This window comes from Elephas maximus, chromosome 7 (genome assembly GCF_024166365.1).
Source record: "Elephas maximus indicus isolate mEleMax1 chromosome 7, mEleMax1 primary haplotype, whole genome shotgun sequence".
Lineage (NCBI taxonomy): Eukaryota > Metazoa > Chordata > Mammalia > Proboscidea > Elephantidae > Elephas > Elephas maximus.
Genome location: NC_064825.1, coordinates 9,090,099 through 9,234,277, shown reverse-complemented (window position 1 = coordinate 9,234,277; position 144,179 = coordinate 9,090,099). Strand labels below are relative to the sequence as shown.

At 39.5% G+C, this 144,179-nt stretch overlaps 1 protein-coding gene across 5 annotated transcripts; it reads left to right on the top strand.

The window, feature by feature from the left end:
- Positions 1-49,079: 49,079 nt before the first annotated feature.
- On the top strand, positions 49,080-139,699 carry ZC3H12C (zinc finger CCCH-type containing 12C). Of its 5 annotated transcripts, none has more exons than XM_049889341.1 (6): positions 49,080-49,313; positions 102,395-103,152; positions 121,940-122,079; positions 127,098-127,332; positions 129,285-129,391; positions 130,042-139,699. In XM_049889341.1, exons 2-6 carry the CDS (start codon positions 102,467-102,469, stop codon positions 131,436-131,438), a joined length of 2,565 nt encoding a protein of 854 aa, XP_049745298.1. In that variant the 5' UTR covers positions 49,080-49,313; positions 102,395-102,466; the 3' UTR covers positions 131,439-139,699. The 5 variants fall into 5 exon arrangements, with proteins under 5 accessions (XP_049745298.1, XP_049745295.1, XP_049745294.1 ...); XM_049889338.1 differs by lacking the exon at positions 49,080-49,313 and adding an exon at positions 55,067-55,218; XM_049889337.1 differs by lacking the exon at positions 49,080-49,313 and adding an exon at positions 55,295-55,725.
- Positions 139,700-144,179: the final 4,480 nt, after the last annotated feature.

The window sequence follows — 144,179 nt, the reverse complement described above, 5'->3', positions numbered from 1 at the left end:
AGGCCAGTGTAGCAGTGGCAGGGGTTTGGGGACCATGGTTTCAAGGGACATCTAAGTCAATTGGCATAATAAAATCTATTAAGAAAACATTCTGCATCCCACTTTGAACAGTGGTGTCTAGGGTCTTAAATGCTAGCGAGTGGCCATCTAAGATGCATCCATTGGTCTCAACCCACCTGGATCAAAGGAGAATGAAGAACACCAAGGACACAAGGTAATTACTAGTCCAAGAGACAGAAAGGGCCACATGAACCAGAGACTACATCAGCCTGAGATCAGAAGAACTAGATGGTTCCCAGCTACAACCGATGACTGCCCTGACAGGGAACACAACAGAAAACCCCTGAGGCAGCAGGAGAGCAGTGGGTTGCAGACCTCAAATTCTCATAAAAAGACCAGACTAAGTGGTCTGAGACTAGAAGGACCCTGGTGGTGATGGCCCCCAGGCCTTCTGCTGGCCCTGGACAGGAACCATTCCCGAAGCCAACTCTTCAGACATGGATTGGACTAGACAATGAGTTGGAGAGGGATGCTGGTGAGGAATGAGCTTCTTGGATCAGGTGGACACTTGAGACTATGTCGGCATCTCCTGCCTGGAGGGCAGATGAGAGGGTAGAGGGAGTTAGGAGCTCGCAAAATGGACACGAAAAGAGAGAGTGGAGGGAGGGAGCAGACTGTCTCAGTAGGGGGAGAATCATTGGGAGTATATAGCAAGGTGTATACGGGTTTTTGTAAAAAAAAAAAAAAAAATTTTATACGGGTTTTTGTGTGAGACTGACTTGATTTGTAAACTTTCACTTAAAGCACAACAAAAATTATTACAAAAAAGAAATAAATAGATCCATACATATATGCTTAATTTATTTTTGACCAAGGCACCAAGTCAATTCAATGTGTTAAAGAAAACCTTTTAAACACATGCCTCTGGAAGAATAGGATATTTTTATGGAAAAAAAGATGAACCTTGATCTTGTCTCACTCTACATATAAAAATTAATTTGAGATAGATCATACAGCTAAACATAAAACCCAAAACTATAAAAGTCCTAGAAGAAAGTATAGGAAAATATCTTCATGACTTTAGTAGTAAGTGAACATTTCTTGAAAAGGACGTAAAAAGTATTAATAAAATATTAATAAATTGTATTTCATTAAAATTCAAATTTTATACTTCTAAAAAGACACCATTAATAAATAGGCAGGCACAGATCAGGAAAAAGTGTATTCACAGAATAAATATATGCTAAAAAGATATTTTCATCTAGAACATTAAAATAATCCTTACAAAGCATCAATAAAAAGTCAATTATAAAACCAGGCAAAATATTTGAACAGTCATTTCATGAAAGAAGGTATATGAAAAATCATTAAGCCCACAAAAAGCTGCTAAGCATCATCAGAAAAATGCTAATTTAAAACCACAATGAGACAGCATTTCATAAGCAATAAAAACCAAACCCATTGCCATCGAGTCAATTCTGACTCATAGCGACCCAAAGACCTCATAGAGAGCAGCTGGTAGATATGACCTGCCAATCTTCTGGTTATCAGCCAAATGCTTAACCACCACACCACCAGGACTCCTTCAGAAGCAACAGAATGGCTAAAATCAAAGACTAGCAAAACTAAACGTTGGCAAAGATGAGGAGCAACTGGAACTCTCATATATTGCTGTGGGCATGCAAAATGGTAAAACTACTTTGGAGAACTGTTTGGTAGGTATATAAAGTTGAACATATATTTACCTGCTGTTTAGGCTGGGTCCTCTAGAGAAGCAAAACCAGTGGAGCATCTATATATATGTAGAGAGAGAGGTACATATCAAGGAAATGGCTCACATGGTTGTAGAGGCTGGACAGTCACAAATCCAGTGGATCAGGCTGGAGGCTTCTCCCAGCTCACATAGCTGCAGGGGATGGAGAACCCAAGATCCAGACCACCGAGGCTGACAAATCCCAAGATCAGCAGGTTAAGCTGCTAGCTCAAGTTCCAAGAACTGGAGTTAGATGAACTGGGGCCAGATGCAGGATTCAGAGTGAGTAAAAGCCTGCATGCCTTGCCAGAAAGTCCACCTATATTGGATGCAGGCCACACCCCCAAGGAAATTCCCTTTCAACTGACTGGCTACTCACAGCAGATCCCATCATGGAGGTGACCACATTATATCAAATCTCATCATGGAGGTGATCATATCGTTATGACTGCTAAACTACATCGTAACTGCCAAACCACTGAGGATCATGGTCCAGCCAAGTTGACACACAACCTTAACGATCACACCTATGAACCAGTAATTCCACTCCTAGGTATTTACAAAAAAGAAGTGGAACATATGTTCACAAAAGACTTATGTAAGAATACTTATGGCAGCCTTATACATATAATAGCAAAAATGCTGGAAACAGTGTCAAATGTCCATCAACGAGAGAATGGATAAACAGATTTTGGCATACTTATACAAGGAAATACTACTCAGAAATAGAAAGGAACAACTATGGACACACTCAACAACACGTATGAATCTCTCAGACATTACATTGAGTGACATAAACCAGATGCAAAAGAATTTAAATTAAGTGCAGCAACAGGCAAAACTAATCCATGGTGGTAGAAGTCAGAGAGTGGCTGACTTCGGGAGAGGGAGGAAAAAACATCAGGAAATTTTCTGAGGTGATGAAAATACTCCATATCTTGATTTGAGTAGTAGTTAAATGGAGAAACTCAATTGTCAAAACTCAATGAGCTGAACACTTAAGATTTGTGCGTTTTAGTGTGTGCAAATCACACATCAATTTTTTTAATGTGATTTTTAAAAATGTTAGAAAGGTAGGATAAAACTGGAAGGAAACTTCCTTTACCTGACTAAGGGTATCTTCCAGAAACATCTGGCAAACATCGTACTTAATAGAGAAACATTAGAAGCGTTCCTGCTAAACTTAGACATAAAACAAGGATTCTTGTTAACACCACTGCTATTCAACATTATCCTGGAAATATCAAAGAAATTATGAAAAAAAAAGAAGTAAGAGATATAAATGTGGGAAAAGCAAAAACAAACTCCCCACCTGCCAATGATTTTCTACCTAGAAAATTAAAGACAGTCAACAGACAAATCATTAAAACTAATAGATGTTAGTAAGATGATCACACATAAAATCAATATACAAATAGCAATCATTTTTCCATTAATAATTACAAGCATAATGAAAATAGATTTCATTTACACTAGCATTAAAACTATAAAATAGGACCCTAATACACTGTCTAAATAGAATACCAAACATAAATACCAATGCACAAACAGCAGAAGATAAACTAGACAACTGGAATCTCCTAAAATTTAAACATTTAAACTCATCAAAAACTTCGCCAAAAGAATAAAAACAGAATTTACTGATCGGGGAAAAAATTTTTGCCTATGTCATACCCAAAAGGGTCTACTCTCTAAAAGATACAAAAAACTTCAACAACTCAACAACAAAAAAACAAACAATCCAATCAAAAAATGGGCAAAGGACATGAACAGACACTTCACCAAAGAAGACATTCAGGCAGCCAGCAAATACATGAAAAGGCTGTGATCATTAGCCATCAGAGAGATGCAAATCAAACCTACAATGAGATATCATCCCACCCCAGCAATAATGGTAATAATCAAAAACACAGAAAACAACAAATGTTGGGGAAGTTGTGGAAAGCTGGTGGGAGTATAAAATGGTATAACCACTACGAAAAACAGCATGGTGCTTCCTTAAAAAGCTAGAAATAGAAATACCATATGACCCAACAATCCCACTCCTAGTATTTACACTAGAGAAATAAGAGCCATCACACAAATAGACATATGTACACCCATGTTCACTGCAGCATTATTCACGACAGCAAAAAGATGGAAACAACCTAAGTGCACATCAACGGATCAATGGATAAACAAATTGTGGTATGTACACACAATGGTATACTACACAACGATAAAGAACAATGATGAATCTGCAAAACATCTCACAAAATAGATGAATCTGGAGGATATCCAAAAACCAAAAAACCCATTGTGACTCATAGCGACCCTATAGGACAGAGTAGAACTGCCCCTAGGGTTTCCAAGGAGCACCTGGTGGATTCGAACTACAGACCTTTTGGTTAGTAGCCATAGCTCTTAACCACTGCCTAACCAGGGCTCTCAAATTATACTGAGTAAAATGAATCAGTCACAAAAAGACAAATATTGTATGAGACCACTATTATAAAAAGTCAAAAAAAGGTTTACACACAGAAAGAAACATTGTGGAATGTTTAGGGGGGCGGAGAGGGGAATCACTAACTAGATAGTAGGCACGTGTTAACTTTGGTGAAGGGAAAGAAATACACAACATGGTGGAAGTCAGCACAACATGACCAAGGCAAGGCAAGACACTGAGAGGTACAACAAATGGAAATGGGGAACTCAGGGTGGTAAAGGAGAGAGTGCTGACCCATGGCAGTGATTGCAACCAACGTCGTGGAACAATCTGTGTATAAATTATTGAAAGGGAAACTAATTTTCTATGTAAACTTTCAACTAAAGCACAAAAAAAATTTTTTAAAAAGATAAAATAAAAACTACTGAAACACAAAAAACTATAAAATAGTTATTAATAAACCTATCAAGAAAAGAAAGAGTTACATGAAGAAAACAATAATATGAAATAAGAACTTTTTTTAAAAAACAGACCAAACTACAAAAATAGTAAATTTCTGGATGGAAAAACTCAATACTGTAAAGCTATCAATTGTTCCTGAATTAATCCATAAATTCAATATAATCTCAGATAAAGTCACAGCTAGATTTGTTTTAAATATTTTATTGTATTTTAGTTGAAAGTTTGTATAAAATTTTTATATAAATTGTTCTGTGACGTTACAGTTTTCCCAGTGTGTCAGCATTCTCATTATTTCCATTCTGCTTGTTCTGATCTAGCTTTCCTTTCTCACCTTGCCTTCTCATCTTTGCTTTTGGATAAATGTTGACCGTTTGAGCTCATATAATTGATTGTTTAAGGGCTCACATTACTTACAGATGTTAAAAGCCAATCTATTATTTGGCTGAAAGGTGACCTCCAAAAATAGCTTCAGTTCCAAGCTCAAAGATATCTTAGGACAATAGTCTTGGGGGTTCCTCTAGTAGCCATGGGTCCAATAGGTCTGGTCTTTTTTAGGAATTTGAATTTTGTTCTACATTTTTCTCTCATTCTATGTGGGACCTTCTATTGTGTCCCTTGTCAGAATGATAGGTAGTGGTAGCTGGGCATCGTCTAGTTTTTCTGGTCTCAGTTTAGAAGAGGCTGTTAATCCTAAGGACTAGTTTATTCTTTGAGGCTTTGAGTCTTTGGTTTCCTGCATTCTCATTTGCTCTAGACAAATACAGACCAACAGATGGCCATTCACAAGTTTTAAGACCCCAGACGCTACTCACCAAACTAGAATGTACAACATAATCTTTATGATCATGTTATACCAATTGACTAAATTGTCCCACAGACTATGGTCCTAAGATTTTTAATCCAGTAAACCAATCCTGTGAGTTGTTTGGATGTGTCTAGGAAGTCTCCATAACTGTGCCCCCATGTGCTTTATTATATATGTGAATATACGTGCAGCACACACAAACACGTATGCACACATATGCCTACAGATGCACCTATACGTACATGTGCATTTCCTCATGTGTGCCTTCCTATACACATACATGCATATGTATCTACCTATGTAACCACACATATAATTTTTGTTTGTCGTTACTGTTGTTGCAAAATTGTGTATCTTATATCATTTACCAAAATTGTCCCTTTTTCTTGTGTATTTCTTAGCGTCTTCATTTACTTCATTTACTGCAGACTTCACCCATGTTTGTAGCTGCCTTTCCCATCTTTTTTTTTTCATCACTATTTTTTAAAATACTTTGAAGCTATACTAATTAAATTAATGTGATACGATTACAGAACATACAGGTAAATAAAAGAGAATAGAAAGTCCAGAAACAGACCCTTATATACAATATATTTAATTTATATATTTATATCTAATTGTTTATATTTTTATATTTATTTTTAATATTTATGTTTAAAGTATATTTAATAAAGGTGGCATTTATGATCGGTTAAGAAAGAATGTACTTATTCAACAAATAGTATTAGAATAAATATTTATTTGAAAAAATAAAACCAGACCTTTACTTCACTTTATGTACAAAAAGTGACATTCTAAAGAGCTAAAGGTGAAGAACAAATTTAAAAATTAAAAATTAAATACAAAAGACCGTTATCATAATCTTAGAATTGAAAAGTCCTTCCTAAGTAATAAAGTTAAAAATTTTGTAATGATGAAGTTTACCATAAAACAAGTTAAAAGACAATACTGGTGGTGTAGAAAATATTAAAATATGAAACAAAATAGAAAATTAATATCCAATGCATGAAAAGACTATATTACAAATAAAAACTGTTATGAAAAGGTAATTCACAGAAGAAATAATCTGCCCAATAAAAAACTATGAAAAGTTGTCTGACCTTTCTAGTAAACAAGGAAGTGCAGATTAGCACAGGATAGTATATTTCTCCCATCAGATTAATAAAATTTAAAAGATTTACAATATCTAGTATAAGCAAGAATGCAGGAAATTTGTCACTGTTAGTGAACAAATTGGTAAACTCTTTTGGAAGAGATGTTGACATATTTAATATAATTTTGAATGCATGTAACACTGGAGCAGCTATTCCACTTCTAGGAATCTATTTTTACAGAAACTTTGACCATATGCACAAATAAATATGTATTAGGATGTTTATCACAGTATTGTTTAAAACATTAAAAAATAGAATAATATAATAGTAAAAGAATTAATAAGCAAATGGTTAAATAAGCCATGAAGCACTCTTATGGAGTATTTATGTAACTGTTAACAGAATGAGGCAGACTGAATTTTCTAACATGAAAAAAATCTCATGTATTTAGTGCAATTTGCAAAACAATGCACACAGAATGAGCCCACTTACACATTTTAAGTACATATGTATATATCATGTAAATGTGTAGAAAAGGCCAGAAGGGTATACTTCAAAAATTCAGCAGAGGCCATCTCTGAGAAGGGTTAGTGGAACTGAGGAGAAAGGCAGCTTTTAACGTTTTGCTCTCTATTATTTTCTATTGTTTGAATCTTTTAGTAGGCTGAACTTCCTTTATTAGATAGAAAAAAAAAAAAAAAGCTATGTCAAATTGCTCCTATCCAACCACTGACCAACAAAAACGGCAAATATATAGGATTCAATTTAGTAGAGCAACAATTTTTTTGTGTGTAATACCTTTGTAATTTAAAAAAAAAATGGAAAAGGAAAGAAAAGAGAGATACAGAATACATACAAGCCCTGGAACTGAGCTAAAGAGCACCATTAGCCAGGCCTCAGGATTTATGAGAGGCCATCTTTTTTTTTTTTTTATCTAAAAAGAGGGCAGGGCTCAGTCATTTCTCATTCAAAACGACTGCCCGTTCATCATCTTATCCTTTCTGTCATTCATCTAGGAGTTTTACAACCATCTCAGCTTTGGAGAAACAAGGCCTCCTGCTTTCTGCCCGACCCTGGGACCCTGGCTATTGAATGTGACAGTGGTCACATAGCCATGTATTCCTCTTTGGACACATTGTGACATGTTTGCATGCTAGAAATGAAAAGCCCATGTTTTGTAAGGAGCCCTGAGAAATGCAGTAGTCACTATTTCTACACCTCCTTTAGTAACTCTCTACAGCAATCCCAAACTCCGTGACAAATTACTGTAAAAACAATGACCCGGGCATCTTTTTTTTTTTTTTTTTTTGCCGGGACTGAAAATCTCATCTTGTTTGAATAAATAAGCCTCTTCATGTAACCCTTGCAAACAATTTTAAATCAATCTGCTTTTTTTTCTAATTAACTACACAATATAGAATGGTTTAGAAGTTTTGTTTATTTTTATAAAGCCATGTTTTTTTATGATCTTTGCACTGAGTTACTAAAAATACATACTTTTTTTTTTTTTTTTGAAAACTTCTTCTAGCCTTTCAGTCAAAGATAGCAGGTATAATTTATTTCTTTTTAAATTTCCCCAAAGTAAATTTGAATAAAATCTGTAGGTTAGATAAAAATATTATACTAATGTTAATTTCCTGATCTTGATAATTGCACTGTGGTTATGTAAAAACATACTCTTATTTTTAGAAAATATGCCCTGAAGTATTTACAAGTAAAGGGTCATCATATCACAACTTACTCTCAGACATATGAAAAAAAAAATTCGAAACACACACACAGGTAGAGAATGATAAAGCAAGTGTGGCAATATATTAACATTTGTGTTAGGTAAAGGGTACTTGAGAATAGTTGTACTAGTCTGCAACTTTTTTAAGTCTGAAATTATTTTAAAACAAAAAGTTTTTTTTTTTTTAATTTTCCCCAAAGTGATCCATGGATTCAGTAATAACAACTATTTAGTGGCATAGTGGTTAAGTGCTACAGCTACTAACCAAAGGTTGGCAGTTCAAATCCACCAGGTGCTCCTTGGAAACTCTATGGGGCAGTTCTACTCCGTCCTGTGGTGTTGCTATGAGTTGGAATCGACTCAACAGCAATGGTTTTTTTTAGCTGTTGTTGTTTGTTTTACTACTTTCTCTGAGTGCATCTATGTGCCAAGAAGAGGACCAGGCCTTTACATGGACCATTTCTAATGCTGACATAACCCAATGAAGTCTATTACTATCCCTTGTGCCACTGATCATCTGAGGGCCTTCCCCTAAAACGAAAACCCAAACTAACTCATAGCGACCCTATTGGACAGAGTAGAACTGCCTCATAGGGTTTCCAAGAAGTGGCTGCTGGATTTGAACTGCAGACATTTTGGTTAGCAGCTGAGCTCTTAACCACTTCATCACTTAAAAAAAATCACTAGGGCTCCTAAAAAACATATTGCTATTGAGTCAGTTCTGACTCATAGTGACCCTATAGGACAGAGTAGAACTGCTCCATAGGTTACCAAGGAGCAGCTGATGGATCTGAACTGCCACAATTTTGGTTAGCAGCCTGAGCATTTAACCACTGGGCAACCCGGGCTTGCCAGTTGTTAGCAATTCTGCCCTGTGCCTAAGGTCAGCCTCTGATTTATTAACTTCAGGTATTACCAATTGCCAATCTGACACAAAGGGTCCTTGTCTTTTCCCGAGTAAGAATACAAGTGAAAGACAAACTTTATCTTCAGCAAGCTTTATTTTGCTTGAGTCAAGCAAAAGGAGTCAGCCTCTCCAAAGGACTGACTCAAAAGGGGGAAGCAAGGCTAGGGCTTATAGGGGTTCAGTGGAGACAATAGAGTAATGAATATATACTGGGCTTCTTTCAAGGGGTGGGAAAGTCTCAGAATGGTGGTGTATGTTAATTAGGTTGCATGCACACCTGGAACTAAATGGAACCCGCTGATATTCAAGATGGAGTCCTCTCGGCAGCCCTTGGCATCACTTATTATGGGATATGGTGCAAGCGCACTTGATCTTCAGCACTACATCGCCATCTTCGGAGGGCTAAGGAAGGTCAAACAGCAGTCACACTCTGTTCCTCTGCACATGCAGAGCCTGCAAAGGAGGGGACTAGAAAAACACTAAGAAGGAGATAGTAATTCATGGGCTACCCCAATCCTATCTTATGTTGATGCAGTGGGTGCCTGTTTACCCAACTCCTAGATGGTAATCTTTTAAAAGCTCTATTGTTCAGCCACCGGCACAGTTAACCCTATCTGTGTCCAATCCCCCTGAAAGATTCCATACTCTTTATTCTTAAAGGGAACATGGGTGAAGGTCTCTTCTTCTGTAACTTCTTCATGCTGGCAAATGGGTGCTGTCCTGCCTAATAGAGTAGAAATCTCTGCCTGTTCTAGAGATTTATAGGAACTAGGGTTATCTATAGCCGTGACTGGTTGGCATCCCTGTAGCATCATGAGCTCTATTTGGAATGGCTTAAGCCTGGAAGTCACAAATTTGACCAGTAGTTTGAACAAACATAGGCCAAACAAAAGCAACAGGAAGATTGTTACTGCAGGTCCCAGAAGGGGAAGGAACCAAGTAAGGGAAGGCAGGTACCCCTTAATCTGGTTCCAGATATTGTTACTCATTTGGGTATGGGCTGTCTTTAACCATTCAGCATGTTGGAGGATTTTCTGAGCCCGAAGCCCTACCTCCCCAGAGGTATTAACATAAATACAGGAAGAGGTGTTTGCGACTGGGCAGATGCCCCCTTGTTCAGCCAGGAGGAAATCTCTAAGGCAATCCGGTGGTCCATGACCATGTTGGCTAGCGAAACCAGGGACTTCTGCAGGGCCAACAGACTCTGTCCAGAGTCAGAACTGACATCTTGAAGGATCTTAGACACACTTTGGACCTGGGCATTATTATAAACAGCATCTACCTTGAGTCCAGTGAGGGCTCCAACCAACTCAGTGATCCCTAGGGCTATAAGGGTAATAGGCTCTCTTTTTCCTCAAGTAAGGACTCTTAAAGAAGCTGCATTTGGAGTTGAAGAGGCTTGGAAGATTGTAACTGTTTTGTTAGATGTTACAACACCCAGGAAGCAGCTAGCATTCACCATGGCCAGGTCAAGGCATCCCAGTGCCCAAGTATAATTATTTTTGTCTAGGCAGGCAAACCAGAACCCCTTAGGGGCACATAGGAGTGGGCTATGGTCAGTGTTGTGTAGGTTTATAGAGGTATTGGCATTAAGCAACCAAGAAAATAGTGAGCTGTTATGTTGAGTCTGGACTACAGCATAAATAATTGCATTTGCATTGAAAGGTCTCCATATTCTGGGACTCTTAAAGGGTTGTAAGAGCCAGACCTGTGAAGCAGTTGAAGGGAAAATATAGATGGTCTTTTGTGGAGTACAGTCAGTGGTAGAACTTTTTCCATTAAGGTACAGTACTTGGCTACATCTGTAGCCAGGTCTCTTAAGTTTCCTGGAAGAGTTTTGCCAGGTACCTTTTAAGGGTTTGGTTCATTCTTTCTACATTTCCAGATGATTAAGGATGTCAGGCAGTGTGTAATTTATATCTAATATTTAAAGATGATGCTAGGCACCAGGTAATCTTTGCTATAAAGGCAGGGCCATTGTCACTTTGGAGCGATTTTGGCAGACCGAAACAGGGAATAAGTTCTTTGAGGAGGGCCTTACATACCTCAGTGGCTTTTTCTAACCTGGTGGGGAAGGCTTCAACCCACCCTGTAAACGTGTCTATGAAGACAAGCAGATATTTATATCCTTGCTGAGGAGGCATCACAGTGAAGTCTATCTGCTAGTCTTCTCCAGGGTATAAGCCTCGGTGTTGGACTGGTCAGGCCAAAGGTGGGGGGATGGGGTGGTTTTGTGGATTGTCATGTAGGCAAGTTTCACAGGCCTTTACCACTGGTTTGACTGTTCTTTCTAGGCCTCTTCCCTTGGCTACTCTTTTTAGTAGATTAGTTAGTGCTTCCTGTCCATAGTGGGTGGAGTCATGTAGGCCCTTGACAACTTTCCAAACCATTGAGCTAAGGATTAATATTTTTCCTTTCTCATCTTCAAACTATCCTTCAGAATTTGTCTTGTAGCCCCAGGCCTTTGCCCAGCTCTATTCCTCTGCCTCATATTTTGGACCCTCAGTCACAACTTGGCTTGGAAACAGTCCTAACACCGGTTTGAGTGTTATAGTTATGGCTGCCTGCCTTGCTGTTTGATTAGCCTTCCTGTTTCCCTGGGCTATCCAAGTGTCTTCTTTTTGGTGTCCCTTACAGTGCAACACTGCCACTCTCTTAGATAGCTATACTGCCTCCAATAGTGCTAGTATAAATTCCTTGTGTTTGATAGGGGAATTTTGAGCTGTCAACAACCCCCTTTCTCTCCAAATTGCTGCATGGACATGGAGGACAAGGAGTCCACACTTTGAATCTGTATATAGATCAAGGACCTTATTTTTCCCTAGCTGTAAGGCCCGAATCAGAGCTATAAGCTCTGCCTTTTGGGCTGAAGTATCAGGTGGCAATCCCCTCATTTGTATGACTTTATAAGTACTAACAATCGCATACCCTGCTTTCTGTTTTTCTCCTTGTACAAGACTACTCCCATCAGTGAACCATTCTGCATCTGGGTTTTCTAGTGGTGTTTCCTGCAAGTCTTCTCGATTAGAATAGATCTGTTCTATTGTTTCTATACAGTTATGTTCTAATTCTGACCTTTTGGTGTTGGGAAGTAGGGAAGCAGAGTTCAGAGTCTGCTATACTTTTAGGGTGACTTCAGGGTTATCTAACAAAATGGCCCAGTATTGAGTAACCCGACCCCCAGACAGCCATTGGTTTCCCTTTATTTCTAGTACCGTGTGAACTTGATGGGGGGTAAGAACATCTAGGAGCTGGCCTAATGTGCTTACAGGCTTTTTTTTACCAACAGGGAAGTAGCTGCCACAGCCCTAAGGCAGCTGGGCCACCGTTGGGCAACTGAATCCAGCTGCTTTGAAAAGTAGGCAACAGGGCAAGTTGCAGGGCCCCCCTGTTGGGTCAGGACTCCCAGTGCAAGACCTCATCTTTCATGTAGATACAATTTGAAAGGTTTGGCTAGATCAGGGAACCCTAATGCAGGGGCTCAGCACAACTCAGCTTTAAGAGCCTGGAATTCCTGTTGGTGTTCCAACCTCTATTCTAAGTACCCTTTCTCCTCTCCCTTTAGAGCCTCATACAAGGGCCTGGCTATAAGGCTGAAGTTGGGTATTCATATCCAGCAGAATCCAGCCATGCCCCAAAATCCTCTAGGCTGTTTCCTGTTGGTGGGGGTAGAAAGGGACTGAATTACTCTTTTTCTGTCAGGGCTTAGCATTCTGGCCCCTGGAATTAGCACAAACCCCAGATACTGAACCTGTTGTTGTGATATTTGGGCCTTCTGAGGGTGACACTTTGTAGCCTTTTCACCCAAGAAGTTGAGGACAGTAACTGAGTTAGCATCTGAGCTTTCTTTGGTTTTGCTGGCTATGAGGAGATCATCAACATATTGGAGGAGGACTCCATCTTGGAGTGTTAATTCCCTCAAATCTCAGGGTAAAGCGTTTCCAAACAGATGAGGGCTGTCTCTAAACCCTTGAGGAAGCACAGTCCATGTATACTGGGTAGCCTCCTGGGATTTTGGATCTCTCCATTCAAAAGCAAGTAGGTACTGGGAGTCCGGGTATGCAGAAGAAGGCATCTTTCAAATCTAAAACAGTGAAGAACTGTACATCCCCTGGCACTAATGTCAGGAAGGTGTATGTATTTAGAACTATTGGGCAGATCGGGACTACTGCTTCATTCACAGCTCATAGATCTTGGACGAACCAATATTTTCCATTTGGCTTTTTCATCAGTAAAATGGGGTATTGCAAGGGGATTGGCGAGGAAATATAAGTCCTTGTTCTAGGAGTTTCTGCAGGACTGGGAGAATTCCTTTTTGGGCTACTGATCTCAGGGGGTACTGTCTTTTCCACGGGTGCCCTACCCCTGGCCTGAGTTTAGTGATGACAGGGGAAACATCCTTGGCACTTCCTGGGGTGTAGGTGTCCCAAACTGTTGGGTTTACTCAAGTTAGGATTGACAGTGGGAGCCTTTGCTCTGGTGGATCTGTGGTTAAGGTGGCTAGTAGGCTAATATCTAAAGTTTCTTCACTATTTAGACCTCCCTGAGCCTGCTGGAGGGAGACAGTGGCTCCCAGCTGGGACAAAAGGTCATGGCCCAACAAAGGGGTTGGGCATTCTGGAAAATACAGGAAGGAATGTTGCAAAGGAATAGGCCTCACAGCACAGCGAAGGGGAAAGGTAAAGTTCCTTACCTTTGGCATCCCGTAGACCCCTGTAACAACATAGGCGCAGGTAGAGAGGGGCCTCTATGATGGGTCAGGACAGAGTAGGCAGCTCCAGTGTCTAATAAGAATTCAATTTTTATACCTGCCACGTCGATGGCAACCTGAGGCTCTGCGGTGGAGATGGCCAATGTAGGCTGTTGTCCTGGAGGCAGGTGGTCCCCTGGGTCCCATCAGTCTGACAGCTCCACTGCCAGGGTTCGGCCTCTGGGGTAGGGGTCAACTGCACATCCTGTTTTGGGACGTTTGGGATACTCCTTCATCCAATGCCCTTCTTCCCTGCAGTTAGCGCATTGGTTCAGGCCCAGCTGCGGGTTTGGTCTTCTTGATGGTCCAGATATGGGTCGTAGTTGAGTTCCCCAGGGGTTGCCTCGAGGTGGGAGTTGGATGACGGCAGCTAACAACTGAGCCTTCCGTTCCATCCTTGTATTCTTTTCTGTCTTCTCTGCAGTGTCATGATCGTTAAACACTTTAAATGCCTCCTCTACTAGTCGTGAGGTTGGGGACTGCAGGCCTGCCTCTAACTTCTGCAATTTCCTCCTTATATCCACTGAGGGTTGAGTTATAAAATGCATGGCCAATAAGGGCCTTCCTTCAGCAGACTAAGGGTGAGTGTCAATACATTTTCTGTTGAGGAACACTGCTGGGTTCTCTTCTTTTTCTTGGGTCACCTCCCTTATTCTATCATAGTTCATAGGCTTAGACATGCATTTCTTCATCCCTTCTGAAATGCAAGTAATAAAATGTCTCATCCTCCCTGGACCTATTCTATCCTCATAATTCCATTTTGGGTCCTGATCAGGGACAGCCTCCCCTCCTACCCTGAGAATATCATGTCATGGATTAGCCAATATGAGGCTCTATGCATATTCTCTGGCCTTGGCCAAAATCCTAGTCTTCTCATCTGGTGTACAACAATTTGTTAGAACCACAACCACATCTTTCCAGGTTAGATCAAAAGTCAGACTAAGTTTTACAAACTCTTCTCTAAACTTATCAGGGTTTTCAGAAAAATTCCCAAACTTCTTCTTGCATTGTACAATATCTGCTACTGATAAGGGAACATGTATTCTTGTCATCCCACCCTCTCCATCCACTACTCGCCTTAAGGGAAAAGTCAGGGCTTGTGGAGCCTCATGAGGAGAACTAAAGGTCTGAGGCCCTGAGGAGATTTTACCCAGACCTGGAATTAGAGAAGCAGTGGAGCTGGGGTGTGGAGTAAGAGAGGGTGGTGAGGTTGGTAAGGGAGGATACAACTTAGCTCCAGACCTTAACCACATGGGTGAGGAATCAGCTTTGGGTCCTGAAGAAGGGGCCTGTGGTGAATGACATGGAGATGAATTCTGGGGCTCCACCTTCAGGTCCTCGTGGCCCAGATCACTGGTCCTCAGGGCAGCTGGGTCCTGAAGGGCCATTGGTTTAGGTAGAGGCTGTAGCAGCTGGTCAGTTAGTATGTCAGGATCTGGATCTTTTGGAGTTAGTCCCGCTGTCCCCACCCAACACACACACTTTCTTCTTAAATCTGGGTCTTAGTAGAGAGACATAAATGCCTGCACATAGGGAAATTCCCCCCACTTTTTCTGTCTCTTGCAAAAGAAATCAAGTTGCAGAATGGTATCACACGAGAGTGACTCATCCTTAGGCCATTGTTCTCCACTCTCTAGTTTGTACTGGGGCCAAGCAATGTTTAGAAGAAGATTAGCTTCTTTTTTTTTTTTAGCTCATCTAGTTTGAACTTTGACCAGTTCTGAAGCAGGCATCCCAGAGGGGAATCTTTAGGGATGCTGGATCTGGCTCCCATGTTTGCATACCTCATAGGCAATTATTAAAGGTCCTGGAGATGGGTGGACCCCTGGGATTGAACCTCTTTCTCTCTCTCTCTCTTATTTATCTTCACATTCTGCCCAGAGTGTTCTCTGTGTTTTGGTTCGAATCCCCATATAGACTGGAAATCTGCCCTCCCTGTGGATCTCTTTCTCCAGCCCAATCAATAAATTCTCAGGAGTCTCTATTAGCATGTTCCAATTCAACCTGGATTTCTTTTTAGCAATTAATTTCTATGCATCACACACAAATTACACGTAAGACTCAGACAGAGGCGACTGAGATAATCTTTCAGTCCCAACCTCCCAGACAGCCCTGGTTACACGTGAGATTCACACATAAGACCAATAAACAAACAGAGTGTACTTGGACCAGACAAGCCAGAAAGGGAAAGGGGTAATGAGGATGATCTTAGTGAGGTCTAACACATTACTAAGAATATCTGAATCTCCACTTCAATCCTCCAGATACCTCTTATCCCCAATACCAGACAGAGGGGCTTCTATCTCTCAATCTAGACAGAGATGTCTACAACCATTCCCCAGAAGCAGGGTGCACCAACCAGAGACAGACAACATTCAGACACACAAAAACGATGGCCACTACACACTCATATGCCTGCCCAAACTCTAGAATCACCAAGACCAAGAATAGTTTAAAAACAAAAGGAAAGAAGAAAGAAAAAAATCAAGGAACTAGACTATCAGAGCACTCTCTGTGACCTCCCACTGGGGGTACACGACCCACTTCAGAATGCTCTCTGTGGCCTCCTCCTGTTGGAGAATCATGACCCACTCAATTTACCAAGTGCTCTCCACGACCCTCTGATGGGGTTCGTGATCCACTTGGCAGGCTTTCTCCGCGGCTCTGTCCAAGGTCCACGACCTGCCCTTGGGACATGGGGTGATCAGCCACTAACAGGGAATCACTCCTTGTCCACAAACTCTGTTTCATGAAAGCCAAATGACCAGAACGCTCTCCATGAACTCCCCACTTCAGGGCTCGCAACCCGTTCAGTGGAAAGAGGAAAGAAGAAGAAGAGAGAACAAAGAAAAAAACGTAGACAAGGTATGGAGAAAAGAAAAAAAAGGGGGGGATAATAAAAGTTGCTGAAGGGGAAAGGAGGACTGAGGGGGAGAGTCGCCCAAACTTACCACTTCAAAGAGACACGAGACAAAAAGGTCCAGCTGGCTGCTTGTCTCTGAGTAGAGGTCTGTTCCAAAGGCTCAGTCCCCGGCTAATTTGAGCCCCTAGTCTCCTGGCTGGCTCGCCAAATTTTGTTACCAATTGCCAGCCTGACACAAAGGGTCCTTGTCTTTTCCTGAGTAAGAATACAAGCAAAAGACAAACTTTATCTTCAGCAAGCTTTATTTTGCTTGAGCCAAGCAAAAGGAGTCAATGAGGATCTAAGCCTCTCCAAAAGACTGACTCGAAAAGGGGAAGCAAGGCTAGGGCTTATAGGGGTTCAGTGGAGACAACAGAGTAATGAACATATACTGGACTTCTTTCAAGGGGTGGGAAAGTCTCAGAGTGGTGGTGTATGTTAATTAGGTTGCACGCACACCTGGAATCTAAATGGAACCCGCTGATATTCAAGATGGAGTCCTCTCGGCAGCCCTTGGCATCACTTATTATGGGATACAGAGCAAGCACACTTAATCTTCAGCACTACATTGCCATCTTCGGAAGGCTAAGGAAGGTCAAACAGCAGTCACACTCTGTTCCTTTGCACATGCAGAGCCTGCAAAGGAGGGGACTAGAAAAACACTAAGAAGGAGATAGTAATTCATGGGCTACCCCAATCCTATCTTATGTTGATGCAGTGGGTGCCTGTTTACCCAACTCCTAGATGGTAATCTTTTAAAAGCTCTTTTGTTCAGCCACTGGCACAGTTAACCCTATCTGTCTTATGGTAGGATGTGGTTCCTGTTTACCCAACATCTAGATGATAATCTTTTAAAAGCTCTTTTGCTCAGCCACCAGCACAATTAATCTTATCTGTGTCACAGGGTCTATTTTAAGCTTTCACTATTCTTTTCAAGCCCCCTTCCTCCCTCACTCCAACACTTTCTACCCCCTCAGCACATCAATTCATTGTTTTGTCCAATATTTAATTATTCTCTTTCTCTTCTGTATCTTCTGAATCTCATTCTCTCAAATGACTCCCCTTAGGCTATATACATGGTAAAGTTACTCAGATCATATTTAAAATGTCCTCTCTTACCTCTGTGTCTTTCTCTGGCTTCCATCCTGCTGTCTTCTTTAACAATCAAGCTTTTGGGAAGAATAATTTACATCTTCAACCCTCACTTCCCATTAGTGCCATGAAGAGGGAGACTCTAGTAATTGACCAACATTTTCATTTTTTTTTCTTTGTACAGACTTCTAGTGAACAGAGAAAAACTGAAATAAAAATGAGAAAGACACTTTCTCCCTGGTATGCAAAAGCACACTGAATTGAATGAAATAATTACCTACTGAATATCTATATACAAAGCACTTTGTTAGGTATTACATTTTGGATGTTTAAGAGAAGATGCTTGTACACAATCTATTTCTGGCTGTACATGTAAATCCCACAGAAACAAAACAAATGCTAAGAACAAATCTTCTTAAAGTAGTAGAATGATGTGAAGCGGTCTTCCAGATCAGATAAGATACTGGCAACCAAGGATAAGGAATGAAAACAGCTGCTAAGTGAATTCATGGTCTAATGCTTTTATCACCAAAGGACAGTCAAGTGATAGCTCCATTTAAAGAAGGATTGAAAAACAGGAGAGTTTGAGGCTTTGTTTGTTCCTTTAGGCTCAAAGTATCCTGTGGATCAAGTGAGGATCCCCAGCGGAACCCCAACCTCAAGTTGAATGAGCCCCTACCATTGCCTTCTCCTTCCAGGAAGGGGTTGTAATCAGTGTCCTCACCATTTCTCGAAGCCAAGCTCCACTCCACTCCCTGAATCTGGGTACTTACCACCATGGGAAGACAACTTGAAGCTGTATGAACAGGAGGCAACATTCAGCATTGTTGAATGATAGAATAAATGAATTAATTGTGTCCTTAGAGTCTAGTACATAGATGAAATTCTATGAATATTTCTTGAGTGAATAGATAAGGTCACAACTCAGAAGACAGAAGTCAATGCAGACATATTGGCCCTGCAGTTGTAATTCCAATCTCCCAATCTCTATCCAGCACAACCCTCCCTGTCCCCTCCAAAGCTCACTCCATCCTTTGGAGATATTTGAGGGCTCAGCTGAGGTTGAAGACTACACATTAATCATGTTTTCATCTAAGAACATTTCAGAGCCAAATGCAGGTAAAAGCAAAGAACTCTGATAGCCAACTTAGAGGTGTTTTGTGGTAGATGAGGTGGTTGAGTCCTATGCAATGATACTTCTCAGTTTTCTTAGCTTTTAGTTTTTATCTTGATTCATTTCAACAAATAATTATTGAAAAATTATTATGAGCCAGATGGTGTCCTAGCCTTTGAAGATAGAGCAGTAGACAAGCCAAGCGTCTTAGTCATCTAATGCTGCTATAACAGAAATACCACAAGCAGATGGCTTTAACAAAGAGAAATTTATTCTGTCATAGTCGAGTAGGTTACAAGTCCAAATTCAGGATGTCAACTCCAGGGGAAGTCTTTCTGTCTTCGTCAGCTCTGTAGGAAGGTCCTTGTCCTCACTCTTCCCTTGGTCAAGGAGCTTCTCAGGCACAGGGGCCCTGCGTCCAAAGGGCACGCTCAGCTCCTGGTGTTGCTTTCTTGGTGGTATGAGCTCCCCAACTCTCTGCTAACTTCCCTTTCCTTTTATCTCTTGAGAGATAAAAGGTGGTGCAGGCCCCACCCCAGGGAAACTCTCCTTACCTTGGATCAGGGAGGTGACCTGAGTAAGAGTGGTATTACAATCCCATCCTAATTCTTTCAAAATATAACTACAATCACAAAATGGAGGACAACCACACAATATTGGGAATCATGGCCTAACCAAGTTGACACATATTTTTGGGGGGACTTAATTCAGTCCATGACACCAAGCAAGATCCCTGTACTAATGCAAACAACAAATATTAACTGAGCGGCTACTATATCCCATCCCCTTTTCTGAGCTCTGGGTATACATATGGGACAAAACAGAAAATAACAAAGTAAACAAATAATTTCAATAGCATATTGAAAGGTGATAAATCTTGTGATGAACACCGAAACAGGGAGAAGGAGTACGGGTGGGGGTGCAATTTTAAACATGGTGATCAAGCTAGACCTCACTGAGCCGGTGACATTTGAGCAAATACCTGTAGGAGATGAGAGAGCAGAATATCTGGGGGAAGAGCATTGCAGGCAGAAGAAAGCAAATATAAAGACATTGAGTTGCGAGACACCTGACATATTCAAGAAACAGCAAAGAGTTGAGTATGGCTGAAGCAGAGCAAATGAGAAGGAGAAAAAAAATTGAGGTAGGGGAGAGGGAATCATGTTGGGCCTTGGAGGCCATTTTTAAGACTGTGCCCTCTACTCTGAGACAGGAAGCCATCAGAAGGTTTTGAGTAGAGGGAGGAATAACATGATGTGAAATAGGTATTGATAGAATCACTCTGACTGCTGGTTTAAGAATAGACTGTAGGATGGAAAAGAAATGGTATGGCAGCTAGAAAGTGAAGTGGGGTCAAAAGGAGTTTTTTAAGATGGAAGAAATGACAGCATGTTTATGTGGTGATGATTATGCTCTAGTAAAAAAGAAAAAAAAAATTTTTTTTTTTTGAAAGGGAAAAATTAATGCTGGAGGAAAAAAGGGGTAACTGCTATAATCGTTAAATGTCATGTCCTTGAGTAGGCAAGAGGTAAAGGCTCTAGCACACGAGTGGAGGAGCTAGAAACATCTCATCAATACTCACGGGGGGAAGGCAGAGTTTATGGGCCTAGATGAATGTGAGTGGGTAAAAGCAGTGGTGGGAGCTTGGATTATTTTTCTCATGTTTGCCTGAGTTATTTTTCAGTGATGTAGGAAGTAAGACTAGGAGTGAGAATGGGGCAGGATGTGTTTTCTATTTAAGGAAGAGAAAAATAATCTCACTTGAATACATCTTTAAATAATTCCATTAAAAAATACACATAACAGAAATCAATAACAGGAAGAGCAAGAGGAAAAAATCAAATACATGGAAACTGACTAATAACTTGCTTAAAAACAACTGGGTAATAGAAGAAATCAAAGAGGGAATCAAAAAATTCCTAGAGTCAAATGAGAAAGAACACATCATACCAAAACCTTCAAGACACAGCAAGGGCAGGGTTCAGAATTCAATTTATAGCAATAAATGCACAATCAAAAAAGAAGAATGGGCCGTGATCAAAATCTTAGCCCTACGACTTGAACAAATAAAAGAACAGCAAGAGAAACCCGCAACCACCAGAAGAAAGGAAATAATAAAGATTATCCATTGCTGTCAATTCAATTCTAAGTAATAGCGACATTATAGGACAGGGGTAGAACTGCCCCATAGGACTCCCAAGGAGAGGCTGGTGGATTCAAACTGCTGACCCGTTGATTAGCAGCCAAGCTCTTAACCGCTGTGCCACCAGGGCTCCGTATAGATTGTTGTTGCTGTTGTTAGGTCCTGCCTAGTCAGTTCTGACTCCTAGTGACCCTATGTGTAATAGAACAAAACACCACCCGGTCCTGCACCATCCTCACAATCATTGTTTTGCTTGAGCCCATTGTTACAGCCACTGTGTCAATCCATCTTGCTGAGGAAGATCGCTGACCATCTACTTTACCAAGCATGATGGCCTTCTTCAGGGACTAGTCCCTCCTGATAACATGTCCAAAGTATGTAAGACAAAGTCTTGCCACCCTTGCTTCTAAGGAGCATTCTAGCTTCTTTGAAGACAGATTTATTCGTTCTTCTGGCAGTCCACAATATATTCAATATTCTTCTCCAACTCCATATTTCAAAGGCATCAGTTCTTCTTCAGCCTTCCTTATTCATTGTTTAGCTTTTACATGCATGTGAAGGGATTGAAAACACTATGGGTTGCTGGTTTGTGGTACTGTGGTGGTTTCCATGCTACTGTGATGCTGGAAGATATACCACTGGTATTTCAAACACTAGCAGGGTCACCTATGGTGGACCAGTTTCAGCTGAGCTTCCAGACTAAGTCAGATTAGGAAGAAGGAGCTGGCAGTCTACTTCTGAGAAAATTAGCCATTGAAAACTTTATGAATAGTAGCAGAACATAGTCTGATATAGTGCCAGAAGATGAGCCCCTCAGTTTGGAAGGCACTCAAAATACAACTGAGGAGGAGCTGCCTCTCAAAGCAGAGTCAACCTTAACTACATGGATGGAGTCAAGCTTTTGGGGCTTTCATTTGCTGATGTGGCACAACTCAAAATGAGAAGAAATAGCTGTAAATATCCATTAATAATAGGAACATGGAATGTATGAATCTAGGGAAATTGGAAATTGTCAAAAATGAAATGAAACTCATAAACATTGATATCCTAGGCATTAGTGAGCTGAAATGGACTAGTATTAGCCATTTTGAATCAGACAATTATATGGTATACTCTGCCAGAAATGGCAAATTGAATAGGAAAGGCATTGTATCAATTGTCAAAAAGAACATTTCAAAATGTATCCTGAAGTACAATGATGTCAGTGATAGGATAATAGCCATATGCCTACAAGGAAGGCCAGTTAATAGGACGATTATTCAAATTTACATACCAACCACTAAAGGCCAAAGATGATTTTTACCAACTTCTGCAGTCTGAAACTGATCAAACTTGCAATCAAGATGCACTGATAATTACTGGTGATTGGAATTTGAAAGTTAGAAGCAAAGAAGAAGGACTGGTAGTTGGAAAATATGCCTTAGTGATAGAAACAATGCCAGAGATAACAGGATAGAATTTTGCAAGACCAACAACTTCCTCACTGCAAATACTGTATAGATTAGAGAAGAAATCAATGAAATAGAGAACAGAAAAACAATGGAAACAATCAACAAGGACCAAAAGTTGGTACTTTGAAAAGATCAACAAAATTGCCAAAGCCATTGGCCAAAATAACAAAAGAAAAACAGGAGAGGAATCAAATAACCCAAATAAGAAATGTGATGGGGGACATTACAACAGAACCAACTAAAATAAAAAGGATCCTAACAGAATACTATGAAAAATTGTACTCCAACAAACTTGAGAACCTAGAGGAAATGGACACATTTCTAGAAACACATTACCTACTTAAATTAACACAAACTGAGAGAGAAAACATGAACAGGCCCATAACAAGAGAAGGGGTTGAAGAGGTATCTAAAAAAAACTCCCAACAACAACAATGAAAAAAACCCTGGCCTGGACGGCTTCACTGGAGATTTCTGCCAAACATTCAAAGAATGCTGAGCTCACACTAGTACTACTTAAACTATTTCAGAGCATAGAAAAGGGAAGAATACTCCCGGATTTATTCTATGAAGCCAGCATAACCTGATACCAAAGCCAGGCAAAGATACTACAAAAAAAAGAAAATTACAGCCCAATGTCTTTCATGAATACAGATGCAAATATTCTCAACAAAATTCTAGCCAACAGAATTCAGCATCATATCAAAAAAATAACACACCATGACCAAGTTGGATTCATACCAGGTATGCAAGGATAGTACAGCATTAGAAAACCAATCAACGTAATTCACCATATATAAAGAACAAAAGAAAAGAATTAAATGATCATATAAATTGATGCAGAAAAAGCATTTTATAAAGTCCAACACCCATTCCTGATAAAAACTCTCAATGAAATAGAAACAGAAGGGAAATTCCTCAACATAATAAAGGGCATCTGGAGCAGTGGTTAAGAGCTTGCTTGCTAACTGAAAAGTTGGCAGTTCAAATCTACCAGACGCTCCTTGGAAACCCTATGGGGCAGTTCTACTCTGTCCTATAGGGTTGTTATGAGTCAAAATCGATATGAAGGCAACAGGTTTGTTTGTTTTCATACAAAACTGATAGCTAACATCATTCTCAACAGAGAGAAGCTGAAAGCATTCCCCCTGAGAACAAGAACACCACTCCCATTTAACATTGTGCTGGAAATTAAGACATCCAAATTGGAAAGGAAGAAGTAAAACTATACCTATTCACGGACAATATGTTCCTACACATAGAGAACCCCAAAGATTCCACAAGAAAACTACTGGAACTAATAGAAAGATTCAGCAGAGTAGCAAGATACAAGAGATACAACAACAAAGAGAACTTCAAAAAGGAAATCAGGAAAACAACATCATTTATTGTAGTCCCTAAAAAGGTAAAATACTTAGGAATAAATCTAACCAGGGACATAAAAGACCTATACAAAGAAAACTACAAAACACTATTACAAGACAGCAAAAGACACCTACATAAATGGAAAAACATACCACACTCACAGATAGACTCAATATTCTACCCAAAGCAATCTACAGATATAATGCCATTCTGATCCAAATACCAACTGCATTCTTTAATGAAATGGAAAAACTAATCACCAAGTTCATATGGAAAGGAAAGAGGTCCTGGGCATGCAAAGCATTATTGAAGAAAAAGAACAAAGTAGGAGGCCTCATACTACCTGATCTCAGGGCTACCCTACAGCCAGGGTAGTCAAAACAGCCTGGTACTGGTACAACAACAGACATAGACCAATGGATCAGAATCAAGAACCCGGATGTAAATTCATCCACCTATAGTCAGCTGATATTTGACAAAGGACAAGTCCACTAAATGGGGTAAAAGACAGTCTGTTTAACAAATGGTACTGGTAAAACTGAATGTCTATCTATAAAAAAGTAAAACAGGACCCATACCTTACATCATACACAAAACTAATTCAAAATGGATCAAAGACCTAAATATAGAACTTAAAACAATAAAGATCATGGTTCAACACTAAGGGCCCTAATACATGGCATAAAGAGAATACAAACCATAACTAACAATGCACAAACAACAAAAGATAAACTAGATAACTGGGAGCTCCTAAAAATTAAACACTTAGGTGAAAAAAGGATTTCACCAAGAGTAAAAAAGAACTTATGGACTGGGAAAAATTTTTGGCTATGACATATCTGACAAGAGCCTAATATCTAAAATCTACTGACTATTTCAACACCTCAACAACAAAAAAATGAGCAAAGGATATGAACAGACACTTTACCAAAGAAGACATTCAGGCAGCTAACAGACACATAAGGAAATGCTCGAGATCATTAGCCATTAAAGAAATGCAAATCGAAAGTGCAATAAGCTATCATCTCACCTCCGACATTACTGGCACTAATTAAAAAAACAAAACAAATCCAGAAAATAACAAATGTTGGAGAGCCTGCAGGGAGATTGGAACGCTTATATACTGCTGATGGGAATGTAAAATAGTACAACCCACTGTGGAAACCGTTATGGCACCTCCTTTAAAAGCTAGAAATAGAAATACCATATGATCTAGCAATCCTACTCCTAGAAACATATCCTAGAGAAATAAGACCATCACACAAGAAGACATATGCACACCCATCTTCAATGTAGCATTATTTACAATAGCAAAAAGATGGAAACAATCTAAATGCCCATCAACAGAAGGATAAATTATGATACACAATGGAATACTACACAGCAATAAAGAACAACGATGAATCCATGAAACATCTCACAACATGGATGAATCTGCAGGCCATTGTGCTGAGTGAAATAAGTCAGTTACAAAATGACAAGCATTGTATGAAACCGCTATTATAAACCCCCCCCAAAAATTGTATACACAGAAAAAAACCATGATGGTTATGAGGGAGGGGAGGGAAAAGATGGAGAGGGAAATCAGTAACTAGATAGTACAGAAGTGTTAATTTTGGTAAAGGGAAAAACAACATACAATATAGGGGAAGTTAGCACAACTTGACCAAGGCGAAGTCATAGAAGCTTCCTAGACACATCTAAACACTTTGAGGGTCCGAGTTACTGGGGCCAAGGACTGAGGACCATAGTCTTGGGGAACATCTAGGTCAATTGGCATAGCATAGGTCTTAAAGAAAATGCTGTACATTCTACTTTGGGGAGTAGTGTCTGGGGTCTTAAAAGCTTGCAAGTGACTATCTACTAGTCCCATCCTGTCCAGAGCAAAGGAGAATGGAGAAAACCAAAGACACAAGGAAAATATTAGTTCAAAGGACTACGTGAACCACAGCCTCCATCCCACTGTCCGCTCTGACAGGGATCACAATAGAGGATTCCAGAGAGGGAGAAAAATGTAGAACAAAATTCAAATTCACAAAAAAAGACCAGACTTACTGGTCTGACAGAGACTGGAGGTCCCTGAGACTATGTGGTCCCTGAACACCAACTCAGAACTGAAGCCACTCCTGAAGTCCATCTTTCAGCCAAAGATTGTTGTTGTTGTTAGGTTGTTAATGCCATGGAGTCAGTTCCAACTCATAGCAACACTACGTACAACAGGACGAAACGCTGCCCGTTCCTGTGCTATCCTCACAATCATTGTTATGCTTGAGCCCATCATTGCAGTCACTGTGTCAGTTCATCTCATTGAGGGTCTTTCTCTTTTTCACTGACCTTCTACTTTACCAAGCACGATGTCCTTCTCCAAGGACTGATCTCTCCTGATAACACGTCCAAAATATGTGAGACGTAGTCTGGTCATCCCTTCTTCTTAGGAGCATTCTGGTTGTACTTTTCCCAAGACATATTTCTTTGTTCTTTTGACAGTCCATGGTGTATTCGATATTCTCCTCCAACACCACAATTCAAAGGCATCAAATCTTCTTCTGTTCTCCTTATTCATCGTCCGGCTTTTGCATGCATATGAAGGGATTGAAAACGCCATGGCTTGGGTCAGGTGCACCTTAGTCTTCAAGGTGAAATCTTTGCTTTTTAACATTTTAAAGAAGTCTTTTGCAGCAGATTTGCCCAATGCAATGTGTCTTTTCATTTCTTGACTGCTGCTTCCGTGGGTGTTGATTGTGGATCCAAGTAAAATGAAATTCTCGACAACTTCAATTGTTTCTCCATTTATCATGATGTTGCTTATTGGTCTAGTTCTGAGGATTTTTGTTTTCTTTATGTTGAGGTTTTATCCATAATGAAGGCTGTAGTCTTTGATCTTCATCAGTAAGTGCTTCAAGTCCTCTTCACTTTCAGCAAGCAAGGTTGTGTTATCTGCATAATGCAGGTTGCTAAGGACTCTTCCTCCAATCCCGATGCCCGTTCTTCTTCATCTAGTCCAGCATCTTAAATTTTTGCTCAGCATACAGATTGAATAAGTATGGTGAAAGAATACAACCCTGACTTTAAACCATGCAGTATCCCCTTGTTCTGTTTGAACAACTGCCTCTTGATCTATGTACAGGTTCTTTATGAGCACAATTAAGTGTTCTGAAATTCCTATTCTTTGTAATGTTATCCATAATTTGTTATGACCCACATGGTTGAATGCCTTTGCATAGTCAAAAAAACACACATAAACATTTTTCTGGTATTCTCTGCTCTCAGCCACGATCCATCTGACATCAGCAATGATATCCCTGGTTCCACGTCCTCTTTTGTATATCGACAGGAAACTTCCAGAAATTCAAACAGGATTCAGAAGAGGATGTGGAACCAGGGGTATCATTGCTGATATCAGCCAAAGATTAGACAGGCCTATAAAACAAACAAAAGCACACAAGAGGAATGTGCTTCTTAGTTCAATAATATGTATGAGACCAAATGGCAACACCTGCTCAAAAGCAAAGACAAGAAGACAGGGTCAGAAAAACTGGACAAATGAACATGGGGAACCCAGGGTGGAAAGAGAAGGGGGGAGAATGCTGACACATTGTGGGGATTGCAACCGGTGTCACAAAACAATGTGTGTAAATTTTTGAACAAGAAACGAATTTGTGCTATAAACTTTCATTTAAAGCACATTAGAATTTAAAAAGGAAATACACATAAAACACAACTTCACGATACAACATGTAAAGAGTTAAAGTGAATTAAATGCCTACGCAGTCCTACATCATTCTATTAAATATGTTTAAACCCAGAACATTTAAAAATATCATGAACTTCCTTTGCCCCATGCCCTTCCTTGGCATCTGTAAGCGTTTCCTCCACCCCTAGCTTGGGCAACACTGTTCACGGTTCTATGGCTAGTTGTTGGTGAGCCAGTCTGGGATATGTAGAGCTACTGCCTAGGGTAGACACAGCTGTCTCACACCACAAAGCGTACTTAACCAAGTGGGGCATGGGTGGGAACCAGCAGTGCAAGGGGTAGCCAAGTGATCACAGGTCCTGGCTCTTGGGCTTCAACTCTCTCTGAATTTACCCCTAGTGACCTCATTTTCAAAGCCATGGAGGTTTGTCCCCACATGGAGATGTTAAACCCAGAAATTTTTATCTATTGTCCATTTTTATTTCACCTTTAGCTCAGTAGGTTTTAATTTTTTTAATTTCTCAGTCCTAGCTTATTTGCATTATTTTGAACATGCTGTATTATTATTGTTATTTTTTAAATGTATTCTTTGGTTAGGTAGGTTTCTTTAATGTTTATTATATTTAGCCTATTTTTTTCTTTCCATGTAAATTTTATTTTTTAAATTTTAATAATATTTAAAAGCCTGTGTTTATTTTATATCATTTTCTAGTCAATTTTAATTCTTTTCCTACTTCTTATAAAAGCTATATTTATTCCTGTTTTGTACTTTTTTTTTTTGCTTTAGCTAGTATTTCTTTTGATTCCTCAGCATTTCTTAGTAGCTCCCCTATTTCTTCCAGTGATAACATCCACTCCCCATCCACAATCCTGAACTCCCAGCTAAAAACTTTAACCCAAACGATTCAAGAGATCCAACAGCCACATTTCCTTCCTTGTGTAATAGCCTTCTTACTCTAGCTACGCATACTTGAACATCTGGAATGGCATTTTTTTCTCACACTGCGCTCTGTAATGTCTTTCTCTTAGAATTTGTGTAACCTAGAATCTCTGGTCCCTACTGTATAAAATCAACGGATAGGAACAAGACCTTCAGAGGGTCACTACACAACAGGATGGGAGGGAGGTACCAGGTTGATCAAGGGACCACAACCCAATGTCCCCAATCTTATTTTTAAGAACGAGGAGTCTCAAACACTGTAACAACTCTCCCAAGAATGAGACGCAATAAGGATCCAACAAAACCTTCAAACTATACACTCCCTCAGTTTTCCAATAACTAATATAATTAATCTGTTTTCCTAGTTTAATATAAAAAAATTCTATCTTAAGTAGATCTCTTTCCTCCTTGTACACCCCGGTGGCATAGTGGTTAAGTGCTACAGCTGCTAGGCTAAAGGTCAGCAGTTTGAATCCACCAGGCACTCCTTGGAAACTCTATGGGGTAGTTCTACTCTGTCCTATAGGGTTGATATGAGTGAGAATTGACTCAACGGCAATGGGATTGGGTTTTGGTTTTCCTCCTTATTTTGTTTTATATTTCAAAGAGCAGTAGGCTATGGCAGGAATTATCCCTAATAGAGTAGGTTTTTGTTTGCTTTAGTTTAGAGATTATTTTATTTTACATATATATATACACACACACAATATGTGTGTGTGAGTGTATCTGTATCTATTAGATTCAGTTGCTTTTTTGCTGGGCTACTTAAAAACCAGACCAAAATCTCATTAAGCAGTCCAGGTCTGCTGTGAACCCGAAAGCCCCACAAGGATAAGTGACCTGCCTCACTCCCTGACTACAGGCCTCATTCTCTCACAACAAAGTCCTCTCAGCACAGAAAGGAGATTGAGGCCTGACACCGGAACACCTCTGCTCAGCTCCCTGAAAAACAGTAAGACTCCATTTTGGTTAGACTTGAGTTTCTAAAAACAACCTAATAAATCATGAAGTCCTAGCCCATGTCCATGATTCTCCTAAACTAAAAGAATTTTAACCAGTTAATTTTTCTACTACATTCCCTGAAGAATATGTTTAAGCAAGAGTTTCTCTCTCTCTCCTTCTCTCTTTCTCTTTCTCCTATCCATCCTACAGCATTGTTGGTGCGTTTTCTTTCCTCCCAAATCTTCTCTCTGGGCTTATAGCCTCACCCTGTCTCTTACCAACATGTAACTCTAATCTTCTCTACTGCCATCATTTGCGTGAACTCTTCTCACTGGCCAGCTCAGGACATAGGGATCCCATGTGCCTGCTGAGCTCCTGCTGGTCTCAAAAGGTCTACAGAGCCTTCACCTCAAACAAGTGTTCAGCCATGCTTTGCCTTATGAACCTGACAGAGATGAGCCGAGTCTGGCCAGTCCTGATTCTGATACTCAGCCAGCAGTAAAGACTCATTCAGCACTGAGCTCCCTGTGGCTCTGGTTCTCCCCGTCCAGGTCCAGGAGGAACCCAGGAGCATCCCTACAAGTGACAAAGATTTCTCTTCTGGAATGTGGTAGGTTGCCATCTTAAAACCAAGTATATTTTGTGTACTTTAATATATTATTCCACTGAGAGATCCAGATTCTAGAAAACAAATTCATTTCCAAGAATTGAAGCCTTTTTTTGTTTCCTTGGAAAAGAAAAAGGCAGGAAAAAAAGAGTTAGCCTACTTAATTTAAATCCATGCCCATAGACTGTCACTCAACTCCCAAGATCATACAGTAACAACTCATTTATCCCCCACCTGATTCTGCTCTTTAATGAGATGAACATGACATGCCACAGTGTCTATTCTCCAGCGAGGATGCACGCTGATTGTTCAGGTGCCTGCTTCTAATTGATGTGGCAACCATCTCTGAAGTATGCAATGTCAAGACTAGCAGCAGACTTGCCAAAGTCTTTCTCAAACACAGTTTGGACCAAAAGGATTGTTTTCACATGGTATAGGCCACTTCTCTACAGTTATTTTAACCTAAGTGAAAAATCCCTAGTCAAATCTGTAAATTTCACCTAATATTGTTGAACAGCAACCTCTGGAGTGGGTCTAGGGTAAATTTCACTTATTTCTCATCTTTACAAGTTAACGTTACAGACATTGTAGTAGTTAACCCTTCCTGACTTATTACTATTCTTTATTTATTACTAAAATAACACGGATATTTTAGCCTGTGTTAAAAATGACCATTTTAATTTTCAAGCCCAGTGGCATAGTGGTTAAAGAGCTTGGCTGCTAACCAAAAGTTTGGCTGTTCGAATCTACCAGCTGCTCCTTGAAATTCCTCTGGGGCAGTTCTAATCTGTCCTATAGGGTGCTATGAGTCGGAATTGACTCAATGGCAATGGGTTTGTTTGTTTATTTTTACTATATTTAAGGAGATCTTTCAAGTAGGTAGAAAAATAGAAACTAGTAAGAAAAATAAGCAAGGAATGTGAATGGACAGCTTATAAAAAAAAAAAAAGAAAGAAAAGCAAAATCTAAATGGCCAACCAAAACCAAACACCAAATCCATGGCCCTCAAGTCAATTCCGATTCACAGCAACCCTATAGGACAAAGTAGATTGCCCCACAGGGTTTCCAAGGCTGAAATCTTTATGGAAGCAGAATGCCACATCAGTCTCCTGCTGAGCAGCTGGTGGATTCAAACCTCTGACCTTTTGATTAGCAGCAGAACACTTTATCGCTATGCCACCAGGGCTCCCAAATGGCCAACAACCACATAAAAATGTGTTCAAATTCACTCATTGTCAGGGAAATGTAAAGTAGAATAACCATGAGATATCACTTTATACTCATCAAACTGCAAAAACTATACAGAGCTGTCACACTTGCATTTGAAAAATAGAGGGGAAAATTATACATAGCAGATGAAAATTTGAAGTGTCACGGTCTTTTTGAAAAGCAACTGATAACATCTATTAAAAATTAAGAAAAATATATATGTATACTCTTCAGCTCATCAACCACACTTCTAGGAATCTATTCTATGAAACAAAAGTGCCAATATGTAAGGACACATATAAGACCCAAGAACTAAAAAATCCATCAGTAGAAGAACAACTAAATAAATTGTCGTAATGCCCATGGAATACAACATAGCCATTAAATAGAGGGATCTAGTTTTTTAGAGCTACATAAGATGATCTGGAAGGATTTCATGAGCTATAGTTTAAGGAGAAAAGGAAGATGCAAAGAAAAAAAAAGTGTGTATAACACATTCCCATAATTAAAAAAGAAATGTACACGTGGTGGATAGATAGGTATGCAGATAGGTAGATAAACCTATACATAATTATTTGAGTGTAGATAAAGACATGAAAAGACACTCAATAGGTATTAACAAGGCTCATGGGTCATATGGAAATCCTGGTGGTGTCATATACTCTATATATTTCTGTGCATAATCCAAAAAAGATACTAAAAAAAAAATGATCACCAAAGTGTTAATAATGCTTATCATGTAGTGAAATGTTAGATGAATTTAACTTTTTTTTCAGTTTTTATCTGTTGCTTGAATTGTTTACAGTGAGTATGTTTTATATAAATTTATTTAAACAACAATGAACAAGAAGGAGCACTACTGTCTGGGGCACTATTGTTGAGCTCAGAAGCTGTTGCAGGCTGTTTCCTGCAGAAGAGGAACATGAGACCTCAGCCAGCCCTCACTCACCAGGCCAGTGCAGGAGAGGGATCATTGCCCTGTTAGTGCTTTGAGTCCTCACACACCAAGACATTAGGCCACAATCAGCCCCAAGCCTTGTTTGTGACTCTCAACACCCTGTCATTGCCCTTTCCTTCTGGAAGCAGAAAGCTGCTGTGGGCCAAGCTGGATGTGCTCACTATAGGCTCAGCTTATTTATGTCCACCCAAACCAGAGTAGGCACAAGTGGTCTCCCGATAATTCAGATGACAACATCAAGTGATATGTGTTCTGACCCCAATTCTTTTTATTTTATGTGTTGGTAATTTGAAATTACATTAGATGACCTGAATGATGCGCCCTACTGTGGATGATAAAAAGATAAGCATCCTTCTAACATACTATTACATGGTTTTATTGCGAACCAGGGCATGGGCTTCACAAAAAATTGGTCCTTGAGTCTATTGCCGGAAAGAGAGGCTCAGTATCAATTATGCCCGGGATTTTTTTTTTTTTTTAAAGCACTGTTTTTGATGGTTCTATGGAAAAAAAAAAAAATTTTTTTTTTAAATTCTGGAAAGTTGAGTGAAAACAAACAAACAAAAAAGTTGGGTGGGGAGGAAGCGTTTCCTTCCCCCACCCTCCATGTCTCCCAGATGCTGTACTTGTGATTCTCTGACCCATTTCCAAGTAGAGAGAGAAATGATCATCCAAGAGTGCACTGAAAGATCTTATATATCAATAACAGATGACAATCTGACCTCCAATATTTTTCTGATTTTCAGAGCAGATAATGATCTCAACCAGCCGCAGAGGCCACTGGCACATCAGGCCCTGGATAGAGAAGGCAACCTCAGAAGTATCTACCCACCCCCACCCCCACCCCGCCACCCCAGCTCCTATGGAGAGCTTCACTGACAGGGCCATTGTTCAGAAAATCCCTTTTATGACATGCAATGCCTAGGTTCGTCTAGATGCTATGTTAACCCAAACCCAGTGCCGTCGAGGCAATTCTGACTCATAGCAACCCTATAGGACAGGGTAGAACTGCCCCATGGAGTTTCCAAGGAGCCCCTGACGGATTCAAACTGCCGACCCTTTGTTTAGCAGCTGCAGCACTTAACCACTACGCCACCAGGGTTTCCAGTGCTATGTTACAGCCTTGAATAAAAACACATTATCAAACATGATGCTTATCAACAATGCATACAGTATTTGTTATTGAATTCCTTATTTAAAAAAAAAAAATCACTGGGATCAGTAATGACCATCCCTTACATAAAGTCTCAAGTGTAACATTTCTTTTAAAATAAATAAATAAATAAAACAGGACTAGGAAACTCTTGGCCACCCTGAAAGAAGTTGTGTGCTTCCTCCTCTCCAGTAAGGTAAGTCAAAACTGCAGCCCCCTAGACTTCCCTGGGTTCTGTTTGCCCTGTTCCCAGTAAAACTCTATCTAGACATTATCAGTGATAGGGCCACTTCAGCTCTCAGCTGCTGCCTCTGAGTTTACCAGTCCATATTCTCCATCCCTTTTAGCTTTTCCTTTTTTTCCCTTAGGCTTAGCCTTCTCTAGTGGTAAATTCTAAGACTTTCTTTTTTTTTTTATTCATTCAACAGAAATGTATTGAGGGCCAACTGTGTGCCAAGCATGGTATTGTGTCCTGGAGATTGGGAACAAGACAGAAACAATCATAGGATAGTTCATAATCTAAGCAGACCTCGGCTGCTAACCAAAAAGTAAGCAGTTCAAATCTACCGGTTGCTCCTTAGAAACCCTATGGGATAGTTCTACTCAGTCCTGCGGGGTTGCTTTGAGTGCAGTTCACTCAATGGCAACGGGTTTTTTGGTTTGGTAACACAGGGCCCAGCATACAGTAAATGCACAATAAATGGGCTCTGAGCTGAACCTCTTAAAGGTATAGAATATGTGAGTCAGAATTCAAATGCCAGGCATTTTAAATAACAACTCATTTAGACAACCGTACTAACTGCAACTAGAGCTCATTCGCCTCCCACGTCTTCTTTAAAACTCCCAGTTACATCTCTTTATGACTTAACTTCAACCATTAAGCAAATATCCATCAAGTGCCTACTGTGTGCCCAGCAATGTGCTCAGAAGTGGAGATGGTGAACGTGGGCAGCCTCATCCCTCCAATGGGAGAAACAGCCAAGTAAACCAGCTCACACAATAAAGTCCTGTGGAGGCCATGGTGAGATAATTCACAAAGAGCTGTGAGAAAATGTAGGAAAGTCACCTACCCAAGCTTGGGAGTCAGAGAAATGAAGTCTGGCTGAAATTAGGAGATCAGTATCTTTTTGAGGTGTACTTTTCACCCACTAAGCTAATCATTGATCAACTTTACATTCAACCATTGATCAACCAGCTGCCTAGAGGCACCCCTTGTCCAGAAACATCCTTCTCTTCATATTTATGGCAGATTCTAGAGTACTCCAGAAAGTAATGCCTTAGCATCTTGGGAAAACCTAGCCCTTTGAAGTTGATACAGTTAAATGCAAAATACGTTGTGAAAACCACAAGATGCCTGGGGCCATGCTAACCACAGCTTTCTAGGTGTCCTAGAATTCGCTGCAATAAATCCTTCTGCTGTATGTAACCACGTTTTTTCTCGGAAGGATCCAGATTTTTTCAAAACACCTGTTAAAATTACGCACCCATAAATTATTTTTATCACGCTTAGAAAGGCCATAATTCTGTTTGTGTATAATCTATGCTTTACATACAAAATATTCTTGGCCAGTCTCCAAGTTCCTTCATTAATAACACATTTGTTGAATACATATCAGTGCACTATCAATATGGTTACTACCCCAAGAATTATCGTATCTTGACTTTTTAAAATCCCTTTTTTTTTTTTTTTTCTTGTTTCATCTCTACATTATGGCACACTCAGTTTTCCCACACCTGTGGGTTTGTTTACATAGTAAAGTAATTTGGTGGAGAGTGTGAATACACTGAGGACAGTAGAAGTCAACAGAATCCCTTACCTCCAGACACAGCTTGAGTGGCTCCATTCAGGAACATACAAGCTGTATAGCAGGGGTCCCTTCCTTTATCTGAGAGCATCACCTTAGGCAGTTCTCTTTAATGCATACCTTTTCCTCCCCATGTTGAACTACGGCGCTTTTCCCTCCCATCACTAATAGACTACAATTCTAGGTGTTGTATTTGAAGTCATTGGTATTGGTTAAGAGCTTTGGATGTCAGGTAGAATTGAATTTGAATTCTGACTCTACCAACTGACTCACTGTGTGACCTTGGACAAGTTACTAACATCTCTGGACCTAGTTTCCTCATCTGAATAGAGCTTTCGTAAATATTAAATGAGATAATGTATGTTAAAAGCTTGTATAGTTTTAATAACTAAGCATTGTTCTAAATGCTTTACAAGTATATTAACTTGTTTATCTCTTATAAGGTGGCCCATTCAATAGTGGATTGTGATAAAAAAAAATGTTATATGTCGACTGGCCTAGGCTACGATTCTCAGTGGTTTGGCAGATACTGGACTGACTGGTCTTCCAGAATGTAGTATAATATAATAACTTCCCATGAGGTGATCTGATGTAATCAGCCAATCAGCTGAAAGAGGAGTTTCCTTGTGTTTGGCCTGTCTCCAGTATGTAAATGGATGTTCTGGCAAAGCTTGTTCTCTCTCAATCTGGCACTCTTCTCATTGCCTGACCTCCAGTTCTTGGGAAGTAAGCCTGCAAAGTCTTCGGCCTTCCACTTGACTTGCAGATTTTGGACTTGTTCACTCCCGCAATCCTGTTAGCCAGGAGAGATCTCCAGCCTGCCACCTGACCTATGAATTTGGGACTTTTCAGCTCCCACTATTGAATTGTATGAGCCATTTCCATGAAGTAAATCTCCTTCTCTCTGTGTATGTATATATATATATAACTGGTTTTGCTCCTCTAGGAAACCCAGACTAAGACAAGGATAAGCACCTGTCTCAGCTGTCTAGTGCTACTATAACGGAAATACCATAAGTGGATGGCTTTAACAAAGAGAACTTTATTCTCTCACAGTTTAGGAGGCTAGAAGTCCAAATTCAGGGTGCCAGCTCCAGGGCAACACTTCTTCTTTCTGTGGAATCTGGGGAAACGTCCTTGTCATCAATCTTCACCTGGTCTAGGAGCTTCTCAGTGCAGGGATCCTGGATCCAAATGACCCGCTATTCTCCTGGCTCTTGTTTCTTGGTGGTAATGAGGTCCCTCTCCTCTCTGTTCGATTCTTTTATATCTCAAAAGAGATTGACTCAAGATACAATGTAATCCTGGAGATTGTGTCCTGCTTCACTAACATAACTGCCTCTAATCCTGCCTCATTAACATCATAGAAGTTAAGATTTACAACACATAGTATAAATATATCAGATCACAAAATGGTGGATAACCACCAATACTAGAAATCATGGCCTAGCCAAGTTGGCACACATTTTGAAGGGGGACACAATTTGATCCATAACAGTACCATATCACTATTTTACAATAACTTCTACCAGCCCTCATTTCCCCTACCTGCCACATTTTATATCTCCCAATCACAAAGATAAAGGCGGTTTTCTTGCCACTGGCCCACCTCAAGGTGCTACGACCATTAGGCATCCAGCCCTCAAGCCCTTCTGAACCAGGCCTTTAACATGCTTTGTGTACCAGCTTCGCTGAGGGAGGCAGCAGCCTGCTGCCCTTTGCTCTAGCTGCAAATGTGTCTCTGCATTTTAGTCCAATAGAGCTGGCTTTGCTGACATTAAGAGCCTGGTACAAAGCACAGCTCTTTAGTTTCCAAATGAATGAAAATGACACATTGAAAGCTAGGCTGGCCACAGCATCTAGCTGGAAAACAATAATGACTCACAGGAAAGACAAAGACTGAGTAAGCACCAACGGAAAGCTACTCATCCCTTCATTAACATCGCATAGGAAAATAGAGTCTCGCTATGAAACAACCCAAAACATATGGACAAAAATCTCCCAGCCTTTTGAAAATAGTATAATTCCTATCTGGCTTATAAATGTCCTAAATTCTGAATTAGTTAGACAAGAAGTTGGGGCAGAAGGTACAGGAAGCATAGACATTACAGATTTTTACATGTGGCAGGCATCGGAGTCATGACTGGCCTTGCTGATCCATTGTGACATGACTCTTAGATAACTTTAATGACAGCTTGTTAGTTACAGTCTAGATGCTGAACTACAAAAATATTTCACCTGTGACAAAAGGAAACTGAACATTCTTTACCGCATGGGCTCATTGTCAAAGGTGTGGGCAGAAATCTAAAGCAGTCAAAGAATAAAATATTTAGTATGTTACTCCTTCCTTTTTTAAATATTTTCCTATTACTATTATTCATCTTTCAATGGCATTTCATCTCGGCATACCTTAAGTGTAAAAGTATCTTAAAATACATAAGATTTCTTCTATTCCATTTGTTATTTTTATGGGTGGTTATTTATTTAATATATTAACAATTACCTTTGTGCAATGAAAAAAACACACCTTGATTTTTAATGCTAGTTAATGTTCAAAAGTTTGAACTTAAACATTATTTATATAATATCCTGCAGGGAAAAAAAAAATATCTAAGTAAAAAAGTCTGGTGAATCAGTGTGTCTTCACCTCCTTGGGGACTGCTTAGGAATTGCCTAGAAAACAAACAGCCAAGAATGAAATGTCTGTAACATAGGGAATTGTACCCCCCAAAAATTAATAAATAAGTATAGGAGCCTGGGTGGGGCAAGCGGTTTGCAATCAGTTGCTAAACTTAAGGTTGGCAGTTTGAACCCACCCAGTGGCCTTATGGAAGAAAGACCTGACAAACTGCTCCCATGAAGATTACAAACAAGAAAACCCCACTGAGCAGTTCTACTCTGTAACACATAGAGTCTTCATGAGTTGGGGACCGACTCCGTGACAGCTCACAACAACATGTCAAACTGTCTCGTATTAACTAAATCAAGGGTTAATAAACCAAAATAAAAATCAAGCATTTAATAAAAATCAGGCATTCTTAGAAGACAAACCTTTTATACATTTTTAATGTTTTTGGCTCCCCAACATCTAGACCCCCTTGTTATGTATAATAAAACTTATAAGGCAGAACCTACCTCCTGCTATTAAAAAAAAAAAAAAATCCACTGCCGTCGAGTTGATTCCAACTCATAGTGATCCAATGGGACAGAGAAGAATGGCCTCAGAGGGTTTCTGAGACTGTAAATCTTTAAGGGAGCAGACTGCCACATCTTTCTCCCATGGAGCATCTGGTGGGTTTGAACCACTGACCTTTCAGTTAGCATCTGCTCGATTGTATAAAACCAGAATTCTGACTATTCCAGTGTACTTACTAAAAAAAAAAAAAAAAAGGACACTTTTCTCCACGTATATGCCATAGCTTGAGAAGTGAGGCAGTTTCTTCTAGGTTAAGAGAGAAGGTGATACATAGCCACAAGTGCTGCAAGGCAACTAGCAGCCATTTGCTGTCAGTGTGGGGCATTCTCACTTTGAATCTTAGAATGTACTTTCCAGGAGGCAAAGTCTGTGTGCTGACATGCAATGGGCATCAGTATTTAACTGTTCCCACTTACCAGTCCTCAAACTATGAAATGGCTTTCAACTTGTCCTCTCTCCACTCTGACTGGTCCACTGGCGTACTTGGCTTTGGGAGTAACTCCCATCCTCTGAGAACAACTTTGAAATCCTAGGTCAACCTTCTTGTTCCAGTGGACTCTTTATAATTTTATTTACTCTCTTTCCATTTTCTTAGTAAAATGTTGGTTTTTTATTGAGAAATCTTGACTGGTTATTCTATCTCCTTTCATTCATTTCATCCTACTCCCTAGGAGATAAAATCATAGCAGCAAAATTATGTAAGCTTAGACTATTCCTGCCAAGGATGCTCCATATCAGCCTAGCATTAAGGAATTTCTTCTTCCTCGATGTTTAGAAACAAGCCCTGGTGGCACAATGGCTAAGCGCTCAGCTACTAACAGAAAGGTCAGCCGTTGGAACTCATCTAGTGGTTCTATGGGAGAAAAGACCTGCCAGTCAGCTCCTATAAAGATTACAACCTAGGAAACCCTACAGGGAAGTTCCACTCTGTCATACAGGGGCCCTGTGAGTTGGAATCAACTCGACAGCACACAACAACGACAAAATAAGTTTAAGAGAAAGCCTGTTGTGAGAAGCATATTATTGTCCTATTCCCAGAGAGAGTGCTACTTTAAGTAGTACCCTAACAAAGGGCTTCAGCAATTAATAATTCAATTTAAAGCCACCTCTTCTTAGGCAAAATGGTTGTTTGGGTTAGAGAGATGGATCATCCAGGTAGATGATTCGGGATGGGTGCAGTTTACTTACTGCTTTCCAATGAACACCTGTGAAATTACAAGCACGTCCACTTAGTAACGGAGAAGCTAAGGACTAAAGCAACTTACTCCACGTCACGTGGCTGGTACCAAGGGAAACTGGATTTCTGGGACTCAAACCGGGCATTCGACTGCAAGCCTCAGACGTTTTCCTCTACATAACTGCATCTCTCACCTCTAAGTGTCAGTCATGGTGCTTGCCACACCCAGAGCCCAGAACCACTTCTGAGGGAAACTGCTCCATCTTGAGCCTCTCCTGACGAGACAGTTGCAGGCAGCCATCTGGGATTTGGTTACACCCCTCTCTGGCCTCCACTGAAGGAACAGGGGTAGGCCACTGACTCCCAGGGAAGCCAGTCCACAGCTTGGTCAGCTGCCGGTGAGGTAGTTTCTCACGAAAAGTTCCCACTGAACAGAGGCGATCTGAGTCAGCCAAATTCTAGCTGAGTCTTGTCCCTTTTAACCAAGAGACCCAAATTGACTCAACCTATCTGTAGACAAAGGTTGTACACACTATTCTGATGAACTGAATACACGAAATAACAGGAAATAATCCTGTTCAACGTGCTATTTCTCCACTCTTGTGTAAACATGTCCTAACAGAACAAGATGCCACATTTGGAAGTTTCCGGTTTTCTTAACCTCTGACGACTGCTTTTATTCTAGAAACAGTCTTCCCTTGGATTTCATGGCCCTACAAAATGTTGGTCTTCTTTCTACTTTTTGGTCTCTCCTACCTTTATGTGCTAGGCAGCATTTCAAGTGCTTTACATACATTATCTTACTTAAGACTCAGAGCAACTATTAATATCCCCATTTTATAGACAAAGACAGCGAGGCACAAAAACGTGGTGGTGGCTTGAATAAGGGTGATAACAGAGGAGAAGAGAATTAGGGTAGATTGCAGATTTAATCTGAAGGTAAGGTAGAACTAACGAGGCCTGGCTGCTGGATGAAAGTGGGGATAAGGGAAGGGAAGAAGCAAGGATGATGTTTAATTTAACTAAAAGGGTGGCTTGTTGTGCCATTTGTCCAGCTTATTGGTCATCTTTCATTGGATGTCTCATAAGTATCTCAAGTTCAACATGCCCAAAACTGAATTTATCATCTTTTCCATAAAATCTGCTCCTTATTTTAATATTTTCTTTTTCAAAGAATGGCACCATCGTAGTTGAGGAGGGGTTTCTTACAGAAAGCGAGGCAAAAGAGATAAGCAGTTAAGATGACAGTAAAGAGCCTTCTAAGCAGTCAATTTTTTTTTTTTTTTTCCAGCTTATTCATTTATTTACTAGACTGTTAGCTCCCTCATTTGACCATAAACTTCTTAGGTGCAGAGGTTGTGTCAATAAGTAGAGTGGCATTTATTGAGCATTTTCCAAATGTCAGGGTTTGTGTTAAGCACTTTACATGCATCAGCCCACATAATTCTCCCTTACAAGGTAGGGGCTAGAGCATGGAGGTTACAATGTGAGCTCGGGAGTGTGACCCCTTGGGTTCAAATGCTGGCTCTGTTGGGTGATTTGGGGGATGTTACTTAACCTTTCTGTGCCTCTATTATCACAGGGGGCTCTGGAAGCATAAATGAGTGACATCTAGCCCAAATAGATGAGATTGAAGAAGGTTTACTAGAAGCGGAAATGCTGAGCTGAATCTCTATTCGCAAAGTATTAGGGGAAAGATGTTCCAGGCAGGGAGCAGGTTATGCTAAGCCCCGAAAGTAAACAAAAGCACAGTAGTACCTTTTTGAAATGCCAGTGCAGTTTAATGAGATCATGGAAGGGTTGCAAACACAAATGCCTACAAGGGCCAGACGGGTAAGGTTTAAAATAAGTGAGGCTGGCCTCGAGTAAGGCAATGGGGAGCTAGCTGTGAGGCTGGTGAAAAACCACTCCATCCAAGCCCCTGCCTCCACTTACCAAGCTCCAGTACACATTCCTCTTTCTTCTCCTTGAACAGCCCAGCTCACACTGCCTAGAGGCTCCTTCACTCGCTGTTTGCTTTACCTGGAACAGGCTTTGCATGGTTGACTCCTTTGTATCATTTCAGGTGAAAGGGGATTTAAAAGAGGCCTTCCCTGGCCAGCACCCACAACCCAGCGCCAGTGGCTCCCTTGCATGCCACTCTATTTTATTTCTTCAGAGCACTTACTGTTATGTAAAAATATTTTGTTCATTATTTGTATTTTACGTATTGGTTTAATTGTATATTGGGCTTATAAATAAGATGTATTGGAGCAGGAAACTTTCCCAGCACTTTCAACAAGGCTGACACACAGTAGGAATTCAATAAGTTCTGTTTCTTTTTTTCTTTTTTCATTTTTGAATACATGAACGATGCTTTTATTGTGTGCCTGCTCAGTGCCAGGTGCTATGAGCTTTAGAGGTAGATTTGGCAATCATCAGAACATAGGTAGTGGCTAACCAGTTGCCCTTGAGGCAATTCTGACTCATGGTGACCCCATACGTGTCAGAGTAGAACTGTGCTCCAGAGAGTTTTCAATGGCTGATTTCTTACAAGGCACCTCCGGGTGAACTCAAACCTCCAACCTTTCAGTTAATAGTCAAGAACGTTAACCATTTGTGCCACCCAGGGACTCAAGGTAATGCCACAGAAATTGGTGAGAAAACCTAGGGTGTGCGTGGAGCCAAAAGATATGGAAGAATTCTTTGTAGGAGTAGACAGAAGTAGAAAAACTCTGAAAGAGACCGATCAGGAGTTGTAAGGGAGGAACCAGGAAAGAAGCAGGAGACAGAAGCCAAGAGAAAAGAGAGCCTACACTGCAAAGCAAAACTTGATTAAATAATCTGCTTCTGTCTGATTACGATGTGCAGCAGCTATCTGGATAGTTAGAGACATACCTCATTATTTTGTCGCACTGTTGTGCCAGTTTGAGGACCTCCCAGAAGAAAGCCTTACCTGTATCTGCCTGGGTTTCCTGTGATACGTCCTAATGGTGAGGTCATGTCTTCTTTTTTTTTTTTTTTAACCTGATTCAAATAAACTTCCCTGGACTTTATTACCTTCAGGTAAACACATCTCCATATACATAGTGCTACTCAGCCTTTTCTATAAAACGATTTCTTTGTTCGCAAGACATAATCTGTCATTCTTATATTCTGATCCTGTTTCCCAGCTCTTCAAGTCTTGATGATATCTGTCTTTTTCTCCCTGTGTTGCGTGAACTTTGAAACCATAGGCTTCCTTCCAGACCTCTTTATCAGCAATTAAATATATATTCAGGTTAGTGTATGTGTTAAGAAAACACAAAATGGGGTAAAAGCATAAATCGTGATTGCTCAGTAAACATTTGTTGAATGAATAATTCTCCAAGGTCGACAGAGAATTACCCTGAGATCTGAGCTTGAGGATCCCAGCTAACTGAAAACCGAAAACCAAACCCTTGCTGTTGAGTCATGAGAGTAGATATAGCCACCTTGAAAACCAAAAAAACCCAAACCCACTGCCGTCAAGTCAATTCTGACTCATAGTGACCTTATAGGACAGAGTAGAACTGCCCCATAGAGTTTCCAAGAGTGCCTGGTGCATTTGAACTCCTAACCCTTTGGTTAGCAGCCATAGCTCTTAACCACTACGCCACCAGGGTTTCCAGTGTCTTTTTCAAGCAAGTTCCACCTTCTTAAAGAATCCCTCTTATCTTAGTTAAACAATGGTCCTTTCCTCATTACTGTTATTATGTACCTTTAGTAACATGCATTTTGGCACTTCATCATATCGAATTTGGTGTTTTCTCCAGTTTTTTTCTTTTTTTTTAATGTATGTCATATCTTTCTAAGAGGAAATTTGGTTTACTTAAGGTATGGACCATGTCTTTTATTTTATGGCTCCAAGCCCAGTGCTGGCACTCCACAAATACTTGTTTGACTGAATTAAATTGGAATATACAATGGAAGAGAATTAAAATAGTATAAGTGTGGTTGGTTTCCTCTGGGTGGAGGGATTAGAGATGATTAGTACTTTTGAAACCTGATTTTCTTTGTTTGTTTTTTAATAATTTATTTCTGTTGTTGTTGAGAATATACACAGTAGAACATACACCGATTCAACAGTTTCTACATGTACAGTTCAGCGACATTAATTAAATTCTTTGAGTTGTGCAACCATTCTCACCCTCCTTTTCTGGATTATTCCTTCCCCCATTAACATAAACTCACTGCTCCCTAAATTTTCTGTCTAATCTGAAACCTTATGTTTTCGTGTTCTTTAAAAACATTCTGCAATAAGAAAGTATTCCTGCTATAACTAAAAATGATACATTAAAATATAAAAAGTGAAATCCACCTCCATTAAATCCACACATTTGAAGTATTTGAGTCTCAATTTCACTGAAGGTAGGCTATATATCAATAGAGTCCTGGAAAACTCCAGCTCTTGCTTTTGTACATAAAGAATAGGCCACCAAGACAATACAGGTACTTGAACAGACCCAATCCAATGCTCTTGAAAACACATATTTAGCAAAGTGATCCATAGAAAGGGGTGGTAATTCATTTCATCAGGACAGTGTCTTCTACCAAGCAAGTTGTCCAGAGTTTACTAAACATTTAATTGCCTCCTGTAGTTATCCAAAGTAAAAGTGACAAGTTTCTGAATTCCTTTAGCAAGATCTCCATTAGAAAGTGGGGACTGCTCACTTTTAAAAATAGACGCTTGCAAGAATGACGGAGAAAGCCTAGCCCTTTTGAATAAACCTTCAGGGTTTTGTGCATAAAATTCTAAAACCAGAGGAAGTGACAGGATGACTGAAAACCTGGGGGAGAATTTCTGGGAACTACTGACATTGTTTCAAGTGAGGTAAGTATTTGATGGAAGTGGAAGGGTTGTGAAACATCTGAACAAGGGAATGGCTCTATTGTATCCCGAAGTATAGTCTGTCTATACCTTTGGCTCTAAGTGTAAACCTGTGTGCTCTGGACTGAGCACAGAATAGAAAAGGAAGAAGACAAACAGCTCCTCCTTTACGCAAACGAAGCCCTGGTGGCCCAGTGGTTAAAACCATCGACTGCTAACCGAAAGGTCGGTGGTTGGAAACCACCAGTGGCTCAGTGGGAGAAACACGTGGCAGTCTGATTCCATACAGATTTACAGCCTTGGAAACCCTATGAGGTCGCTATGAGTCAGAATCTACTTGATGGCAGTGGATTTTTGGTTTTTACTCAAATACTTCAGCTCACCTTCGACGAATTTCTGAACGTGATCTATATCTACCAAAGCCGTTAAAAGTCATCAGATCACTAAAACCAACCCAAACCCATTGCCACTGAGTCAATTTCAACTCACAGCGATCCAATAGGACAGGGTAGAACTGCCCCATAGGTTTTTCAAGGAGCAGCTAGTAGATTCAAACTGCCGACCTTTTGGTTAGCAGCCAAGTTTTTAACCACTGCACCACCACAGCCCCAGCTACAGCCTATTTATCCCTTTAGCCTCAACCCATCTCTCACCTAGACCTGTGGCACTTGTTTATGGGATCCATGGAAAAGTATTTGATATCTCCTACTTGTCTGGACTCCTCATTTCTGACTCCCACTGGATGCTCTTCGGCTGATTACCCTCTGGAATTTCAGCATTGCAAACAAAAATAGCTTACAGTGTAAATTTCCCGTTGATTTCCACACTAAGGTTGAAAGTGAATACCTGGAACCGTCTAGGTTGATTGTTGCCCTGTATCCTTCTGACCTTAGCCACTAGGCTCATTTATCTGGCCCCATGCTAGACTCTGAAGCCAACCTAGACCCTAAGTCAAGATAATTTGTCCCACCCTTACCCCCTAGTCTCTGATGATACAATGACTCAGCAGCAAACCTGCTTTGCTGACAATCCTGCCTTCCTGTAAAATGCAGCCCTGGTTATGGGGCTTCCTCTGTTTTTGTTTGTGGGATTATTTTGTTCTAGTTTGTTAGTTGGTTGGTTGTTGTTGTTTTGTTTGTTTTTATAATCAAGCCTGTCTTGTCCTGCTAATGCAGTAGTTGGTTTCTTTCTTGTTCCCACATGTTTGAATATTTTTCTAATTCCCCAGTTCCTTTGAGATTTGAATTGTTTGCTCCCTACCGGCACCCAGAGCTTTCAGAGGCTGAAGTTCTGAATCCTAGTTCCCATGGCTATGGCTTTACTACCTTCTAATAGATTAATGAATATATAAGTAGTCACTGATTGGAGAGTCAGTGGTCCCCAGTTCCATTTTCCTTAGCCATCCAGAGTGCCTTCTGCATGCCAGGCACAGGGGTACTGAGGACACCTCAGAAAGAATGATTTAGACAGAGCTCTTGCCTTCAGAGCTCACATTCTGATGTGGAGAGACAAACAATAAAACAAGTAAATACAATTCTTGTAATGAGTATTATGAAAAAACCATGCTCCGCCTGCCTCGTGCATACTGCTGTATGCCTCCGGGTTTTGTGAACTTCCTCTTGTGTCTGCAGATGAGAGCTTACTTCAATGTTCTTCTAAGCTAAAACTGTTCCATCAAAAATCATCATAGAGCCTGGGTTTAGAACTTTTGTTAACTAAGTTGTAAAAACAGTGACTAATCCCATTAATACCAGCTGGGAATCCTTTGGCAATTATGGGATCTTCCCCTCCACACAATCATAGGAATCTGTCCCTTGACTGGGAAGTCCCAGGCTCCACGTGTGCCACTCAAAGGACTCCTACTTCCTCTTCCTTGTGACGGGTGCTTTTTGAAAAAAAAATATGTATATCTATCTAGTTATTTGTAGACTCAAATAGAACAGTGTGGACAATAGTACACTTTAATAAATGTAGCCTTTTAAAAGAAATATTTTTGAATAGCTGATTTGAGAACCTGGTTAAAAATTCAAAAGAGCATCGAGTAAAAGGTGAAATCTCTCTCCCACCCCTCCTCCGCAATCACCCAGTTCTCCTGGCCAAGGACAACCACCATTGCCAGCATCTTGGGTGTCTTTGGGGAGATATTATATGCACAGATAAGCAAATCCGAAGATTTGTTTCTTTGCAAAGATTTTACACAAGGAGAGGTGGGACCAGCATGGCAGAATAGACAGACTTTTCTGGAGAGCCCTCTTATAACAAAGACCAGAAAAAACAAGTGAAACGATTATATTTACGACAAGCTAGGAGCCCTGAACATCTAAGGCAAAGTTAGAAAACAGGCTGAGCGGCAGGGGAAGGAAGAGACGGTTCGGAAGTGGAGAGGAGTTACTGGACCTGAATCGTGGGGAGCCCTCGGGCACCATTCCTGGGAGCTGCTGACCGCAGCAGGCTGGTACTAGCATTCGGCAGCAGTTTCCTCAGGGAAAAGCAGCCAGCCACACAGCCTACTCGCACCTCCAGGACCAGAAAAGAATGATGCTCCTGGCCAAAGCTAAGTACTTGGGTATATTTTACCACGCCTCCCACCCCAAACCAGCTTCAGTGGCTGTTGATTTCCCTGGGCCTGAGAAAGGCCCTGTTGAGCACCTAGAGCCATCCTCCAGGCCCTGGTGAAGGAATAAATTCACATTTGGGGGAAAAGATAATTTGCCAGCTCCAGTAACTCTGGGAGCTCAGGACAGAAGTAGCTCCTGGCCAGGCATAAATGGTCCATGGACTTTGAGTACCTTTCCCCCCTGCATGGACCTGTGTGGGCCTATTTCAGGAGAATAAGCCCTTGCTCGCAAACTACAACTGTTTCAGCTGTGTGGTGGAGAGGTGGGTGTTTGATGTTTGACACTGCTTTGCCTATTAAACAGGGTCCTCACCTACCCACATCAGGAGCCTAAGGACTTGTGGCTCCACTCAGGTCACCCAGCCACCCATGACAGGGATCCAAGAATAACTGTATCTCCCAATTCTTACAAGCAAAAACTTTGGGTGCCCCTGGTCTGTCTGCAGAGCCCATCCACCTGTACATTCTAGGGAAGGGGGACATGCTTTCCTCAGGGACACTTGGGGGACGATTCTCAGCCCCCTGCCTTGTTCAGAGCGTGACCCCTTGCTGCAACCAGACACCAGTACCTACATCAATCACTCCTGCCCCTCTAAGACTGTAGGACAGAGCCTGTACCACACACGTGATGACCAACTACCTGGACACCTGAGCTGAATTCATACAAGAAAACTGAATGGACTCCTAGGCACATGTACCTGGTAACAGCTCTAGCCATCTGGTGACAGGACATTAGAGCTTCAAAGATGAAATAATCAAGCTAGCTCACTCAAGCAACCTATTTGGGCACATCAAAATAAAACAAAGAAAGAAGCTAGGATACAGTAAGCAAACATAAAAAAAAAAAACTAGTACAATAACTTATAGATGGCTCAGAGACAACAGCCAATATCAATCACATAAACAGACAGACCATGATCGCTTCAACAAGCTCTCAAAACAAAGAATCAAGGGATCTCCTAGATGAAAGTGCATTCCTGGAATTACCAGATGCAGAATACAAAGATTAATATACAGAACCCTTCAAGACATCAGCAAAGATTTCACACAAATGGTAGCATATTGTAGACACTGGTCTTCACCTTACTTTTTCACTTAACAATATAGCTTGAAGTTTAGTCCATACCCACAAAGTCACTTGACTCATTTTAACAGCCGAATGGTATTCTTATGCATAGCGATAACACAATATATTTAACTAGTCCCACATTGATGGACATTTAGGTCGATTCCAACCTTTACAAAAAAATTAATATTCTTGAGAGATAGCCTTTTAACATAAGATGTACTCTAACCCCCAAATTCCATAATTCTGTTGTTCTAGGTTTTTAATTACCTCAATTTGGTATTTTTTAAACATAAAATTTAAATATAAAATACAATTTTGTATTTGATCAATTTCTTTTTAAAACAACAAATGTACATAGAGGGGAAAAGGATGCTTTAATGAACCTGAAATTCCACACTGAAACACAAATTTACAAGCTGTAGGAACAAAAACCTTAGTGTACTGAGTGAACTGCAGCAGAGCGATAGGCGTGGCCCTTGTCAAGATGGGAAAGTGCCACCTTTGGCACATTTTTTCTATATTAAGAGTTCATTGTCTTCAAAATTCCTCGACCAAGTGCGGTGAAAGTAGGTCAGTGTCACTGTCTGGTTTAGGTGGTAGAAAACCAAGCACATGACTGCATGACAACAGCATAGAAACCTTCCTGCTCTGACTCTTACTGCCTTATCTTGTGACCTTTCACAAATGTTGCAAGAAAAAAAAAAAAGAGGCATGATGGTGCTGTGGAAGCTGTGGTAACTCATCAAAAGAAAGAAGCCCTGGCATTGGTCAACAGTCCTCTAGTTTCCTGTCCCTAAGAAGAACTCGGTATTAAAAAAGCAACTCTAGCTAGTCACTGAAGCTCTTGGGCTAGACTGTCTTATCCCTCTGTGTCTGTCCTGAACATTTCATGTGCTTAGTAATTGACTATTTAGTGTAGTGATGCTAAATGAAGCTTTACACTTCATAGGTTGTTGGAATTAATCAGAATTTCTCTAAAAGACATCAAAGAAACTGTGGATGAAAATCCACAGCTGTCGCCTGGAGAAAAATCACGTGTTAAGAAGCTCTTCAATTAGAGGAAATCAAGTGTTGGCCAAAGAGTTGGGGACACATTGAGGAGACCATTGACCTTGATTCGAACAAGGTAAGTGTTTTGGCAGAAATGGTAGGGGCATGAGACCTGAGAGCAGGAAAAATAACTCTCTTGTAATCCCCAAGTGTAGCCACTGTGTCCACACATTTTCAATGAGAAAACTCCTGAGGACACCACTAGGAAATTTCTAGATAGAACTAGAAGCAGTCACCAGGGATGTATGCCCAGTTTTTGAACCTGGAAGTGACCTACAGGCCATCACTTCTGAGACCTCTGGAGGTCTTCACCAGTATGTAAGGTTGCTGGTCAGTTGGAAGTTCTAGACTAAGGTAGCCATGGTGGGTTATGAGGGGCACCTGAAACTCTCTGCCTTTTAAGGATCAAATGTGAATCGAGATGTGTGGTAATCTTCATAGGAGCCATATTTCAGGAAGTAGAAGTGCTGCTCTTAGGACTACTCTCCCCTCACTTGTTTCTTCCAAAGTATTTAACGAGTGAGGATGCCCCAAGCCTTGGCCTACTATGGAGCCACTGCTTCACGTTAAGGAGTCTCTACTTCTTTAATTACGTGCAATTCAAAGTCACAATTCCAAGGTCCAGATTTGATTTCATAACTAAAATATGAATTGGCTATACTGAGTTGGTAATAGCAAAAGTGTTATATTTGCCTAATGCCTTTTTTTGAGTTTGATATAAATCACTCAGAATTTGATACTCAATTTCACCGTTTGCAAAATGAAAGATGGAGTCAGATTATATGATCGCTAAATTCCTTTCATCATTCTAACATTCTCTAAATCCACGAAAAAATCTTTCCTATACATCTTTTTCTCCTTTTAAGTAAATATAATTTGGGCGAGGGGGGTAATATAAGAGAAATTCCCTAATATCTATTTAACTCAGAGCCATAGAAGTATTTTATTTTTGTTAGAGGTTTTCTCTCAACTCTGTTTTACTTAAGAAAACAGCTATACCTGGTTATTGTTATAATAGCGACCCTTTTAAATTCTCATACCTACTCTCTCAATTACAGATAAGAAGCTCCTTTACCCAACTTTCTGCCTTTTTTAGACAATACTATAAAACATTTCCACATGCACATCCCACTATTACCACAAATGCATGCCTAAAACCAAAGCATTCTAAACATTTGCTCAAACAAGTAGTTCCTCTATCCTGAACTTCCCCCTTTTTTTCCCAGTCAGTAATACTAGAGGTTTCACACTCACACCCACTAAGTCATTTGGGGCTTCTCCCTTTTCTGAAAGTCCGTTTCTATCAAGTGTATCCAATCATTCACGAAGCCTCAGTGATGTCACATCATGATGTTTCATCGACCCCTTCCTTTCCTCCCTTGCTATCTACTTTGTTATTTCATGTCATTTGTCTGATATTGGCCTTCAAATGTGTCCCCTTGCCCCCATCCTTTCCCTTTCCAAACCATCCGATAACCATTACAATATGGATTTTCCTCAAATAGGATGTTCTCCACATCCCCTTCTGTTCAACCCCCTTCAGAGTCCTCACTGTATGTATACTGCATTCAACCCAGTCCCCTCAACTCTCTCTCCCTTTCTCTCTGTCTCTCTCTTGTTTGCAAATCTCTGTGTAATTCCGTCCTACTTTGCCTCTCCAGCTTTTTCTTATCCCTATTCTCTAAATTTCCCTGGCACTCAGTCTTTGTTTGTGCCGTCAGTTCCATTGATATGCTCTTATCCTTTCCACCTACCAAAATACTACTTATTCATCATGATCCCCCTTAACCCTTCCCCCCACCTTTTGAAATCCAGAATCATCTTCTATATAAGTCTTCCCAACCACTCCAACCTAAAATGAGTCCTCTGTCCTCTGGAGCCTATGGCATTTACGACCGCTGACACTTATAAACTATCTCGTCTTCTTAGTTTTTTTGTTTGTTTGTTTTTAACTTTCCTATGCTTTTACCTCCCCAACTAAATAGTGAACTAAGTAAGGAGAGTTGGTGTATCTTATTCACATGGGTCTTGATTCTAGAGTCAGACTCCTGGATTTTAATCCTTGCACTGTTATTTACTGACTACTCTTGGCCTCAATTTTCTCTTCTTTGAAATGGAAATAGTGAAAGTTATTACCTCAGGAGTTTTATGGATACATGCAAAATGCTTAGAATAGTGCCTGGAACACAGTAAGCAGTCACTAAATATTAGCTGTTATGAAACTATTCGTCTCTTATTTCCAAAGGACCTGGTATAGTGTCCTGATCTCTAACCATGCTTATTCAAAGTTGAATAGAATACAGTTGAGTCAGTTTTGGGAAATAAGGCAAGGGGTAAACTAATATATTGTAGAGTAGCAGAACTTCCTGGCATCACTAAAATCATGCCATTGGTGCTGTCACTTATTGTTGTCAGTCAGCCAGGCACTCTCAAGTCTCTACCACGCCCTAATACCACTCAAGAGATTTCTGAGGGCTTGGTCTAGTGTACAGGGGGTGCTTTTCCAGTGCACCCCTCCCTTCCTGGCAATAAAAACTGACCTGGCCACAGAAAGCAGGTTGCCAGTCTTAAGTGTCTTAGTTATCTAGTGCTGCTATAACAGAAATACCACAAGTGGGTGGCTTTCACGAACAAAAATTTATTTTCTCACAGTTTAGGAGGCTAGGAGTCTGAATCCAGGGTGCTGGCCCTAGGGGAAGGTTTTCTTTCTTTGTTAGCTCGAGAGGAAGGTCCTTTTCTCTTCTGAGCTTCTGCTCCTGGTTGATCTTCTCATGGTTTGGCAACTCTCTTCCCACCTCTCTGCTTGCTAACCAAAAAACCAAACCCAGTGCTGTCGAGCCGATTCCAACTCATAGTAACCCTATAGGACAGTGTAGAACTGCCCCACAGAGTTTCCAAGGAGCGCCTGGTGGATTTGAACTGCCGATGCTTTGGTTGGCAGCCGTAGCACTTAACCATTACACCACCAGGATTTCCCTCTGCTTGCTAGCTTGCATTTAATCTCTTTTATATCTCAAAAAGAGATTGACTCAAGATACACCCTACACTTCACCTGCCTCATTAACATAACAAAGATAAACCATTTCCCAATGGGATTACAAACACGGGAATAGAGGTTAGAATTTATAACACATATTTTGGGGGACATAATTCAATCCAGAACACTAAGAGCTTTTCTTTTAAGGTTGTACGAAAAATGTGGACTAGAGAGCTCTCATGTGCCCCAAAACAAGCTACCTGTCTGTTATTTTATTTGACAGGGCTCAAGAGTGGCCTACCTATTACCAAACCAAACCCATTGCTTATAGCCAATTTCAACTCATAGTGACCCCATAGGACAGAGTAGAACTGCCTCCTTATAGTTTCTAAGGCTCTAAATTTTTATGGAAGCAGACTGCCACATCTTCCCCCCACAGAGCAGCTAATGGGTTTGAACCACCGATCTTTCCTTCAGCACCTGAGCACTTAACCACTGCTCCACCAGAACTCCTTAAGAATGGCCTAAGTCAATCCCGGGGTAGCTCCATAGACATATGGACCTGAGGGACCTAACTGTTGGGCTGAGAGGCCTGGGGGGGCTGTGGTCTCAGGGAACCTCTAGCTCAATTGCCATACAGAGTTCATAAAGAATATGCTCTACGTTCTACTTTGGTGAGTAGTGTCTGGGATCTTAAAAGCCTGTGAGCAGCCATCTAGGATACTCCACTGGTTTCACCCCTTCGGGGGCAAGGAAGAACGAAGAAAACTAAGGGAAAGATTAGTCCAGAGGACAAAAGGACCACATCTACCACGGCCCCCACCAGACTGAGTCCAGTACAACTAGATGGTGCCTGGCTACCACCACTGAATGCTCTGACATGGATCACAATAGAGGGTCCCAGACAGAGCTGGAGAAAAACATAGAACAAAAATGCAACTCAAAAAGAAAGACCGGACTTGCTGGCCTGACAGAGACTGGAAAAACCCTGAGAGTATGACCCCTGAACACCCTTTCAGCTGAGTAACGAGGTCACTCCTAAAGTTCACCCTTCAGCCAAAAATTGAACAGTCCCATGGAACAAAACAAGACTAAAGGGGGACACCAGGTGCAGGGACTGGAAGGTAGGAGGGAACAGGACAGCTGGTAATAGGGAACCCAGGTTTGAGAAGGGAGAGTGTTGATATCTCGTGGGGTTGTTAACCAATGTCATACAACAATGTTTGTACTGTTTGATGAGAAACTAGTTTGTTCTGTAAAACTTCATCTAAAGTTCAATTAAAAAAAAAAAAGAAAAGAAAGAGTGGCCTAAGGAAGAAGGAAATAGGCTCAGGAAGAATTCCTTTCATCGCCCAGGCAGAATCAGGATGCCTATGGGCACCAGCCAGCAGGATGTTCTCAGCTAGGGCCCCATCATCAATAGCTAAAGAGCAACAGATGCTGACCAGAGCAGGAAAGGGTGAGCTGTACTGCTCAACTGAGCCACAGATTTTTTGATAGACAACAGTAAACTGGAAACTAGAAAGTTGGAGCCCCAAGAAGCATCGTGGATATGGCTACCCTTAAGTAGCCCAAGCAAATTCAACAGATCCAGGCCTAAACCATATGTGCTCTATAGAAAACAATTCAAAGAGGCAAGAAATAATTTTATTAAAGGTAAAAAGTGCGATCAAAATGTGAACCCTGGTCCAGTGATAGGACTGTGTGATTTGGATGCAGATAGATCTGGGTTCTTCATACTCAAGCTGTATGATTTCAAGTAAATTTTCTAGCCTCCATTTTCTGAGAGATGAGGGAGATTATAACACAGAGTTTACACAGCTGTGGTGGCAATCAAATGAGATAAGGCAAAGCAGGCTACCTAGCCCAAGGCACGTGGCAGGAGCACAATCCATGTAGTAAATCCTTTTCTTTCTCATTCTAAAAGCAGATACATCCTGCCCAAAACTAGGAGTGAGGGGCCTGGCGACAATTCCATATTTGAACGTTTCTGAAATGTTGACCTAGATTGTGCTCGGTGGTGTACATTTCACAGAAGTAGAAATTTGCTCTCAGTGCTTTTCACAGGTGCAACTCAGGGGCCCCACCTTAGTGCAGAGGGCTGTTTGCTCACAACATTCTGAGAGACATTTGGATTTATTCTGGGTTTATACTCAATTTTGACATGATTGCTAGTTCCAACAAGGCCAGTTTCTTTGATGACAGAAGTCCTTCCCCTGGGTGAAATCCCAACAGATTCATTTGTTTTAAGTCCCCTTACTGGTCTTTTTTTACTGGTCTTGTTAATGCCGGGTGTGATTTTTCCTCATTACGGAATATTGATAATAAGCAAACAACCACGGGTAACCTGAGCTAAGAAGGCGGCCTCTCGATTTTCTTGACTGTCCAGGGATGATCGGTGCTATTGCCGAACGCAGAGGCGCCCTCCTAGACAGGGCCGGGAGGGAGTGGGGAGGACAGTCGGGACCCCTGGGTTGAAAGGGGGATAGAAATGGGCGCGACGGGAGGGGACGCGGGAACCTCGGGCAGCTCCAGCGGCTGGGTAGAGGCCGACAGGTTCCAGCAGCTCCCCTCACCCCTCTCCACGCCTCCCGGGTTTTCCCCTTGGCTCGGGGTTTCCTGTTTCAGTTCTCGGTGATCTCCAGCAGCAGGTGCTGGTTTGCCAACCTCGGCTGGCTCCCGAGGAGGAGAAGGAAAAGAGGGAAGGGGAGGAGGAAGCGGCGCGGCGGCGGCGGCTGCGGGCGGGCGAGGAGCGAGGCGGCAGCCGGAGAGCCGGGTTCGCTCTCGCCGGCCGAGGAGCGGCGCGGGCGGCGGGCCGAGCCGGGGCCCCGGCGTGTGGCCGGGCGGGCGGGCGGGCGGCATGGGGGCACCTCCCGCTCGTCCCGCGCCCTAGCGGCGGCCGCGGCGGCCCAGGGCTGAGGCGAGAGGCGGCCGCCCGCCGGAGGGCCCCGGGGCTGTCCGGCTTCCAGGGCATGTGGACATGGCTGCTGAGAAGAGGCTCCAAGTAGGTTGAGCAACCGATCCGTGTTCGCGCGTGTGGGGTGTGAGTTGTGCACGCTGAGGGAGGGGGCGCCGGGACCGCGGCCCGGGGGGAGGACGCGCGGGCGGCCGCGGGCGCGGCTCCGCGATGGAAGGGCGGCCGCGGGCGCGGCTCCGCGATGGAAGGGCGGAGGCGACCGCTCGCCGCGGGCCCTGCTGCCCGCTTGGCGCTTCCTGGCGGCTCTGCCCTGCCGGCTCTCGCGCGGCCCCCAGGTTTGTCCCTCGGGAAGGGCAGGGGGCGCCGGCGGCGGCGGGAGTGGCCCTGCGGGAGCCGGGCACGGAGGCTGCGGGGCCTCCGGGCGTAGGAGCTGGGGCGGACGCGCCGGGCGAGCTCCAGGCCCCGGCAGGTCGGGCTCCCGGAGGTCGAATCGCGGAGCTTCGAGACGGGAGCCGCGGCCCGGGCGGAGCCGAGCAGAAAGCGCGGCGCGTCGTCCCCACCGGCAGCGCCGTCTCCACAGGGATTTCGGGTGAGGTGAGGCCGGTCTCCCCGGGCCCGCGGCCTAGAGCACGGGTCCACTCCCGCCCGCCCGGGCACGGCCGCCCGAAAATGGAGTTGGGCTCGGGCGCCCCAGATGGAAGCGGACCCACCGCCTGCTCCTGCGTCTCAGACCCTGGCGCGCTGGAGGGCTGAGGCATCAGCGACGTCTCGGGTCCAAGCCCAGCCATTAGCTTGGATTATCCATCCCTCAGTTTTTTTTTTTTTCTACCCCAACCGCCACCACCCCCACAGGCCAGTCCCAGGGAAAGCCCTCGCCCCTTTCACACACTGCGTTCATTACACATTTTTAACTTCCCTACACAAAGGTGTTAAAAATACAACTGGAGAAATGACAGTCGCTTTTATTCCCTAAACCGGCGCATCCTTCACCCTTTGAAGTCCCTAGAAAAACAGCCATAGCTTCCAAGTACAGATTATTCTGTGTTGCTTTCTCTTAGGGCATCCGTTAACAATCCCAGCTTGTGCTCTGTGTATTGTGATAAAGAGATGAAATACTAATCAAGATTTAGGGAAAGTTTTCCTATTGGTTGCGAAGACTGTGTTGGAGAACCCTTAGCCCCATTAGGAGCTTATTGATTCAGGTGTTTTTTATCCTCTTAGAGTAGATGCGAAGATGAGAGCTTAAGGCTAAGGACTGCAAATTTAGAAATTTGGGAAAGTTCTCCAGTTATTTTTTCTTTTTTTCCCCTAATGTCATATTGTAAACGGAAAATACTTGATATGTCTCAAACACATTTTTTGGACTTTCCAAGAACCATGAATCAGGGATAGAGTGTGTTAATATTTTTTTTGTCTTAACTATATTTTTTGTATTTAGGGTTTAGAGGGAAAGACGCCCATTTATTTAATCTTGCATATACAATTAATTTTAGTAGGAATTTAATTTTAGAATATATAGCTATCTTCACCAAAGATTTGTAAAATTATCTTACTATGACAAGCCCAGGAAGATGCCTGTTTCAGACTTGCTCCTCTGTTCATATATTTTCTTATAATTTATAATTTTTACTTTAAGTCACCTGAATCTGTCTACTTGAAGGTACAGAAAAAAAATATCAGAATGATCTAATAACTGTGTATCTGTAATTCAAAACGTTTTATTGTGTATTCGTACTTAAAAATGGATTTTACTTTCTAAGTAAGTTATAATTCTTTTTGGGGTATATGAAGAGCTTCTAGCGTCTAGTCATTACAGAAGTGCTTGAACATTATAACCAAAGTAAAATGAACTTTTAAACAAAACAGCAACCAAAAAAGATGTCAGTATTTTTTAACCTGGACTTAATAATGAAACTATTGAAGCTATTTTAGCATAATGGAAAATATTAAAGGTTAGGAAACAGAAACATGGAATGTTTGTATGCTGATAGGAGTTTTTATTAGTCACATCCTCTAACAAATTTTTTTTTAATTACCAGACTAATAAAAATATCCTATTTTAGATAAGTGGCTTCTCTGGAGCTATGTTTTCATGGGTTGTATTTGCCAAATTGAACCCCTAGTGGTTAATAGAAATTGGATTCTAAAAGTGTTTTTCTTATCTATCTTACCTTCATTTTAGCAGACCATAGTGGTTTCCACATTAATTTTAATTACTATAACAGATGTGAATGTGTCGCTATCATTTTATACCTTCTTAGTGTTTTTGCACATAAATTCAGAAGAATTCGACTTTCATTTTGATTTGGTATATTGCAGTTTTTTGTTTTTTAAGAAACAAACGTAAGATGTTAATTAGGGCTGCTGACTTCTCTGGGTGGCGAGGTGGTTAAAGCACTTGGCTGCTAACTGAAAGGTTGACGGTTCAAACCCACCAGACGTTCCATGGGAGAAGGATGTGGCAGTCTGCTTCTGTAAAGATTTATAACCTTGGAAACCCTAAGGGGCAGTTCTACTCTGTCTTATACGGTCACTATGAGTCAGAATCATCAATTCTTCTGCAGTGGGTTTTCTCTAGCGTGGGAATGTAGGACTATAAACTAATCTGCAGTTCTCGCGCGTTGGAGACTGGTGTACTTCCATTCTGTCAACAAATAATTGTTGTTAGTTGCTATGGAGTGGATTCGAACTCATGATGACCCCAGGTGTTACTGAGTAGAGCTGCACTGAACGGTTTTCTTGCCAGACCTTTTCTTCCACGGTACCTGCTGAGTGGGCTAGAACCACCAACCTTTAGTTTAAATGCTGCTTTTATGTGCCATGCAATCGATTTACCACTCACGGTAACAGTCAAGTGCAAACTGTACCACCTAACAGTCTTCAGCAAATAATTGTTTAGTATCAATGTAGGTGCTATGTAAGTCCCCCTGACCTCTAAAAGGGGATTCTGAACAAACAGAACATAATGCTAGATGGAATACTAAGTGCCGTGAGGGAAGTGAGAAATTCAGTTACTGGAAAGACTACATGCAAGGCCTCAAAGGTAGGATTCAAGCAGGTAGAGCTGTGTTGGAGATTGAGTCCCAAAAGAGTACTATGAATCAAGGAGTCCCTAGGTGGTGCAAATGGTTAAAGCACTCAGGTGTAACCGAAAGCTTGGAAATTCAAGTCCGCCCAGAGGCGCCTTGGAATAAAAGGCCTGGCAATCTACTTCTGAAAAAATATCAGCCACTGAAAACGCTACAGAGCACAGTTCTACTCTGACACTCACGGGGTCACCATGAGTTGGAATTGACTTGACCGCAGCTGGTTTACTGTGAGTCAAGGAACCGTGGCAAGAAAGCAAGGCGTCTGGAGTGTCTGGAGGTGATAGGAGTAGTAGTGATTAAGATTGCTGGGATAATTTTGTGGTTTCGTTTTTATTGGAAAGAGAATAGATAAGATGGCTAATGAATGAAAGATGTATTAAACCAAGATTCCAAAATTTAAACCTAAAATGTTAAGATTCTGGGGTTTTGTCTCAAATTTACTAAAAGTTCTAAAAATGTTTCTTGTGTCCTAAGTGCTAATATACCTCAGGGGAAGAAGACTTGGCACTTCCATTAAAGATTACAGCCAAGAAAACCCTATGGGGCAGTTCTGTTCTGTCTCATGGAGTCACTCTGAGTCAAAAACAGCTGGAAGGCACCTAGCAAACAACATGCCTCATGGACCTGCAACATAAAACCTCATGCGTTAGTTAGGAAGCTAAAGTCCTAACATTTAACGAAAAACATACACCGTTGCTGTTCTTTCATAATTAACGGTACAGGGGAGTGATGAATTAGTGAAAATGTGGTTTTTTTTAAAAATCTTTTTCATTCCAGAATATACCTTCAATTTCTTGGTTATCCAATAGGAATTAAAAATACATGTATATACACATAAGATTTTTGTAATTAAATGAGACAATATATAAAAAGTACACGTTGCCTGGCATATAGTAATTTTTGGATTTTAATAGGGTAAAGATAACATTCATATCTGTGCTGTCAAATATCAGTTCTTTATCCTTGCTTTGAGAAACTCTGGTGGCACAATGGTTAAATGCTCAGCTGCTAACCGAAAGGTAGGTGCCTCGAACTCACCCAGTGGTTCGGCAGGAGAAGAGGCCTGGTGATCTGCTCCTGTAAAGATTTCAGTCTAGGAAGCCCTATGGGGCAGTTCTGCTCTGCCCTACAGGGCTCGCCATGAGTCAGAGTTGACTCGACAGCACACAACAACAACATCCTTGCTTTGGTTTTTATAGCTGACATAATTAAAAAAAAAAAAGTTGCTGTGGAGCCAGTTCTCATGGCAACCTCACGTGTGTCAGAGTAGAACTGTGCTCCACAGAGTTTTCAATGGTTAATTTTTCAGGAAACAGTTTGCCAGGCCTTTCTTCTGAGGCATCTCTGGGTAGACTCGAACCTGCAGCCTTTCAGTTAGCAGCCAAGCACATTAACCACTTGGACCTCTCAGGGAACCTGACATAATAATACCCAATATGTACTGAGCACTGATGAGCCAGACACCATGCTAAGGCCATTACGTGCCTTATCTCATTTAACCCTTCAACACCTCTATGCGTTGCTTTTATTTCCTCATTCTATAGATGAGGAAACTGAGACACAGGGAATTTGAGTAACTTGCCCACAGCCACACAGCTAGTACGTTTCAGAAGGGAATTGGAATCCAGACTGACTTTACAACCCAGCCCCTTAAACACTTAACCACTGTAGCAGCTCTGCTGCCCTAGGTTCTATTTTTAGTTTATTCTCTAAATATGTCGTGGTGCTTGTTCACATGTTGACGCACACCGTTTGAAAATTAAGAAACGCGTGATGATTAGTATTACGGGAATGGAGGATAAGAGAAGTATATTAGCTTTTTCCCTACAAAGTAGAGTAACAGGACAATACAGAAATTCTGGCTGGCTGGATAGATCGAAGGCAAAGACCATCTTTTCAGCACATTGTTTATATCCAGTAAAACAAACCCATACACGTTTTCTGCCCAGTGTGGCAAATGCTTTAACAGCAGTGTAGCCACGAAGAGGAGCACTTTTCAGTGAAAATCTCAATGGCTTTTTATTGATTTTTTTTTTTTTTTAAACAACTCTTATCACTAGTTACAGAAATGGAATATGCATGTTGTGGAAAATTTAGAAAACATAAAGTACAAAGAATTTTCAAAACACCTATAGTCCAATAACCCAGAGATAAAATTATGGTGAATTTCACACTTTAATTTCTCTATGGTTTGACAATGAATTGCTTTACTGTCTTAAGGTGAAAATAGAGAATAAAGTATAGTATGAACAGTTTCACGTTACAATACTGACAATAATTCTTATGCCCAGTGAATTAGCCCAAAGCCAAGTCCGTAAGCAAATGTCTGTACATTCAAAGCATTCTGCCTTTAAGATAATTATCAAGTCTCAAAGGGTGAATTGCAAATAGGTGGAAATTCCCAGGATCTTCCTTCTAGCCTGGAACATCCCTCCCTTACCTTTTGCCTTGCTCACACCTCATTATTCAGGTCTCAGCTTGGATATCACTTCGTCTACTCCATTGTGGCTTAAGATTGTTAATAGTAGGTTGCGTTTATTGTGCAAATAATTGTTCTAAGTGCTTTTCATGTATTGATCCACTTAATCCTTACTACACTCCTATGAAGTGTTTCAATTCCTCTTTTTTCAGATGAGGAAACTGAACCACAACATGGTTTAATAGCTTGTTCAAGATCTCGGTTAATAATGGGGTTCAGACTTACGCTAGTGTCCCTGTTCTTAACCACAATATTAGCGTCTCTGTAACCTAATGCATGTTAACAGATTCGTCTGTTATTGTGAGGTTAAAACGATTTACTGGAATCATCTTTCTTGGGGGTTTAGTTTTAAAAAATACATCTTTTTCCCATATAATCAGAATCATGCTGTGTATAGAGCTTTGTATCCTGCTTTCCCGCCCCAATTTAACTACACTAAGAATTTTGTCATGACATTAAATATATTTCAAACATTTTCTTCCTAAGAACAGGTCATTTTATTTAGTCATTCCCACATTTCAGTTTACAAAAAAAAAAAAAACCCAGCGCCGTTGTTGATTCCGACTCATAGCGACCCTATAGGACAGAGTAGAACTGACCGGTAAAGTTTCCAAGGCTATAAATCTTTATGGAAATGGCTGCCACATCTTTCTCACGCAGAGTGGCTGGTGGGTTCCAACTGTGGACCTTTTAGTTAGCAGCCAAGCTCATTAACCACTGTACCACGATGTACCCAAAACCAAACCCACTGCCATTGAGTCAATTCTGACTCATAGTGACACTATAGAACAGAGTAGAACCGCCCCATAGGGTTCCCAAGGCTGTAAATCTTTACTGAAGCAGACTGCCACATCTTTTTCAGGTGGAACAGCTAGTAGGTTTGAACTGTGGACCTTTTGGTTAGCAGCTGAACGCTTTAACCACTGAGCCGCCAGGGCTCTTATAGTTCAGTTAGACATTTGTTCGTTTCTGCCAGGTATTTTATTGTCCTAATGTTTCTGTTGAACATCCTAGTAAAAAATAATTTTCTGCATCTTGTTCTTAGGATGGATTCCTAGAAGTAGTGATCGAAAAGAATGGCTTTAAGGTTTTTGATGGCCAAAAAAGCTTTCCAGAAGAGTTTTATTGATGTGTACACTCATTGGCAAAGAGCGAGAATGTTGGTTTCCTCCCATACTTAGAATGCACCACTAAGTATTAACTTCTAAAATCTTTCACAGTTAGGTGAACATTAGTATCGAATTTTTAGTGTGGATTTTTCTGCTTATATTTTAAATTATTCAAGTAGTGCAAATTGATTAAGAAAAAGCAAAATATAGAGAAAAATCATAACAACCTGAAAACTCCTTATTCAAAAATAACTTCTGTAAATGTTTTGATATATATCCTCCAGTGTCTGTCAGTTTGTCATACTGTGGGGGCTTGCGTGTTGCTGTGACACTGGAAGCTATGCCACTGGTATTCAGATACCAGCAGGGTTACCCACAGAGGACAGATTTCAGCTGAGCTTCCAGACTAAGACAGACTAGGAAGAAGGACCCTGCAGTCTACTTCTGAAAAGCATTAGCCAGTGAAAACCTTATGAATAGCAGCGGAACATTATCTGATACAGTGCTGGAAGCTGAGCCCCCCAGGTTGGAAGGCACTGAGAAGATGACTGGGGAAGAGCTGCCTCCTCAAAGTAGAGTCGACTTAACGGCGCGGATGGAGTAAAGCTTTCAGGACCTTCATTTGCTGATGTGGCACGACTCAAAATGAGAAGAAACAGCTGCAAACATCCATTAATAATTGGAACCTGGAGTGTACGAAGTATGAATCGTCAAAAATGAGATGGAACACATAAACATCGATATCCTAGGCATTAGTGGGCTGAAATGGACTGATGTTGGCAATTTTGAATTGGACAATCATATAGTCTACTATGCTGAGAATGACAACTTGAAGAGGAATGGTGTTGCATTCATCGTCAAAAAGAGCGTTTCAAGATGTATCCTGAAGTACAATGCTGTCAGTGATAGGATAATATCCATACACCTACAAGGAAGACCATTTAATACAAATATTATTCAAATATATGCACCGACCACTAGGGCCAAAGATGAAGAAATAGAAGATTTTTATCAGCTGCTGCAGTCTGAAATTGATCAAACGTGCAGTCAAGATGCATTGATAATTACTGGTGATTGGAATGCAAAAGTTGGAAACAAAGAAGTATCAGTAGTTGGAAAATATGGCCTTGGCAATAGAAGCAATGCTGGAGATTGAATGATAGAATTCTGCAAGACCAACGACTTCTTCATTGCAAATACCTTCTTTCACCAACATAAACGGCGACTATACCCATGGACCTCTCCAGATGGAACACACAGAAATCAAACTGACTGCATCTGTGGAAAGAGACAATGGAAAGCTCAATGTCAGTCAGAACAAGGCCAGGACCCCACTGTGAAACAGACCATCAATTGCTCATATGCAGGTTCAAGCTGAAACTGAAGAAAATCAGAGCAAGTCCACGAGCCTTGAGCATATCCCACCTGAATTTAGAGACCATCTGAAGAATAGATTTGATGCACTGAACACTAGTGACCAAAGACCAGATGAGTTTTGGAATGACATCAAGGACATCATCCATGAAGAAAGCAAGAGGTCATTGAAAAGACAGGAAAGAAAGACAAAGATGGATGTCACAGGAGACTCTGAAGCTTGCTCTTGAACATCAAGCAGCTAAAGCAAAAGGAAGAATTGATGAAGTAAAAGAACTGAACAGAAGATTTCAGAGGGTGGCTCGAGAAGACAAAGTATTATAATGACATGTGCAAAGAGCTGGAGATGGAAAACCAAAAGGGAAGAACATGCTCAGCGTTTCTCAAGCTGAAAGAACTGAAGAAAAAATTCAGGCCTCGACTTGCAATAGTGAAGGATTCTTTTGGGTTTTGCTATGGGGAAAATATTAAACGACACAGGAGGCATCAAAAGAAGATGGAAGGAATACACAGAGTCATTGTACCAAAAAGAATTAGTCAATATTCAACATTTCAAGAGGTAGCATATGATCAGGGACCAATGGTACTGAAGGACGAAGTCCAAGCTGCTCTGAAGGCATTGGCAAAAAACAAGGCTCCAGGAATTGATGGAATATCAATTGAGATGTTTCAACAAACAGATGCAGCACTGGAGGTGCTCACTCATCTATGCCAAGAAACATGGAAGACAGCTTCCTGGCCAACTGACTGGAAGAGATCCATACTTATGCCTATTCCCAAGAAAGGTGATCCAACCGAATGTGGAAATTATAGAACAGTATCATTAATATCACACGCAAGCAAAATTTTGCTGAAGATCATTCAGAAATGGCTGCAGCAGTATATCAACACGGAACCACCAGAAATTCAGGCCAGTTTCAGAAGAGAACATGGAACCAGGGATGTTGTTGATGTCAGATGGATCCTGGCTGAAAGCAGAGAATACCAGAAGGATGTTTTATTGACTATGCAAAGGCATTCGACTGTGTGGATCATAACAAATTATTGATAACATTGTGAAGAATGGGAATTCCAGAACACTTAATTGTGCTCATGAGGAACCTTTACAAAGATCAAGAGGCAGTTGTTTGGACAGAACAAGTAGATACTGATTGGTTTAAAGTCAGGAAACGTGTGCGTCAGGGTTATATTCTTTCACCATACCTATTCAATCTGTATGCTGAGCAAATAATCCGAGAAGCTGGACTATATGGAGAAGAACAGGGCATCAGGATTGGAGGAAGACTAGTTAACAACCTGCGTTACGCAGATGACGCAGCCTTGCTTGCTGAAGTGAAGAGGACTTGAAGCACTTACTAATGAAGATCAAAGACCACAGCCTTCAGTATGGATTGCACCTCAACATAAAGAAAACAAAAATCCTCACAACTGGACCAATGAGCAACATCATGATAAAAGGAGAAAAGATTGAAGTTGTCAAGGATTTCATTTTACTTGGATCCACAATCAACAGCCATGGAAGGAGCAGTCAAGAAATCCAGAGACGCATTGCATTGGGTAAATCTGCTGCAAAGGACCTCTTTAAAGTGTTGAAAAGCAAAGATGTCACCTCGAAGACTAAGGTGCGCCTGACCCAAGCCATGGTATTTTCAGTCGCATCATATGCATGCGAAAGCTAGACAGTGAATAAGGAAGACCGAAGAAGAATTGACGCCTTTGAATTGTGGTGTTGGCGAAGAACAATGAGTGTACCATGGACTGCCAAAAGAACGAACAGATCCGTCTTGGAAGTACAACCAGAATGCTCCTTAGAGGCAAGGATGGTGAGACTGCGTCTTACATACTTTGGACATGTTGTCAGGAGGGACCAGTCTCTGGAGAAGGACATCATGCTTGGCAGAGCACAGGGTCAGCAGAAAAGAGGAAGACCCTCAAGGAGGTGGATTGACACAGTGGCTGCAACAATGAGCTCAGCCATAACGACGATTGTAAGGGTGGCTCAGGACTGGGCAATGTGTTGGTTCTGTTGTGTATAGGATCATGAGTCGGACCCGACCTGACGACACCTAACAAGAACAATAACATAGTTAATTTTACAGAATTTGTACTTAGATTTTTAAGTAAGAACATCTCACAAACATGTCCTAATACCCCAGCCCCAGGCAAACTTACTTACTCCCCTGTGTTTTCAAAATACTCTGTGTCCGTTCTTTCATATCAATTGTACATTATATGATGGCCAAATATTTCTTCATTTCTGCTTTTTGTGCCTCTGCCTTTATCTGTAAAATGGAGAAAGTACTACCTACCTCATTAGGTAATTGATAATGAAGTGTGTTGATTATAGCATCTCATATTGTACCTTTTATTTTTTACCTTGTTTGTAGTCTATAGGGTGCCTAGGGCAAGAATTCTGTGTTCTGCAGGATTTTGCACATAGTAGATACTTCATAAGGAGCCCTGGGGGCACAAGGGTTAAGTGCTTGACTGCTAATGGAAAGGTTGGCAGTTTGAACCCACCCGGTGGCCCTGCTGGAGAAAGACCGGCAATCAGCTTCTGTAAAGATTGTTGTTGAATAAAGGTGCCATGGCGTAGGTCCCAACTCATAGCGACCTTGTGTACAGCAGAATGAAACACTGCCTGGGCCCGCACTAGACAAGAAAACCCTATGGGGCAGTTCTGCTCTGTCACATGGGGTCGCTATGAGTCAGAATCAACTCCATAGCAACCAACGAGATACTTCGTGAATGTGTCTTCATTTTATCGTCAAAGGCCATAGAAGCCTTCTAGTGGTGGGTAGGATGAGCAGAAGCCAGTAGATTGGATAGGAGACGGTCAAACAATAATCAGTGCAGAGCAAATTGACGTGATTCATCCCCATTTTTAGTTTTATGTGATTTTTTGAGGGGCTGTACACATTGGCCTTCCAAGAATGTAATTAGACTTTATTTACTCCACTGAGCCGGGAAAAGCATGTTATATAAGTGAATTTTCTAAAAAGTTAGTATTTAAAGTCTTTAAAAAGCAAACATTTTAATTTTAACTATTTTTAATGGAAAAAATTATACAAATGTATTTTTTCTACCTTCAAATAATATGTGGCCTATAATTTCACTTTTTGAAGGATAGTAATATCTAACACTTAATGGACAGTAACTCTGTGCTAGACACAGTATTAAGTACTTTACTTAGGTTATCTAATTTAGTTTTATAACAACTCCATGAGGTATGTACTATTGTTTTTCCTTTATCCCCCAGGCAATGGAACTGATGCCTAGAGATGTTAAGTAACTTGGTAGAGGTTAATGAGATCTCTGATTTAGCCTAAACTATAAAAAAAAAAAAAAAAAATTTTTTTTTTTTTAATATAACGATACTTGGTATGCTTTTTTGGTTTTTCAGTTCTGGGATGGGGAGCAGCAGAAATCAATCTTGTCTCCTCAGTGTCAGCTGTTCTCTTGCGAACATTGTCACTTCCAGCATCTAATTTGCAGTAAATATCTGCTGTGGACTGTGAAACATGCTAACATTATGTCTAAATTAAAAGTGTTTTTTTTTTTTTTTTTTAAAGTTGTTGTAGAATTTGTTCCAGCTCACGGCAACCCCGCAAGTATCAGAGTACACCTGTGCCCCATAGGGGCTTCAATGGCCGATTTTTTTTTTTTTTTTTTAGATTGTATCTTTTAGTTTTTAAAAATTTTTATTATACTTCAACTGAAAGTTTACAATTCAAGTCAGTTTCTCATGCCAAAACTCGGACACGCGTTGTTATGTGACCCTAGTTGCTCTCCCTACAATGTGACAGCACGCTTCTTCTCTCCACCCTGTATTTCCCATGCCCATTTAACCAGCTGCTGTCCCCCTCTGCCTTCTCATCTCGGCTCCAGACAGGAGCTGCCCACATAGTCTCATGTGTCTACTTGAGCTAAGAAGCACACACCTCACTGGTATCATTTTATGTCTTATAGTCCAGTCTAATCTTTGTCTGAAGAGTTGGCTTCAGGAATGGTTTTAGTTTTGGGCTAACAGTCTGGGGACCATGACCTCTGGGGTCCCTCCAGTCTCAGTCAGCCCATTAAGTCTGGTTTTTTTAGTAGAATTTGAGGTCTGCATCCCACTTTTCTCCTGCTCCATCAGGAATTCTCTGTTGTGTTCCCTGTCAGGGCAGTCATTGGTGGTAGCCAGGCACCATCTAGTTCTTCTGGTCTCAGGCTGTTGGAGTCTCTGGCTTATGTGGCTGCTTCTGTCTCTTGGGCTCCTATTTTCCTTGTGTCTTTGGTGTTCTTCATTCTCCTTAGCTTCAGGTGGGTTAAGACCAATTGATGCATCTTAGATGGCCATTTGCTAGCAAAAAGACCCCAGACGCCACTCACCAAAGTGGAATGCAGAACATTTCCTTAATATACTTTGTTGTGCCAGTTGACTTAGATTTCCCCTGAAGCCGTGGTCCCCAGACCCCTGCCCCTGCTACTCTGTCCCTTGAAGTGCTCGGTTGTATTTAGGAAACTCCTTATCTTTTGGTTTAGTCCAGTTGGGCTGACTTCCCCTGTATTATGTGTTGTCCTTCCCTTCACATAAAATAATTCTTGTCTTCTGTCTAATTCGTTAATAGGCCTTTCCTCCCTCCCCACCTTCGTAACCATCAAAGAATGCTTTCTTCTGTGTTTAAACCTTTTCTTGAGTTCTTATAATAGTGGTCTCATACAATATTTGTCCTTTTGCGTCTGACTAATTTCACTCAGCATAATGCCTTCCAGATTCCTCCATGTTATGACATGTTTCATGGATTCATCGCTGCTCTTCATCGATGTGTATTCCATTGTGTGAATATACCATAATTTGTTTATCCATTCACCCGTTGATGGACACCTTGGTTGTTTCCATCTTTTTGCTATTGTAAATAGTGCTGGAGTGAACATGGGTGTGCATATATCTATTCGTGTGATGGCTCTTATTTCTCTAGGATATATTCCAAGGAGTGGGATTGCTGGATCGTATGGTAGTTCTATTTCTAGCTTTTTAAGGAAGAGCCAAATCGATTTCTGAAGTGGTTCTACTATTTTACATTCCTACAGCAGCATTGTATGAGTGTTCCAGTCTCTCTACAACCTCTCCAACGTTTGTTATTTTGTGTTTTTTGGATTAATGCCAGCCTCGTTGGGGCGAGATGGTATCTCATTGTAGTTTTGATTTGCATTTCTCTAATGGCTAATGATCATGAGCATTCCTCATGTATCTGTTAGCTGCGTGAACGCCTTCTTTGGTGAAGTGCCTGTTCATATCTTTGTCCATTTTAAATTCGGTTAGTTGTCTTTTTGTTGTTGAGGTTTTTCAGTGTCTTGTAGATTTTAGAGGTTAGATGCTGAATGGCTTTATCGTAGCTGGAATTTTTTCCCAGTCTGTAGGTAGTCTTTTTACTCTTTTGGTGAAGCCTTTGGATGAGCATAAGTGTTTGATCTTTAGGAGCTCCAGTTACCTAGTTTCTCTTCTGATGTTTGTGCATTGTTTGTAATGTTTTGTATACTGTTTATGCCAGGTATTAGGGCTCCTCACATTGTCCTTATTTTTTCTTCCGTTATCTTTATTGTTTTAGATTTTATATTTAGGTCTTTGATCCTAAATGGATGATTTTTCAGAAGAAGATTACCGGGTCTTTCCTCTGAGGTGCCTCTGGGGGAACGCCAACCTCCAGCCTTTCAGTTAGCTGCTGAAAGCATTAACTGTTTGTACCACCCAGGCAGCAGCTATAGGCTTATAGGATGCTCACGTAGTCTAGGCTGAAGAACTGAAAGGTTGCACCGGATGGAGAGAACAGGGCGAGGCCTCTGAAAACAGGTAGCCCTGGCTTCGAATCCCATTTCTGCCATTTATTGGCTGTGACCCTCGCAAATTCTCTTTGATTTCTCATCCATCCAACAGTTCACTTTGCAGAGTTGTTTTACTGGTTCAGGATAATGTATGTAAAAGTACCTGGCACATAGGCACTCGATAAAAGGTTGTTTATTATAATTCAGCAGTACCCGTTGATTTGATTGGACAGAGATTTTATTAATTTTTTTTTTTTTTTTATTCACTGGCTCTTAATTGCACTGTGAGTAATTGAAATTGCCAGATATAAAATTTCTATAAAATCTACTTTTATTGCTTTTAATGTGTCAGTTTATATTTTAGGTTTGTCAAAGGACTTTCAAATCTATTCATGTCTTTCAGGGTGAAGCTAAAATTAGTTTTTGTTCTTAGTCATCTGTACTCATTTCCTATTCAAAATTATGTGGGCTTAATTTTATCCATATTCTGTGACTTAGTCTGTTTCAAATCTTGGCTTTTAATTTATAATTTATTATTTTTTATACTTCAGGAAATGTATTTCCCATATAATTGGAGCTATCACCTCATTGTTGACTTATACCTTTTTTTTTTTTTTCAATGTTATGTTGTAATTTTCTGTGATGGCCCCACTGAGTTTATGATCTGGTTTTTTTGGGTCATATTAGATACTTTCTGGAATTTTCCTTGAAGTGACTAGCACAGATCCAAGAGACTTAAAATGTGCAATTGATAATTGATATTAAGTGAAGTAAGTTATTTCTGCAGGAGAAGGATATGGCAGTCTGCTTCAGTAAAGATTACAGCCTAGGAAACCTTATGGGGCAGTTCTACTCTGTCCTGTAGGGTTGCAGTGAGCCTGAATCAACTCGACGGCAATGGGTAAGATACTATTTCTGTTTTTGCTAAGATGGAAAAGTACCTTAAAGTAACATAAAAATTGCGGGCATAAAGTATGTTCAGATAAAATTAACCATGGTATGCATAGGAAAAAATAGTTTTAAATGGGAGAAATGTTTATTAAATTGAATTTGTTTTATCTTTTAAAAATTAAAATTTAAGGGTTTAATATTATGACATACTCATTTTATCACATTTGTAAAATAAAGAAAAAGTGTAATAGTGAAAATCATCTATAATTTTCACCTAGAGAAAACTTAAAATTTTGAGGTCATTTTTAAAATATTTTTTAATCAATATAAACACTTTTTTTTAAGGCTGTAGATGTTTTATTTTTGTTTTTGCTTACAATGTATCATAAGAGTTTCCCTATGCCATTCAATATTCTTTTTTAAAAAACCCATTGCCATCGAGTCGATTCCAATTTATAGCAACCCTTTAGTACAGAGTAGAACTGCACTGTAGGGTTTCCAAGGAGTAGCTGGTGGGTTTGAACAGCTGACCTTTTGGTTAGCAGCCATAGCACTTAACCACTGGGCCACCAGGGCTCCATCCTTTTAAAAGATTATTTTTATTGGCTGAATGGCATTCAGTGTATCCAAATATTGTAATTTAATCAAGTTCCTATTGTGGAGTATTTAGATTGTGAGCAGTTTTTTATGTTATAAACAACAGTGTGATAAATAATCTGTGTACATGGATCTTTGTATACATTGGTAATTTTTTTTTAACAAATTCCTCGAAGCAATCATGCAAAATTGCCTTATAGAAAAGTTGTGCCAGTGTGTATTCTCATTAGAAATGCATAAGTGTCCATTTCCTTCCCTCAATCACTGTTTCCTTACCTAGCCTGTTAGTTTGAGAGACAATAGGCATAATTGAGCTAAGAAGCCATTCTGTAGAGTTAGTGAGACTGAGTTTAGCTCCTTTTCTACCATATACTGGCTATGTGATCTTGGTCAAGTTTCTTACTAATTTCCCTAAGCCTCACTCCCTAAGATGTGGCAGTCTGCTCCCGTAAGCCTCAGTTTCTTTATCTGTAAAATGGTGATAATAGAGCCCTGGTGGCACAGTGGTGAAGAGCTACAGCTGCTAACCAAAAGGTTGACAGTTTGAATCCACCAGCCATTCCTTGGAAGCCCTAAGGGGCCGTTCTGTCCTGTCCTGTAGGGTCACTATGAGTTGGAACCTACTCAATGGCAACAAGTTTTTATCATGGTGATATTGTGGTTGTGGGTATTGTATATTGAAGTCTTTGAGAAATGTAGTTATCATTATTTATTATGAATGCTATTTTCCCTCATTATGCACTATACTTTATATCTGGTAAACCAAAATCAAAGAAGCCTTGGTGGCGCAGTGATTAAGCGCTCAGCGCTACCCGAAAGGTCGGCAGTTCCAACCTACCAGAAGCTCCAGAGGAGAAAGATTTGGCAGTCTGCTTCCATAAAAGATTTACAGCCTTGGAAGCCCTATGAGGCAGTTCTCTGTCCTGTAGTGTCTCTGTGAGTCAGAATCTACTTGATAGCAATGGGTTTGGTTTGGCTGTAAACCAAAACCAAACCCTTTGCCATTGAGTTGATTCTTACTCATGGCAACCTTGTGTGTTACAGAGTAGAGCTGCTCCATAGGGTTTTCTTAGCTGTAATCTTTACAAATAGGGTTTTCTTAGCTGTAATCTTTATGAAATCAGATCACCAGGCCTTTCTGCCTTTGAGTGGGTTTGAACTGCCAGCCTTCAGGTTAGTAATCAAGTGCAAACCATTTGCACCCCCCAGGGACTTTTTTTTTACCTAGTAGTGCCTGGTATACAGTAAAGTTACTCATTTTTATATAACCATCTGATTACTGAACTCTTTTATGTATTATCAGATAAACTGTAAGACTTAGTTCCAATATTTTTCAGCTGAGTCTCTTGGTTTTCAGGACATATAAAATATAACGTCAAAATTTTTTCAATATTTCAATCAGATATATTTTTTTTTCTTATTGCTTTGGGTGAAATTAGAGAATAGTATTGAATAATGGCAGGCACTGAGGACTTAATTCTAGTTTTGATGGGACTTCCTTTTTGTTATTTCACTTTAAAAAAAATGATGATGGCTGTTGTTTTCTAACACATGTTTATGTACTTACATTCACATGTTCCTGCAAATATGCCTAAAATGTAAATGTGAGAAGCTTGAAAATAAACTTATATGTTATGGAAGAATTTCCTCAAGTTATTAAATCTTTATATTTTAGATGCATCTTCAACAGTGTATTTTCAGGGCTTGAGACATGGTCTTTCCTTTATTAATTGAACACACGGTTGATCAACTTAAATCCAGCAAGATAAAAATTTTACTGCTTTTAACCCAACCTAATGAGTCTTTGTCTCAGTTGTATAAAGGTTAATACCTACTCCTCTTTTCACTACTATCCAGAGTTATGTCATATTTATAAAATATGGATAAAAGTGAAATAGTTGGTATCCCTTGAAACAAAACCTTTATTTAAATAAAGTCTTAGAGTCAGGGAGTTCTCTATGCCCTCCTGACTCAGGCATCTTTGCAGAGCACTGAAAAACACTGTCTCAAAAAAAAAATTTTTTTTTTTCAAATAATTATGCAAATTCCCAAATGGTAGTGCTACTGAAACCCAACTTTTTAGAAGCTGGCAGGCAAACAACATTGTGGTATTTATTCGTTTTTGTGCCTCTAACACATAGCAACCTCATGTATAACAGGACAAAGTATTGCCCGGTCCTGCAGTTTCCTCACAGTGGTTGGTATATTTGAGCCCATCATTGCAGCCCCTGTGTCAGTCCATCTTACTGAAGGTCTCCCCTTTTTTGCTTAGCCTATACTTCACTAAGCATGATGTCTTTCTCCAGTAATTGGTCCCTCCTGATGCCATCCCAAAATAACTGAGACAAAGCCCTTGCTTCTAAAGAGTATTCTGGCTGTACTTCCTCCAAGGCAGATTTGTTTGTTCTTCTACGAGTTCATGGCATATTTAATGTTCTTTGCCAAAACCACAATTCAAATGCTGTCAGTTCTCCTGTCTTCCTTTTTCATTGTCTAGCTTATCGTATGCACATGAGGTGGCTGAAAATACCAGAGTATGGTAGTCACAAAGCTAGGCAGTGTCTTTCTGTCCTTAGTTTACTGAAATTTCAGCCCTTAACTCTCTTCTTTTTTTACACTTTTCCAAAGTGAGCCCATCCAATACTATATGCTGACAGCTACCAAACTTATATCTCCAATCCTGACTTGTCTCATGTACAGCTGCCTCATGGACATCTCCACTTGGATAACTATTGGTATCTGAAACTAAAAATAGCTAAAACTGAATTTTTATCCCTCCAAATCTGTCCCTTTCCAAGCCTTCCATACTCGATAAGTGTTACTACCTTCTCCTTAGCTGCTCAAACCAAGAATCTAGAGTTTCTTAATTCCTCCTGTCCCTGTCTCATCTTCCACACCCAGTCCAGCAGCAAGAGCCTTAATAAATGTAATGAGTTGAATTAACAAGAGTTGTTCAATATTAGAAATTCTGTTTTTATAGAACAAAACCTACCTGGATAATATGTATTATTATTATTTTAATAGTCTACATGATTTACTTATATTTAGTACTTTTACATATAAGATTAATCTATACATATTATTTGGTAAGTTTTGATGTCATCGTTAGTGGCTTTTGTCAACAGAGTTACGCTAGCCTCATAAACCAAATAGAATGCCTTCCAACTTCTTCAGTGTCCTAGGACAATTTGAGTAACGTAGGAGTTATTGAATGCTTTGAGGTTTTGCTAGCACACGACCATAGAACCCATGGGTACAGCATCTTTTGTTGGAAGAAATAGAGAGTATACATCTTTAACAAATTTTTTATTTCTTCCATGGCTATTCATGCTTGTAACCTCTTTTTAAGTCAGTTTTGATTATGTTCTTAATTTATTGACATAGAGATTTATGCAGAAATATTACATTTAAAGAATTTCTTGCATGTTTTTAAACATTACATTTATGTTTTATTTATTTGTAGAGTTCCCCAAATCCTTGGTCCCACTTTTAAGAGGTTGGTTGGTTGATTGGTTAATTGGTTATTCATTTATTTAGAACCAATTCTCCATTTTATTAGCCAGTTCTACCTTTTTTTCTTCTCTTTTGTTGGCTTCCTAATTTAGTTATTTCTGCTTTTAATGCTGTTTTTTTGTCCATCCATATTTTGGTTCATTTTGCTTATTTTCAGCCTTCCGATTTAAAAGGTTTAATTTCCTTATTTCTTATTTTCTATCAGATGCGTTTGTGCTGTCAATTTTCTTTGAGTGTCAGTTTGGCTGCCTTCTGTAAGTGTAATTTCACTGTCATCCATTTGTAATTTAAAAACTTCTTTTCTTTTACTACAGCTATTTGGAAGAGAGTTTTAATTTACCAATAAATAAAATTGAGTGTTTTAGGAGTTTGTTTTGTTTTGGTTATCCATCTGTAGCGACCTTCTCATTTTTGTGTATTACAGTCAGAGTGCGTTTCTGCTCTCTAGTTTCAATGTCTAGCACAGATGTCTGTGTCTCAGCTTTGAAGTCGAGCAGCCCGTAGTAAAGGTACCAGGTGAGTACTTAACAAAATGGTCATTTTGATGTTGTTGTTTAAGTATGAGTAAACCCTGGAGCTTAATGCCATCAAAAAGAGTAAAAGCTTTTCTTTATTAGAGGTGACAGTTGACAATACCAGGCTCTCCTCCCACTCCTAACCATTATTTATTAAAGTTGTCCTACATACACTACCTGATTTCAAAATCAAACAGTTCTGTATGCCCACAAACATTTGTCTTCCTCTCTAATTTTTTTTAACTTTTCTATTTAAATTACACAATGCATGATTTATGTTCCTTGTTGTGTTTTTTTTTTTTTTTAAAAAAACCTATGGAAGTATATAGATTGAAAAGGAGTAGTGGAATTACTGAAATCACTCCACGTTCTTGATAATGCAGAATCATGGCAATTCTAATGATTCCTGCAAATAAGAAAATTAACAACTTGACTTTTTTTTTTAAAGGAAGAAATGCTTCCAATCTCTGGTTTTTTTACTTGCCCTGAAGTTAGTTCTCTACTTTTCAGTGTTCTTCAAGTCTTCTAATGATATTAAAGTCTCTGACTAGTCCTATAACGGTCTTTAAACCCTCCCTTTTGAATGAAAACATCAGCAGAGATCAAGAGTTGGCTAATGTTTGAAGTGAAATCCTGATTCCATGGATAAGAGAGGTTAGATTCAGAGTATAGATACCCACCTACTGCCATCGAGTCAGTTCTGACTCATAGCAACCCTGTAAGACAGAGTAGAACTGCTTGATAGTTTCCAAGGAGCGCCTGGCAGAGTACAGATAGTATATGTTTAGAGTATGATTTAGAGCGTAGGGGAAATCAGGAATCTGCTTAAAAGAAAAATCTTTCCAAAGTAATTTTGTGAGTTTGGCTGAGGTAGGAGGTTTTACTGTTGGCCTGCATGGCTGAAAAGCATGTGCCAGCTTGGTAGCTACAGCTTAGTTTCGAGACCACCCCGTGCTGTGATAGCACCTGAGTGAATACAGTGGCAGATGGAGAAGCACCTGAAGCACCTGAGCGCCAAACAGAAGCCAGAATCCTAACTTGGCAAGTGTGCTAGCAGGTGATGAGCCTTGGGCCAAATCATTCCTCAGAGTAACAGGTAGATCATAAATGTATGTAGTTCCTACATGGTAGCAAATGAGTACTTTTATCTGCATTTTTATAGACAGTGCTTATCTGATGATACACACCAAACATAGGCAGGACAGGTCAATATGGATTTACACATGATCAAAATCCTGAAATAATTTTTGTTTATAAACCTATTTTGTGTAGAATATCCATATTTCTCAATGTGTGATAGCCCCTTACTCAACTTTTTGTGTTATCACTTAAAAAGATAATCAATATTAGAAGATAAAATGGTCACCTGTTTTAGAAATACTGGTTCTGAGAATTGATTCATTTATTTAATTGTGAAGTCTTTGCTTTCCCAAGAAAGTAGCTTTCAGTTTACCAAACTCAGTGGATTAAAAATCTCTTCCACAGGTGAGGAATGGGGCAAGCTGTTTCCATCCCCTCCTCCACACACACACGTACATTAACACAGAAGCATAGAGGAGAAAAGTGCAGGGTCAAGGATGAAGGCCTAGAAACCAGGAGTGTCCTAAGATTCCTGTATTTAGAACTATTTCCTCAGTCTTTTTATCTAAATAAACCAGAGGATGGTTTTTATCTAAATAGTTACTTGGGTTCACCAAACCCATTGCCGTTGAGTTAATGCCAACTCATGGCAATCCTATGTGTTACCAAGTTGGCTGTTAATGGAAGCAGATCTCCAAACTTTCTTCTGTGGCCCACTGAGTAGGTTTGAACCTTTTCCGACTCGTAGTGACCCTATAGGACAGAGTAGAACTGCCTCATAGGGTTTCTAAGGAGCGGCTGGTGGTTGTCAGCCGAGCTCTTAACCACTGTGCCACCAAGGCTCCTGGAGGTTAGTAGTCAAGCACAGACCACTTGCACCACACAGGGACCTTTGGTTTGACAAGCTATCCTTATAATATCCACTGCCTTCATGAACCTCCCCCTCCCCCTGAATTGCTTTAATCTTAGGAACATCTCAACACCTTTGCTGATCTTTCTTTTGAGATTTTGATTTTTCATGGGGGATTTGGGATCGGGAAGGAACAAGTAGGATGGGAGTATTTTGACTGCCAAAAAGCAACATTAAGGTTTAAAGATTATCTTAAGACAGTAGTTTCAGGGGTTCATTCAGCCACCATGGCTCCAGAAAGTCTGGAGTCCATGAGAATTTGAAATTCTGTTCTTCGTTTTCCCCCTTTTGATCAGGATTCTTCTGTAGAATCTTTGATCAAAATGTTCAGTAATGATAGCGAGGCACCATCCAGTTCTTCCGGTCTCATGGCAAGGGAGGCAGTTGTTCACGGAGGCAATTAGCCACACATTCCATTTCCTCCTCCTTTTCCTGACTCTTGTTCCTCTGTTGCTTCAGGTGAAGACGATGTCTTGGATGGCTGCTTGCAAGCTTTTAAGACCCCAGACACTGCACAGTAAACTGGAACAAAAGCATTAAACCAAAAATATCCCCTGAAGTCTTATTAAAACCAAATGGTAGTTTTGCTTAACTGGTAAAAAATGTCTGCTTTGAGAATTATGCTCTTTTAAGAATTATCTATATAGGATCAGAAGCCCTGGTGGCAGAGTGGTTAAGAACTCAGTTGCTAACCAAAAGGTTGGCAGTTCAAATCTACCAGCTGCTCCTTGGAAACCATATGGGGCAGTTCTACCCTGTCCTGTAGGATCACTGTGAGTCGGAATTGACTCAACAGCAACGGGTTGGTTTTTGGTATTTGGGATCAGATTGACAACAGCAACTTGAAAGATTAGATAGGAACCTTAGGAGACAGTAAATTTATGTTAATGGGGGAGGAACAACTCAGAAAAGGAAGGTGAAAATGGTTGCACAACTCAAAGAATGTAATCAGTGTAACTCAATTGTACATGTAAAAACTGTGTAATTGGTCTATGTTTTGCTGTGTGTATTCTCAACAACAACAATAAAATAATTTTTTTTAAAGCAACATTAAAACTAGGTATCTTGAGAGCTGGGGAAAGAAGATTATGAGAAGGTTTAGAGAAGGAGGCAGAAGAGCAGCCAAGATGCCCCTGATGGCTGGCAGCTCCCTGTTCCAGGTCCCCATTTTCCTTGCTTCTCACTCTTCATTCCCAGTCAGTCCTGGCCACTGGATCTTGTGGAGGGTGGGAAGGGTTGCATAGTTGAGGATGGTAGGCTGGTTAGCTTTGACAAAATGATAGGATAATTCTCTTGGACCATGCTGCTTTCATCCTGCCTCTTATCAGAGGATTACTTTTAAAATGTATTATTCATACAGAATTTTAAAGTAAAACTTGACCAGCTAGATAACATCCATAAAAGGTCCTAGAAGCTAAGGTACTATGTATTTAAGTGCTATTACCATCAGTAAAAGAAGCTCCTCAGGCATTGGAATCTTTTTTTTTTTTTTAAACAATAAATGATTTTTGTTAAGTAACAATTGTTTTGGGGGAAATTTATCATGGTTTTAGTTTTTCAATAGTTAATGACTTTTATATTAACTTGGGAGAAAGCTAACCCTGAAAATGTGCCAATTTATTACTTTAGGAAAATTCTGTAGCTAGAAATTAAAATGTTAATGATGTTATATTATGGAAAAGGTAGCAGAGGATGGTTGCTTAGTCTATCTACATTTACTTTAAAACAATTTCTCACTGTCCATTGTCTATATTGTTAAATTGAAATGAATGTTTTCTAATTTTCTGGAAAAAAATCTTTGTTCCCGATTATACGTTGGAATCAACTCAATGGCAATGGGTATTATGTTTCCTTCTATTTATACTTTTTTTCCCTCTTCCGTTCACTCTTGATTACCATCGCATCAGTGTGTTTCTTCTAAATCACCAATTCCCAACCATTTTTTAAGTTTCAGAACACCATTTTTACACTCAAGTTCCTCACTAACTTCTCTGACAGTATCCACCGGCTACCCTTAGTAGCCAAAATATTCCATGGCACTTTAATCTTTGGTAGTTTTTCTTACAAATTAAATGCTGTTTCCCAGTCCCTTTGAGAGTATTATTGCTCTAAATTATTTATTCCACAAAATTCATACAGTGAGATAAAACAAAGGAACAGAGTAGGGCATTTGAGCTTCCCAGTCTTTTTTTTTTCTTGGTGCCGTAAATATGTGGTAGGAAGAGCTAGTGGGACACAATTGTAGCCTTTGCCTGCATGCTGTTCTTTCCTGCTCAATAATAAAGAGAACTTACAGGATTATGTTCATGAGAACATAAAATGATGAAAATCTCCCTTTAATGAAAGTTCACTTTTAGTGTAACCTTTTTTTTTTTTTTAACAGCTTTAGCATTTCCTGTCTGCCATGTACTGTTCTTAGTTATTATGGAACCCAAACCCATAGTGCCGATTCCGACTCATAGCAACCCTATAGGACAAAGTAGAACTGCCCCATAGGGTTTCCAAGGAGTGACTGTTGGATTCAAACTGCTGACCTTTCAGTTAGTAGCTGAGCTGTTAACCACTACACCATTAATCTCCATAACAACCCTGGGCTGCAGTGTTATTATTTTCCAGTTTTATAGGTGAGGAAACAGAGAAACAGAGAGGTTATATAACTTGTTTGGGTTACTTGATTAGTTTTGGGGAGAGGGTATAATATTGGTTATTATATCTATGAATTATAAAATTGCCCTCTCACTGATCCTCTTTTCTTTGCACCCCATGCTGGAGTTTACCCTGGAATTTATAGTAATGCTTCAGGGATAAGTTTCAGAATACCAATAAATCTTATCTCTGCAATGGTGCCTTTATAGGAACAAGTGGCCTAGCCTAGTCTAGTTCTTAGTGGTACATTGGCCAGTTGGTTTGGCATTGAGAAGAAGTTTGGGTGGAATACCATATCCCTTTTCTAAAGTCAGCAGAATTGTGGTGCCTAAATGTGGAATGGCAAACATGTTAAAGAAAATAACAGGCCAGTCATATGATTACTGATATAAACAGTTTTAATGAGACATCAAGATATATAACTCTTCAAAATATAATCATATTTCCATATTAGGCAATCTATTAATATAAATCAGAGCCCTGGTGGTGCAGCGGTTAAGAGCTCAGGCTGCTAACCAAAGAGTTGGCAATTCAAATCCACCAGCCGCTCCTTGGAAACCCTATAGAGCAGTTCTACTTTGTCCTGTAGGGTCACTATGAGTCAGAATTGACTCAGTGGCAATGGGTTTGGTTTTTTCTTTTTTGTTTTTTTGGCGTTAATGTAACTCACAATATTAGAAACTCAAAGAAGAAAAAAATATGTGATCACCTTAAGGCAATCTGCATTTTTTGTTTCCCAGACCTTTCATGTAACAGGAAAAAGTTATTTTTTCAATGAGTTTTTAAAGGTTATGTATAGTGTGATATGTATAAACCCATTGCCGTTGCGTCAATTCCAACTCATGGCGACCCTGTGTTGTTGTTGTTAGGTGCCATCGAGTTGGTTGCGACTCATAGTGACCCTACGCATGACAGAACGAAACACTGCTGGGTCCTGTGCCATCCTTACAATCGTAGTTATGCTTGAGCTCATTGTTGGAGCCACTGTGTGAATCCATTTCATTAAGGGTCTTCCGTTGACACTGTACTTTGCCAAGCATGATGACCTCCAGGGACTAATCCCTCCTGACAACACGTCCAAAGTATGTAAGACTCAGTCTCACCATTCTTGCTTCTAAGGAGCATTCTGGTTGTACTTCTTCTAAGGCAGATTTGTTCCTTCTTTTGGCAGTCCATGGTATATTCAGTCTTCTTTGCCAACACCACGATTCAAAGGCATCAATTCTTCTTTGGTCTTCTTTATTCATTGTCCAGCTTTCATACGCATATGATGGTGTTGAAAATACCATGGCTTGGGTCAGGCGCACCTTAGTCTTCAGGGTGACATCTTTGCTTTTCAACACTTTAAAGAGGTCCTTTGCAGCAGATTTACCCAATGCAATGCATCGTTTGATTTCCTGACTCCTGCTTCCATGTCTGTTGATTGTGGATCCAAGTAAAATGAAATCCTTGACAACTTCAATCTTTTCTCCATTTACCATGATGTTGCTCATTGGTCCAGTTGTGAGGATTTTTGTTTTCTTTATGTTGAGGTGCAATCCATACTGAAGGCTGTGGTCTTTGATCTTCATTAGTAAGTGCTTCAAGTCTTTTTCACTTTCACCAAGCAAGGTTGTGTCATCAGCGTAACACAGGTTGTTAAGGAATCTTCCTCCAATCCTGATGCCCTGTTCTTCTTCGTATAGTCCAGCTTCTCGGATTATTTTTGACCCTTATAGATGCATATAAGCAGATAATTAGGTGGAGTTAATACTTACTGAGTACTTACTATGTGCCTAGCAGTGTTTTGTATTTACTTCAAGTGTTTCATTAAATTTCAAAGCAACCATATTATATCCTTTTTTAATTTTTTTACAGTTCAGGAAACTGAGGCATGGGAAGGTTAATGTGCTCCATGTGATGCATGTTTGTGGTGTATGTGTGTGTAGCCCAGCCAGCAATCAGTATAGTGTTTAAAGATAAAACACGAGGAGCATTCCTGCTATATCCAGAACCACACAAAATAACCATTGTTATTTAAAAATTACAATGCAGTTTGACAAAAGTGTGGAGCAAGAGACATACCTACTACAAACATGTTAGAAAGAAGCAATCTGATGATTTTATATTACTATATATACCTGGAAAACCCAAAAAACTTATATAGTGAAACTCTAATAGAAACATTAAGAGTTTACTGAGATAGCTAGATCACTCAAGTTTTTATATAAATGACTTCTGTTAAACACTAGCAATAATCAGGTAGAAAACATAATGGGGGAAGAAAGACTTAAACTTACATTATCAACAACAAAAGCAAACTATTTAAAGACAGGTTTAATAAGAAATGTCTAAATCCCTCAAGGAAATCTAAGGAACTCTGTCGAAAGGTAAAGAACATTTCTACAAATTGATTGAGCAATTTCAATCAGCAGTGCTTTTTAAGCAAGTATTACTGCAGCATAATCTCAAACTCCCAATAGCTTCTTGGTTAGAACCTATCAAAACAAGTAAAATTTATATGGAAGCATGAGCATGCAAAAATAGGACAAAAATCTGAAAGTGAGTAGGGAAGTGTAATTGTAGAAGCCTTTCCATGAAGGATACTGACTACATTATAAATCTACAGGTCCTTATGTGTAGTATAGGCACAGAAGTAGTAAAAGATGAATGGAACACATGTGGAAGTCTAGAAGCCCAAGTTGATAAAAACAACTTTGTTCAGATTGTACCGTTTACTGCTTGGAACCCTCCAATGGTTTCTCATCTAAGAGTAAAAGCCAAGTCCTTGCTGTCACCTACAACCTTGCTACTTAAAGTATGGCAGCCGAACAGTTAACCACAGTGCCACCAGGACTCCATAGACCAACAGCAATAGCATCGCCTGTGATCTTGCTAGAATGTAGACTCTCAAAACCCACCCCAGACCTCCTCAACCAGAATCTTCAAGATCCTCATATGACTCAAATGCAATTTTACAGTTTCAGAAGCATTGTCCTTCAGGGTGCTGTATGATCTGGCTTCCCTGGGCCTTACATTTCTAGCCTCATCTTCTGACTCCTCCCCTCACTCACTGGCCACATTGCTGTTGCATGAAGGTTTGTGCATGCTCATCTCGGGGCTTTGTACTTAACCCTTCCTCTACCAGTTACACACTCCCTTTAACTCCGTTTAGGTATTTGCCCAAATATCACTATCTGAAAAGCCTTTCCTGTTTCAAAACTTCTTACTGTCACCTGGCATGTATTTTTTGCTTATATTTTCTCCCACACCCCTCCATGTACACACTACACTGTAACCTTCCTGAGAGAAGGGAACTTGCTTTGTTCCCTTCGGTATCCTCAGTGCCTTGCACCTAGGAGGTGCCCGTTTGCTGAATGAAACTGTTAAAAATTATAGGTAAAATGTTAAGAGTTCTGAAGAGAGGGAGAAATTATGTCATTCTTCCAATAAATACATATTGAGTTCTGTGTGCCATATTCCCGAAATTATTTACCACTCAAACATTTATTAAGGCCTGATCAAGTCCCAGCCATATGCTGGAGTCCCTCGGTGGTGCAAATGCTTGGCCGCTAACCAAAAGATTGGACGTTCGAGTCCACCCAGAGGTGCCTCTGAAGAAAATCCTGATTACGTATTTCTAAAAAATCAGCCATTGAAAATTCTGTGGAGCACCGTAGTACTCCGACACACACAGGGTTGCCGTGAGTTGGAGGCGACTCAGCTGCAGCTGATATTTTACCCATATGCCAGGCCCTGTGGAAAACTCAGAAACCCTGGTGGCATAGCGCTTAAGTGCTGTAGCTGCTGACCAAAAGGTCAGCTGTTTGAGTCCACCAGGCCTTCCTTGGAAACTCTGTGGGGCAGTGCTACTCTGTCTTATAGGGTCGCTATGAGTCAGAATCAACTCGATGGCAGTGGGTTTTTTTTTGTTGTTGTTGTTATATCCAGGAGTGGAATTTTTAATCACAGTCTATTATATTCAGCCTTAGTAGATGGTGCCACCACTTTTCTGAAGTGATTTTATCAGTTTTCACAGTCCAGCAGCAAATGAAAGTTCTAGGAAAGGTTTCGTGGCAGAGGTTGGCAATATAACCTATATCTTAAGACTTAAAATATTTACATATGGTTTTTATATATGAAGCTGTGGAGAAAGGTTATCTTATAGAATCTTTAAGTCAGCGTTCTCTAACTTTGCTACACATTAGAGTCACTTGGGAGCTTTTTTAAAGCCTGACCAGGCTTCATCTCAGACCAATTAAATAAAAATATCTACGGGCGGGAGCAATGGAGTCCTGGTGGCACAGTGGTTAAGTGTTTGGCTGCTAACCCAAAGGTGGGCAGTTCGAACTCACCAGCCACTCATTCGAAACCCTATGGGGCAGTTCTAGCCTGTCCTATTGGGTCACTATGAGTCAGAATCCACTCAACAGCAGTGAGTTTAGAGGTGGGAGCAGGCCATCAGTGTATTTTCATTCACCTCAGATGATTTTAATGTGCAGCCAAAATTGAGAGAGTATTTAAGTTTGGCTAAAGTGTAGGTTATGAGAAGGGAAGTAGAGAAAAAAAAAATTGAGATGCTATTATTTAGCACATTTTTATTAAGCACCTACTATATGCCACTCTGTTAGGTCCTGGAGATAACAGAAAACAAAACAAGAATACTTGCCCATGTGGTGCTTGCAATCTAATTGCATTGGCAGCTGTTCAGTATCATTCATTTAACTTATTATAGGATGTTGTATTTAGAAGGACTCTTGCCCTCAATGCTCGGAATTCTTAATTTAATGGCTTAATTATTACGCTGATATGAACAGAACTCTCTATAAAGAAAAATTTTGTTCTAAACTTTTGTGCTAATATCACTAAGCATCTTCTAACACAAGCATTAATTTTTTTAGCCTCTCAATGTTTTCCATTTTTTGAACACCATGACAGTTGTCTAAAATCAGTAGTATGCAGATATTTAAATCAATAGGGGTCTCCTGGAAGGCCTAACACAAGCATTTCATTTTCCTGACTTACAAGAATTGATATGTAAGGAAACTATTTTTTTATATTGCTTCTTAGTAAGAACTTATATTTTAGATCAAGTTTATAAATAATAAAGTACCTTTATCAGGCCATAGCTAGTTTACGGTTCTTTTTGTTTTATTTGCTGTATACCTGGTGCCACCGAGTCGATTCTGACTCATAGTAATCCTACATGATGGAGAAGAACTGCCCCACAGGGTTTCCAAGGAGCAGCTGGTGGGTTCGACCTTTTGGTTAGCAGCAAACACTTAACCACTGCGCCACCAGGGCGCCGTATTTGCTGTATACTATATATTTTTTCCTAAGTCCCTTTATAATCATTTGATATACTATTTTACACTCTCTGTGGACCATTAGTAAGAACAGACAGGCCTATCTAATGATAAAGCCCTCTTTAAATTTTATATATGTGCTTAACTCTTCATGGCCCATTTGTCAGTTTCACTTTTAACAATGCTTTTGGTCAGTTTTGAATTAGTTTGCTAAGTAGAATTACTTAACACTTAAAGAAGAACAAGACGCACCCATTCTCAGCTGAAAATACTGTGATGTATATAAATGACCATACCCAAGAGGGAAAGTGAGGATGCCATAAAGGAATCATAGATGATGGTGGTGTCAGAAGGAGGGAGGAGTTTTGGCCAGGCTTTGATAATGATGCTGTAAATAATATCGTTATTACATTAGATACAGTTATCACTTAACTATCATCATCCAGGAAACCCTGGTGGCGTAGTGGTTAGGTGCCACAGCTGCTAACCAAGAGGTCGGCAGTTCAAATCCACCAGGCGCTCCTTGGAAACTCTATGGGGCAGTTCTACTCTGTCCTATACAGTCGCTATGAGTTGGAATCGACTCAATAGCAGTGGGTTTGGTTTTGGGTATCATCATCCACTTGTTTTTTTAATTCAAAGAAAGTCCTGGATATGTGCTTTATTTTGTATAAAATTACACATTATTGGCCAGCATTTTCTCAAAATTTCAAATACATTCATATAACAGTGATTTTTAGCATGGTTGATTTCGTGTACTTCCTGCTTCTTTTATAGTCGTACATATCCTTATTATGTCACAAATCTTCTTTTTCCCCCATTGCGTAGCTGCTTTAGTAATCTTTTATATAAGCATTTGAATGACATTTATATACGTTGAACTTCTCTAAAATTCTTTTGTTACTGGAGTATTTATAGGATTTATAGGAATTAGAGATCATCTCTTTTTTTTAAATGGCTTCAAACAACACAAATTTATTTCTTACAGTTATGGGGGTCAGAAGTCCAAATGGGCCAACAAGCCTGTGCTCCTTCTGGAGGCTCCAGGGAAGAATCCATTTCCTTGCCTTTTCTGGCTTCTAGAGGCCGCCTGCATACCTGGGCTCATGGCCCCTTCCTGACATCACTCCAGCCTCTGCTTCTGTTGTCATACCTCCTTATGACTCTTCTACCTCCCTCTTCCATCTTTTAAAGACCCCTGTGATTACACTAAGGAGCCCTGGTGCAGCAGTGGTTAAGCATTCGGCTGCTAACTGAAAAGTTGGTGGTTCGAATTCACGAGCCTCTCTGCAGGAGAAACATGTAGCAGTCTGCTTCCATAAAGATTACAGCCTTGGAAACCCCATGGGGCAGTTCTACTCTGTTCTGTGTGGTTGCTATCAGTCAGAAGTGACTGGATGGCAACAGGTACTGGTGATTACAGTGGGCACCCCAAGATAATCTCCCCAGCTCAGGATCCTTAATTTAATCATATCTGTAATGTATCTTTTGCTGTGTTAAGCAACCTATGCACAAATTCCAGGGATTAGGATGTAGACATCTTTGGGTGGGCCATTTTTCAGTCTACTCTGGGGGGAGGGTTCTATATCTAAAAGGAGGAAGGGGAAGAATGGGCACTGGAAGAGAATTAGCCCGGCTGTATCGTACCACAGCATTTTTGCCTATCTTGGCTGTGGATATATTTTGAAAGTATGAAGTTGTCAGAGCTGGTGAACTTTCTGAAGACAGGACTTTGTTTTCTCATACTCTGTGATCCTTGGAGTTCAGATGTCTAAGTAATCACAAAAGCAAACTATTTGTGAGGGCTACGTCCTTTCTCACAAGTGACAGTTTCGTACATCAGTGTTCTATCTGCCTTTCGTGAATGGCATTTCTAGCCACTGTTCTTAGGGAAGCTAACAGGGCAGGTAGCATTGCTAGAAGTAAGTGACATGGTGTATGTGTCAAGGTCCTAGCACATAGTAGGGAGTCAGACTAGCACACTAGACCCCTTCATCTCATATTTAGTGCACAGTAGGTGTGCAAATCAAACTGCCCTTTCCCAGTACTTCAGCCCTCCAGCATGTGTGTTCATTTGTTTTCTTAATGTATGCATGTGTGCACGCACGCACAATATTTTTCTTTTTGGGGGGGCATAGGAAAGAAGGGGTGAATGTGAGAACTATGGTGGTATCTATTCTTTTGTCAATCCCTGAGTTTACCTTTTGGAGGGTACGTGGAATATTTACGTGAAAGCTGATAGAAAACACAGAATTTTTGGAAAATAATGCAATTTGTATCATCTGAAATTATAATTTTTCCTTTTGTTAGAATACATAAATAAAGCGCTGTCTCCCCTACTGGTTCAGAATGTATTAAAATGGAGCACTGGATTCAGTTGTGTGGACTGAGAGTGGTGTCTGGGAACACTGAACATACAAGTAGTAATATTGTGAGAAGGGTCCTTGCTGGGGCGGGGGCGGGGTGGTCCTTTAAATTCAGTGCAGAAAATAGTGTTAGGACTGTTAGGGGCTGGGAGAGCCACACCACCTGTCTCAAAGTGGCCCATGTGTTTTGTGAATCTGGAATTGCCACTGTTTAAGAATCAGATTGAGATTTCACATAACATTTTAGATCCCTAATGAAGATCTTTTAAGACTTTTTTTTTTTGGTGGATTCTTTCGTTGCAATTTTTTTTTTTTTATTGTACTTTAGATGAAGGTTTACAGAACAAACTAGTTTCTCATCAAACAGTTGGTACATATATTGTTTTATGACACTGGTTAATAACCCCACGACGTGTCAGCACTCTCCCTTCTCGACCTTTTGTTCCCCATTACCAGCTTTCTAGTCCCCTCCTGTCTTCTAGTCCTTGACCCTGGGCTGTTGTGCCCCTTTAGTCTCGTTTTGTTTATGGGCCTGTCCAATCCGTGGCCGAACGGTGAACCTCGGGAGTAACTTCATTACTGAGCCAAAGGGTATCCAGGGGCCATACTCTCGGGAAAAGACTTATCTCTTAATGAATTTTTTTAAATAACTATTTGGGAAGCTGATCACTGGAAATATTCGAAGTCTTAGAATATGGGTTATATTTCCATTTAAAGTGACTATAGAAGATTTTTTATAGAAGAGTTTCTTTGTTTTTAGACCTAATCAAACCACTTTTATAATTCGCTTATTATAAACAGGGGTAAAGTTAAAGTTCTTGTGGATTTCGAATCCGTCTCTAAGCCCTTAAAGAGTATTGAGAGTTGTCAGCTCTTGATAACATGACACAGAAAATTTTTCATAGTCAAACCCTAAAAACCATGACTTCAAGGAGCGTTATTCTTTTGTTACTGAGCCTTTTTTTTTTTTTTATGACTACCATTATTTATAGTAAGTGTATTATAAAAGCAGCTTGATTAGGGTTACGTTATGTAGTCTTTTTATCACCCTCTTTTTTTCTTAATAATTCTTAATAACAAATTTTTTATTGTTGAGTATTACTGGAGTTTGAGGGGATCTTTTTCCTGCTTTAGTTCTGAAGCAATAAGGAAAAAGACAAAGGAGCCAGGCAGCTGGAGATCAAAATAGCAGCTTTCTTACTGATAGAACAATTGGAGAACATGACTTAAGAGCACAGCATAAAGGGCTGAGTAATAACTGAACCCTACAGTTAGAAAGATTCAGCCACCCAGTCTCAGGCAGTGCTGAAGAGCAGAGCAAGCGAGTGCTCTCTGCACGTGGGCAAATCCTGAAGAGAAATGGACAGAAGAAGGGGCCTGGGCTGGGCCTACCAGGTCCTCTTCTCAGACTTACCCATCGGATAAGTCATCCTACTCAAGTGAGGAGGCACAGGCTGGGGTGTCAGTCCACTGGATGCCACCCTAGTTGGGATCATAAAGCCAGAGAAAGAGATTTTGGGGAAAGACCTCTCATTACTGGGAGGCCTGAGCTCACTTGATTACTCTGCAGCTTTCTTGAGTGTTGGAAACAGCTCAGTGGCACCTCCAGGGCTACAGGGACCTTGCCAGCAACTGAGGGCTCTTGAATAAGCTCCCCTCATCATTAAAAAAAAAAAAAACAAAAAACACACCCATTGCCTTTGAGTTGATTCCAACTCATAGCGACCCTATAGGACAGAGTAGAACTGCCCCATAGTTTCCAAGGAGCACCTGGTGGATTCAAACTGCCGACCTTTTGGTTAGCTCTTAACCACCATGCCACCGAGATTTCCTACCTCATCGTAAAAGGGAAATAAAAACTAGTAATCCATTGCCCATCAAATCAATTCCAACTCATGCAACCCCATAGAACAGAGTAGAACTGCCACATGGGATTTCCAAGGAAATGTAATCTTTTCAGGAACAGACTGCCACATTGTTCTCCTGCAGAGTGCCTGGTGGGTTTGATCCACCAACTTTTCAGTTAGCAGCTGAGCACTTAACTACTGAGCCACCAGGGCTCAGTAGGGGAGCATTTTTGTTCATATGAATGCCTGCATTCAGGTTTGCCTGGGTCTGTTTTTCTTTTGGTCATGTTTTCCATTCAAGGATCTTCTAGAGATCAGCACACGGCTGCATGCCATGCAGGTTAACCATGTACATTATGGAGGATGAAATGGTTCTGCTCTCAAAAAGCTTATAGCCTGGTTCATAACTAAGTGCTAAGTTATGCAGTACAAACTATTTATGATTTATAAGTTCAAAGGAGTTGGAAATCAATACAAACAGAAGTATTCCAAAAAGACTTTATTGAAAATTAAGCCTTGAGTTGTGCCTGGAAAGACAGAAATGCCGTGGGTAGGTGAGGCAGTGAAAGAGAGCACTTAAGGTGAAGGGACAGCAAAAATGAAGTCACAGATGCTGAAATCAGTGCGTACTGTGTATTATGATTGTTTATAAAGTGAAGATTCTATGTTCTGATAATGAGAAATAACATTACAGGGCCAGAAGAGGCCCAGGTTGTCGAGAGAGCCTGGAAAACAAGGAGAGTACCAGAGACTTGTGGTTTGCTGCTGAGATTTTTTTTTTTTTTTTTTTTTTTAGCATAAGAGCGATGTCATTGAAAATTACTTTGGCAGGAGGATACCTAGGGGATATTCCAGAGAAGAAGATAAATTAAGAAGAGTAATCTAAGCCTGAGGGAATAAATGCCTAGACTAGGCTGAGAAAGTTTGAGAAGAGAAAAATAGTCAAGAATTGATTTATCGGAATCTTGAGGATGTATTGAATGAATAAATCAGTTGAAAAGAGACAGAGTTTCAAGGCTGAGCTGTTGAGGAAATGCTGAGCCCCTTTAAGGCAATTTGGGAGCTAGATACCACATAACACATAGATGTGAAAACTGAAGCCAAGCAAAGCATCTGTTCTCTAAGTGGTATAAGGTTTACTTCATTTGTGTTTTCTTTATTTCCCTCTTATAAATGCGAAAAAATAATCAGAAATATGGATTTTCATTTTGATTTAATTGTCCTTTCTTTTGTTTTGCTCAGCTTTTAGAGATTTTTATCATCACTACTTCCCAGCATTGTTTTTTGGAGGGGGAGTGGGGGATTTAAGTCGTGAAATCCATCTTGATTACATGTGATGCCCATGAAACCCGTCAAGATGAGTTTCATGGGAGCCGTGTACCATCTGCCTCTGAGATAGGTGGGGTCCTCTGGAGTGACACCTTGTGTTTCCTTCTGCCTGGCGTCATTTCTCCCTCTTCTTTCGCTAATAGAGGAACTCCCATCCCACCTCCATAGTTCTCATGGGGCAACCAGTCATGGTCCCACAGCAACTGGGGGCCAAAACCAAAAATCCAGCCCACTGCTATCGAGTCAATTCCAACTCATAGTGGCCCTATAGGACAGAATAGAACTGCCCCATAGGGTTTTGAAGGAGCACCTGGTGGATTTGAACTGCTGACCTTTTGGTGAGTAGGCACGCTCGTAACCACTGCACCACCAGGGCTCCAGTTGGAAGCAGGGGCAGTATTAAGACCTAAACTTTGCTTGTTAATTAGACTCTCTCTCAGGAATGAGCACCTTGAATGGAGACCTACAAAGCAGAGATGGGTAGTGCTGAGTCATCCCACGGGACCGTTTAAGAAGCTTCTGCTGCTGAGACCCTGGGTTAAGCCTTGGTGCCTGGCCTTCCAGAGACTTGAGTGTTCAGCGCTCCCTTTGATTCTGTGAGCTCCTCCGGCACCCTTCTAATAAATCTCCCATCGTGGTTTTTTAACTAGGCTGTTTCTCTTGCTTAGAAAGGATTAAATTGATACGCATCCATTGTAACTTACTCTTTTTCCCTTTAAACTTTCATTTACCTATTGATAATGGCTTGGTATTTTTTTTAGAAGCAAACGTAATTTCTGATAAAATGTGATTTCTGATACAATTTCTTTCTTGACATGGATAGGAAAAGTGCTTTCTTTTTTATTGTTAATATATTATTAGCTGGTTTTATGGCCATAGTGATAGCTGTATCTGGGTGATGATTTGAACCTCCTCCCCACCCTCCTGCCGTATGTTTCGTGTTAACAGGAGAAATGGCAAAGATGGGCATCTCAATGGGTGAAGTTTTAGCAGAAAAGTGTTTGGAGCTTTTTTTCCTTTACACTGCATGTTCTAATAGTGCCATTTTCATATATTTTTGTTGTCTTATTATCAGTTCAAAGGTTAGTGTACTCTTGTAGCCCCCCAGTGTGAATACTGTTCAGTATGAACTTGATATAATATGAAATCATTTATATTTGATGACTTATTTGGAAAATATGATCCTAATTACAGTTGAGATCCCATTTCTTACAGTTATTGTTAAATATAAAGGTACATTTTTCTAGCATGTACTTTGGGTGAATTATATCCAGGGTGGGTTCCAAATATGGGCTAAAGTTGAGGTTTTCTAGACCTGCCCCTTCCCTGAAAACTGGCATGGTTTTCATTGACAGAAAGGAGTTAGGAGAACAAAGAGTGCTCTATGGAGGATCATAGAATGAGCATATTAGGGATGTTGTTCGTCAGGCCCTTGACACAGTTAACCCTGTGCTTTCTGTGAATTAGTGCTGTCTGTATCTGCGGAGCCCTTGGGTGGTACACATGGTTAACCGGCTTGTTGCTAACCAAAAGCTTAGAGGTTCAAGTGCCCCCACTGGTACCGTAGAAGAAAAACCTGGCAATCTACAGGCAGTCCCCGGGTTGCCAGTGAGATCTGTTCCTAGGTGAGTCCTTAAGTCAAATTTGTCGATAAGTCGAACGGTTCTTATTTAGCCTTACTGTAGTATGAGTTGGAATTGACTCGGCGGCAGTGGGTTTAGTGCAAGAAGGAGGACTGGTGGTGCAGTTGGTTAAGCATTTGGTTGCTAACCAGAAGGTTGGCAGTTCGAATCCACTGGCTACTCCTTGAAAACCATACGGGGGCAGTTCTACTCTGTCCCATAAGGTTGCTCTGAGTCGGAACTGACTCATTGGCCATAGGTTTGGGTGGTCTGGTCAGTGCAAGAAAAGCTCAAGGCCTTTTCACAGGTTTAAAAGCGGCACGTGCAGCAGGGGAAGGTGATTGTGATGAAGAATTTGTTGCAAGTAGGGGTTGGTTCAGTCATTTCAAAGTGAGGGCAAATTTACATTATATTAAAGGGCAAGTACACGAGTTGTCCAGGAAGCTGGATGTTTGTAACCAGAGGACTTACTGTACTTCTAAAAAATCAGCCTTTGAAAACCCTGTGGAGCACAGTTCTACTCTGACACGCTTGTGGTCACCGTGAGTCCAAGTCGACGGCAACTGCTATCTGTGTCTACAGCAATTTATTTGGCATTAATTAATTTGTAAGGTAATATTCTTAGCATTGTTTTGTGGTTTAAAGCTAGTCTTTAACTTACTAACACTGAGAGAAGTAGTTTTGTATATTAAAGCTCTCATTTGTCTGTATGACTTCCTAAATATAATAACTCTGGGAGGTAAGAGTTAGTGACTGAATGGTTTTGTTCCATTTTTGTACATCATGTGTACATCATGAATCTTTTTTTGTTAGTTTTTTAACTCTCAAAAGTGGCAAGTTTGGGGTTAAAATTTTAACTGTTCAATCTTTTGGGGACAATTTGGAAAATGTAATATAATATTCTCACTTCCATGGTTGTTGTTAGAGTATATATGAAAGAGAAATAAATCCATATTCAGAGAGCAATACCAGGAAATCAGCTTGGATCACTACTGGCAGAAAGACTCGATTTCAAACACCAGCATCAAAATGCACTTGTTTCACAGTGTTGTAGGGGAAAAAAAATCAGAAAGTTTAGTAAAGCGAAAAGAAAGTTTCATTTGGCACATATTCAAAAAGACAAAAGTTGAGAAGTGGACAAGCATGTTGCTAGAGCTGTGTCTGCCCAAGTCCAAGGAAATGTTACAGAATAAGCAAGAATGGGAAAACGGACAAGCATGCGGCCACAGCCATGTCTGCCCGAGTCCAGAGACTATTACAGAATAAACAAGAATGGGAAAATGGACAAGCCTGCTGCCACGGCCATGTCTGCCGGAGTCCAAGGAAACATTACAGAATAAACAAGAATGGGAAAACGGGCAAGCATGTTGCCACGGCCATGTCTGGCCGAGTTCAGAGAATATCACAGAACAGGCAAGAATGGGAAAACGGACAAGCATGCTAACACAGCCATGTCTGCCCAAGTCCAGAGAATATTAGAGTCATCAGTATATATTAACATTACAAATAGGCAAAACCATTGAAAGCTTCACCTGTTCACAGATTGGCCAGAAACTGTGATCCTACATTTTTAATTGTCCCTGTCAACAATCATTGGTACAGGTTTCAGTAACATTCAGTCAGGAGGGTCTTCATTGGTTCAACAAATTTCTATTCACTATATGGTGGCATAGTGGTTAAGTGCTACAGCTGCTAACCCAAGGGTCAGCACTTCGAATCCACCAGGCACTCCTTGGAAACTCTACGGGACAGTTCTACTCTGTCCTATAGGGTCGCTAGGAGTCGGAATCGACTCAATGGCACTGGGTGTCTTATATGTTACTAGAAAAAGATAAGAGTGGAAAGTCTTTTGTGTTCTGGCTTACGTGAAAGTTTCCCTAAAAGATAGCTTCCAAGATTATTCTATCTGTTGTCTTTATACCTCAGGGCCCAGTTGATGTGTCCTTGTGAGACCTTGTGAGCCCAGCTCCAGCCAGGTCACATTCTCTATGCTCAAGGACAGAGAATAATGACTCCAATATCACTTCCTAAATCAACAGCCATGCCTCAGCACAAGTCCAAGGCCCTCTCAAGTAGCTGACGTTTCGAATGTTAGACCTACCCTTTGCATTCAGAGATGTTAGTATACTCCTAAAACAAGGCTGTCTTATTTTTCGTCAGAACTTTGCACTGTGCTCAGTCATCTACTGCAAAGACCAAAACAGAGCTCCATGCAGCTGTTTATATTTGCCCTGCAGAACCAAGTGGACAAGGGCTGTGTGATTAGGAAAACCAGACTAGGGCCATCTTTTCACCTACAGATGTTTTAATGTGCTTAACATTATCTAATACTAGCAACTGAGGTAGTCTAAATACCACAGCAGGATCTGATTAGCTTTTTCAGATCACTGCCTTTCTTTGCTGTTTGCAAAAAAGCTTAATCCAGTGCTAGAGATCAGGCTTCCTGCTGAGCTCTTGGGTAGTTTTCTCTCATTTTTTGTGTTCACAGCGGCAGGAATTAGTGAGAAGATTCCTCCTCCTGAATTAAAGCTATGAAGTAGTAACTGTAGTAGCAAGGGATAAAGAGACGACTACCTATTCATACTAAGGAATTTCCTTTTTATGTACAAAACAAAGCCTTTTTAATAGGAATTCATAAATACTGACCTCTGGTCAGTGCATAGCTGTTAAGTTTCATTAGGTTTTAGGTGTAACTACTTTGAGTGGATGTAGATTTTTCATTTTGATCTTATTTACTTAAAATCAGTTTAACTAGAACTAAATTTACTAGCCATAACAGGGGCCTTGATTTATCTTTTGGGTTTATATCTTTCATTCTTGAAATTTCAAAGAACTGTCACCACCACAAAAAATAAATTCTAACTTTTCTCGTTTCTGTGATGTTTATGTGCTTACCAAAGACATAAAATTGAATTCTGTGTAGTTCACCTGGTAATTTTCAATAAATTATAATACTAGTAGTGCTATATCTTGACCTTTAATGGGCTTTAAAACGCCCTTTGATATTAGGCTATGGGCCTGACTATTTCAGTAGCATTGCTATTCCTTTGGAGCCCTGGTAGCACAGTGGTTGAGAGCTTGGCTGCTAACCAAAAGGTTGGCAGTTTGAATTCACCACCTACTGTTTGGAAACCCTGTGAAGCAGTTCTGCTCTGTCCTGTGGGGTCGCTATGAGTTGGAATCGATTCGACGGCAGTGGGCTTAAGTTTGGACTCTACCCCTTGGCAGAGAAAGAATAGTTCTTGTTTTAGAATTTAGCTTGGCATTTTGGATCTAATAATTATATTTAGTCCAAAATATTTTCACATTTTTAAATTTTGTAATACTTTTTGAATGACACCTTTTTATTAAATATCAAGCTCTTTCCAGGAGAAATACCTATAGACAAATAGTGATCTACAATATGATACTTTATATTTTCCTTTTCAGAAGCAACAGTAACTTTTAGGAGGCATAAGGAAGGTTTTCAATGAGGCAACTGAAAAATTTAACCCTATAGATCCTCCCTTGATTTTGTAAAAAGAGAAGACCTCATTTGCATTTGAGTGGATGCAGTAAGAACATGGCCTTGAGGCCCAAATCACTGTTACATTTTTCCAAGTACTTACAGAGGATCCCAATTTTGAATAGCCTCTGTATTTATGTGTGAAAAAGAGAAATTGATGTAGATTGTTTGGAGTGCTCTAACCAAATTTTGTATCTTTAGAGTTAATTGTAGTATAATGAAGTGTGAGCTCTGCATAAATTGGCTTTTTTTTAGCAAATTGTATTTTAAGAGCAGTTCTTTGCCTTCATTCTTTTACTTTTCACTGAAATAAAAAGGGTGGGGTGTGTGTGTGTGTGTGTTCTGTATTACATAAGTGGGCAGTAGGACATCTAGAGATTCCTTTTTTTTTTTTTTAAAGTAAGAAATAACCTTGCAATGCCTTGTGGTGTTTAAATTCCGAATGAATGTTTTTTCATAATCAGGAGGCACACCTGATGCAACTTACGCAGCTCTCAAAAACAAGTAGGCCAGAGTATTACGAATACTACTTAATCTGGAATTTTGAAATAAATCAGGAATAACAAGCTTCCTCATTGAAGGGGCTTATTTTTGTGTATTTTATATCCTTTAAAATTATCATAGCTAGCTTTTCTTCTTTCCAGTAAAGTTAACTTGTTGTTCCTGAACTGAAACTTGAGTATCACGTCTTATATAAAATATAAATACTTTTAACAGGTATATAAAACCGTACTGCATGTTAAAACTTAATGAAAGATGTTTTGCTTTAAGATTTTTATACCACTATTAGACGTGCATAGGATGGGCTGTTCTCTTGGTTTTAAGTTGAAGTTAAAATAGTTTTATCTAAATGTTCAGTTCAGATGACTCATTTGGCACAAAGCTGGATCAGGCTTTTGTTTTGTCTTAACTATAATTTAGATAACTTACTTTTCTGAATCAATTTTATTTGCAAGCTCTTAATTTTTTTTTCCTTTTTTGGTTTAACTGTATTTTCATCGTCTGTCTTACTCACGTTATTATCTTACAACAAGTTACCAAATATTTTAAAATACCTTTTGCACTTCCCAGTATTTCCCGAGAAACCGTTTTACTATAACCTGTGTTGCTTTTGCCAGTAGCTCATTTACTAAAGAAAAGGGGTTGCTGCTGTGGTTACTAATTGCTACTTTGACACACCTCATTTTCTTTATTTCACCAACAAAAATGAAAAGCTAATAGGCTAGAGGGTAGCCTCAACTTTTTGAAAACGTGGAACTTTTACTATTTTAAGATAGAATTAGTTTCTTTGTTTCGTGCATTAAAAACAAGGAGGAGAGCTGAAATCCGTCCAGGCCAGGTGTTTCTTGTTGGCAGCCTGCTCCCTAATGACCGCTCTGGTAGAGCAGCTGCCCACTGTCGGCTTTCTATGGCCTATTGTTGCTGCGTACCCCTCGTTAATACACATGCTGCCCAGGGCAGACCCGGAGACTGACATCAACTTGCCTATCTTAGAGACCTACGAACCTGACGCAGGACACTGAGGGTGTCTTGCATCTGCCTGACCAACTAATTGTGAGCTTTCTGGCCTAGGATTGGCTGTGATTCCACTCGGTAATAGGTTAAGCAAAGACGTTGCCATTCCATCTGTCCAACCATTCATTGTTCTCTTTGCCTGCCGGGAAGTCGGCAGCTAAAATTGTGTCAAGGAGTTACTGCTGAAGCTGCTGCAGAAACCAGCGTCTTTGTATTTTCCTACTAACGTGAGTATCTGTGCTACTTAACGCCTTAGAAGTTAAACTTTGCAAAATAGTATTAATTTGAATTCTGTAAAGGATAAGAAGCACCTGATATGAAAGCCTAAAATTTTATTTAGCTCCAAAATACCTTCTTTCTGTAAAATATGTCTATGAAACAGATTTTTATATATATATATATATTTTTTTTTTTTTTTTTTCTGGAGCTATATATAAAATAATGGCTTACAACTTCATGAAGGCCTTCAGGATGGCATGTGATCGTTTGGAACTTTAAGACAAGTTATAACAAATGTTCTGATGTCTTGATAAACAGTGAATTTAGATTTTATATTCTAATCAAATTCTTATGTTTCTTAAGGTGTTACTGCAATACCTAGGTGCTGGTAGAGTTTCCATTGTCTTAAGAATCTAGTTTGGGAAGATGGATTGATACAGGCAGGTGTTTCAAAGCGCTTGCTTTAAATAAGATGATTAAACATTTAATTGCTTTATCCAGCAATGTCAATATTCATGTACAGTTTCTAATTTCTTCTCCTCCATCTTTTTTTTTTTTTTAACTTGCATTAGTTTCCAGTATTAGATTGAAGATGTCATCCCATAAATTCTTGCTTTCAAGACATCTGTAAAGGGGAAGGGAGGAAGAGACAAAGACTTTCATCTATCAGTTGGGGGAAAAGTAAGAGCATAAGGGGTTAAAAGAGGTTTTCATTTCTACCACATGCCCTATTGTGTGAACATATGCATAAGTCTATTGAAAGTTTTCAGAAGATGGGCAGGCCACCAGTTGCTGGTCTCCTGCAGTTCCAGTAGACATCTGTTGGCCCAGAGCATTAACCAATCTGTTCAAAGAGACATCCTTCCTTTGTTAGCTAGAGGGATGTGGACAACAGCACTCACTGAAATACAATGGTCATTAAATACACGGAGACTACAGCAGTAGGTATTTATTACATATTCATTATTTTATTTTCATTGTTCTCATAGTATGACCATTTGGATAACAACCAGAACCCACTTTTATGGCATTGTAACTTTACATTACAAATAAATAAATCGGTTTAACAAGTTTATGATCTAGTATTCCTGATGAATATGTGGCTCTTTATGAAAAATTAAAAAAAAAAATTTTTATACCTGATTCAAGGGGAAGGATTATCCAGGTTATCTAATGAGAACTTCCAGAAAATCTCACTAAAATAGGGGAATTTGTGGGCATGCAATACATTTCCAGTAAATAGCCATTATATCATAAACCTGGGTTCAGCTAATGTAAAGAGTTTAAAAAAAAAAGATTCTGAAAACTTTAAAAATCAATTATACTTTATCATCACCTGCAAAATTTAGCATGAAAATTTAGTTTATTTTGAACAAATTGAATTATTTAATTTTTAAACTTATTAGGCCATTAGGAAGAAAAATTGTTAGAGTTTCAGATATGATGTCTAGAGGGAATTTGTCGATTTGCAAGTGTAGGAATATGTTCGCAAGTCATTTTTTTTTTTTTTTTGCCAATACCTTTTTTGTGCAAGAAGTGGCATATAAAAACAATTATAATTGGCCCCTGATGCAGAGTTTAAAAGCTGAGCCATCTAGTTTATTCTCCGTTAGTTTTTTTGATAACTAAGGGAATATAAACCTTGGCTACTTTATGTGTGAAACTTTTTGACTATGCTGCTGCTTAATGAAATAAGGAAAATGACCCTTGTTAGTAAAGGTGATTTACGCAAGTTTACATTTGAGTAAATGCAATCACCTAAAAGTCTAATAAATGGTTTAGAAATTGAGGAAAAACCTAGTTTCTGTCTTATATAAAGTAATACATTTTGTGATGTTATTGGAATCTTTTTCAAAATTGTATTGATCATTTTTAAGGCACTGAATAAAAATAAAGGTCAGATACCATTCTTTGTCCCCAAATCTTTTATAATAATTCCCTTGCAAGTTTTGCACATTCTGTTACATTAACAAGTACTACAGCCTACAAAAATATTTTTGATCAGTTTTTAAATCTTATTACTAGCATTTAATTTTTTATTGAATGATTTCAAGATACTGCCAAATTCTGATATTTCAGGGTAATTACAAGTGAGTAAGGAGGCGTTTTAGAGATAAAAGTTTTAAAAACCAAATCTTTACTATGTGAGTCAGTACAGATCAGGTTATATCAAATTTATATTATGTGATAGAGAAAATCTATGCATCTTGTTAGCCTGGTAATTGAACTCATTTGACCTTATTTGTACTTTTTCCTGTTTTGTCCGTTGCTTTACAGATTCTAAAAATTATTTAACTGCTTATTTATACAAGATGGGATTGGGTAGCTTTATCTGAACTAACCAATAAAATCTAGAAGATGAAGAAAGGCCTCTCAGTGTGAAAAAAGTTCAACCGGAATATTTTAAAAGAAAAATTGTGCACCTAACCCAATTCGATGTTAGTAAAAAAGTAGGTCAGGCTTACATTTATCCGTAGTCTTAAAAATCATGTTAACTCAATTATAGAAAATTTTTATTGAAATATGTACAATTTATATGAATTATCACAGTATAAAAGTATGTGATATTGGCATACAGATGAGTTTCATGTGGCATAATATTATAGAAACGCTGATAATTCCATTTTTCTTTTTTATCATTATAAACAGTAAGATTATATAGCAGAGCAGCTTAGGTTGTTGACACTTCATTATATTGAAGGTAGGCAGATTTTTTTTTTTAGTGGTTAATTTTCATTCTAAAAACTTTATAGTACCTGGTTTTGTTTCTTTGGAAAATGTGAAAATTAAAAATAATTCCACTCATCCTTTAAATGTAATATTTCCTCGGTATTTTTCTTAAGGTATTTGTCTTATGTAATCCAGCCCAAAAGAAGAGCACTAGCACTCAATATTAAAATAATATTTCCTAGTTCTGTTCAGGGATTTGGTCAGTGAGTCATTATCTTGAAGAATTATCTCACAACAGCACTTATACAAAACCCAAACTTTTCAGGGGAGATCAAAAATGTTGCCCATTAAATACACTTCCTGCAGTCAGAACAGATTGTAGGGTTTCCAGAACAATGATGTTGGAGCTTCCAGATTGGTTTGGCAGCTACATTGTTCTCAGAGGGTAAATCAGACGCACTTAAGTCCCAGTCTCTTTTATAGGCTTTTGTTCACACCAAATTATTCTTTCACTCTGCTAGCATTCCTGATGGCATGTTAAAGGAGTGCAGCTTAGCAACCAGCTCCTGGTTGCCAGGCAGCCCAGCTTCCAATAGATTTTCCTTGTTTAAGATACTTTTGGTGGGAGCTCTATGAAGGCCACAGTGCAGATTTTTCTTTTAACTGTATCCCTTTACTACTAAGCTGTTGTGATTTGTTACTTGCATTATGGTGTCGGTATATTACAGTAGTTAATATATCACTGAGTGTAAAGATTTGCTTTCAAAATCCTTTCCTTTAATTCTGAATAATTGGGCTGTGGCATATCCATATTAATAGAAAAAAATGGAAATGGATATAGCTTCATAATGGCACACATGTATCTAGACCTCTCCTAAGGGATGTTCATTTTTATTGGTTGTGCAATTAGGAACTGAGAGAGTTTGATGTTTTTTTAAAGCTACAGAATGCTATATTATTAGTGGAACAATGGTATTAAAGTTATCTGTTTTCTCAGGGGATAAAACCTGAAAAAACTCGTCTGGAAGTGTGTAAGGGTTCCACACTGAAGAAATTTTAAGTGTATTGTTTATCAAGCTAAGCATCCCATAATGTAACTATGGTTATATTAACCATAGTTAATATAATTTATTTCATTATGTGGAAGTACTTCACTCTGTAATAAGCCACCAAGTATGCATTCAAATCTGTGACTTCTCAGAAAATTACTTAGCATTTTTAACATTAATATAATAGCTCCTTTCTAGTGTAAATAAGGTGTTGAAGAACTTTAAAATAAAATATTTTCCCAATTTTCTTTTTTACATTATTTAAGTAGGTGTTAAATTCATCTACTGCTAGCATGCTAATGTTATCCTGTGTTTAAAAAAAAAAAGGCTGTTGATTCGATTCCAGCGTTTGTGGATGCAGACTGCCCACATCTTCCTCCCAAAAAGCGGCTGGTAGGTTTGAACCACTGACCTTTCAGTTAGCAGCTGAGCACTTAACCGTTATGCCACCAGGGCTCCATAGAGCAGACATCTGGACAGGGACAAGTTATCCTCCATAGAACACTGGAGAATTGCCTTAATAAGTAAACTGCTGATGTAGATGTAGTCCTTACAGTGAAGCACAAGAGAAAATGATACTATTTTGCTAACGTGTCCTGATAGAATAATAACAATTATTTCCAATAGACTTTAAGGAAAAAGTGAAAAAGCAAAAGCATCTTAAACAGTAAAAAAATTTTTATAGGGGAAAAATGGGAGAAAGACGACTTTTTAACCAAATGCAGACAATGGTTAATTAATCTGATGCAATCAGGAAAATTTTCTGCCATATAATTCAAGAAATTGAGATGTAGTTATTATTGTCATTGAGTCACCTCTGACTCACGGTGACCCTGTGAGTGCAGAGTATAGCTGCACTCCATAGGGGTTTTCAAGGCTGTGGCTTTTCAGAAGTAGATCCCAGGCCTTTCTTCCAAGGTGCCTCTGGGTAGGTTCAAACCACCAACCTTTGCCTAATAGTCAAGCACTTAACAGTTTGCGCCATCCAGAGACTCCTGTGTAATTCAGATAATGTTTATTTAATAATCTTAATTATTTGCTGCTAATTTTATATGGAGTATTTAACTTTCCTGCTTTCCGTGAATGTGCATTGAATAAAACAGCTTCCCCCCACTCCTCCCAGAGCCCGTGGTACTTAATAAGGGTGGCGTAATGTTAAAAGTTATATTCTGTTACCATGTCCAATGTGCACAAAATAGTTATTAGGGTAAAACTGTATTCATCTCTAAATTGAATATAATTCACTTTGTAATGATTTAATTCTTCATTGGCTATTTTAGAGTATATACTTTTTCATCGTAGCATCTATATTATTTATAAGACTTTATTTTAGATTGTTAAAGTTGATTAAAATTAATGATAATTTTCAAATATTTTAAGCCTGTATTTCCACATGGCATTCTTTTAAGAATTTTTACAGATTTTTATGAATTCTGTTAGAGAAAATGTACATAACCTGTCACTGGCATATCTAAAATGTGTTTTATGATAATATTCTGTGTTGTTCTAGAAACATAAGCTTTTCTAAAGTAGAAAAATCTCTTCCATTTAGGTTGAGCATGAGTTTTGGAGTCAAACAAAACTGGGTTTAAAATCTAATTCTACTACGTGTTTGATTTGTTGCTTTGAAAGAATTACATGACCTTCCTAATTTATACTCTCTTCATCTGAAAAATAGGGCATTATACTGTCTTGACAAGGGCATTGTAAGGGATAAGAGAATGTAGACAAAATAAAAAGTAGGTATTGGTGATCTTATGACTTTGAAGTAATCATTTTATGACCATTGAAGATAGAAATGTAACCGGAAATATGAAATCCTAAATATTTTACATTTTTCCCTAGGAATACGGAGCACTTTGTATTCAGGAATACAGAAAAAATAGCAAAGTGGAGTCAGGTACACGGAACAGCTTCATGGGCTTGAAGGATCATCTGAGGCATGACCTAGGCCACCTTTACGTGGAGACCACGGACCCACATTTAAGTGCAGCTGTACCTTGGCCAATGGTAGAGAAACCAACAATGGATAAAGCTAGTTCTGGGAAGGAAGATATGGAAAAAGAGGTGCCTGAAGAGAACGCAAGCTCTGGTGACTCGGAAGAAAGCGCAAATTCTGATAATGAGTCAGAACAGTTGAGTAGCATTTCCGTAGAGCCGTGCTTATTAACTAAGACTCACCGACAACTCTGTAGGTCTCCCTGTTTAGAGCCCCACCTACTCAAACGCAGTGAAATTTTGCAAGACTTTAAAACCGAAGAGTCCCAGACTACATCCAAGGAAGCAAAGAAACCCCCCGATGTGGTACGAGAATACCAAACAAAACTGGAGTTTGCACTTAAGTTAGGTTATTCTGAAGAACAGGTTCAGCTTGTGCTAAACAAGCTCGGTACTGATGCTTTAATCAATGATATATTGGGAGAACTTGTCAAACTTGGAAATAAAAGTGAGACTGATCAAACAGTTAGCACAATTAACAGTATAATGCGGGAAACTTCTTCCCTGGAATCTCAGAGGTCTGAATCTCCAATGCAAGAGATCGTAACAGATGATGGTGAAAATCTGAGACCCGTAGTTATCGATGGCAGCAATGTAGCAATGAGGTAAGTGGGAAAATGTTCTGGCAATTATTACCAAACATTCTTTAAAAGTTATTGCTAGTTTTGTGGCTATCTTCTAACAATCATTAAAGTCAAGATTAGTCTGCATCCCAGCATTGCTTACATATTTTCAGTTGTATCTCTCTTAATTTTCTGTCTCTTGACTTCCAGGACACTCAGCCATCCTCATGCCATCCACCCCTAAATATAGACACCCTCTCCCCAGATAGGTCTCTTCTTTTTCTCATCTGCTAAATTGCTACAGTATAAAAATTACTGTGTGAACTTGAGTATGACAGTATCCAACAATTTTGGAATCTAGTAAAATAGATAGTCTATTTCTACATGAAGTTAAATAGCTATAGGGGAAAGCCCTAATTCTTTTAGAAAATAAACGGTTTTTACTGATTTTGGAACTATTCAAAGCTTCAAGTTTTTTCTTCTGTCTAAGAACTACAATTCAAAAGTAATTCTTAGGAACCGGGAAAGAAAAAAAAAACTAAAAGCAAAGCTTCTAATGAAAATTTTTTTTATGAGTTTTGATTGCTCAAAATTTAAAGTATAACTAAATTCAATCAGTATGTAGTTAACTGCCGGCAATGTTCAGAATACTATAAAGATATATAGAGGCAATAAAAATATATAAAGGCACCAGTTCTTCTTTAAAGAGCATAGAGTTTCATATGCTGTTTCTCAAAAGGGGATCTGAGGATATTTCCCACAGAATCACCTGGAGAACTTGTTAAAAATGCAGATATCAGAGCAGTGCTATTCAATAGACATGATGCAGGCCACATATGAAATCTTAAATTTCCTGGTAGCCACATTAAAAAGTAAAAAGAAACAAGTCAGATTAATTTGAATAATATATATTATCTAGGCTAATATATCCGAATTATCATTTCAACATGTTATCAATACAAAATTGTTAATAAGATATTTTTCATTTTTTTTTTCATATTAAGCCTTTGAAATCCACTGTGTATCTTATACTTACAGCACATCTCAGTTTGGATTAACCGTATTTCATTACTCGATGGCTACATGTGGCTGCCGGCAACCATATGGGCAATGTAGTTCTAGAGCCCCACACGGACTACCAAGTCAGGCTCAAGGTGTAGTAGCCCAGCCATCTCCTTTTGTAACAAATACCCCTGCTAATAACAACCCGTGCCAAAATTTGAGAACTAATGTTTTTAGTAGGTGATAGCAAGTTCTTCCATATGAGAAGGGGCAACCAATGTGTTATCTTCAAATAACCTTTCCAGGTGGAAGCAATATTATCCTTCTTTCATTTATAAGCAAACTGAGACCTATGGGTTTAAATTACTTGCCCAAGACAAAACATAATTCAAACCCAAATATGTCTGACTTCAAAGTCTGCACTCTTTTCATCATATAATGAAAGAGAAAAGCAAGTTGAAAAGACTCAAGCCATATATTTCAAGGCCTTGAATGCCAAGCTAGAGAATTTAAACTTGACTCAGTAATTTACAGGTAATTGAAGTTTTTTAGTAGAAGAGTGCAAAGAGTAAATTTATGTCTTATATTGATAATCTGGAAGTAATGTTCAAAGTGAATTATATAGAAAGTAGGAATTAGAAGCAAGATCAATTTGGTTGCATACAACCCTTTCTAATGGAATAAAGAGGCCTTAACAAGTTATTATAGAGATATGAAGTATATGTATGGCTTTGAGAAGTCCTTCAGTAAGACAGCCTCAGTTGTTTAATCTTTCCCAAACTTGGCCGCAGAATGATTTTTTTCCTGTAATAGTCCAGAACTAGTGAGTTATTACCTTAGGAAACTGATAATACGTAAGGCCCAAAAGTCATGAAATTACCAAGGGAGAAAGTTTGAGGGAAGATCTTGAGGAACACCTACAACCATGGCTGTATACCAAAATCACCAGAGGAGGTTTTTAGAAGTACACCTTCCCAGTGTCTACTCTTGGAGAATTTGATTCAATGGGACTGCGGTAGATTCTATATGCCTATATTTTTAAAAAGTGCCGCAGGTATTTCTGATGTATAGTCAGTTTTGAGAACTACTGATCACTAAAAGCGTTTTGATCTACAGGTAGGGAGGTAGAAGAAAGTGATGATTCAGGAAAACAGTAGTGTAAAAAACACTAGTGTTAGAAAAAAGCGTAAATACTATTAGGAAAACCAGGAAACATACAAATGTCATCAAACGTGAAGAAGGCGGCTTTAAGGAGAGCATACCCTGTAGAAAAGTTGAAGAAGAATACTTAAAAAAGACCAGAAGACGTAACAGACAGGAAGTCACTGGTCTTTAAGAATGCCATATGGTATTAAAGACTAAAGCCCAGTCACGGGGGTTAAGAAATGAAGGCGTAGAGGCAGACCATTGTTCTAAAATGTTTACAGAGGAAGAGAAGAAAAAGGAGGAAGAAGAATTGGGAAAGGATTTAGTTTTGTTTTATTTTGAAGAATGAAACTGTATAGTATAGTAAGTGGAGGGGAAGGGGGAAGGAGTCACCACAGGAGAGGAAGAGAGCAATAACAAGAGAGGAGTTTAAGTTTGAAAGCCAGGTTCTGAAGGAGAAGGCAAAGGTACAAGTGGGGAGTTTGGCAGTGGGGAGAAATATGCTTTTGGATAGGCCAAAGCAGAACTTTCAAGGGGAAAAGCAACATGAGAGTTATAAAACTTGGAGTTCTCAGAAATGACTATTTAAGATAAGATACCCATTTATATGAATGATGTCACAGCCAGGTCAGCCTCACCTAGTTCCCAATTGAAATGAAAAATAATCGGGTAACTAAGAATTTACGTAAAACTCTAGACCTTACTTATCTCACATGGTGAGAATTATCCACAGAAAACTTTACTACAAAAATAGATGGCATAATTAAAGCATTTCAACACAACCCATTCTTAGATAATTATGAAAACAAACCTCTACTCCCATATTATTTTGGCACTGTCCTCTTTCCCTTGATATAAAGATGGGACAGTGCAGATTCATTTCTTTGCTACATTGTATATTTTAATCTGACACTTAAATTGAAATGCTTCAGGCATTTCAGGAGAGAACAAGCTGACAGGAAATTTTTATTATAGCAGCATTATACTGTCAGTCACAATAAAATGTGATGCCACAGCTGTAACTTTGAAAGTGCCAGAACTCATGAAAATTCATAGTAAACTTTTACATTCTGCCATTTATAAGGTCTACATTAAGTAACAAAGTTATTTAAAAATGCATATATACTTCAGATCCAAAATCTTAATTCAACAGAAATGCAGAGGTGTTTCATCTGTTTCACGTTGCATAAAATATAAGGAGCTTTTACTTTTGAAATGAATTTTTCACTCATGGTAAGTTTAGAAAACCTATCATGTATAATAAGCTTATGTATATAAAATAATATATATGATATATAAATCTGGAGTGTTGGTTAAGAATAGAGTACCATATATTTCTTTTTCCAATCTTCAAGGTAGATGTATTCCCTATTAAGATAAATATCTTTTAGTTTCATTTAAATGCTAGCCATGAAACTGATATAAGTGATTCTTTAGATTTAAATTAAAAGTGGGAAGAGACATTTTCGTTAAAAGTACCAAAACAGACTTTTTAAAAAAATCTTTAATTCTCTGCATACTACTTTTGTGATTCTGAACAAGTTGATTAAACTCTGCAGCCTCAGTTTTCAAAATTGTAAAAAGGGGAATTTCTATTTGTTATGTTTGTTATTAGGTTTCAAGATAGTTAATGCCAAGTGTTTGCCGTGTAATAAAAAAAAAAAAACCCAAACCCATTACCATCGAGTTGATTCCAACTCATAGCGACCCTGTAGGACAGCGTAGAACTGCCCCATAGGATTTTCAAGGAGTGGCTGGTGGATTCGAACTGCCTACCTTTTGGTTAACAGCCGAGCTCTTAAAACCACTGCACCCCAGGACTCCATCATGTGATAGGTGCTCAAAAAATTAGTTTTTATGACATTCAAGAGCCAATCTCAATCCAGGATATAGTAACTAACATAGTGAAAAGTGAGTTATCCCAACTTTTTTCATTTAACATGTAGCAAACATAGCAATTTGATAGTCTACCTTATGCACATGACCCCTACCTTTGGTTTTCAGTGATGATTTTTACAACTTTATAAAAGAGACTTGGGCTCTTAGAGCTGGGTAAAAAAAAAAACTCAGTAAACTCAGTAGACTCCAGAATTGCCCAGGGGTGAACCACATAGTCAGAATATCTAGCATAGCTCTCCACATTGCAGGATCCTGTATTGCCTTGGGCTGGAGCATACGTCTTTGCGAAGTTTATTGATTTTGCTTTTAGAAATGTGCCATACTGATAGGGGCTCTGGGTAAGTTTGTTTTATTTAAAACATTTCACCAAAAATTGACAGATAAAAAAATGAAAAAATTAACAGATAACCCAGAACATGTAGTTTGTAGTAACTATTTCACTGGTGGGTATAGGAACAGAGAGGACACAGTATATAAAAATAGAAAAGAGATAAACTAAGTTTAGAGAAAGCCCTAAACGTTTGCATATAAATCCTTGAGCATTTCAGAAGTGCTTGGATGCTGAAATATGAAAATACATTTGGAGCTGAACTAAAAAATCCTGACAAAAGGCTGCAGTTAATTTAAATTAAAAAAAAACAAACAGTAATTTAGCAGATTGGTCATTTAGCAGCAAACAGGCCTTCATACTTAGTAGAGCAGATAGTTGATAATATAGACCGTAAAATTAATACTCCAGATAGACATAAAAACGAAGCGTGAGTAACATTTATCACATTCTGAAATGAAATTCCTATATTATGATTTTTTTATTTCTTCTCAGTAACTTCACAATTCTTCAAAATCTGTGATTCCCTTAAACTTAAGGTAGTTCAGCAGTAGAATATAGAATTAGTCTCTTTCCATGTACCCATTAGTTTAAATTTGTATATTTCCTTGAATAAATCCAGTGTACTTTTTAGGTTCTGGGTGGTTTCAGGTTCAGATGCTTGTCATATTTTTAAGAAAGTACAGTCTTATGAGCCATCGGGGTGAGGGTATGATACATTGGGTCTCAGTGCCCTTTGATTCCTAAAAATCCTTGATTTCATCAATATGCTTCTATGACCTAGTCACCTGACTTTATTACAATTAACTGTATCTCCATATTCTATTTCAGCTTCTTCTGAATATTATATAAAATAAGAGTGGTGAACACAAAGGCCCTCAGCCTCATCACTACCTGAACATCATACTAGAGCACAGATTCTCCTGTTGAGTGTTACAGTGGAAGCTGAGTACACTAGTCTTCTCTTTTTGATATGAACAGACTGTTGAAATTTTCTTCCCCCCCTAACATTGCAAGTCTCTATCTTGGTCAGTGTCTTAGTTACCTAGTGCTGCTGTAACAGAAATACCACAAGTGGGTGGCTTTAACAAAAGAAATTTTTTTTTCTGACAATTTAGGAGACTAGAAGTCTTTGAATTCAGGTTGCTGGCTCTAGGGGAAAGCTTTCTTTCTCTGGAGGAAGATCCCTGTCTCTTCTGAGCTTCTGCTTGTGGGCAATCTTCATATGGCTTGGCATGTCTCTTCCCCCCCTCTACTTGCTGACTTGCATTTAGTCTCTTATATCTCAAGAGATTGACTCAAGATACACCCTACCCTAATCCTGTCTCATTAACATAAGAAAGACCGCCCATTGCTAAATGGGATTAAAACCATAGACACAGAGGTTAGGATTTACAACACATATTTTGGGGGGACACAGTTAAATCTGTAATAGTCAGTGAACCCAGGTTTCTGGGTTTAGATCAGATCTTCTGACTGATGGATAGGCTTTAGTGGTGCATGTTTGCTGATAATCTCAGGTGGACCATGTTTGGTCCATAGGCTCCATGCTTGTATTGCCTCTCTGTAAGTCATAGCAAACCACCAGAAGAGTTTAAACAAAGGAAGAGTAGCATTGTCAAATTTGCCTTGAAATCTAGAGAGTGGATTTGAGTGCTGGAGATAAGGAGACCTACTTATATTTGAAAATACATGTAAAAGCTAAATTGTGGACAATCCTGGAGAAAAAAAAGGGGGACTAATAATGCAGTTGCTTTTGAATTCTAATCAAATGGCACAAAATAGAGAAATAAGCCATTTTCTTGATAGGTTACATTTCCCCACCCCCAAAATGTTCATGTTGCTGACCAGCTAGTGTTAGTACAAATCTGAATATTACCTGGGATGTAGAAAAACATACCAGGTGAAGTGGTGAAGTCATTTTCTTAAAGTTTGAACAGAAGTTTGATATAGATTTTAGTCAAAATAAGAATAGAGAAAATGCATAAGTTTTGATAACTTTCCTTTATATCAAGAACAGTGGTCTAAACCTATATTTTTATAAAATATAGACAGAACAGGATTTAAGCTTCTGATTAATCTTTTGAAAAGTACAAAGCTTTTTGTGTATGTAATGTATATTGCAAAGTTATACAAACTTAAGAATTCGTTTCAGTGTTAATTTGAATATTGACGACCACCTAGTCTTGACTCTAAAATTTGCCTTGAGTTGTTTGGTTGAATTGCTGTCCTGTTGTCTATTTACCATTTAAGTAGAGCACAGACAGAGTTAATAAAATCATCCCAGACACCTAGGCAGAGTATTTGGGAGGGACTAGAGGAGAGACTACAGATTGCCAGAGTTTCCTGAAATGTGTGGTGTTTTTTTTTTTCCTTTAGCAAAACTACACTAAAATTCTGTGCAGTGGTTTTGTGTGTTCCAGTATGGCGGCCACTAGCCACTGTGGCTATTGAGCTCTTTTGCAATGTGTCTAGTCCAGATTGAGATATGCCCTAAGGGTAAAACAGACACCAGATTTTAAAGACTTAGTACACAAAAATGTGAACTATCCCAGTAATGTTTATGTTGATATGAGTTAAAATGATATTTCTGATATATTGAATTAAATGAAATCCATTACTAAAATTAATTTCAACTTTTTACTTTTGTAAATGACTGCTAGATAATTTAAAATTATATATGTGGTTCACATATTCCTACTGGACACCCTCTTAGTGGAATGCTTTTTTAAGCTTCAGCTTACTAGGAATAATATTAATTAAATGACAGCTTAATTTCCCTTAAGGTCAGAGATGGAGGTATCAGATTAGTTGGCGGTGTCCAGTTTCTCTTATTGTTTTAAAGAAAATCATTAGAGACTGTAAAAACAATCAAAGAATCAAAACTAGAGTTTTGTTTGTTTAATTACATCAGTGTTGATTCTCACAAAGACAAACACTATATTCCATTGCGTCTCTTTATAACTTAGTACATGTCTTAGTTATCTAGTGCTGCTGTAACAAATGGATGGCTTTAACAAAAAGAAATTTATTTTCTCACAGTTTTCTAAAAAAAAAAAAAAAAAAATTTTTTTCGTTCTCACAGTTTAGAAGTCTGAATTCAGGGTACCAGCTCTAGGGAAAAGCTTTCTCTCTCTGTTAGCTCTGGAGGAAGCTTCTGGTCTCTTTGAGCTTCTGCTCCTGGGTGATCTTCATGTTGCTTGCCATCTCTCTTCCCCCTTCTTTGCTCTGCTTGCTTGTTTCATCTCTTTTATATCTCAAAGGAGATTGACACAAGACACACCCTACACTAATCTTGCCGCATTAACTTAATAAAGACAGCCCATTCCCAAAAGGGTTTATAACCACAAGCATAGAGGTTAGGATTTACAAAACATATTTTGGGGGGACATAATTCAGTCTATTACAGTACATGATTCTAGTTGTCATCAATATCGTGTATTTCAATAGGCAGACCAGTGGGCGATAAACTTTTCTGTTATCTCAAGTGTGCTTATTTCATCCCTAACTTAGGAAAGAGCAACATTTAGAAATCCTATTATATATGAATAAAATTCATTACAGACCTTCACCTAGTTAGTGTTTACCAATGATAAGAAATAGGAAAAAATAATTAGCACCTGTGTTTTCCACTCTTGTTACTAGTGCAGACATTTTCACATCTAAGCAGGTATGTTCTCTTCAGCATTTTCAGAATAATGCCCTGCTTGGATCTAGATGGAAACCCTGGTAGCGTAGTGGTTAAGTACCACAGCTGCTAACCAAAAGGTCAGCAGTTCAAATCCACCAGGCACTCCTTGGAAACCCGATGGTGCAGTTCTGCTCTGTCCTATAGGGTCGCTATGAGTCAGAATTTACTTGATGGCAGTGGGTTTGGTGGGTTTTTGTTTGTTTTTGTATCTAGATTAGCTGATGTGCTTCCTATTACTAATTTTTGTCTCAAATCACAGACCTTGTAAGGCAAGGAAATCTTTCCATTTCTCTTTCGCATTTCCTTTTCCCTTTCCCATTCTCAAAACTACCTCTCTTGACTATACCAGCCAGAGGTTAATCATAAACTGTTTCATGTTAAGACTTCCTCAGTAGTTTTTGTCTTGAATATTTTCATTGCCCAAAATCAGTGATTTTTCAGACGGTTATTTTCCTTTAAAGCAGCACCATCCCACCAAATCTTGCATGAAAGTGCGATATTTAAAACAAACCAAGGCAGAGTTCTGACTGAATTAGGGGCAGCTGGAGGGTGTATTTTCCACTCAGTAATTCCTTTCCCTAATCCCTAAGAAGGAGTCCTTGGGTGGCACAAACAGTCGAAAGATTGGCGGTTCGAACCCACCCAGAGGCACCTGAGAAGACAGGCCTGGTGATCTGCTTCCGAAAGGTCACAGCCTGGAAAACCATATGGAACAGTTCTACTCTGCACACAGTAGGTTGCCATGAGTCGAAACTGACTCGACAGCAACTAACAACACTCCTTGAGAAAGACCACAGGCCATGGAATTTCCGTTTGCAACACAACTTGATGAACATTGATTTAAATGATCCTTAACAGAGGATGGATATGGTTTTCTGTTGATGAGGGCTGGGGTTAGCTTCAAAATGATCTTGGTATATAAGAAAAGAGGTCAGAAACAATAAAGTTCAGTAGCTGTAAGAGTAGCAAAATAGGCATAAATAAATAAATATGAACCCTCAGGACAAAAGAAAAAAAATCTAGATTGCCAAGTGAATCATAAACAGACCATCCCTAAAAAGAGCCTGATGGCTTAAGCCGCTCTTTAATGAGCATAGGATATATGTAAGAGAATTTTTTTTTTTAAACAATCACTAAACATTGAAACATACATTAGTGAAATCTTAAAGCAAGGTTTTTTTAAAGCCATCTTTTTTTTTTAAAGAGTTCCTTAAAATTGAAATCTATTTTTATATACCCAAGATGCTTTATGGTGGAGCCCTGGTGATGTGGTGGTTAAGAGATACGGCTGCTAACCAAAAGGTCAGCAGTTTGGCTCCACCAGCCTCTCCCTGGAAACCCTATGGGGCGGTTCTAATCTGTCCTTTTTTGTTGCTTTGAGTCGAAATCAACTCGAAGACAATGGGTTTTTTTGGTAAGGTGCTTTGTATATAATGGGGCCTAAAAATTAAGGAAACAACATCAATTCACCAAATATTTGAAGAGTATCTGGGGTTTCTATTAATAATTTAGTGTTCAATAAGTACTTATTATGATGATGATTATCATTATTATTCTGTGATTAGTATCTAGTACACCCTGACTTTCTCTAATGTAACTATATCTAAGCTTGAAGGGGAAACCCTGGTGGTATAGTGGTTAAGTGCTATGGCTGCTAACCAAGAGGTTGGCAGTTCGAATCTGCCAGGCACTCCTCGGAAACTCTTATCGGGCAGTTCTACTGTGTCCTGTAGGGTCGCTATGAGTCGGAACCGACTTGATGGCAGTGGGTTTGGGTTTTTTTGTTTTGAAACTTGAAGGATACAATCCTAAAGATTCAAATATGGTTTTCTAGTTTAAAAGGATATTTTTTACCTTTATATTTCGTGTTCTAGGCATTTCACTGATAAATCCTGCTAACTTGTGTCCTTATCATCATAGGTGGCGTAACATAATAACCTATTAAAGTCATAGAAGGTTTATAATTATACTTTAATCCTCAGTGGAGAGTATCAGAGGTACAGATAGAACCAGATTGACTATAGCAACCTTATAAGTCAAGGCTTTTGATTAAATAAAACGGTTATAGAACAGCAACTGGTTTTGAGTCCCCTGATAATCTTGATGATTTTTTTGGTTTCTTTTTAGAACTAAAACAGTTTAGTGATTTCCAAGCATCAAACATACTGCCCTAAAAAAAAAAAAATCACAATTTATTATCTGTGGTGAGATTAAACTATCAGATACTTATTTTGATTGGTGTAATTTCAATTACAAAGAATACTTTTTTCCATTATCTAAAAATTAGGACTGAAAAAACATGAGAAAGAGAGAGAACTAATATTTCTCAAAGCCTTCTATGTGCCCTGCACTCTGCTAAGTGCTCTGCATATGTGATCTCAGGTATGGGTGGGTGGGGCTATCCCCATTTTAAATAGGAGAAAAACTGAGGTTCAGAATAACCTGCCCAAAGTCACACAAAATGATAAAGAAAAGACTTAAGCTCATGTCTGATTCCAAAAGCTATGTTACTTTCACTATATTGTTCTACTCTTGAAAAGCTACTTCTGTTTAGAGTTACTGAAACAGGTCATTCTATGTATGGTTATTAGAATTAGATTTTGGCAAGCTATGAAATGCTTACTTTTTTTTTTTTTTTTAATCTTTGTTTTTTTGGATTTCCCTGTCTGGGTTGACTTCTGGTTGCTCTGCCCAGTGTTCTAGTCTTGGATTGATACCTGATATTATTGATTTTCTAACCAAAGAACTGCCTTTAGTATTTCTTGTAGTTTTGTTTTGGTTTTTATGAATTCCCTAAACTTGTATTTATCAGGAAATGTCTTAATTCCACCTTCATATTTAAGAGACAGTTTTGATGGATATATGATTCTTGGCTGGCAATTTTTTTCCTTCAATTTTTTAAATATGTCATCCCATTGCCTTCTTGCCTGCATGGTTTCTGCCAAGTAGTCCGAGCTTACTCTTATTGGCTCTCCTTTTTTATCCCTCGCTGCTCTTATAATTGTCTCTTTATCTTTGGTTTTGTCAAGTTTGATTATGTCTTGTTGACTTTCTTTTAACATCTACCTTATGTGGAGTTCGATGAGCATCTTGGATAGATATCTTCTCATCTTTCACAATATCTGGGAAGTTTTCTGGCAACAAATCTTCAACAATTCTCTCTGTATTTTCTGTTATCCCTCCCTGTTCCTGCACTCCAATCACTCGTAGGTTATTTCTCTTGATAGACTCCCACATGATTCTTAAGGTTTCTTCATTTTTTTAAATTCTTTTATCTGATTTTTCTTCAAATATATTAGTGCCAAGTGATTTGTGCCTGGACAGGAGCCACTTCTGTCCTGAGCTCCCCCGGTTAATGGAGCTAGCAAATTATCTTTTCCCCTGAGTTACAAATTTTTTCCTTCCCCAAGGCCGGGAGGATGGCTCTAGGTGCTCACCAGGGTCTATCTCAGGTGCAGGTATTCAGCCGCTGAAGCCGGCTTGAGGGTGGGGGTGGGGGCACGGTAAAATATCTGCAAGTACTTAGCTTTTGCCAAGAGCGCCGTTCTCCTCAGGTTCCGGAGGTGTGAGTGGGCTGTGTGGCTGGCTGCTTCTCCCTAAGGAAACTGTGGCCGAATGCTAGTACCAGCCCCCTGCCACTGCTGCTCCGGGAATGGTGATGAAAGGCTTACTTTTTAAGGATAGCTTTTCTTTGATCATAATAGTAATATACTTATTACATAAATTTTAGAAAATAAAAATCACCTATAGTTTCCAAGGTTCTTTACAAACATTATAAGTACCATGTTAATTCAAAGCAAATACTCAAATTGTAGTGACATCAAATTTGAGGAAATAAAAAGATCATTGAAAAGAGACTTTTCTTTCCCTCTCTTTTTTCCCCCTAATGCCATGGAAAGTATTAAAAGACACTGTCTTTAATAGATATGTTCATTCCCTTTTTAGGTTTTTCTGTGTTTTTCAGTTATTCCCTGTATCTACTGCTGGAAGATAACTGTTAAAATTCTAAAATAATCCTTCCTATCCTGTGGTTAACCTAGTTAATGATAAGTGTATATATAACTAAAGAGAAGTGTAATATGTGAATGTATATTTCCTAGATATGGCAGACGGAGTGGGAATACAGTGTGGCTTTTCCGTTTGACCCATAAAAAGGCCTGTTATTTTTTCTGAGGACTACATTAAAATATGTGGTTTCCTGAATTTTTCTCTGCATTACAAAATACACTTTTATAACCTATTACTCATCAGAGGTGGCTAATTTAATGGCACATTATTACGTTTGTTTGTCAAATTAAAGCATAATAAGCAAGTATACTTTAATTCTCCAGTGAAAAGTATAGTGTTATTATTTATGACTTCTGGAAACCCTGGTGGCATAGTAGTTATGTGCTACGGCTGCTAACCAAAAGGTCAGCAGTTCGGATCTACCAGCCGCTCCCTGGAAACTCTATGGGGCAGTTCGACTCTGTCCTGTAGGGTCACTATGAGTCGGAACCGACTCAACGGCAATGGTTTATTATGACTTCTTATGGAACTACTCTTCTGTTGAGAATAGAAATATAGAATTGATATGCCTGTCAAGTTAGTGACAGTAAAAAAATGGTGACAGTAGCATAATGAATAAAGTAAAGATAATTCCTGTTAGATTTCTGAGACAAAGTAAATTTACAGACTAAGGAAAAGTTATGATAGTGAAATCCAGATGAAGATACATTTATTGGTCAAGATGAGCTGTGTTCGTTCTATCTCCCCTCGGTTCCCAGTTTCCTAATTCTTAGAGAGCTGCACAGAGCTAAAGCTGTGTGTAGGAGTCCCTGGAGAGAAGTCATGGGGCTTCAGTTTCCCCGGTCCAAACCTCAGTAGCCCTGCTCACATCTCAGTCTGCAAATTTATCTCCCTTTATTGTCTGATACGAGTTCTACAATGAAAACAGAAACCTGTTGGGGAAGTTGGGATGACTCCAATAGATCAGCAGTTCATTTCCCATGGGATGTTTTAGTTCTCATTGATGCTAGGAAACCCCTATTCAAATTTTGGCCCATAGCATGACAGACCCCCCCATGTCCCCCTTAGCATGTATTTACTATCAATACAGATAGGCACATATTCACGAACTCAGGTGCTTTGCAAAAAAACCGAAAACCAAACCCATTGACACTGAGTTGATGTCGACTTATAGCAACCCTACAGGACAGAGTAGAACTGCCCCATAGAGTTTCTAAGGGGCACATGGTGGATTCGAACTGCCGAACTTTAGGCTAGCAGCCATAGCTCTTAACCACTATGCTACCAGAGCTCCAAAAACATATTACCTGGAGTACAGAATATAGTATCCATTAGTTTGCACAGGAAGTTCGTTTCCAACAGATAAACAGACGAGAGATACGTTCCTCTAACAAAGGATCTATTTGCTTGAGGACCTCCCAGGAGAAAGAACAGGTAAAAAAAAAAAAAAGTCATCCAGAGATACCCATAACTTGGGTCACAGTAAAACAAGAAAGGTCAGTTGAAATTGTGGTATATATGACTCCAGTATCAACAATAAAGGGCAGGAAAAAGAAACAGGCATATTAGCTTCTCGTTCCAGCTCCAGGGTTCCTCAGTTATGTCAGTTTTGCTCAGTAGTTTGTACCATTTGGTGGTTACTTTCTGTCTGGTTTCCTGAGTGGGTGGGGAGTCTCCTGGAAAGATAGTAAAGCCTCATACTTGGGTGGCATCTCTTGCATTTTCCTCAGGCTCTTGAAGCATTCCTTTTTCCAACGCCCTGGCCTCTTATAATAGTGACATGCTAACTTTTCATTAGGGGGTCTCTCTTTGTCAGTGGCCCCAGATCCCCAGATAACAGTTTGCTCCCTTTATGAGTAATTCTAACTGGCAGCTAACATTGCAATCTTAAGTGTCTTTTTGTCTTCTTTATCTTTCTCCTTATTTTCCTAAGACTGTTGCTGCCTGTCGTTACCTGAGAAGCTGTCATTGCCATCTAATTACCTTTTTTCTTGCTTGTGTTTGTTGAATTCCTGGCAACAAGGCTGTCACAAAACTGGAGAGGGCCAAGGATCTATTCTGATCTTCCTCTGAAACCATCCCTATAAATTTGGGAAATGCCTCAGTGAGCGACTGATGAAAATTAACAGGAGCCCATCCAGCAGCAGCAGTATCGTAGCTTCCCCCAGCTCACCTTCACCCAGCAGAAGGGCCTCAAGGACTGCCATCAGCAGCCCCTCACAGTGGGTTTCCACAGTGGGAAGAGCAGCCTGTGTTGTTGGATAGTTGGCTTTCTGAGGTCATGGATTCCCTTATGAGGATGTCTCTGTTTTGCTCCATCACATCTGTTTTATTAGTCGAGCAAAGTCAGCCAGAGGCAATACCCCACGCAGCAGCCACTGCACATCCCATGCCTGGGATCGTAGACTGAAAACATACTGTGGAGCACCTTACCACATTTTTGCAAATCTTCCCAGCCAGAGCACTGGAAAATAACTCTTAGGATGGATAATATCAGCTGGGGAAAAGGATTATGCACTTTTGCCATGTCCAGTCCTCCAGCAGTCCTGGATAATTTCTAAGATACGTTTGAATCACTGGAACTCCAAAGAGATAGGGTTGATCTATTTCATGCTGAGATGAAAAGTAAGTTGGCTTGTTTGACACTGTAGTTTTAGTCTCATTTTGCTATATAGTAACCTAAAAAAAAAAAAACCCTGACTCCTTTTTATTTCTTCTTGCAAGTTACCAAGGTAACCACTCACCAATCTGATGTCTTAATTCTTGAACATCATCTCTTATCCAAATTCTCAGACTTGTTGTTCTTTCCTCCTAATCATTTCTGCTTCCCTAGCTATGTTTTACATGATGGTTTAGGGGGAGTCTTGGAGTGGAATCTGTATCAAGACATTCAGATAGGGCTGGCAGTTCTTCCCTTTCCAAATGGAAGTCGTCACCAGGTCCCATCACCACTGGGAACCCTCCATCCAAGACGTCATCATCGCGCTCCTCTAGGTCCCATACTGAGGCAAAGAAGGGTAAAGGGAAGTGAGGCAGAAGGACCGACAGCAGAGAAGGATTAAGAGCATGGAGAGAGAGGGTACTTTCAGTTTCTTAGTCATTTCCTCTAGTTTTCTTCATTCATTCTTTCTGGCTGTCCAATCCATTCCTTTATTTATTTCTTGAGATCAAGAGATACCGGTAATCTTTTTAAGTAGGATATTTTTTTCCTAAATATCTCTGTAAATATGCCAATTTGTCTACCTAAAAAAGCCTTCCGCTGGTCGTTAAAAGGCAGGGTTCTCATAAGTATTCCTGTTCTAAACATGACAGGATAAGAAAGCCTTGTAAGAGGGAAACCTGCTGACGACATTCTGGTTTTCCCCTATTGGTGAATCAGATGAGACCTCAAAGCCTACCTTATCCATTTTGCTCAATAGTAACTCAAAATTTGCAGCAAGGGTTAGAAATTTTCCTTGGGAACTCAATCCCACTGAGCCAGAGTAGTCAAAAGGAGACTTTCTGGCAATCAGGACCTCTTATCAGATCAAAGGTGGCCACAAATACTCCAGCAAATTCACAGATTTTTTTCTCCTTCTTCTGTCAATCAGCATGATTATGAATGTCTTAATTTCTTCTAGTGAGTCTGTCATCTTTTTCATTACACATTAGGAGACTTTTTACCTGCACACAAGTTCGGAATTATAGCTTCTTTATGAATTGCTCCTTTTTTGCCATTATGTAATAACTTTTTTGTCCCTAATATTGTTCTGGATCCCTGGTGCCACAGTGGTTAAGAGCTTGACTGCTAATAAAAAGGTCAGCAGTTTGAATCTACCAACTGCTCCTAGGAAACCCTACAGGGTGGTTTTACTCTATCCCATAAGGTTGCTATGAGTCAGAATTGACAGCAACGGCTGTAATAATGTTCTGCCTTAAAATGTATTTTTTCTGGTATTAATACTAATCGAGCTGAATCAGGCTTTTGGCTTATGGCATGCCTAGTGTAGAAGATAAGCATGTGTTCAGCTGCAAATAACAGAATGTTTGACTATGCTGCTTGAAACAAATGGGGAGGAGATTATTTTTTCTCAAATAAGAAGAAGCTCCAAGGTCAGTGTGGGTTCATATGCTGAGGAACCCAGGCTCATTAATATGTTTCTTTTTAGCATTCACAGTGTGGCAGCTTTCGTCTTCATGCTTGTTTTCTCCCCCATGAGACTGACGTCCTATTTGGGAAGCACACCCCACCAGACTTCTGCTTACACCCTGTTAGGAGAATCTGCTGTTAGATTGGTCATTGGCCAACAGAGATGAGATTAGTATGAGTAGCTTAAACCAATCATTATTCATCAGTGTAAGGCCCATTCCTTCTAATCTGTTTTCCCTTTCCCTTTCATAAGGGGAAAAGGAAATGGAAAAAGGAGAGGATGATGAGAACAGCCTTTATTATCTCTGTGGCATGGTACAGTATCCTGTTTTAACTCTCTGGAGTCAGTGTCCTATGATTGCAAATGGTCTGCTGTTTACACACATTTTATGAAATTCTTTAATTAGAAGATGGACTCTTCTATTTCTAGAGTGAATAAAATGTGACCATGGCCCTCACCAAATGAAATCACCAGAAAGGAAAAGCTTATGCAGACCTCTCTTTAGAGCCAGCAGCAATTAAATGCTTGTCTTAGTAAACCAAACATCATTACCCATTGCCGTCAAGTCAATTCCAACTCATAGTGACCCTATAGGACAAAGTAGAACTGGCCCATAGTGTTGCCAAGGCTATAAATCTTTATGGAAGCAGACTTCCACATCTTTCTCCCTCGGAGAAAGGTGGGTTCAAACCACCGACCCTTCAATTAGCAGCCGAACACTTAACTACTGTGCTGCCAGGGCTCCTTCAAACATCAGTGACTAACAAAATAAAATCTACTTAGATTCCAAAACATTAATACAAAATAAAAATATAGTAAGGTTTTAACAAGTTGAATTTCGTATTCATAAATAGCAACTACTTATGTTCTCCCAAAAGCAGAGCTTGAAGTGATTTGCCTTTCTAAACCTGTTACGCAGGACTATTAACACACCTAGTGTACCTGGGGAAACCTTGGTGGCATAGTGGTTAAGCGCTATGGCTGCTAGCCAAAGGGTCGGCAGTTTGAATCCACCAGGCACTCCTTGGAAACTCTGTGGGGCAGTTCTACTCTGTCCTGTAGGGTCACTATGAGTCGGAATCGACTCAGCGGCACTGGGTTTGGTTTTCTGGCTTAGCGTACATAGCACGATACTTATATAAATGAAGTTCTTTCAAAGAGCCAACATGTGTAGCAAATGAAGCCATTGGGTTGCATAGTTCTGTTTAATCCCTACTAGCTTTCTTCAGTTCGCTACTCCTCAGTCATTCCAGAGACACCCTTTGTCCTACCTGTGATTAATGATTTCAAATCCAAATGCTTATAATACCACCATTAACCACAGCTTTTCACCAGACTGATTAGATTTCAGTATTTTCCATGAAACCTAACATCACTTTGTACCTTTGTTAAGTGCTGCCTGGGCTGTCAGGTAGCCTTTCTTACTCAGGAAACAGGACCTCAAACTCTGACTTCCCTTATCCCATGCTCTGAAACTTCCAGTGCTTCTGAGTCCGCCTCTGATCTTGCCCTGGACCATTAGGATTGGCCTGTTGAACAAAGAGCAACCTTTGTGGTTTGCATTTGAGTCCTTCAGCATCTACAAAGCAAGTTGGTCTATTTTTGTTTTGTTCTAAAAATGAGTAGGCGTATGTTAGATGGTTCTGCTTCCCAGGGGACCACTGCAACAAATACTAATAAACTTAATGTTTGAGTTACACTTAAAAGTTAAAGCATTTACCTACATTATTTCAATCAGCTCTCCTCAGCCCCAAGAAATAGAGAAAATCTATGTCTAGATAACAAAATGGAGCCCTTAGAGCTCAAACTATAAAAGAATGTAACTGTTGCATTCAAGGCAGGGGACTGTCTTTAAAGACATAGATTAAGTGAATTATCGGGTTGAAGTGTACAAGCAGAACCTGGTGCTAGATAAATACTTCTTGTATGACTACCCCATTTGAGTAGGGCATTTTCTTTTAGATAATAACACTGCTAATCCAATCTTGAATGCCCTTTTGTCATCATTAATCCTTGTCCAGCACATTATCGTTGAGCAGAAACCAGGTGTCTTTTTATTGAGAGAACTGGAAAGTGTTTCTTGTATGAGATTAAGCATTGTGAACATGTTTTTCTGTCTGTGACTATGTGATATGCTGTTTTACATTGGTCATCTAATAAATTTTGCGTATTTTTTAGTCGTTGGATTTGAAATGCCGGCATAAGAATTCTTGAGCAGGAACCATTTTTAGAAACTCGTCAGTATTCCATTCCACTATTTTTACAGATTTTCTTGGGGTATCTTTTTTTTTTTTCACATTTGACTGAAATTCTTCTTCCTGTGGTTGAAGCCCCTTTCTTTTTTCCCTGTCTCGGTCAAAAAAGAGCGTGTATCTTTTTGACTAAGTTACCTTTATAACTTTAACATTTTAAAATACTTTTCTTTATTCTCCACAATTTTCTTTTCTTATTGATCTTGATACTCAACACCTAGGTTATCTTAACATTTTCTAAACTCTATGCAATTCCACCTTAAATTGTAAATCTGCTGTTACTGTTACGTGATCATTTCTGCGTACAAACATGAATTAATTAAATCGAATGTGGGTTTTCTTGTGTTTTAAGTGTTCTAAAATCATCTTTCAGCCATGGAAACAAAGAAATATTTTCCTGCCGTGGAATAAAATTGGCAGTAGATTGGTTTTTGGAAAGAGGCCACAAAGATATTACAGTTTTTGTTCCTGCATGGAGGAAAGAGCAATCCCGACCTGATGCCCTCATTACAGGTAAGCCCCACTAGTGATTTATTCTTAGCTTCTTTATGCCACTGTCGGATATTCTGCTGTGAACAATATGTTAATCTGGTCCTGTTTACTCAATCTGTGGAATTGCCATATTCTCTTGGATTTTAAAGTTTCTGAGCTTGAAAATGATTTGATTATGTTAACAAACATTAATTTTTGCTATATAAGCCACTTTATTTTTTCATCTGTATGGAAACTTTTGACTTCATATTTTGTAAATTCTGACCTTTAGAGACATGCTAGGAGTCAGGATACCAAGATTCATACTCTAGCTTTGCCATTTAGTGGCCACAGGACTGTGAGCGAGACACTGGACCTCTCTGGGCCCCAGTTTTCTCATCTGCTGTATGAAATTAGATTAGGTGGCTGTCAGATTCTAATTACTGCAGGTCAAAAAAGACTGTCTGGTGTCAGGTAGAAGGAAATGACTCAGTCCCAGTAATGTGTTTGTATTTTGCCTTATTTTGTAATTTTTTAATGTTTAAGTTTCAGACAAAGGTGTCCTCTGTAACTGTTAATTATTGTTTAACATTTTGCTCAAGTTCAGTGATTCTCATTCAGCATCCAATCTTTTTTACTCCTCTTTCTAACTCCAACATTAACAAAAACTGTGGGGAACCTATGTGAAGAAGACATAAAACTTTTCAAATCAGAAACAAATGAGACTACCTAGCATGCACCTGAAAGGGAAGGCCGTTATAAAGACGTTTATTCTGACCAAATTCATATACAAGTACAGCGCCATCCTGTCTATATTCCTTTTTCTTTAATACTTGACAAAATTATTCTGAATCATCTGGAAAGATGGGCGCAAGAACAGCTAATGAAGAGTAATAGGAGAGGGTGTTTGGCCTATCAAATATTGAAACATTCTCTTTATAATCATTTAAGTCGTTAAACTAGCAGAAGTATAGATTGGCAAGCAGTGGCAGAGTTCAGACCCATGAAATCAGACCAAAGCCTGTATAAAAATATAAAGTGGGAGAGGCGTAGGCATAATTCAGCGAGTAGTACCAAGACATTGGATAACTCTTTGGGAAAAAAATGTTGTATGTTTATATTCTTATACCATATAACAATAAATTCCAAATGGCTTGAAGAAATAAATGTTAGAAATCAAACCATCCTGTAAATAGTCTTTGAATGACTGGGGGCACCTTTCTAAATTTAGAAGTTTAGAAAGAGACTACAAAGGATAAGATAGATTTAATTACATCAAAGTTTGAACTGCTGTATCCTGGGGAAATTTCTCAAAATGAAAACCAACTGATACCTAAGGGAAAAAAATTGAACAATGCATCTATGCCCTTAACATAGAAAGAGCTCATACAGATTGATGAACACAAAGCTCTCCCCAGTATATAAATGGTAAAAAGGCACACATAGCAACTCACAAAAGAAGTGCAAATGTCAAACAAGAAGAAAAACATTCAACATCGTTAGTAATAAAAGAAATACAACTTAAAACAGTTGTTGTTTTTCTCCCTCAAAATGAGCAGGAATTTAAAAACTGATTGCACCCAGCACACGAGGCCGTTACTCACACTGCTGTAGAGACGTAAACTGTTAGAGCCATCCTTCAGGAAGCAGTTTCTCCTAAGACGCTAATACTCTTTGATTGACCCGTTCCCCTTTGAGAAAAGATCCCCCCACAAAATAATCAAAGATACAGGAAAGATTTATGTCTAATGGCATTCAGTGCAGCATTATTCACAATAGACAAAAATGGGAACAGACTGTACACTCATCAAGAGGAGAATGGCTCAGTAACTCAGGGTGCGCCAACGTGATGGAATATGCACTAGGATATTGCGGTGGAAGCTTTACTGGTCTGAGGAAGTGCTCCTGTACATCAAAGGCAGGTCTTGTGTGTGTTCACTCACACACACGTGTGCATATATCAACAATGGAAAAAAAATTACAGAGAAAATGACTAGAAGGAAATACACTAAAATGTTAACAGCAATTGCCTCCAGGTTGAGGCTATCTGAGGTCTTTATTTCCTCTTGCTTCTTAGTACTTTTACTTATTTTGTGTAGAGAACTTTTAATACTTCAATAATCAAAAAAGCAAAGTGTACTAAAAAAGAAAAATAATGTTTAAGTTTGTAAATGACTGGAAGACTTCTAGAGCATGAAACTAATAGGAGATCAAAGAGCCGGTAAAGTGTGAGGTGTGGCTGAGCTTAATTAGTTCAAACAGGATCAGCATGCCAAGCCTCTAAAAAAAAAAGTCTCTAGAGTAGATCAATTCTGTGATTTATTTTGTAAACTTTGTAGAACTATCATCAGAGGGTTTTAGTGTCCCCGCCTCAGGGTAATAATTCTCTTAACTAAAGCCTTCAATCAGATAATACCGGGTACATTGAATAGTCTAGTGTTTTTTTCACTTATAAGTATTTCACTTACAAGGTATACCAAAAAAGAAACTGGATAAGAAATATTTTAAAGTTCTCAGGGTCATAGATTCAAACTAGCATCTTTCTCTAGTCTTTTATTCATGTAACAAATATTTAATAAGCACCAGCTATGTATCAGATAGTAGTCCTTGGGTAGCACGAAAGTTAGTGCACTTAGCTGCTACCCAAAAGATTGGCAGTTCGAGTCCACTGAGCAGCCCGTTGGAAGAAAGGCTTGGCAAGCTACTTCTGAAAAATCAACCATTGAAAGCCGTATAGAGTACAGTTCTGCTCCGACACACGTGGGATTGCCATGAGTTGGAACCGACTCAGTGGCAGTTGGTGACTGGTACGTATCAGTTATTGTGCTAGGAACTGGACATTCAGTGGACACTAAAAGAAATACACTTCCGTGAGGATCGAGAAATGTCATATATAAGTAATCACCCTCACAAATAATAAAGTACTGTGGATTACTCATGAACATAAAATTGAACAATAAACTGGGAGGCCTCAGGAGTATACATCTTTAAATAGCTCATTTATTCATTCCACAGACATCTCTATTGAGCACCTGCTGTATGCTTCATGTGCTGGGTGTCGATGAGTACAAGGGTAAATTAGGCATGGCCTCTTCCCTCAAAGTGTTTTTTATTAGGGAAACACACAAAATAATTATAATTTGACCAATCCTAAAGTTGAGACTGGGCTTTTGACTTTGTATTGGCTTTCTAATAATTGCATCTAGTAAACACAGTTAAGGTGAGGAGCATCTGTTTATGGAGAGCTTGCCAGGCACGGTGCTAGGTGCTTTCACATGTGTTAACTCAGTTTCTCCTCATAGCCTATCAACTGCATGTGAGGAGAGGAAGAAACAGGCTCAGTAAGATTGTGACTGTCCTGTTTAGAAAATAGCAGAAGCTGAGCTTTATCTGATTTGCTGGTTCTAATGCCCATGTTTCTTCTACCCGTACGCTGCTTTTCTAAACCCACATTCTGGTTCTTATGAACTCATTTGTTAGGAACCTCATCAAACGTCTCTACCAGCATGAGGTCTGACCCACATTGCTCTTCCGCCTTCTCTGTATCCTGCTTACACTTCTACTGTAGCAATTACAAGTCTACCCAACCTGCTAAGACTGAGAAGTCATTGAAGAGAGGTCATTCTTAATCCTGGTGGCCATTGGCACCTAGTCAAGTACATACTGTGGAGTAGGCATGCAGTAATCGTCCATTGAAAAAATGCTAAGAAGAAAGTAGTAAAGTACATTTTCAGTTGATAGGGTGGCTATGAGACGGAATTGACTCAATGGCACTGGGTTTGGTTTTGGTTTTTGAAGCCTTAAGAAGCAATGAGCCTCTTTTTTTTTTTTTTTTTTTTTAATCATGACCTCTGTAGGTCTATACCTGGCATTCTGTGCCAGGATTTACAACGGTGGGACAGCACAGAATGGAAGAAGAAGAGTAGGAAGAAGGGATGGTTGTCAGAAAAATTTTATAATTGAACAAAATAACCTCAGCACCTTTGTGTTTTTACACAAATCATCAGAGTTACAAAGTGCTAAGAGCATGTCAACCAAAGACGAAATGAGTGTTCTACGTATCTTTTTTCCTGTCATAATTAGTCCTAATCTCTTACTTAAGGAGGCTTGGTGGTGCAGTGGTTAAGTGCTCAGTTGCCAACCAAAAGGTCGGCAGTTCAAATCCACCAGCCACTCTGCGTGATGAAAGATGTGGCATTCTGCTTCTTTGTAAACCCTATGGGGCAATTCTACTCTGTCCTGTAGGGTCAAGATGAGTCAGAATTGACAGCAGTGGGTTTTTACTCTCTTATTTCGTCAGCCCCCACAAGGAATGCTCACGTTGGTAACCACATGTTTTACAGGAAGAGACATGGAACAGATCATGGCCGTGTCCATAACAAGAGCTCTGACTTTCACTGCCTTCTTTCTCTTTGACCTTATGCTGCAGTTTAAAGCTTTTTCTTTGCCATCTCTGCTCCTTCTTTTCAAACTCTCCCACCTCCACGTGCACTAGTTAGAAAAAAATGACTGTAAAATAAACAAACTTGGGGGGCACATCTGCTGTCTCACACCTGAGCCCAGCACAGCGGCTTTGTCAGGATGGCGTCGTGCTGGGGGTGTTCAAGGAGCCGCATTCATAAGTGGCATTGCTGGCAGCTTGAGCTCAGAATTTGTTCAGGCACATTTGGGTTTTATGCTGTACGCTTTTTGGCTATTTTTAAAGCCGTTGTTATTGAAGTTCCTGAAGGAAAAATAACTATAATTGGCATTTACAAATTGCACCGTATCCACAAACTGTAGATCATAACCCCCATTAAATGATTGCATATGAAGCCTTGTGGCTCAGTGGGTTAAGAGCTAGAACTGCGAACCAAAAAGTCAGCCAGCCACTCCTTGGAAACCCTAAGGGCAGTTCTACTCTGTCCTATAGGGTTGCTGTGAGTCAGAATCAATTCCACTGCAGTGGTTTTTTTTTTTTTTAATCCAGTTTGTGTTAGAAAAGCTCACATTTTATGATAGTTGCTGTATGTGCTTTTTATGTATTTATTCCTGAAATTTCACCCTTGTGTTTCTGGCAGATCAAGAAATTTTACGTAAATTAGAGAAGGAGAAAATCCTGGTGTTCACGCCATCCCGACGTGTGCAGGGGAGGCGAGTGGTGTGCTATGACGACAGGTTCATCGTGAAGCTGGCTTTCGAGTCGGATGGCATAATTGTGTCCAACGACAACTACAGGGACCTGGCTAATGAAAAGCCAGAGTGGAAGAAGTTCATTGATGAGCGGTTACTAATGTATTCATTTGTCAATGACAAGTGAGTAAAACCATTTACTTGCCAAAAATATTGCTTCCCTGAAAATCTAACTATGTGTGGTGGCTGCCACAGATTCCCACCCCTTCTTGCAACTGACCAGACCTAAGATGGATTTCTACCAACAACTGATTTTCCCACTAATCCTCAGCACAAGTAGGAAAAACTGCTGAGCCGTGCCTCGGGAGGTTTCTGTGTGAGGAGCTGTTGAAGTGGCAGGTCCCTGCCCTTCCCTGTTAGCCGCTGACGGCACCTGGGGCACAGCAAGGCTTCTGAGACTGTCTGAGTAGCTTGTAATGGCTGACTCAGGGACAGCTTCCATCTTTAGAGGCTGAGGATTTTGAACATATTGATGCCCCCAAAATACTGCTGGAAATCTACCTAGAGCTTTGCTAGCTCGCTAAATGGATGATTTTCGTTTAAGTTCTAGAGACTCTAGCCCTGATCAGAGTCTGCAAGTTGATACATGGACAAATTACATGAACAAGCATGTCCCATTAGAAAAAGTCTAATCATAAATATGTAGAAAAATGCCCAACTGTTGCTAATCAAAAATGCAAATCTACAAAAAGCATATTTTTTCACTCATTTAATTCTCGAAAATATTTTTGTGTATGCCTTATATTGGTAAAAATGCAGTGAAACTGGTACGTGGTTTACCAGAACCTTTAAAAATGTTATGCCCTCTCAATCTCATCATCCCATTTCTAGACATACGTAATAAGGAAAAAAAACAGGTGTTCACTGCGGTATTATTTATAATTGCAAAAAATCAAAGGCAAACTAAATGTATAGTAGAGAGATCAATTGAATTGTGAGACATATTCTAGTGAAAATTGTACAGCTGTTTAGAATTATTATGAAGGCTGTTAAGAAACATGGGAAAATATATGTTAAAAGAACAAAGTATAAAATTATATTTATGTTTGATTAAAGCCATGTCAAGTGGTGTATACCTATGGAAAATTACTAAACTGGGACACAGACATAGAAAATAATTGCATCGGGATTATGGGATTGAGTGAATTTGCCTTTTTTTAACTTTTACCATCATATTCTTTTTAGAAAAATATTAAATATAACATTTGCTAAGTATTATTACTCAATCATGTTAACAATCCTATGAGAATTTACACATCTTCCACGTTTTATATGTAAGTACTTATGTCAAGTTCAAACAGTAACATACCCAGTGTTAGACCCCTTCAGTCAATGACGCATGCCGTGGACTCTCTTTGCCTCCGTTGGAGAGTCAACGCAAAAGAATGAATTTACTTTCTTAAGACTTTTTCTGACTCAGCTGAGAATCACCTTACTATAGCGGGAAGAGACTAGGCTTTGGAGTCAGACATAACCGAACCTTAGCTCTGCCATGTGATCTTAGATAAAGATGACTTCATTCATCTACCGATACTAGAAAAGTTTATTAATCTGTCAAATGGAGCTGAACCTTCACGGGAGTGTTGTGAGGGCAAAATGAAACTGTGTGGAGTATCTGGCACAAATGGGTATTTGGCGATTTTGAGTCTTCCCATTCATTTCCATCACCTCTCCCTTCTCTTCCTCAGCGGCCTCCTCCTCGCTTACTCCCCACCTGCTTCAGAGGACTTCACAAAATTAATGTTTATAAAATACTCCTTAAATATCGTTTTCTAAAATCCTTACGAAATTACAAGACTGAGAGGGAGAAAGAATTAGCACATGCTAAACTCAAAACTTAATTGAAATAGAACAAATACAAGTTCAGCTTGAGACATTTTAATTTTATTTTCATTAAGGAAAGAGAACTTCATTTATTGATTTTTTTTTTTTACCCCAGAAATGTTGAATCAAATACTTGGATTAAAATTAAAAAAAAAAAGACCTTAGAATGAGCAAGTCTTTGTACTCTTTATGTTTAGAATTGATTATCCACCTCCTACTTGAGATACAGTTTTTTATTATGTCCATGACAGGTTCATGCCCCCCGATGACCCTCTTGGCAGACATGGCCCAAGCCTGGATAATTTCCTGAGGAAGAAACCTATTGTTCCTGAACACAAAAAGCAGCCTTGTCCATATGGTAACTTTCTTTACGAATATTTAATACGTCCCTTTAGAACACAACATACTGTTAAACTTTTGTTAATAAAAATAAACATTTTAAATTTTGGATGGCATAGTATGTGGTTTTTTTGATTGTAATGAAATTTAAGACTATCTTAGCCATGAGCAAGAATGATTTTCACCTAGTTGGGTTCAATGCCAAGTGGATTTCCCTGAGTTAAAACATGGTCCCAAAAACTCAGTTAATACCACGTGAAGTTAGCTTTTGAGGGGATAAGAACTTGGAGTCCTTTCGCCTAGATACCAATCAGAGGAGCATGGTTTTGTCGTATCACAGCAGTACGTGTTGCTTTTCAGAACAGAATTCCCTATCTGAGCATAAACTTCCTGGAAGAGAAGAGGCAGGTGTGAGTCGGGCACACAGGGTACTAGCCAAAAACCCTGGAGGTGATTATTAATCATTCAGCCAACTTCTTACTGCTCTTAATAGGAAGGACTGGGAAAACTGAAAGCGGATATTTTTCAAGAGTAAGGAGCAGAGTAACACTTAGCATACCTCCCATTTCTGCCTTTATTTCTTAATGCAAGTTAAAATAATAGTGCCAAACTGAATTTTTCAGGATCTAGTGGTGTGCTCCTTTGCCTAATTAATTTTGCTCTTCATAGGAAAGAAGTGTACCTATGGACACAAGTGCAAATATTACCATCCCGAAAGGGGCAGTCAGCCTCAGCGGTCAGTGGCTGATGAACTTCGTGCCATGTCTAGGAACACAGCTGCCAAAACTGCCAATGAAGGAGGACTGGTGAAAAGCAACAGTGTTCCTTGTAGCACTAAGGCTGATAGCACTTCTGATGTCAAACGAGGTGCTCCAAAGAGGCAATCAGATCCAAGCATAAGGACTCAAGTCTACCAAGACCTAGAGGAAAAGCTTCCCACCAAAAACAAATTGGAAACCAGGTCTGTACCTTCCTTAGTTAGTATACCGGCTACTTCTACTGCAAAACCCCAAAGCACTACATCTTTAAGCAATGGCCTTCCATCTGGAGTTCACTTTCCACCTCAGGATCAAAGACCACAGGGACAATATCCTCCAATGATGATGGCAACCAAAAATCATGGACTGTCAATGCCTTATGAACAGTACCCAAAATGTGACTCCCCTGTTGACATTGGATATTATTCCATGTTGAATGCATATTCAAATCTGAGCATCTCGGGTCCACGAAGTCCTGAAAGGCGTTTCTCCTTAGACACCGATTATAGAATAAGCTCTGTAGCTTCAGACTGCAGCAGTGAAGGGAGCATGAGCTGTGGGAGCAGCGACTCCTATGTGGGGTACAATGACCGCTCCTACGTCAGTTCTCCCGACCCACAACTAGAAGAGAATTTGAAGTGTCAACACCTGCACCCTCACAGCCGCCTTAATTCCCAGCCCTTCCTGCAGAATTTCCATGACCCCTTAACCAGAGTGCAAAGTTACAGTCATGAAGAACCAAAGTACCATCACAAGCCTCCTCTTCCACACTTGGCTATGCATCTGCAGCACCCAGCTGTGGGTGCTCGGTCCAGTTGTCCCGGAGATTACCCCTCTCCCCCGAGCTCAGCGCCCTCTAAGGCAGCACACCTGGGGAGGTCCTTAGTGGCCACAAGAATAGACAGCATTTCCGATTCTCGGCTCTATGACAGTTCACCTTCGAGACAAAGAAAACCTTATTCCCGCCAGGAAGGGCTGGGAAGTTGGGATAGGCAGAGTTACGGGATCGATGCATACGGCTATCGGCAGACTTACTCCTTGCCGGACAACTCCACACAGCCATGCTACGAGCAGTTCACCTTCCAGAGCCTACCTGAACAGCCAGAACCTACCTGGCGAATACCATACTGTGGAATGCCACAAGAACCCCCAAGGTATCAAGACAACCGGGAAAAAATTTTTATCAACTTGTGCAACATCTTCCCACCTGACCTTGTGAGAATTGTCATGAAAAGGAATCCTCACATGACAGATGCCCAACAGCTAGCTGCAGCCATTCTGGTGGAGAAATCACAGCTGGGTTATTGAAAGATGATGCATCTTTGTGGTGTTTAGTAGTTTTTTGTTCAGCTCAAATGCTGAGGGAGGTTTGCTACAATAGCACACGTGATCTCCTTCTCAGCAAGGAGGTTATATAGTATCCATTTATGTGAAATACTGTATCATGGAATCTGTACGTACAGCCCCACATGGTGGAAGTATCACGGGATCGCTTTACATTCAAACGTTTTTTAACATTTCCTTTTTAAAGCTATATCCTTGGCTGGAAATTTTTCCAGTTTGATTTAATAGATGTCTCTGTGATCTTTGATATTAATCTTCGGTGCATCAGGGGTTTATATGCAGCACTTTTTATCCTTGTTTCATGTTTTATTATTACCTTGGTGTTTGTCAATTGCAAGCAATTACAATACCTACAGAATGTTGAACATTTGACTAGACCTAGCAAACTATTTTTTCAAGCCAAGCTTAATTAGAGTCTTTTACAGCTTTTTAAGTTATTTTTATTTGGGGAAAGTGGGCTTCTTTCTGCTAGAATCATTATTTATAGAAACAAAGATATACTACAGCACTGACTTTATATTTTAAACAAGATGTAAGTTACCAGTTTATGTCGAAATGGGTAACAGTATATATTAGAATGATTTGCAAGATGGCACTTTTTATTGTTTTTTTGTTTGAATTTTTTTAATGTTAAGTAGTTAATTTAATATGGTTGGTAAAGGAAAGCAGATGCAATCAATGGAAAAAATTTTCCATTTTTTAATATGAATAAGTCAGAAGCCGTAACTGTTACAGTTAGAGCTTGGGTATCCAGCTATTATGTGCTTCTAGACAGTAGAAATGGAATTGAATTCCTAGATTTTCACTAATTTGTTTTTTTAATGTGTCTGTCTTTTTGTTTGGGGGCACAACAATACTGGATAAAATAACTCTTTCACAGTACTTGCCTGTCTTTGATGAATCTAATTATTCTCAATGCAACTTTTATATTTCATATACTCTTCAGCTTTCCTGCTGTCTGTCAAGGCTGGCCTGCGGCGGTTTATGTGGTGAGGATATGCAACGTTTATTGATACTGCACTATACAAATGGTGATGGAGGGGGTTGTAAATGGTAACTTAAATTTTTTGTAAGATACTGTATATTTTCCATTTTCCTGAAGGTAGTTTTTTTTGGGGGGGGGGCGGGGTGCTGTTGTATTATTAAGGCCAGATTCTTGCCGCAAATAGTGTAGTTTTAGGTAACAGACTAAAGCCTGTTCTAGTATTAGTAAGGGATATTTCTGGTTCAAAGTCATGGGTTTTGCTAGATGCGAATATATTTCTGTGGATTAGAAGATAGATCTTTGCAATCAGTGGCAGAGAGTAGTGTGGTTGACAGAATTTGGACTGTTGCCTCCGGTTTTTAATTTTACTTAGTGTAACAGCCTCATTCAGATCGGTTTCTGTAGTCAGCCAAGATGCCCTGGTTATTCTGATTTTTCTACTTGCTACAGTTTGAAGCCCTGAAAAGCCAGAAAGTACCTTTTACTGTTGATACAAATTGTATCTTTTTAACTATAAGAACTATTTTGATTTGTAGATCTAGTTAAAACACAAATGTGTAACTATGATTAGACTTTTGGGCAACATTTTATCCCTTATTTAAATATAAATTTTTACAGTAAAATTGAGGTCTAGACTAGGGTAGAAAATAAAAGTAACAATTTAGGTAAATAAAAAGCGTCTGTCTTAGTTTTATATACTATATTAAAATATATTAAATAAATTTATTGGCATTTTATTTCTCCTAAAACTTATCTAGTGTGAACTTAAAATAAAGGTAAAATGCTGCCTGAAAATAATGTCCAAGCACCTTTGACTAGGATAACATTTTCACTACTTGTGTGACACTGTGTGTTGCATGAAGTAGGATTTGGGTATACAGTAAATGCTTCTAAAAGGCATTGTGCATATTGACATATCCAATAATCTGAACCGTGTTCAGCAAACTTAATTCAGGAAAGTGGTGTTCTACACAATTATTGCTGTTGTTTTTGCAGTGAGTACGGCGCTCCTCTGTACCCAGAAGTAGTACAGGTGATGCCACACAAACCATTCAGCGTGGGCGTCTGTCTGAGAGCGGCCCTACTCCCTCGTGAAACTTGTTGTCCTTGATTTTGTTGGTCACTACCTGTAGAACAAGTTTAAACGTAGAGGCTAAACCAGTGCCAAAAGTAGGATTACAGATGTGTAGTAACTGTTATTTTAGTCATATTCTAAGAATTTTTTTTTTAGTGTGAACTCACGCTTTTAAATTGTACATGGTAGCTTTTGCTTCCAATTGCTTTATTTTAGCATTATTTGACAAATCTGCTAAACTTGACTGAAGTCTTTATTTAAATGAAGTCTTAGGTGAATGTATATCACACTTTTAATTTGGCCTCCCAGTGTTTTTAGCTGACCGAGTATGTGTAAGTTGCTTCATTGTTGTTTGAACCATGGAGAAATAGTGTAGTCTGTCACCACCTGTAGTGAAGTGAATAGCTCTGAACGACATATACTGAAACCCTTCGGGAACAATTAATCTTGAGTTAAGAAATTGCAGCTTTCATATGTCGAGGACAATTTGTCCCTTTATCGTATGTCGAGCACTAATGTTGCTTTCAGAGCTTAAGAATGAGATATTGGCAGATTTTAGGTACAGCAAATTCATTATCCAAAGCAATAAGTAAAAGGAGTCAGTCCATCGTTAAATTATATCCGCAACTGATCCCAAACCTTCGTTTTAGCTAAAACTTTCTTCCTAATCCAATCTTTTTACCAGACTTGCTAATAAGTAACCAGAGAGAGGTTTGTTAGTAAGTACTGAAATCGAAATCACCGGAAGTGGTCAACTGATAGAAGAAAAAGGACTCAGATTTGAATATTCTACCCCTGAATAATTGACAGTTGACTGTACGTTACACAGCAATTAGCCAGTTCATCGTCTCTGTGTCTTAGTACAGAGGGAATCGTACTCAACTGGCCAAATACTGGCCCTTAGTAGTTCCTCCTTTCTTGCATGTGATACATAAATTTTTGATCTCATTTTTATGATCTCTATATCCTATCCTGATAGAGTTTGTCATTGACCTAAACATTTAAAAGTAATGCACACCAGTATAAGAAGATTTGGTGGAAACTTGAACTTTGTGTTTTTTATAAAAATTCATTTATGAGAATATATAATATAAAAGTGTTTTATATCTATCTATATATAGACATACCTATTTGTTATGAAATATTAAGAATGGGGGGGTGCTTCTGATGGCCAACTTTCCCATGATGGGACTCTGTTCCTTTGAGATGTAGCCAACCAAGCCTGGGGTCTGGGTGGCCAATAGTAAGATTTAGAACTCTTGAATGGACAACAACTCTTCACTGGTTTTATTCCTGGTATTTCTAAAGAATTATTTTGATAATTTTAATAGAATATGTAATTTTAAAAAGCAAAAAGGCTTAAAGTAGGATTGATTACACAAATAACTATTTAACCTGTCTCTTATGGCTGTATCTATATGTATATAGACAGTAATATATTTATAAAATGGTTGTACTTTGGTTATGTTTTGGCTATTAATTTGTGATAGATGGGAGGGTAGCTATGGGATATGTATGTATGTGTGTGTGTGTTGAAAACCCTCAAGTGGTTTTTTTCCCCCTGATTTAATGGCGTTGACTCCAAAGTATATTTGACTTTCACTGTTCTTTTTGCTAACACTTATACTCAGGTCCCTTATTCCAGAGACAATTAAGATACATGGTTTTCTGGCCACTCTCTTGGTATTTGGCATATCCATTTGTTTATAATCAAACTCCTGGAGAATTCCTGGATGACTGAAATGAAAAAATTTATGGATAGAGATAATGTTTCTGTCCAAATAGATGAAAGATGAATACTGAGCAGTTAAGTTTCCAAGGTATATACCAAAAAATAAAATGAAGTATAAAAAACATGAATTACATATTAGAATAAGAAAAACCAAAGTATTAATAAAAGTAAAGAAACATACATATTATTTTGGATTGGTCTGGGAAAGCCCCTATAGCAAGGGTTGGCAAACTTCTTCTAAAAGTAAAAGATCAGAAGTAAATATTGCAGACTTGGAGAATCACATAGTCTCCAGAAACTATCCACCTCTGCTGTCACAGCACAAAAGCAGGAATAGCCAGTAGGTAAACGAATGGATGTTCCAATAAAGCTTTATTTATGAAAACAAGCAGCAGGCCAGATTTGCTCTTTGGGCCATAGTTTGCTGACCCTGCCCTAGAAGGAGGAAAACAGTCATATTAAGCAGTAAACCCTGATATATGTTAATATAAGAAAGGATTTCTTTTAATTGCCATTAAAAGAAATAATTGATGGCCTTCAAAAGAAAATTGTGAGACAGTCATATTAAAGCCTCTTAATCCATTTATGTTTTTTTACTTGATCATACCTTTTATTTATTAGAGACTTTTCTTGTGTATAACCACAAAAAAAGTATTCCGTAAAAAGATGTTTTAATAAGTATTCTGTTTTTTTTTTTTAATGAACTTTGCATTTCCAGTGGTAGATGGGAATCCCTGAACTACCCTTTGCCTCATGGACCAAAAATGCTGTTGTATTTTGAAAATTAGCATATAATCAATTGGCCACAAAATATCTTAAAGACCGTATGGATCAGTTACAGTTTTCTGCTGTTTTTTTTGGCTTCTAATAAATGACAGGTCCGCCATTCTTTGAAAATGGTTTTAAAGAAGATAAATATATTACAGTTCCACATACTGTAGCTTTATCCTGTGAGATTAAAACTTGTGACTAGTATAATTTTGGCTATGATGTGAGTGTGTTAGTTGTATTGTGACTCTGTAACAAACAGTGTACCCTTGCTTTCTCTGTCCACATCCTTAGCATAGATGTTTTTAGACACTGGTGAATGATACTCTTAATATGATCATGTGTAATTTTAAATTCAGTGGAAGTACACACTGCTGAACATGTTCATTCTCCACGCTTTATAAATTGTGTTGCCTCAATAACATCATAAGAACATTAAATCATTTTGAATATTACCATCTTCTTAAGTAGTTATACTTTTTTCTTTAAAAAACTGGAATACAACTCTCTTTTTGAAGTGCTGATTGTTATAAATGATTACTTTTTTTTCCTTTAATGCTGTCTGTTAACCTGCTTATTACTTCTGTTACAATAATACTGCTGTGTAGTAAAAAAAAAAAAAAAAAAGATTTTTCCCTAAGGCCATACTCTTTCAGGTTTTGACCGCTTGGCAGTAGAAAATGTTTAAGCATGTTTTCATCTAGTTGTTTGAAACTAGGAAATTTTCACTTTTTAAACCATGCACCTAATGCTGGTTTTCTGTCCAAGAATTTCAGATGAATAAGAAAATATTCGTTAAAGCTTTTGCCCCCTTTCTTAAAGCAACATATATGTCAATGGAAAAAGACATTGAAGTGGTTGGTTTTTATAAAAAATGTTGTTTTAGATTTCCTTCACTTCTTTGAAATTGTAAATTTCCTACCTGGTAGGAAATACCCACAGACATGCAAACTTCTGCGGAGTGTACCAGATTGCTGACTTTAACTTTTTCTTTTAGGTTTTTTTCTCCCAGACCACAGTTGTATACTGGTAGTAGGATTTCTGATTTGATCTCAAGCTTTTTTTTTTTTTTAACAGAAAAAGTAAAGAATATGTTTAGAACAACCATCTGATAAACTGATGTGATTTTATTTATTCTGTCCTGTGTGTTTCCGTAAGGGAATTTTTACAACTCCAAAAGCAGTAGTTTACACCTGCCGGAAACCCGTGTCAAAACAGCTGTGTGATTCTGCTACTGAGGGGAAAAAAAAAATTAAAAAGTTCATTTTTCTTACGGTGGTTCAGTTTTGTTTCATGAAGAGATGAACCTCATACAGCAGAACAGGTGCTAAAAAATGAAAGCATCATCGTTCTCTAGCCCGTGCTTGCCTGCGCTTAGAGCCTAATACCATTCCGACTCTTCTGTTGGATGAATACAGGTTCAGTATCAGCATACCGTAAGTGTTGGAGCCATAAAACTTCATATGAAAATTGAAATTAAATCCTGAAGACAACAAGTCATACCCTAAGACATGGGGAGAGTGGTTTCTTTCTCATCTGTCACTAAGTCGTTTCTGGTGATTTTGCTTATCATCAGCCAACTGGCTGAGACAATGATTGTTAACAGGGGCCATGTCTAGTGAGTTCATACGAAATGCTGGATGACATTGACGGTGTCTTCTCTGATTAGGATGACTACTGAGCAGTGAGAGGGTATGCAAAAGATTTATATCGTTGGATTAGTACTTACTGACAGTGTGCCTTTGGCCAACTTTGAGTACGTTTGTGACAGGCATTGGGGGCACAGAGAAAAGGTTGGGAAGTCCCTTCGAGGAGCTTACCTTGTGGCTGGGCTGGGATCTACAGAAGTCAGCTTAGTCAACACGAATAAGAAGGGCTTTTTTGAAAATAGACCGAACAATCCTAATTAATAGAAATGGAAACTTGTATTTCTTTGATAATCAAGGCTGAAAGACTTAAGTCACTGTTGGGAAATGCTCTCCTTCTGAGAAAAACCTTCACAGACTTGGAAGAGATTTTAGACTGCTTTCAGGTATTCAGGGGTAGTGGCTGAACCCCAGACCTGCACATATTACTGTGGTATACACACACACACACATGCATATGCATGCGTGCATACATACACACAAACAATATGTAGAATTTGGGCACATGACCTTTCAGAGTCTTTTTCAATCTCAGTTATAAAATAATGTTTCGTAGGTATGTTGTCATAAAGTAAATAGTGGGCATGATACTAATTGTCTTAGTTATCTAGTGCTACTATAACAGAGAAAACCCTGGTGGCGTAGTGGCTAAGTGCTGCAGCTGCCAACCAAGAGGTCAGCAGTTTGAATCCGCCAGGCGCTCCTTGGAAACTCTGTGGGGCAGTTCTTCTCTGTCCTACAGGGTCACTGTTTGTCGGAATCGACTCGACGGCAGTGGGTTTACTATAAACAGAAATACCACAAGTGGATGGCTTTACCAAACACATTTATCACAGTTTAGGAGACTAAAGGTCCATATTCAGGGTGCCAGCTCCAGGGGAAGGTTTTCTTTCTGTGTCAGCTCTTGGGGAAGGTTGTTGTCATCAATCTTCCCCTGATATAGGAGCTTCTCAGCAGAGGCAGGGTCCAGAGTACACACTCTGCTCCTGAATCTTCTTGCTTGGTGGTAATGAGGTCCCTCTCCTCTCTGCTCGCTTCTCTTATATCTCAAAAGAGATTGACTTAAAATACAACCTAATCCTATAGATTGTGTCCTGCCTCATTAACATAACTGCGTCTAATCCTGCCTCATTAACATCAGGGAGGTTAAGATTTACAACATATAGGATAAATACATCAGATCACAAAATGGTGGACAACCACAGAAAACTGGGAATCATGGCCTGGCCAAGTTGACACACACTTTAGGGGGACACAATTCAATCCATGGTGCCAATTCAAGGAGAGATGCAAGGACTTACTGGGCACTACTGCATCCACCTCGTTCTTACTGAAATAAACAGGGTCTCTTATGCCTACTCTTCTCAAAAACTAAGGAGCCGTGGTGGCGTAGTGTTTAAGTGCTCAGCTGCTAACCAAGAGGTTGGTGGTTCGAACCCGCCAGTTGCTCCACGGGAGGAAGATGTGGCAGTTTGTTTCGGCAAAGATTACAGCCTTGAAAATGCAGTGGGGCATTTCTGCTTGGTCCTATAGGGTCACTGTGAGTTGGAATCCATTCGACAGCAACAGGATTTCTAAAAAACAGTGTCTTCCTAACCCAATTGTTCTAAGAATTTTCTATCAATAATTAATTGTCTGGTTTTGCCTTGAGACTGCTACCATCATCTCTTCTGACCGATGAGGTCTTTGCGTTATAGATCTTACCAGTTTTCTGCATGTCTGGTTGCATGGATCAAGCTTTATATTTTACTAATGCCTCCCCGTCCCGACAAATCCCCCAGGTTCACTTTTATGCCCTTGTAGGAATTGAAAATGCTTCGTATCAGATGTGGTCACAATGCCAAAGTGGCCTAACGATCTTCGTGATTTAACATACGTTCTTTGCCAATTGTCTTAGTTTCCTCCCGCTGTGGTAACAACACAAAGTGGGTAGTTTAAAGTTCAGAAATCATCTCACTGTCCTGGAGGCTAGATGCCTGAGCTCAGGGCCTTGGCAAAGCTGTGCTCTCTGCAGACTTCAGGGGAAAATTCTTCCTTGTCTCTTTCCGCTTCTGGCAGCCCCAGGCATTTGTAAGCATTCCACGGCTCCTAGATGGATCTTCAAATGTTCTGTCTCCGTATCTGTTCTCCTCTTTTATAAAACAGCACTCAGAAGGGATTAAGACTAGGACCCTTTCCACTCCCCTGTGTCCTCATTTAATTTAACTTTATTAACATAACAAAAGAAAACTTTGTTTCCAAACAAGGTCACCCTCACAGGCACAAGGGTTAGAATTTCAGCATATCTTTTGCGGGACAGGGAGCCCTGGTGGCTCTAGTGGTAGCTAAGAGCTTGGCTGCTACCAAGAGGTCGGCAGTTTGAGTCCATCAGCTCCTCCTTGGAGACCTAAGGGGCAGCTCTGCTCTGTCCTATAAGGTCGCTGTGAGTCAGTCAACTCGATGGCGATGGGTTTTGCGGGACATAATTCAATCCATAATATCAGTGCATATTTTATTTCCTCTAGCAGATTTTCCCCTTCATTGCTTTTTAGACCTTTGGTTTTCTTGTTATTTTATCCCAAAATTGTAATTCACCATTGTCAGATACTCTTTTTTCCAGATAATCGTCCTAAATTTTTAACTAGGATCTTGTGGGCTTAGACAATTTATGTTACCTTTGGCAGCAGATTTGGTGATTGATGTTCAGTAGTAGTTGGCCGGAGGAGCCCTGATGGCGCAGGAGTTAAGTGTTAGGCTGCTAACTGGAAGGTCAGTGGCCCATAGGGCACTTTGGAGGAGAAAGATGTGGTAGTCTGCTTCTATAAAGATGACAGCTTTGGAAACCCTATGGAGCAGTCCTGTTCTACTCTGTCCTCTAGGGTCACTATGAGTCAGAATTGACTCCACGGTAACAGGTTTGGGTGTTTTTTGTTGTTATTCGTGGTAGTTGGCCGGGAACTCAGCATACCCAAAGTAAGCATTAGGCAGCAGAGGGTCCCCAGGTCCTTGCAAAGGCTGACCTGAGTGAGAACCTAGAACACTAGATTAGGCTCCAGGGCTAACTAGAACTAGTACTTCCTTCTTCCACCACCTGGTACCCTCACCTAAAAGGAAAAAGTTAGTACACATTTATGAATTAAGTAATGTTTGCAAAGGGGACAGTTGTAAAAAGCAACTATAATTGTGAGTTTATCCAAACAAAAACAAAACCCAATAGCTGGGCCTCATTAGCTGTCTTAGCTATCTAGTGCTGCTGTAATAGAAATACCACAAGTGGATGGCTTCAAGAAACAGAAGTTTATTCTCTCACAGTCTGGGAGGCTAGAAGTCCAGATTCTGGGCATCAGCTCCAGGGGAAGACTTTCTCCCTCTGTTGACTCTGTAGGAAGGTCTTTGTCCTCAATCTTCCCCTGGACTAGGAACTTCTTGGCGCAGGAACCCTGGGTCCAAAGACACACTGTACTTCCAGTGCTTTCTTGGTGGTATGAGGTCTCCCTGTTTCTCTACTTGTTTCTCCCTTTTATATCCCAAAAGAGATTCGTTCAAGATACAATCTAATCTTATAGTTTGCCTCATTAACACAACTGCTGCTAATCCCATCTCATCAACATCATAGAGGTAGGATTTACGACACACAGGAAAATCACATCAGATGACTAAACGGTGGACAATGACACAATGCTGGACGTCAGTGGCCTCCCTAAGTTGGTACACATATTTTGGAAGGACACAATTCAGTCCATAACACTAGCTAAAGGTGTAGAGTTATCAGCATTGGACCTCAGTTGTGGATATTGTTTGCGGGTCAACAGAGTTCAACAGTTTGTTTGTTTTAAGGTATTAAAAGGATTTTAAAAGAAATCTTTTAGAGTTTTAAAGGGTTGGTTTTTTTTTTAAGATTTTTAAAATAACTTTAAAAAAAATGTTTTCTGAAGTCCAGTCGTCACCCGGCTACAGAGGCTGACTCCCGGGTCTGACACCCTGCTCCCGCAGCCTGCCAGTTGCTGCTGACTCAGTTCCGACTCGTGGCAATCCCAGGCGCATTAGAGGAGAACTGTGCTCCATAGTTTGTTTTGTTTTGTTGTGCTTTAAGTGAAAGTTTACAAATCCAGTCAGTCTCTCATACAAAAATTTATATACACCTTGCTATATACTCCTAATTGTTCTTCCCCTAATGAGACAGCACACTCCTTCCCTCCACTCTCCCTTTTCCTGTCTATTCAGCCAGCTTCTGACCCCCTCTGCCTTCTCATCTCCCCTCCAGAAAGGAGACGCCAACATAGTCTCATGTGTCTACTTGAGCCAAGAATCTCATTCTTCACGAGTATCATTTTCTATCCCATTGTCCTGTCCAATCCCTGTACGAAGAGTTGGCTTTGGGAATGGTTCCTGTCTTGGGCTAACAGAGGTCTGGGAACCACGACCACCAGGGTGCTTCTACTCTCAGTCAGACCATTAAATCTGGTCTTTTTACGAGAATTTGGGGTCTGCATCCCACTGCTCTCCTGGTCCCTCAGGGGTGCTCTGTTGCGTTCCCTGTCAGGGCCCTCTGGTTGTAGGCTGGCACCGTCTAGTTCTTCTGGTCTCAGGCTGATGTAGTCTCTGGTTTATGTGGCCCTTTCTATTTCTTGGGCTCATACTTACCTTGTGTCCTTGGTGTTCTTCATTCTCCTTTGCTCCAGGTGGGTTGAGACCAATTGATGCATCCTAGATGGCCACTTGCTAGCATTTAAGACCCCAGAAGCCACTCTCCAAAGTGGGATACAGAATGTTTTCTTAATAGATTTTATTATGCCATTTGACTTAGACGTCCCCCAAAACCAAGGTCCCCAAACCCCTGCCCCTGTTATGCTGGCCTTCGAAGCATTCAGTTTATTCGGGAAATTTCTATGCTTCTGGTTTAGTCCAGTTGTGCTGACCTCTCCTGTACTGTGTGTTCTCTTTCCCTTCACCTAAATTAGTTCTTTTCTACTATCTACTTAGTGAATACCCCTCTCCCTCCCACCCTCCCTCCCCCTTCTTGTAACCATCAAAGAATATTTTCTTCTCTGTTTAAACTATTTCTCAAGTTCTTATAATAGTGGTCTCATACAATATTTGTCCTTTTGGAACTAATTTCACTCAGCATAATGCCTTCCAGATTCCTCCATGTTACAAAATGTTTCACAGATTTCTTACTGTTCTTCCTTGATGCGTAGTATTCCATTGTGTGAATATACCATAAATTTATCCACTCATCCCTTGATGGGCACCTTGGTTGCTTCCATCTTTTTGCTGTTGTAAACAGTGCTGCAATGAACATGGGTGTGCATATATCTATTCATGTAAAGGCTCTTATTTCTCTAGGATATATTCCAAGGAGTGGGATTGCTGGATCCTATGGTAGTTCTATTTCTAGCTTTTTAAGGAAGTGCCAAATCAATTTCCGAAGTGGTTGTACCATTTTACATTCCCACCAGTAGTGTATAAGTGTTCCAATCTCTCCACAACCTCACCAACATATATTATTTAATTTTTTTTTTTTTGGATTAATGCCAACCTTGTTGGAGCGAGATGGAATCTCATTGTAGTTTTGAGTTCCGATTTCTCTAATGGCTAATGATCGTGAGCATTTCCTCATGTATCTGTTAGCTACCTGAATGTCTTCTTTAGTGAAGTGCCTGTTCATATCTTTTGCCCATTTTTTAATTGGGTTATTTGTCTTTTTGTAGTTGAGTTTTTGCAGTATCAGCTAGATTTTAGAGATCAGATGCTGATCGGAAATGTCATAGCTAAAAACTTTTTCCCAATCTGTAGGTAGCCTTTTTACTCTTTGGTGAAGTCTTTGGATGAGCATAGGTGTTTGATTTTCAGGAGCTCCCAGTTATCTAGTTTCTCCTCTGCATTGTTAGCAATGTTTTATATACTGTTTATGCCATGTATCAGGGCTCCTAACATTGTCCCTATTTTTTCTTCCATGATCTTGTTTTAGATTTTATATTTAGGTCTTTGATCTATTTTGAGTTAGTTTTTGTGCATGGTGTGAGGTATGGGTCTTGTTTCATTTTTTTGCAGAGGATATCCAGTTACGCTGGCACCATTTGTTAAAAAGACTGTCTTTTCCCCATTTAACGGCTTTGGGGCCTTTGTCAAATTTCAGCTGCTCATATGTGGATGGATTTATGTCTGGCTTCTCAATTCTGTGCCATTGGTCTATGTATCTGTTGTTGTAACAGTACCAGGCTGTTTTGGCTCCTGTGGCAGTATAATACGTCCTAAAATCAGGTAGAGTGAGGCCTCCCACTTCATTCTTCTGTTTCAGTAATGCTTTATATATCCGGGACCTCTTTCCCTTCCATATGAAGTTGGTGATTTGTTTCTCCATCTTGTTAAAAAATGTCAATCAAATTTGGACCGGAATTGCATTGTATCTGTAGATTGCTTTTGGTAGAATAGACATTTTTACAATGTTAAGTTTTCTATCCATGAACAAGGTATGTTCTTCCACTTATTTAGGTCTCTTTTGGTTTCTTGCAGAAGT

What these genes read in the sequence shown, in the direction of transcription:
- ZC3H12C (XM_049889337.1), top strand. Translation starts at nt 55,342, where the DNA reads ATGGAAGGGCGGCCGCGGGCGCGGCTCCGCGATGGAAGGGCGGAGGCG. An exon ending in CCACAGGGATTTCGGGTGAG is followed by an intron (nt 55,726 to 102,394) that starts GTGAGGCCGGTC and finishes ATTTTTCCCTAG; the next exon opens with GAATACGGAGCACTTTGTAT. An exon ending in GGCAGCAATGTAGCAATGAG is followed by an intron (nt 103,153 to 121,939) that starts GTAAGTGGGAAA and finishes ATCATCTTTCAG; the next exon opens with CCATGGAAACAAAGAAATAT.